This window comes from Pipistrellus kuhlii, unplaced genomic scaffold, assembly GCF_014108245.1.
Source record: "Pipistrellus kuhlii isolate mPipKuh1 unplaced genomic scaffold, mPipKuh1.p scaffold_m20_p_15, whole genome shotgun sequence".
In the NCBI taxonomy this organism is placed as follows: Eukaryota; Metazoa; Chordata; class Mammalia; order Chiroptera; family Vespertilionidae; genus Pipistrellus; species Pipistrellus kuhlii.
In genome coordinates, this window is record NW_023425460.1 from 16,060,472 (window position 1) to 16,204,650 (window position 144,179).

The 144,179-nt window shown below is 36.4% G+C and overlaps 1 protein-coding gene across 1 annotated transcript; it reads left to right on the forward strand.

Moving 5' to 3' along the window:
- The first annotated feature begins 40,705 nt into the window (after nucleotides 1–40,705).
- RTKN2 (rhotekin 2) lies at nucleotides 40,706–106,438 on the forward strand. The gene is made up of 12 exons (XM_045581826.1): nucleotides 40,706–41,006; nucleotides 47,400–47,596; nucleotides 58,055–58,113; nucleotides 63,503–63,556; nucleotides 64,904–65,021; nucleotides 67,315–67,509; nucleotides 77,020–77,114; nucleotides 86,602–86,708; nucleotides 87,611–87,742; nucleotides 96,700–96,862; nucleotides 101,618–101,725; nucleotides 102,851–106,438. The coding sequence occupies exons 1-12, from the start codon at nucleotides 40,944–40,946 to the stop codon at nucleotides 103,384–103,386; spliced, it is 1,827 nt and encodes a 608-aa protein (XP_045437782.1). The 5' UTR covers nucleotides 40,706–40,943; the 3' UTR covers nucleotides 103,387–106,438.
- Nucleotides 106,439–144,179: the final 37,741 nt, after the last annotated feature.

Here is a 144,179-nt window from a genome sequence, read left to right on the forward strand (position 1 = left end):
AATCTAATTTTGTATCTTTGGAATATATATACCCAGGAGTGGGATTGCTGGTTCATATGGTAGTTCTACTTTTTTTTTTTTTTTGAGGAACTCTTTTCCATAATAGCTGTCCCAATTTATATTCCCGCCAAAAGTGTACATGGATGGATTTTTACTGCTTGCTTTATCGCTTAGTGAAAAAAAAGCATGTAAATTCTCCCACTATTTTTGTAGACTTGAATATTCCTCTTCTTAGGTCTGTAAGTTTTGTTTTATATATTTAAGAGACATATATCCAAATATAATATGCAGATCTTGTTTGGACTCTGATTCAGAAATATAATTTAAGATACCAAAAACATCTGAACATAGGCTGTGTTGATATCTATCAATGATATCTACAGACGGAAGAGTTTATGGGTAAAATTTTAAAGCATTTTATAGAATTTACTCATGGAGTAAATCGAGAATACTGAGAAATCTATTCTCTTTAAGATTTTTATACTAGATACCTCTTCTTTTTATATTAGATACCTCAAAAATATATACATGAGAAATAAATTAAGCTACTTGGCTTCACCTAAAAAGCTGGCCAGGGATTTTGTCACAGGCCTTAGTCAAACATAGACAAAACCTCCTTTATATATATATATTTCTATACATTAGCCAACAAAGATTTTTGGAGAAAATAATTCAGTTGTGGATGGATGAGAATATTTTAAGAGTGAAATCAGAAAACCCATGTGAGAGTTAATTTTTTGTGTTAACGACCGGGTGAAGGGATACACAGCTATCTGGTAAAACATTTCTAAATGTGTCTGAGAAGGTGTTTCTGGAGGAGATTAGCATTTGACTCAGTAAAGAAGATCCATGCTCATATATTTGGGTTGGCATCAACCATTCTCTGTATGTCAGAACTGCACAAACAAACAAACAAAAGAGGAGCAGGGTGAATTCCCTTTTGCTCATCTTGAGCTTGGGTATCCTATCTCCTGATGTCAGATATTGGAGCTCTGGGTTCTCAGGCCTTCAGACTCTGGCCCTCTGGTTTCTAGACCTTTGGCCTCAGAATGGGAGTTACACCACCAACTCCTCTGGTTCTCAGTTCTACTAATTTCAACTGGATTATATCCACTCGATTTCCTGGTTCTTTAGCTTACAGACAATAGATGATGGGACTTCTCAGCCTCCATGACTGCATGAGCCAATTCCTTTATAAACTTCTTCTATATATCCCTATTTATCCTAATGGTTCTATTTCTTTGCAGAACCCTGAATAATGCAACTCGTATGAAAAAAAAATTTTATTTATTTTTTTATAAAACATGATGTGAGATTTCTGACCAAAATAAGTTTGCTAGGATGTAAACTCTCATTTGTACCTAGGAATGTAAGCCAGCAGTCTTCAGCATAGGACTCAATTAACAAGGATGTGAGCAACAAGATGTAAAAAGAGAGTGCCAGTGGAGGACATTCAACTAGCACTGTCTTTTGCAGACTGTTCATAGAATGTATTTAAGGCAAAGCAATACTTTCCCTTGATTTCATGAGTTTAAAACAAACCATTAAGTATAGGTCTTAGGAAATTTGTACAAAGATATTAAAAATACCATTTGCCAATTGCCTGAGCTCACCTCTTTATACCTATATACTGGATGCTAATATTTCCTGTTTTTCAATGTGATGATAGCATCAACCCTATTTTAAAAAAATATATTTTATTGATTTTTTACAGAGAGGAAGGAAGAGAGATAGAAAGAAATATCAATGAGAGGGAAACATTGATCAGCTGCCTCCTGCACACGCCCCCTACTGGGGATGTGCTCACAACCAAGGTACATGTCCTTGATCAGAAGCGAACCTGGGACCCTTCAGTCTACAGGCTGACGCTCTATCCACTGAGCAAACTGGTTTCGACACGTCAACCCTATTAAGCAAGTACTCTGGGACAGGTGGTATGTCATGAATTTTACCAATATAATTGTCTTTACAATGAGCTTATAAGGAAGGCATGATTATATCCATTTGATAGATGTGAAACTGAGTTTCTGAAAACTTAAATGACCTACCCAAAGCTCTACTCTAAGAGCTGGGTAGCTGGGATTTAACCATGGCTCCAAACTCCATATTTTCTTGTGTATTACAAAACTATCAACTGCTTTGCACTTCAGATTAAAATGGTCATTTAACTACAATCATATGGAATTGTGCTAGAACACAGTACCAATACAATTTTTTCTTCTCTGTCAATTGTTGTATTTCTTTGCCAATTAATTAACTTTTTAAGTTATAAAAGTGATGCTTATTTTTTTTAAAAAAGATCAAATATGAGTATAGTTAAAATTAAAACTTCCCTTATCCTCATCCCATACTAGAGATGACCACTGTTCAAATTCTTAGAGTCCTTTCCAGAAAACTTCTGTCTATATTTGAATACGCACACACACATTTCTTTTACTTAGAGAAATACATATTTTGCATAATGTTCTGTACCTTTCTTTTGTCACTTAATATATCTTGCACATCTTTTTACTCAAGCATAGATAGTTCTACATCTTCATATTAATAGGTACATCATCCAGGTAACAAATCCTTCCTAGGGTTGTTATCTTTTTTTGTTATTGCAAGCAGTACTGCAATAATCAGTATTATATGGAAATCTTTGCATACTTATGTTTATCTGTCAAATTGAATTGGGTGCTTGAAATTCAAGGAGTACCCTGTAAGCAAGTCCTAACTTTGGTTATAATAACTAACGGGCCATACATTTCAGGAGACCCAGAAGCCAGTTAAAAAGAGTTATTGCATGACATCTTTATACTCTACTCAATGCAACATTATTTAGTGTGCAGATATTACCAAATTGGCTTCAGTCACTGTTAGTGAACAGAATTGTTCAAAATATCTGAACTCTCTGGACTCACCATGTTTTATCAAGATGATCACAGAGGGTTTTGCCTATAGGTAAGTGACATCTTCAAAGGGCAAGTAGGTTCTGGCTTTTTAAATTACCTTCTTAAATGGAGAAATCATTGGAGTGTCCCAAGTCCCTCATGCTAACTTGTTAAAGTAATATTAAACAGCATGCTGGATCAGTTTTTGTTTGTTTGTTTTAACAATGATCTTCCATAAACTCTGCAATCATTACATGTTCAGTTTGTGAAGCTGTTCTTTCTAAGAAAAAGCATGCTGATCCTATAGGATTTAGTTTTGAACAATTGTTATCTCACAATCTGATATTTCTCTTTTTGCTCAAGAGGCAAAAAAAAAATAATAATTAAAAAATCATTAAATACAATATATTGAGTGCATTAAAAGGAATATTTTACTAAGGATTTACCGGAATAAGGGTAAATTCCTATAAATGGACATGCTGACTTACATGATATGCCTTAAATTTTCATAAATATTGTCAGAATGCCATCTAAAAAGTTGTTTAAGTGTACATTCCTACAAGTTTTATTATCCTTAACCCCACCCCTTTCCACACACACATTTTTATCCTGTAAGTACTAATGTTCTCATTTATAAAACATATCTTGATTTTCACTTGCATCCTTAAATTATGAATGAGTGTTAGCATCCCATAATTCTTCTACTTATGAATTGCCTGTGTAAGAATTTCTTCAAAGCATCTCAGTTGATAATGACTCCACCTCTAGTTCCTATAATGCTGTGGAAATATAATTTATGAGTATGAAAGGAACTGTAAAGTTTACTTGTTACTCGTTATACGTTATGGAATATATTTACCGTATTTTCCGGCTTATAAGACTGCCCCCTAATTTTACAGTTAAAACATAGGTTTAACAGGCTTTTTAATAGAACACAGTATAGCTTCGGGTACAAAACATGTACACTGTGTTCTAGTAAAAAGCCTGCTCAGATTGGCCCGAGTCAGAGAGGCGGTCTATTAAAAAAAGAACTGGTGTTGCCTCGGAAGTGGGGGGTGGTCTTATACAGTGAATATAGGCCTAAACTGGTTTTAACTGTAAAATTAGGGGGTCGTCTTATACGCTGGAAAATACGGTATCTTTAAGAGCCAAAAAGTGGGTTAGATAGTATAATAGATTGTCTGTAAAGATAGTTGTTCCTTCCATGGAGCAGTGAGACTGTTTCTCCACCACAGTCAGTCGTGCAACTTGCTATCATCTGAATGTGATGGAAGTCACATTGGGCAAGTTATAAGTCCATCCCTTGAGAGGTATGGAAGCTTCTGCTCTCAGTTGTTTATAGGATAAAACAAGAGTTGAACTATACTGTGATGTAAAACAGAGATATCCAGCCAACTCCTAGCCATTCCAATTACCCAGCTGAGGTGCCCAGAACATAGGTGAAACCATCTTTGGCGTTCCAGGGCATAGGAAGCTCCCAGCTGATGGCAGTCACACAAAGGATACTAGTCAACACCGTGTGAAGAGGAAGAACCAGCCGAGCCCAGCTAACTCTCAGAATCATGAAAATAAAATAGAGAATTGAGCACTAAGATAGAAACTAAATAATACTTACATAGAAAATCATGTGAACTGTGACACAAACAACAATGATCAGGACAGGGAAGCTCAATGTAGACGGATTGGAAGGCCCAGATCAATGGGGAGTACAGAAAACTCTTCGGAGTTAGGGTTTAATGCTCTAACCAGCATGTTCACCCTATGTTTTCAATAGAGCTTTCTGCAAAGATGGAAATGTTCATCTGTGGCCATTGAGTGCTTGAAATGTGGCCTGTGCATCTGTGAGGCTGACTTTTAGATTTTATTTCATATTAATTGATTATATTTTATTTAAATAGTCCCATATGGTTAGTGATAACTCTATTAGACAGTGCATCTACTATATTACATATTGAACTTCACTCAGATGAAGGGATAAAAATCAATAAATCACCCCAAAATTGTGTCTTTTCACCTGCTTCCTCCTCAGAATTCTGAAAGGAACCTCATTACTCGGACCCTGATCTGCTTAGAAAGACTATATACTCCACAACACCTGCATTTGGACAAGCAAGGATCAGAATAAGTGGGTTTCCCTTGTTGTGGTCTTTGAGTAAATAGAGATAGGGCTTTAAAAAAAATGTCTTTGACCTTCTTTCTATATCTATAAATAGTCTTGAGGTTAAAAATAAAAAAACACACCCATGTATTATAAAGCAAATTTCTAATAGCTTTAATGAAGGTATTGAAATTTAAACCCAAAATTATATATAGGTTGCTGTGTTTCCCAAACTTCTTCTAATATAGAAATGTTTTTATTTTGTGTGTATGACCTCTATTAACCTCTTGCAATGGTAATAGGATACATTTTGGAATACTCTTTTAGAAAATTGCAGAAGAATTTTTATTAAATTGGGCTAAATGTCATAATGAAATATTGAACACTCCAACCATGAATACTACAAGATAACTTTCCAAAATCAATTTCATTTCTTAATTAGAAAATTAATCATTTGAGATTTTTAAACAAATATGAGGTAAGATTAAGATGATTATTTTCATTTTCTTATAGGTTAATTTTTAAATATTTAACAAAAATAGAATACTCTTCTCAGAGAAGGCAAGACTGTAGCTGAAGTTTAATTTAATGATATGATAGCTAACCCCTAAAATATTAAAACACTGTTTTTAACATTTCTACCACCTGAAGGCAATACTGACATTCACATGAATAAGATCATCTTTCTTTTATATCCATCTGGCAATGAGCCAGGCTTTCCTAAGGAGCCAAGGACAAATAATTATTCAAGGACTTTTTGTTAGACATAAACTCTTGCTTTTTTAAGAGAATAGAATTTGTTTTGCTTCACTGTCTGATTTAACACTGATGAAACTGAAAATGTATTATATCTACTTCCTATGAGTCCTCAAAGGACTTTCATACCTTCTAAACTTTTTCCATATGGATTGTCAAATCAAGGTAAACCAGCAAATTATGCCAGTCACTTAAAGATTTGGTTAAAATGTGATGGCTCTTTTCCCCAAATTCTTACTCATGAAATTTTATTGTTGATAGTAGTCCTCAAAGATCTTCTTCCTCTACAGTTCTTATAGAAGCTGCATATTAGAATTTAGTCAGTTGGGGAGTGCAAAGGGGTGATTAAAAATACAGTGTCCTGGGCCCTATTCCAGACTAATCTCAGTGGAGGCAGGAGGAACAGGCACTTGGGAAATTAGAGCCACTTGGGAAATTCTATTGACTATTACACCCTGTTCCTGTAACAGACGTGTTGACTGAGGCCAGCGAGTAAGAACAGTGTCGCCGTTTCACTTCTTACTGATGGGGACATGAGGACTGGGGCAGTCTGAACTAGTGGTGATTTTCCAGCTTGCTCATGAGTCAGAGTGACAGAGCCACTTCTAGGGGCAAAGGGGACAGTGAGGGAGGGGAGACTGATCTCCCACCAGAACACTCCTCTCCTAGCTATTTGTATTTTGAGGTTCTTCATAGAGGGGTAGGGACAAGTAGGTTAAAGAAGTCTGTGCCAAGGTGTGCTTGAGTACAGCAAGTAGGCTGCAAGAATGTGTAAATAAATGAAGGCCAGCAATTTGAGCAATTGCGAGATTGTACCTAGATGCACTGTGCCATTGTGACATTCTTTTGAGCTAATAAAGCTGTCGTGATCATCATAATCTGTGTCTTTTTTTCATACAAACAACTGTAAGCCTCCTTTGGTCCGCCTCATATTTTGTATGAAGTGGGGGCTCCAGTGCTCAGGTATGCCAAGTCTGAAAAACCACTTCTCTGGAAATGTGAACATCGTGTGTCCATTTCTGAAAAGCTTATCAGAGTAGCTGAGGAGCCAGACATGAGTTCAACTATTAATGAAACATCAGAACACTTAAAAGAACAGGAGTGTTTATTCTTAAGTCACATTTCTCTCAGGTGTTTGATGAACTCTAAGGGACCTAAGCTCAAATATTTGCGCCCATGAGAAATATGTGAATGAGGTAAGGATCTCAGGCCACAGGTACAAGTTTTTAAAATGTATTTCATTTTTCTTCAACTGACTTTATTTCTATGTTTACATCATATTACCCTGATATCTAACATACCCTGCCCCTGTTCATGGTTATGTCTAATCCCAGGATTTGGGCAATTCCAAGGCATCAGGTAAGGACTCTGGTCCCTGGTCCTCACCTGTCCTTCATGGATCCTCTGAAATATCCTCTTTCCTGCCTAGCCACAGGTCAGGGGTACATGAGGATCCTCTTTACTCCTGACCATGAAGTCTCCTAGGTCCAGCTCTCTATCAGTGACCTTTGCCCGCTGCTTGGTCTCTCAGGAAAGCATTCTGCAGCCTCTCCAGTTCTCCTGGGTTTGGAAGACCATGTGAGGTGTACCATGCTTTCCTATACAGACATTCCTCCACCACATCTACTCTACTGTTTCCCCACCACGCTGCCAAGAGTTGGCCCATAAAGCTTGATGCCTCTCCTAGCTCCACACTGCCACAGATCCCCTCCCAACGTTTTCTCCAGGAACAGTCCCAGCAGTGGGGACCAAGGGACAGGGTCCCTCTCTAGATAGAAAACATCAGTGGTTGAATCCTCCAGTTCTTCTTTCTTACTGAGATGGTAGTGGAGCCAGTGGTTAGAGAATTTATGTCTAGCAAAAAGTCCTTGAATAATTCTTTGTCCTTGGCTCCTTAGAAAAGCCTGGCTCATTGCCAGATGGGTATAGAAGAAAGATGATCTTATTCATGTAAATGTCAGTATTGCCTTCAGGTGGTAGGAATGTTTGTGCGTCTTGAACTGAGAACATGTTCTTTCAAAGCCATTATTCTGTTCTGAAGCCTTCAGAATCCAATCCAGGCTCTTGCAAATCAGAGCAAGATAATTGTTTCTCCTGTGATTCCAAAGGCCTATTTTAAAACTCAAAGAATTGCCTTACTTGTTCTTCCTTTCTCTTGTGTCATCTCTTCCCTGAAGCTGCCTCGGTGGAGTTGAGGAGTGTCTCAGGAGACAAAGGAGGAAAGGGGGAGAGCACATGAGTTAATACATTGATAGCATCTCTTTCTACGCATGCATACGGGAGAAATATTGATCGAGTTCTGATCAATTTTTTGACCTTCCTTCAACAGCCATCACTGTTCCATCACTCCTTGTCGCAAATATTCTCTAACCAGGATCAGCTACACAGTTTGAGGGACTCAGCACAAAATAAATATGCAAGGCCCCTTGTTCTAAAAGTATTGCTCATTTCAAGAAGTAATACAGCGGAACATTAAATCAAGCACATGGGCCTGTCTGAAAACAGTGACCAGGGCAGACGCATAGGTCACACTCATGAAACTGGCTCTGTTCCTAACCTTTAAAGAATATCTTTCATTGATCTTTACTGGAATGTTGTTTATGTTGTCAAAAGAAAGTTGAGATAGCTTTACATGATATGAATATTTTTAGAGTAAGGAAACAAGCTGTTTGAGAACAGGGAGTCTTCAAGCCCAAAACTTGTATGAAGTTCAAGGCATGACATTGAAGGAGGGCCTTCAAAGTAAAATGAGGTTGTTTAGCCTAATTTGTAATGAGTGGTTATTACAATGGGGGTTTCCAGGTGACAGGAAACTGGTAAAAATGATTATCTTATACTATTTTAGGAAGGTGACTTAAGTTTTGTTTATGATTATGAGAGGCATTGACAAGAAATAATCTAAATGTCACTTACATTCCTGAAATAAGCTAGATTTAGTTTTGTTTACATGGCTTAAATTGCTTTGTCTGCTAGGGGGATTTTCAAGTCTGGTTTCTATTTTATTTTAACAGCATTATGAAAGTTATTTAAGAAAATCTAAGTGTCTCACAATAGGAATTCATAATACACATGACAATTTCCGTATGATAGACAACTATGCAGTTATTTATAATTAAGTGGTGATATTAAACATAGAAAAATGTTATGATTTGGTCTATTAGAGAATTTAATGTGCTTGTCCTGACCACTCCTGGTGGTAAAGGAAACAGCCCCAGGCCACCCTTTTATCGCAGAGAATTGGTTAAACCTTGTTTTACCACGTGGCTCCTCTCTCCACAAACTGATTAGTTCAGTGGTAAGTAATAGTTTCCAGAGTCACCAGTCAGAAGACTTGCCAGTAACCCATTATCTGCATGAATTTGATGGAAATGAGCAGGCCAAAGTTTAAGTCTGTACTAAAAACCTAGAAAGTATAATCTACATTAATAAAAGAGAAATATGCAAACTGGCCATACTTTCACAATGCCCACCAGCCAATCAGGAGCAAGTATGCAAATTAACGAAACAAGGGTGGCAGGTTAATTTGCGTATGCAGGCACAGAGTAAAGGCAGTGCTGGCAGCCAGGGGAAGGAAGGCCCATTCTTGCACAAATCTTCATGCATTGGGCCTCTAGTACAATAAAAATAAGTGTGCAGTTAAAAGATCATAAGGTAGAGTTGAAGCTAGAGGAGCTAGTAACCAGCAGTAAATGGAAAATTTGAGAGAATAGAAAAAGCTGTTGGAAGCAGGGCAAAAAGACAGATTGAGGGCAGTCAGCCACAATGACCGCAAAGCTATGCAGTGATGCATCCAGCTCCTGATGTCCAGGTCTTGGCATCTGCTTGGGACCCAGACCTCCTCTCCAGCATGTTCCACAAGGGGCCCACCTTAACTCAGCCCCCATTCTGAGATCCCAAGACAATTTCCTTGTCGTTCTTTGTAAATACTTTCAGTACTCCCTTTAGTGGGTCTCTATCTTGCAACTATAAAAAGTGTATGTAGACTATGAGCCCAATTTATATTTTTAATTACGTATGATGGACATAACATAATTACAAACTTACAATATTCTTATGTGTACCAAGATTATATGGCTTCTTTCTTAATTGATCTGATCACCTAAAAGATACTTTTTACTGGGTGTCTGGGACAATTAGATTTGGTAATGTTCCAATTTTCTTTGGCATAAATCTCTCTATCCAGTTTACACCTTCATTTAAAGTTCAGCCCCCTTGGATTTTTGTTAAAGACAAAATAACATTTGAATAAGGCTACTAATTGCAGTATTTATTTGCAGTTTGTAACAGCAAAATTTTATCTAAGTACATCAATAAGAAAAGAATTAAATAAGTTATGCAGCATTCTTACAATGAAATACTCTCAAAAAAAAAGGATGATTACACTATCTATTGTACCTACTGCTATGAAAATCTCACCCAGCCAATGTGACTCAGTGGTCGAGCGTTGGCCTATGAACCAGGATATCACAGTTTTCAGAGCATTATGTCCATGTTGCTGGCTCCATCTCCAGAAGGGGGCATGCAGGATGCAGGAGGCAGCTGATAAAGAATTCTCTTTCATCATTGATGTTTCTCTCTCTCTCTCTCTCTCTCTCTCTCTCTCTCTCTCTCTCTCTCTCTCTCTCCCTCTCCCTCTCTGAAATCAATAAAAATAGATTTTAAAAAAAGAAAAGAAAAAGAGAATCCTCAGTGATATATTTTCAATAGGAAAATAAGAGTCAAAAATAATCATGCTACCTTTGAATTAAGAAAAGGAAAAATAAAAATTAGGAATATATGCTCACAGTTTCTAGCAATAGCATATAGAAACTCTGGAAAGATACACAAAAAAGTCAATATTAAAATGGCGTCCTTTGGAAAGAGTGCCAATGTGGGATCAAGAATGGGATAGATGGGAAATATGATTTCCCTGTAAATCTCTGTATCATTTCAATTTGTCAACCAAATGTATATATTACTATAAAATGAAACATATTTTTTAAAAGCATTAACATTAACAACCTATGAGAGTGATTTAAATAATTCCTTTTGTGTGACTCACAGTAAAATATTGGTCTGACAGGTGTACTGTAGTTCTCACTAAACAGTATCTGGTTGGGGTAGATTAAGTCATCTCCTGGTGGTGGAGTGAGGAGAACTAGGATTCAGGTTGGTGATCTCTCTTTTCTGCCTAGTTGTGCTTTCCCTGAGGGCATCTGCAGCTGAAGTTAGTGACTGGTGTGCTTTTTACTATCTGGTCTTTCTTAATGTGGTCAGGCAAAGTAGGGCTACCAGGCTGACTTGGTCTTCCCTTAGTGCTTGCTGATGCTCAAGACTGCCTGGGTCTCTCCTGAATCCTCCTTCTGGTTCTGCTCTGAGTCTGATCCCCTGGCCTTCGCTATAAGATTATTGTGTCCAGGCCTACTGACTTCCATGGAGCAATTTTATGAGTTGGATCCCTTCCCCTACTCTATTTCCCACCTTGGCTTTCAGGTATTCATTGGTCTGATCCATGGCACATAGGAATTACAAAAGCTCTGGAAAGCTAAACTTCAGTCCTCCCTATATCTACCATGGAGAGAACTCCCAAGTTCACACTGATGTGTCCACTCCACACACCCCCCCCCTTCTTGATAAGTGAGAAACTTACAAGGCTATCTTTGTCAGAGACCCAGAGGTGAACCTGGGCAAAAACCCCTACCCTTAGCATTACCTCTTACACACACACACACACACACACACACACACACACACACATACACACACACACACACAACTTTTCTTACTTGCTTGGTTTTGGCCCAGAGATGGTGATAAAGCTCCCTTCCCACTACCTCAGACATTCCTTCTCCCCCCAACTAAACAGAAAATTATCTCAGATCACAGTTTATTTGTCTATTCAGACCCAGTCTAAGGAACAGATAAATGGGAGGTAACTTACATTGCTCTCCCATAACTACTTTTTCTCAGGTCTCAAAATTCAGTCTTAGATGTCCATCCTATTTGGTTAAGAGAATGCTGACCGTCTTTCTTTGTAATAGCAGATTTTCTTTAAGGTAAAAATGCACTCAGGGAAATATCTCCTTTCCTATCCCCTTTGTACCATAAGCTCTCAGATCACTTCTCTCCCTTCCCTTCAGCCATGGCATGATACCTAGGAAATAATACTGAGATCTACAACACTTACTGAAAATTTTTAATTATTACCTCTCTGAGGGGTGGCAGGAACTCTAGTTGACCCATTGCTTTAATTTAAACTAAGGGCTTACCCCATTCGGGTAGTTTTAGAGACTGCTGTGATGATTAAAAGAGACACTTTGGTGGTTTTGTCCTTATTAACTGCAGAACCATTTGATATAAAGTGGTCTTGTGCAAGACACTAAAAAAAGTCTCATATTTAGTTTTGTCAAAAAATTCTGTGGCAATACTCCACCAAAGTAATTTGATTCCTGAAATTGTTTTCCCTTATGCATCTTTAAAAATTCTGAGTTATATATTCCACACAGGAAAGAGATTCTTCGGGCAACCTGTGACATTAACATAGGTAAAAAAAAAAAAAATCATTTTTGATGGTAGAACAAAACTCTGTGTTACCTTTCATTTGTGTAGAAAAAGCCTAGCCAACTCCATTTATCATTATCAAGGACAATAAGTAATTTAGCCTTCTAACTGCTTTCCCATTCTTTTTCCACGTTGTAATACATTTTTCAAAAAGAGTTGTGTCCAAAATTGTATTCAATATGTTTCCCTACACTGCATACCTTCTATAGTTTCGACTTATTAGTTTCTAGTCTAATATTACTGGAAGGCAGGGAAGAACATCCAAATGATTCTAGTTGCATAACATAACCTGTGTGCCAGGGACTCTTAGAGTCACCAGTCCAAAGCAGCCCTCCAAATGTGCAGTCCTGTCTCCATTACCACACAATGCTTGAGTGGCTTAGCACACCCTAACCTGAGAAGCCTTGTGTATACTGAGTGATACGGATGGCAAAGAATTCTTCCAACAATAATCTATAGCACAGGTATGACTGGCCCTAAGCATAGAACTCAAGAAACCCAGTGCTCATTTCTCTTATCTAATCCCAACATAAACTTTTTAAGAAAATGTGAAATCGTTTGCAATACTCTCCTCCTATGACAGTGGACAGGAATGTATTACAAACTCTTAACAGTTTTCCTTGACTTCTGCAGTAATGAACCAGATCCTGAAGTGACCGTTTTAAAAGATGGGTGCAAGGTGGGTACTCCACTTACTGAGGGGATCACTCATAAGTTATACAATTGTCTAACCACTACGCTGTACACCTGAAATGAATATACTGGTACTATTAAATGTCAACTGTAATTGAACAATATTTTATATAACATAAAAAAATAAAACATGGCTGCCAATTCTTTGACACACCTCCCTTTGAGAGGTGGGTGCCAGTCTCCACCCCCCCATCCCTCTTGAATCTTGACAAGCTGGTGATAGCTTTCCCTAGTAGAGTATGGCAGAAGGGATGCTCGGTGATTTCCAAGGCTGGGTTAGAGAAGACCACACAGCTTTTGCCTTCCTCACTGGGACATACTACTTAAAGCCTTGAGACACTATTCAAGCATCCGACTGCCTGAAGTCTGCTATGCTGGAAAGAACTGGGATAGGCACTCCAGTTGACAGTCCCAGCAGAGTCCAGGCTTCCAGCCTCCAACTCCTGCCAACGAGACAGGTATTTGAATGAAACTGACCTGGATCCTCTTGATCAGCCCATTTTCCAACTGAATGCCGTTAAGTAAGCAGAACAATTCCCCAAGCAAACTCCTCATGATCCTGACCCACAAAATCATTAAATGCTATTTTTAACAACCAATTTGGGGGGGAGTTGCTATGAAAGCAATAGGTAATCAGAACAATTACCTCCTTAGTTATGTTGTCATTGATCAGCACCCTACTGATCAATGACAACATGAGCAGCATAGTTCTAGTTGACGGACAAGAAACAACATTACACAGTAATGTAGAGCTAGAGCTTGACTCCAGCTGTTATTAAGAACTGAGTGTTCTTTCTTCATGAGGACATCTTTTCGTGTTGGTCATAAAATTTTCAAACTAGAATATCAAAATTCATTGGCTTATGAATTGTGTTCTCTCATACACTGGGTTTCATAAAAGGCAACGGAAGGCTCTTCCTGGGAGAACAAGCACTGAGGGTAGGACTGCCAAGCAAAGCAGGCTGTGGCCTTGGTCTGCTTTCCATAACTGTTTAAAGTGTGTTGATATTTCACTTAAAATATCTTTTGGGAAAAATATTTCATTACCAAAACAGAACTAACAAAAAAGTTTTCAAAGTAGTGATCTTATCCAAAGTCTTCATTTTTAAAATTAAAAAGCCATGCCTTGAGAGACAAAGCATCCTGTCAGACGTTATACCTACTTATTGGCCAATCAAATGCCATGGTTTTTGTTGCAGTGATTTTACCATGTTTATATAATTAGCCTGTGTCATGTACTACCAGCAAGACTCAAGAAGGAGATGACTTAACTTAAGCAGTCACTATTGCTGAGCACCTGTCAGCTACCAGTTCCTATCCAGGTCATGGTGATGTGGTGTTGAACATGATGGGCCTGGGCATTACTCTCATCAGGGTTACCATTCAGCAAGAAATAGTTATCAACCAGTAATTCATGGGTTTCCATTCTACAAATGGCTGTGCTTTTGTCTCCATCTTATTCATAACAAGAACTATTATTGGAGAAAACATGAAAAGAACATGGCATCCAGTCTCTTGTTGAGGACAAATGCTAAATCGTAACAGGGGGAAAGTAAGGAAGCAGGGAACTACAATAATCCAGAAACAGGAATGATTAGGTATCATTTAAGCAGAGTACAGCCATGTGCATAAGAGCACAAGGCAATATAGTCTTTTAAAATTGTTATAAAATTGCACAAATGAATTTTCAAGAAGTTTTACCCACTTCTTCATGTTGTTTATTTGCTTTTGTTTCAGAGAATCTCCTTAATTATTCCAAGGATTTTTTTTTAAGTACCACACATTTCAGGTAGCATTTATATAACATGCTTTATAAAGATCAAATTAAACACAGGTAGGAATGTGAGATAGTTTTGAAAAAGTAATAGGCTACTTGAGAAGGTATGTTGACGTGAGTGATTTCTGAGTGTCTACAATTATGGAGATAACAAATCAACATATCTCATCATTTCAGGAAAAAAAAAATCCATCTGTTCAGAAAAAAACAATTATAGATTTGTTAACTAAATAACTCTTAATGACTGAGTTAATATCATGTAATATTCCTTTTTAAAGGTGAAAAATAAATATTAAACTTTATTTTAATTGAAATTTGACTATGTAAAAGCTCTGCTTGGACATTTGAGAAAGGCCAGCTGTATCAATAATATCTCCAGCTCATGTGCTTCTTCAAAAGACTCCAGTTGGGGCAAAAATCATCTTAAACTCATCTACAAATCCTTTACTTTGCATGGTCCATAATTTAAAGCCCAAAGTGTTGTTCTTTATTAATAGAGAAAGCTCATTTATTTGGCATTGACATCATGCAGTAGTATGTCACATTCATACTAGTTCCATATATTTTATCTACCTCCCTAAATCAGAGGTGAACTCTTTGTGATTGCAGCCAGTATCTTGAAGCTTTATATTACCAATCTGACAATATTAGCACAGACGCCCAACTCAGAGACAGTACCCAGTACATGTTTGTTGAGAGAACAGATAATAAATCGTGCTTTATAGCATTTCACTTATGTTGATTAATTTTTATTTGTTTTTCACAACAGCCTTATGACTCAGGAAGGTTGGCTATAAAAATAAGGCTTAGCATATTTGTCACTTTTAAGGCCAGAGTATTATTGTGTAGTGGAACCAGAACTGGACTTTTCTGATCAAATCCTGTCTCCTTCCCACTCCTGGACCCTCTCTCCCATCACAGGAGGAGGAAATAAAAGTCTTTATTGTTATTCCAGCAAAATAACTGTGTGTCTTAGTATGTTTTTCACTCATTTATTTTCTAGCACTGTGCCTTTCTCATTTGTTTCACAATACTTGCATCAATTTGTAATTTCCTATATATGTGTTTATTTGTTTCTTTGTTGGCTGTCGTACCTACAACACTGTTCAGTCCCACATGGGCAAGGAACAGGTCAGTTTAATTACCCAGAGCCCAGCACAGTGCTTCATGCATAGCAGGCATTCAAAAATCATGTGTTAAATGCTTTCTGAGTGTTTCAGAAAATGATTCCTTCTGTCTCAAATCTTTGTAGTAGAAGAAAGCATGCTGACTCCAGAGCAGGTGACACTGAGTCAATGGCTCTGGAACCAGGATCTTACCCTTGTGTGTTGACCACACTTCTCAGAGCTAAGTAACTGACATTTATTCTCAAACATTAGCTTTTTGTCTCATTTAGGTGTTGTTTGCAATGGAATCTGACATTTTCATCTATGATTGACATATTGCATAGGAAAGATAAAGTTTAGAATTCTTATTACTTGGTAGGTGCTTCCTTTAATTGTTTAAAGCTTTTTTAAATTTTTGAAAGTCAAACATACATTTGGTACAAAGTTCAAACAAATTATAACTCTCCCTCAAACATGGTCCCATTTCCAAAGAAAACCTTGTTTCATTTCCTTACAAATATTTTCAGGAAAGTTTTATCATTTACTCCTGTGTGTGATGTAATTCATCCAAGGAAAAAACATACATTGAAGGTGAAAGAAGGTAGTATTAAAAATTATTTAGGGCCCTGGCCTGTGTAGTTTAGTTTGGTGCACAGCATCCTCTTGTGCACCAAAGGATCATGGTTCGATTCCTGGTCAGGGCACATGCCTGAGTTGTAGGTTCAATCCCAAGTTGGGGCTTGTGCAGTCAATGTTTCTCTCCCAGATCAAGTTTTTCTCTCCCTCTCTCTCTCAAATCAATTTAAAAAAAAGCCATATCCTAAGCTGAGAATAAATAATAATGATGATGATAGTAGTAGTAGTAGTAATAGTAATAATAATAATAATAATTTGTAGGGACAGTAAGCATAAACCAGGCATGTCTTCAGCAAACCATATACGGTCATCCAGTCTTGAAGTCTTACCTACAGTAGAGTGCCTCAAAATCATGACCCCTGTTGAGCACCTAGTTTGGTGAACTCTCCAGCTGCTCCAACCTTAGGCTTTAGAACTTAGTCTAAGATGAAGCTTCCATAGGTCTCCAGGGAAATAAGAAGAATTAATACTCAATTATATGATTTTTAAAAGCTACATTGATCCAATTCAAAAACTTGTTTCATATTCTGAGGTTATGGCCTTTACATTATGCTTTGGTAATTAGATGTCATATCAAGTGTGTAATGACCATATTTTTGGGTTGTTTTTTTCTTAATGTCAGTTGCCATTTCAAATTCAATTGCAAGGAACAATAACCCACTTCAATGGGTCTAACCAAAAGTTTGGAAGTAGGTAGTCAAGGGCAGTTATAAATGTTCAGTGATATCATTAAAAACTCAAGCCCCTTCTTTATTTTAACTCCACTGTTCTTAGCATGATTACTCTTCAATATATGACAGCAAGACTGCTGCTAAAATTCCAGGCCTCACATTCAAGTTCCAGGCAGAAAGGAGGAAGGGAAAGGCCTTCTATTCATAATGCTAAGCTTTTTAAAAACTGGGCCAGAACAATAGTTGTCCTTCCCAGTAGTTGTCCTTTTATATTTCAATAGAATGAATGGTGTGCATAACAGCCTATAGAACAATCACTGACCTGATCAAGACAGTAACAGAACTTAAAAAAAAATTTTTTTTCAGATCATGTCATGCCTCTGCTCGTACCTCTAATCGTCTCTCCAGTGTCAGAGTAAAAACCAAAGTGTACACCAAAACCCCACCCCATCTGACCTCCCTGCTGCATTCCCCATGATCCTCCCATATTCTTCTCCTCACTCATTCCACACACCTAGCCTATTTGCTGTGGTCTGAGCACCCCCAGAATGCCTCCTCCTCAAGGCCTCTGTGCTCCCAGTGTCCTCTGCTTCCAGATACCAGTATGACTCACCCTTCTCATTGAGGCCATCTCTAACCATCAATGTAAAGTGGGGTAACAACAAACCCCAACCTCAAACCATCACTCCCTATCTCATCTTGCTTAATTTTTTTTTCCTAGCCCACCATCTGCAAAACTCTCTTTGCTTTTGTATTTAGTTATTGCTTGTTTCTTCCCACTAGAATACAAGCTCCTTGAGGGCAGGAGCTTTGTCTGTTCTGTTCACTGCTCTCTCCTTAATGCTTAGAACTGTGCCTGGCTCATGGCAGGTGCTAGATTAACACTGAATGAATGAATGAATGAATGACCATACTGGTGTAGGGTCTCATGTTTCACCCTGAGGCCTGAAGTAGAAGCCTATCTTTCCTAAGATCAAGGGATCTGCCTTCTCTGACTGAACAAGTCTGACTCCTAGTGGAGTGGAAAAGGCTGCTGAGTAGGTAAAAGGCAGTGTTTGCCACAATGTTCTTACTTGGGAAACTGAAAAATTGAATACTCTCTTTTGGTTCTACCCAATTAAAAAAAAATAAAAACCCAAATTGTAGTATTTAGAAACCTCTTTGGACACCAACATTTTTATCTTCCTACCTTTTCATCTTTGCCCTACCCCTTCGACAGGGCTAATGGCCTTGGTCCTCTCCCCTTCTGAGTTGGACAGGCCTTCCAGATGCACCATCACTTCTAAGCTGCCGGCCTTCTCCTTGTTGACCTTCTCTGTGTTGACCCTTGACATCTGCCACTTCCCAGCGCTACTTGACAGGCAGCTCCTTCTCCATATTTCAAACCCCTCTATTGTGCAAATAGGGACCCAAACTTATGAAATAGTCTTCTACATATCTTAAATGTAAATTTCTAAGAAGCAAGCTATCAATAATTCCTAATGACTCTAGTAGTCTAAACAGAAACAAATTATATTAGAGGGCACATGTATAAAGTGTTTCATCATGAAATAATTTCCAAAGTATTTACTAAGTAAGCAGAACTCATAAAAGATAAATTCTTGCTCTACGACTGATTTAAATTAAGATCTTAGTCCTTGGTCTGTCATCGCCATTAGAAAAGTAATTAGATTATAAATGACACGTTCTAAGTTGGTCTTTTAACTCTCGCAAATTGTTTTCTGCCTCAAAACTTCTTCCCTCAGATTCCACTTCTCCCTGGGTTGTTACAAATGTATGGGGAGTTCATGTCTATTATTAGCCTAAAATTGTTGTTTAGTAAAATGATGACCAAATGTCAGGAAATTAGCAGCATTCTGTGTGATTCTGTATTGCACAATTTGGGGAGTGGATGTGCCCACAGTTCAGAGAACAGTCAGTGGGATTGTGGGTGGGAGTTAGGGAAAGGAGGACAGATTCCCCTGTTCTTGGTGTGCCCGGAACATCTGTTCCTTTATATTAAATGGAAAACCAGACTCACCACCGCATGATAAATCAACTTCTGAGGTATAATTGAGTAGTTAATGTTCAAAAGAAATGGTATGCTCTGTAAAAACAAATCATTTTCTCCTGGCGAGTGGGACTTCACTTTTGAAATTTTGTATAAGATTAAATTATCTCTTATCACCATTTCAAATTGGATTTCAAAATAAATCTAGCAGTGTTTTGTACTTCTTTGATCTCCAGATAGTAAATAAAGGTAACAGTCCTCTCTTCTCTACTCCCTCCCCCTACTCTGTTCTCTGGGTACACATATGTACTTACAGACAAATGTGGTGGGCATATATTCATTAAACTCATAGGATGGAGCCCCTATTATGACCGGGGCACTGTAGGTGGAGATGATAATGCTCAAGAGCAACAATGTGCCTGCTTTCAGGAAGCTTGCAGTCTGGTGGGATGTGACAGTAAATAACCATCATACAACAAATAACAACAACAAAAAAAAATACTAGGAATGAATGCTATGTACTGTATTAGAGAATTAAAAGGGGTTGATTTGAGCTACTTTCGATTGGGTGTCAGGAAGTCATCTCTAGAGAGGTGTCATTTAAGATGCAATCTAAATGACAAGAATAGCCAGCCAGGCAAGGTCAGGGAGCCCTTCACTCCAGGAAGAGTATCAGCAGTGTGTTCTTTTTTTTATTACTGAGTAGAAAGCATTCCATTGTGTGGATGTACCCAGATTAGTTTAGATATTCACCCTGTGGAGGACAACTGGATTGTTTCTAGTTTTTAGCAATTATGAAGAAAGCTACCATAAACTTGTATGTATCAGTTTTATGTGAACACAGATTTTCGTTTCATTTAGGTAAATACCTAGGGGTGGGATTAACTGATCATTAGTATATGTTAAACTTTACGAGAAATGGCCAAACTGTTTTCCGGAGTGCTTGTACCATTTTGCATTTCCATCAGCAATGTTTGAGTGTTCCAGTGGTGAGAAGCACTCACTGTGGTGTTTGTTTGTTTGCTTTTGAAGCTTTTCTAATAGTTTGAAAATGGTATCTCACTGTAGTTTTAGTTGGCATTTCCCTAGTGATTAATCATGTTGAACATATGTTTATGCATATATTTTTTTTGTATCTATACTTGATGGCAAAGTGTCTATTACAGCCTTTTGCTCCTTTTTTTATTTTGGGAGTTTATTTTCTTATTTTTGAGTTTAAAACCTTCTTTAAAAAAAAATTTATTGATTTTTTTACAGCAAGGAAGGGAGAGGAATAGAGACTTAGAAACATCAATGAAAAACACCAATCAGCCCCCTCCTGCACACCCCCTACTGGGGATGTGCCTACAACCAAGGTACATGCCCTTGATCGGAATCGAACCTGGGACCCTTCAGTCCACAGGCCTATGCTCTATCCACTGAGCCAAACCGGTTTTCAGCATTAAAGCTTCTTCACATATACTGAGTCCAAGTGGTGCTGCCAATGATGGCTTGTGCAGTGGTCATGGCAAAGCCCCCAGGAGCCTTAGGGCATTGTGGTGCCAGGGATGCCTGTGGGAATGGTTGTAGGGGGAGGGGAGGAGGAGGATTGTGCTTTCAAGTGGTCACCCTAAAGACCTTGCCCTCCAGGTGCAGCCCAAGCACATGATCAGCAAGTAGCACAGTTGAGATGGTGAGTGAAGAGGGACTGGAGCAGTACTGCCTTGAGTGTATGGTGTGACAAATCTTAACAGAACTTCCTTAAGAAGGTGAGATTCAAAGGAGGGGAGATCCTTTTTGTTCAGAGCAGTACATTAATGTGAGCTCTTTTGTCCCCCTATGGCAGTAATTCTCTTTTTCCTGTCCTGGGTGTTCTACTTCACTGACTGCAGCAAGGTGAACATGCAGTTAGCTCGGTACAACATAAGAACAGTCTGTCTTCCAAAGTAATTACCTGATTCATCTACAAAAAACTTGCCAATAAAATCAAATACAAGCACACACATTAAATAAGCTGTGTGTGTCCTCTCCTAGTTTCCTGTTCAGATTCCCATTATTCCTCCAAATGAGTTTTCTGATCACTTAAACAAATAGAGCATTCTGTTCCTCTCATTACTTGTCATAATGAATATTTTGAAATTAATGCATCATGCAGTTAATATGTATGACATTGTTGTCTTCTTATACGTCTGCTGTCAAACTTTGAAATAAATAGGCTCGCGGTAGCAGAATAGATCTAGACAGTTTCAAATATTTTCAAAGCTCATTTCTATTCATATCATTCTAATTTCTGAAGGAGTAACAGAAGCATAATAAATGCCTCCTTTCTAGAATATAATTTCTTGAATCTAATAAGAAATATGGATGGTAAAAAGCTCAGGCTCAAAACTGAAATCTTTCACTATCTGTCCAACAAATAATAACTTATCTCTCTCATGTTCAGATGTTGACTTTAATAGAAATGATAATTTCCCATTGGTGTTGATTGTTAAAGTAGAGAAAGGAGTGTGGGAAAGAAATGAGAAAATTATGTATTTCTACAGAGGAAGATGTTTCCTAAGATGAAACTCAAGATGCCTGTAAATATTGCTCTACTCCAAGTTAATATGAATATTTGGACATGTTTTAGAATAACATAAATTTAAAAGGGGAATTATTTTTGCAAAATTACTTTGATAGCATGGCCAAAGTAAAGAAAAATAAATCTGTATTTATTAGACAAACAATATTAAGAGAGAAAGTGATGTGTTTTGCTTGTTTTTTAAAAAATATTTTTATTTATTTCAGAGAGGAAGGGAGATGAAGAGAGAGATAGAAACACCAATGATGAGACAAAAACATTGATCTGCTGCTTTCTGCATGCCCCCTACTACTGGAAATCAAGCCTGCAACCCAGGCATGTGCCCTGAGTGGGAATCAAACTATGACCTCCTGGTTCATAGATTGATGCTCAACACTAGCCACACAGATTGGGCTGTTTTGTTTGTTTTTGTTTTAGAAAAAATAGTACCAAGTTTAGGATGATTAGTAATATGACTCAGGTGTTCTTACCCTCTCATCATAGAACCCCTCCCAGAAGAAATATTTCATCAATTTTAATCCCCCTGGATAATTTCTGTTCTCTTACTTTCTCCTCTTCACTTTCTGAAGTTTTTGTACAATTTTTGAACATTTCTGTATTATCCAGTGGGGGGGGGGTGCAAAGGGGCTTAGTAATTCACATTTTCACAATAGTTAACATTATACATGTTCTATTAATAGAATATGGATGGGTGGATGTTTGAAGACTAAAGGAAGACCAAGAAAATTTTAGCTTTAAAAAGTTGCATTATCAAAACAAAACAGCACAGGAAGACACCAAATGAACTTTTAACTTTAACAACATAGCTTCTGCTGAATTCACAGAGACAAAAATAGTAAAATGTATCTTTAGAAAATGGGTGGTTGATTATAAGGCTGTTAATTTTAGGGGAACATTTCCCAAACATGATGACTTTGATGATCTGTTATTCAGTGTTAAACTAAAGTCTTTTTTATCCCCGGCAACAATTAGAAAACTGGGTAGGTTGTCAACCTCATTCTCTCCAAAATTAAAAACTCCTTGTTTTTAAGCTCTGTTATAACAATTAGAGATATTGTAATAAGAAGTTACACAGGAATAATTTGATTTTTAAATCCCTAAAGAATCCGGGAAGGTTCCTGCTCTGTCGTCCTTTCCCTTCCTCCTAACCCATTGTTTGCTTACTGAAGAAAAAAACAGAAACTAGAAAACTTGTCTAAGGCCCCATCGAAGTAGGCAGTAGCCTAGAATTAGCCAAATGCTCCAAGAGCTCACCTGTCTCTTGATTTTGCTCATGTACTCACTCACCATCTCAACTTTCTAAAACTCATTGTCATCTTACCCACTCCTGAAAATTTCGGGGAAAGTTTCACCTCAATCCTAGACTGAGTTAGATGCCCCTCCTCTGCCCTTCCTTTGCAAAACCACGACACAGTGCACGTAGCATTTATCTGTTTTGTTGTGATTACTGATTCTCCTCTATCTCCTTCGTTAGACTGGGAGAACAGTTACTGTAAGTCCAAATTTCTATATCTTCGGCATCTACATAATACCCAGCATCTATTAGGAGCTTAATGATCTGTATCTTGGAAATATCCAATCATTAGAATCAAAGTCTCCCTATTTCCAAGACAACATTTTTCACTTTACATTTTATAGGTAGGCAACATGAAGATTTATTTATTTTTATTATTTCACTGAACATCTGGCTTTTTGTTGTTGTTGCTTATTTGTTTTGTTTGTCTGTGTAGCGTAACTTTCATTTTTTCAGTTAACGACACTGGAAATTGCTCCAATCTCTGAGTAGTTAGGGTAAGACAAACCCCACCCTTAGCTTTGGAAACCTGCTTGCTAGACATCAAGTCCTTGGCTAGAGAGATTTTGCCAGGGAAGGGCTCAGAAATAAAATCAGAGGCGTCTGACTAAATCCCAAGACTGTCTCCATACTCTTTTGGAAGAAATTCTCCTTAAACTAAAACTGATATCAATAAATTTGATGTTAGTTTGAACCTGCCTGAGGCCACTACCTGAGGCCTGAACATGAAGCCAATATTGAGAAAAACAGAGCTGTGAGAAAAAAAGATGATGATTTCATAACATCCCTTAAGTTTCTGAACTCAGCCAAGCCTGGAATCAGCACTATCGACTAGAGTGCCGTTGGCTACAGATAGCAAAACATTCCTTTAAAAGTGTGCCTTTAAGTTCCTCATAGAATGAAGAGTTTAGGGGTAGACTGGCTGTTCTAGCACTGATTCAGTAAAACCAAATCAGAGCTCTTGGCCCACACCTCTTGCTCAACCACTGCAGGAACACATCCTCACACAACCATAACCAAAGAAAGAAAAAGTGGATTCTCCTCTCTCTTTTTATCCGGAATGATAGTCTTTTCCAAGGATCCAAGTTGACTTCTCCTTATGTCTCATTGACCTGATTGGTCATATGGTCATACCCCCAGCTGTAAGGGAGACTGGGAAAGTGCAGATCTGTCATTTTTAACCTCCACAACGAGAGCTAGGTTCTTCCAGCAAGGAAAAAAAAAAAGGTTGTGTGAGGAAGTAAACCACTATTGGGCTCTACCACACTGATTTTCTAGGTATGTGAGAAAAAATAGCTCATTAATTTAAGCTACTTTGAGTCCGTTACTGTCTTTTGCTAACAATCATGTATAATAAGATATCTCATTTTATAAGGTTTTTTTAATCTTTATTTTGTTTTCAATCTTTGAGATAAAAATATTTTTAGAATTTAAGATTAATATGCTTTTATTCACTGCACATTCTACAAATGCATGTCATTCCATTGCTCACTGTTTAAAAAAATTCTAACAGTAAAATAGCATAGAGCATAAAGACATAAAGGCTGCACTCAGTTGACTGGCAGAATTGGGACTCAATATTCTTTTCAGAAAAAAAGTAAAGCTTCTTCAGTAAAAAAAAAAATGTATTTTTTAGTACATATTCAGTCACTTTTAAAGACTGAACCATTTGTAAACTAAATATTCTTTCCAATTTTCCAATTGTTCCTAAATGATGTTGCTTTATTTTTTCAAAAGCCAGGACAGATGGCTTTTATATTTTCCAATTTAATTATAGCTGTACATATGAGAAGCAAGCTTGTTACCGCCTTTTGCATGAATTTCCTCCAAATTTGAAGACAATTTTATAAACACTGAATTTTCTCAGCTTTCATAATAGGTTCAGAAAATAGATATCAGCAGGGCAGCTGGACTAATTTGGAATGAGTAGTATAGAGAAATGAGCCTTGTATCCAAGCACAATTATTTGAGATATCAAACTTTCCTGACTTATAATGATATTTTAATGAATAAAAATATAATCTGTTCAGGGAACCAAGCTGAATACTAATCTTAACTGCAGTTTTTAACTTTCTAAAATCATTTAAATATTTTTAAGCTATTGTATATTTCAAATCATATTTTGTGTTAATCTAAAGTTACTCTACACTTTGTAATGCCCCCAAATGTGAATGTTAAAGGACTTTATGACTGCAACTTGTAATCATAATATCCAAATATTAATTTTTTGTGTGTATTGTTAGTGTTAATTAATGTAACACTATGGAAATGTCTTTTTTTAAGTACTTAAATAATTTTATACTAATAAAATGCTTAATTACTTATTTTACACATTTGAAAAAATGGTTGTGCTACAGCAAAATGTTTGCGTATCAATGTCCATGTGGAAAGAAAATCAGGAGACCTGCTGAGGCCTGGGCATCAGCTTTGAGCAAACATATGAGGTGCATCTGCAGCAGGAACACAATTTGAGAAATGTGGCCTTGCATGTTAGAAATGTCAATCTAGTTAGAAGTCCTATCAGGTCAGGAATCATGTCTCATTTAGTCACAACTGTATGCCCAGACCATTACCAAGGAGTGGCTTATGGTAACTTTAGTTCCCATCTGAATCATTTAACTCCCACCAAGACACTCTACACTCAAATTACAATAATAATAATAATAATAATAATAATAATAATAATAATAATAAAAAATAGCTATATCAGTCAGGATTCCTGCAGGAAAGAGAATCCTACTCAGAAGATTCTGGGTCTCTTCCTTGAGCTGTGAGCAGAATGAGGGAAACAACAGGGCATGATGAGGCACCCACAGTCTAGCGACAAGGGGATTGTTGGAGCCCTTATGACTGAAGGAACTAAGAGGACATTATATCACTTCTGTCCAATGACGGTTGGAGCCTTGGAGTAGAAGCTGAACCTAGGAGGGAGTACCATCACTGCTCAAAGCAGGAGGGAATGAGGAAGAAACACTGGTCCCTCTGGCCCCCATCCTCCAAAGGCTGCCAGTGACTCCGACTGGTTGAACCAGCCAGAAGCCAGCAGGAAAGGAGCCTGGGAGATGCAGGTCACAAGGCTCCGCCTCCACAGCACAGAACAAAGACAGTGACTGGATAATGGGGGTGGGCAAACAGAGTAATAAGAAACCTTCTCCTTCCCCCATAAAATTGGTAAAATAATATTTAAAATCCTCAGGCTGATAATATCACCAATTCTATACAATAAAAGCATGGTATGCAAATTGTCCCTTCCACCTGACTGAGAGTTCTACTGGGAGTTCATCTGGGAGTTCAACCAGGGGGCGAAGGTGGGGGTGGGTGCCTAGGGAAGGGAGGGAGGCCTTGCCTGGCTGCCAGCAGCTGCTAAGGACTCTACCTGGGCCTTTAGTTGAATAATTAAAGAACAAAATCAAGTAAATCATTCAATCTAGGGTGGGAATACTTGGGTGACCAGTAGAAAGGAAAAACAATCCTCATTTTAGCTTCTACTTAAAGATTCCATGTATGTGAATGGGCCTACATATTTCCAGTACCTTTTAAGATTTCATTTTGTGGTGATCAGTCAATTCAGGTTTATTTGGTAGAAATCAGAGTTTTGACATTTCTTCTAAATTGCAATAACATTTGGTTGTAAACCGTATCAAATACAGTGTACCCTATTGTATTGTGTTGTGTTATGCTGTGTTGATTCCATTCTAATCTACTCTATTTCATTTCATTGCAATTGGAAAGGTAGTATAATAAGTAAGCTCTGGAATCAAACAGATCTGGTTTAAGTACCAGCCAGGTGCCCACTTTTAGCTATGTGAATTAAACAAGTTGTTTAACTTTGAGTCTTCTTCCTTTCCTTTTCTGTGTTTACCTGCCTCTGGTTGTGAGGATTAAATAAGATAGAACATATAAAGCATTAAGTGTCATGTGCAAAGCCTCTAATTTATATATTATATCACAGGGATACTGAAAAGATTATGATGTTATCTAAGCAAACAGGCTCCAATTCCATTTTCATATGGGGAGAATGTTTAGAAGGTGTAGAAAACATCTAGGAAAGTGGCCTGCTTTTCTAAGCATACCATTTATTTAGCATAGAAATAATTTGAGTAGGTACATAAGCTATAAAACCAAAGCCATTGGGAAAACCTATACGACTTTTCAGTAATGTAGGTGAGAAAGGAATTGACCCTAATTAAGTTAAATGATAAACTTGACATTTAGAATAATTGGCTGGTAGCATTTTTAAAAATGTGTTTTTGAAATAATTATTCTGCTTATCTTTATTCTGCAGTTATTTTCACATTTTTCCTCCTTCATGCATAACTTAGAAAAATTGCTATATTAAATGGTAAATTCTACAAATGCATAAAGGGAATGACCTTTCTCTAATAGTAATAGTAACAATGGAAGAGCTTAACCCTTTGTCAAAATCCCAGCATCTTTTCAAAATGCCTAAGATTCAAAGATTTAATCCTCACTTGACATTTCAGATCTGTATTCTTTATTAAGGCTTATTAGATAATATGATTTGCTACAAAAATAACGCTGATTCTTAATCTCTTGGATTCTAACCTAAATTCATGAGACATTTGTGTACCCAACATTGAGTCACAAAAATTCAAATCAGAGAACAAAATAATTTCAAAATTAAAGACGTTGATGTCTCTTTTATACTTTTAGCTAAGCATCTTGGAAATGTTTCCCCTAGTCAATAGTGTGATGAGAGGAATGTTTGAGCTATGAAGTCAAATATGATTAATTTTAGAACAAATCAATTTTTACAAAATGTATTAGAAGTAGAACTAGTAAAATTACTGTGGTATTATCATATTAGTGCACAATAATTAAAGAGAAAATGAGCATATCAGATTTAAAAGATGAAAACATCATTTATAATATCTCTAAGAATTAATAACTTAAAATGAGAATCACTCATTTCTTTAAACAGTTTGGTTTATTAAAAAATGGAAGTGTAAATGACTAGGACTCATTTTATATTGATCTCATTTATATTTTAGAAGAAAGCAAGTTGATTATTTAAAAAGCAAATGAGAGCCAAGATAAATAATCTATCCCAATTGATCATTAATTAAATTTGACTGGCTATTCTTGCCATATATTTGTATGAAATAATTAATATTGAAAGTACTTCAATAATTTAGCCAACTACTTGACATAAGTTAATTTAATGATACATGAAAGATATCTTGTTCACATTTTGGTATAAATAACTTTATTCATATAGTCATATTATGATGATCTTAATAATTTGTGGTTTCATTTTTTAAGTTGATTACTATGGAATCAGATTGACATTTTACCTTGTGTTGTATAACCTTTTGATATTAATCTTGTTAATTTGAGGTTTGAAATAAATAATAATGATCCTGAGAAACTGATTAGACACAGAATTTTGCAAAGTAAATGGGAGTATTGAGTGTGGGGTAGAGGCATCGAGTCTTTTTGTTATACTTTTATTTACTTTGTTGCTGTAGTTAATCCTCACCTGAGGATATTTTTCTATTAATTTTTAGAGAGAGTAGAAGGGAAGGGGAGTGAAAGAGAAGAGAAACATCAATGTGAGAGAGATACATCAATTAGCTGGCTCCTGCACTTTCCCAGAACAGGGCTGGAGATTAAGCCTGCAACCAAGGTATGTACTCTTGACCTGAATCAAATCTATGACCCTTCAGTCTGTGGGCCGAAGCTCTATACACTGAGCCAGATCTGCTAGGGCTTGTTATACCTTTCATCTGAAAAATTAAAAATTTAAAAATTTAGCACATAAAATGCTATGTGTGGTTACACTTCTGATAACCTTCCTCTAATAAAACCTGAAAATAAATAATAGTGGCTTTAGAGAGAGAGAGCTATGGCTATTGTTCAAGAATTCTATCTTAAAAGTTAGATTTTGCTTTATTTTGGAAGGGAAAAATTGCTGCTACTATAACGAAGAACAAATGCCTTTCTCAGTGGACGGATCAATATATTTGTTCTGTCGCGGATGCAGCTGTACCATAGTGCGGTCTAGGAAGCATTTTATTTAAAAGGTATTGCAGCTGTCACCATCACTGAGCTCCTGGATGGTCAATGAATCTTACACCAACTATGATAATTGGATGTGGCAGGCAGGAAAACAAGTAGCACAGAAGGATGTTCAGTAATGGGCACCTTTTCTTTTCTCACTCTCTCTTTTTTTTCCATTTAACTATCCACAGGTCCAGCATTTATAGCTGGAGAGACAAATCATAGCAATAGCTTTTCATATAATGCTGTTATACTTGAGAAATAAACACAAGAAGATAGCTCTTGGAAAAATCATGTATTGCTACCTGGGTGAAAACTTTACCAATACTGTAAACAGTCATTTTTTTAAAAAAAATAATACAAAATTGAAAATAAGTACAATATATGGTTCTTTCTTTCTTCCTTCCTCTCTTTTTTTCTTTCTTTCTTCCTCACTGGAGGATATGCTTTTGTTGATTCTGAGAGGAACATTGATGTGAGAAACATCATCTTTCTTTCTTCCTCACTAGAGGATATGCTTTTGTTGATTCTGAGAGGAACATTGATGTGAGAAACATCAATCGGTTGCCTCCTGTATGCGCCCCAATAGGGGATCAAACAGCAATCAGAGTATGTGACCTGACCAGGAATGGAACCCATGACCCTTCAGTGCACAGGACAATGCTCCAACCCACTGAGCCACACTGGCCAAGGAGGCATTCATTTTTAAATGATGGAAAATATTGTGTAGCCCACAATGAACAACCAATTCACATTTAGTAAATGTTATCCAAAAGGCTGCATCAGAAAACCATTATGTACTCCAGAATGACATATAGTATATATCAATGTTTATATGAATACATAATAAATGAAAGTTAGCAATTTATCATATTACTAAAGTTCTTTAGGAACAGATTGCTAATGTGCCCCAATAGTGTATTAAAAAGCAATTAATAAGTAATAAATTATCTTGTTATTGTTATGATATTGTATAATGATTACATTATTTCTTCTCTCTTCTATAAAATTATGGACTAGAATTAGATAGATACTTTTTAAGGCTTGTTCTAATTTCTACAATTCTATGATTGAATCTTCTTTCCTCTTAAAGTGCTGCAATACAGTTTGCCAATAGTCATAAAAATTCTGACCTTATTAAGCCATAAAGAATTGACATCAGCCTAGGTCTTTTATAGCTAACTTATTACACAATAGATTTTATTCTGTATCTTAGAAACACATTGTATAACATCTACCTTGTACAATTGGTGACAATTACCAAACTATTTTCATATTCAAAATACATGTGGCAAAATTTATTTGTTTAACAAATTTAACAAGTTATTCTATTAAAATGAATTTGTCTGGTACAGCCTAAGTTTTTCCAGGGAAAGATTTTTTTTAATAACCCAAGGTAATTAACATACATAATCAATAATTAGTTATTTCCCCCTATTAACGACTTAAGATATAAAAAAATCAGTAAGATAGACAAATGATTTTTAAGAATTCTAAAAAGTTTTTCTACAGCCATTTTCAAAGCTTATAAAACTCATTTTTGTTAAAACTGCATTATGTTAAAAAGTAATTTGCGGTAATCTAATTTCTTTAGCCATACTTTTTATTTTATTAATTTATAAATTTTAAACATAGTTAATAGAAGCAAATTTAGTTTCAGTAAATAATGTCTAAAAGTAAAAACTGATTTCATCTTAAATAATAAAATATATATTATTTTGTATGTAATGTCTATAATTAGCTTGAACATAAAACCTATTAAGCAAAGAAGCAAAGTAGAATTCAATTAAGTAAAAAATATGCAGGAAACTAAGATCTAGGCATTGGGCAGGAAATTCTTTCAGCAGGGAGATTACCTGGTCTTTTCTATTTAATATTATTAGTTCCTTTTTCTGAGCATAGCAATATTTTTAAAGAATATTTTTGCTTAGATACTTTTCTACTATGAAGAAAATATATGCTACATCATTCTCCAATATATTCAGTGCTACACATTAAGGAAGATATAGTAAACCTACAGGTAAAACATCAGATTTTATTTATACTATGCTAGGGAGAAAGAGTGTCATTGTTTTAACAACATCCACGAAGCAAGGAAATAAAATTCCAAAAGAAGTCAAAACCGGTTTGGCTCAGTGGTAGAGCGTAGGTCTGCGGACTGAAGTGTCCTGGGTTCGATTCTGGTCAAGGGCATGTGCTTTGGTTGTGGGCACATCCCCGGTGGAGGGTGTGCAGGAGGCAACTGGTCGATGTTTCTCTCATTGATGTTTCTGGCTCTCTATCTCTCTCCCTTCCTCTCTGTAAAAAATCAATAAAAAATATGTATTTTTAAATTCCAAAAGAAGAAGAAATTGTCAGGACATAAAAAATAAAAATGTATATCTGACGATTACATTCGCTAGCATGCACAAATGTACTTTCAAGGAATCAGAGTGATCTTATTTGAGTTACAAGTGATAAAAAAAAGTTTCTTGTTGACACTATATACTATTAAATGATTTATTTACTTATTTCAATTAAAGAGTTTAGTACATGCTTTGTAAATGAATGATTTTTCTTTCTGTAAGTAACAGAAAGAGTTTGAAGAAATGAAATGATATTCATGACAGAGTTAATAGGTAGAAAGAAATTAGATCAATGATCAGCAAAAAGTAAGCTTTTGCTTAGCATTAGCTATTAGTTAATACCTAATCTGAGCACAACTAATAAGGAAAATGAATTCCAAAATTTTAGTTTTCCAAATGCAAAACCAGAAAAGACACAGGTAAGTAATCCATTTCAGGTACTTTATGTGTCAGAGAAGGAGCTAAGTGTTTCATGTATAATTATTCATCACACATCATCATCATTACTGTGATAGCAACAGTCAACATAGTACTTTATAGAGCCCTGTCCAACCTGCCTGGACATTCATAACACAGCAAATGGCAAGCCAAAAACAACAATTTCCTAAGACCAGAACTTCTCAACAGGATCACACACTCTGGATAGGTCATAGGATGTTCTCCTGCCTTAGGGTTTTCAGAAAATAATAGCAATTTCATTTCTACAAGGCTTTATGATTTATTCTTTCTGATATGATGATCTCAAAGGAAGACAAGGGTCAGCTGGGAACTCAGAATTTTGGGGTGAAAAATAAGCAGATGGAGCTTGAAAATAAGGTGGTTTAAATAAGCCTGGTTGGAATTTATGGTAAGCAACATTCAACTTGACATCACATAAAGTAAAAGTATAATATTTTATAAGGCAAAAATAAACATTTTTCTTCTAAAATTCTCTTAGTTACAACTCTTTAACTTACAATAAAACTCCAAAGCACTAAAGACGCTTTAAAGGAGTTTATGGTCATAGAATAAGGTATGCATAGTTTCTTAGAAATGTTAGATGAAACTAGTACTACTTGTGCTGAAATTATCAAGTCATTCATTCCACTGTTATCTAATTTGCATCTTGAGTTTTCATAACTTCCCTAATGTTTTCTTCCTGGGATTGGCATTATATAGATGGAAATAAACCAATCCAATCTTGTTAATGATACTACTAGCATATTTTTGCACATGCTTTACATTTTTCAAACATGTTTGCCAAACACTGGATACCAAAAACAAACCTGTGAAGCAGAGAGGGCAAGCATTATTAGTCCTACATTCCTAGGTAAAGAAGGTTAGGTTTAGAGATAGGTTCAAGTCACTTAGAACACGGATATTAGGTGACAATGCTATTACAGTTTAAATCCTATTTCTCAGTTTGGTACTTGTATCAATCAGGATGGGCTAGGTAATGCTGAAGCGACAAACAATCCCCAGATCCAATGGCTCAAAACAATAAGAATGCATTGCTGGCTTAGAAGACATGTCCATCACAAGATGTCTGGGGGCTCTCTTTAGTTCTCTCTGTCTGAAACCCCAGATACTGTACCACCCACTATCTGAAAAGTTGCCTGTCACTGGCATAAAGGAAAAGAAAGTTACAGAAAATCCCACTGCTCTTAAAGCTGATCCACAGACACTTCTGCTCATGGTTCATCAGCCAAAGCCTATTTCATGGATATGGCAAACTGCAAATGGGCAAACCTCTGAGGCAGTGAACCAAACCAGAAATAGTTGGTGAATGTCACTAATTACAATAGTCCCTCTACGCACTAAATATTCAATCTACTCATCTTCCTATAGGTAGTATGTACTCACCTCTCCCTGAAGGAGGAAAAACAAGTGTCATGTAGTACGGACATCAAGTGCAACAAGCAGGAGTTATGAGTGCTATACTGTAGTCCCTACATTGGGGAGAAATGTGTTTCATGTTTGGCTCCTCTTGAACCCAAAACCTATGAATTAAGTAAGCAAATCATCTGATCCCCAAGCATCCAATATACACGACACTGATGGAGCATATTTGGGCAACCTCAATAACAATTCCCATTTAGAAAGGAAAATGGGAGGCATGGAAGGGCTGGTGTGTAGCAAGTGTGCCCTTCTGTTAGACATGGATGCATCCTGGCATTGTAGGGTGATGCTATTAGAGACTTAAGTCAGCAATTTTCAAACAGCATTTTTTTTTTCAAAGCACCTATATGAATTTTAAATAATTTCTTATTCCTGATTTATATTTGAGGTAGCATCTGTTATGTTTAGCATATGTTCAAATAGTTTCACAGGATATAATTGCTAAAGTATTGAAAATAATTACAATTTAAAATTTAAAGCATTTTATTTATTACATATATCCAGTGGAATCCAAAATGTTAATGATTTGGTACCTAGACACCATCATTCGTTTCAAAATATGTCTGAACAACTTTATTTGTAAGTTGGAAACTTTACATTGTTCCTTTTGCTTTTTGAACTTGTAGTATTATTCTAATTCCTCCACAGAATATTATGCTCATATAAATTATTTTTGTGATTTTATCATGTTTCTCTGCAACAAACATATGTATGCAAATTGGAATTTTATACATTTTTATATTTCATTTAGCAATAAGATTTAATTCTAGAGTTGTTGGGTTGGTTTTTTTGAACTGTGAAAACAACTGATAAGAACAAAATAAGTATATAACGAAGTATAATGGACCAATATTATACATCAAATGCAAATTTTTCCTGGAAATACATCACATAAGGAGATGAATGAATTCTTTTTTCCCCTCCAATTATTTTATGTGTACATGGGTGAGTATAAAATAATGCTAAAATGACACAGGTTTCAACATCCAGGCCACATCTGGTTTTCATTTTAAATGTAAGCACTGAGCCCCTGGTTCATCACTTACAGCAACATCAACACCAATAAATTTTATTGTCCCTTGGGGCCCCAGATGGTTTTATACCCTGGGGCAACCAGTCTGAATGGGTAAATGATGCCTTTCTTTGTCCAGTATGAAAAGGAAATTGTTAAAGAGAGACTAATGTGAGGCCTAGACAGCAGGCAAGTTGTTAGGTAGATCAATTTTAGGATAGGGACCATAAGTTGAAGATCTTGACAATGATTCCTTTGAAACTGCCCAAGCCTATATAAACCTTGGAAAGTCTTTGTGTGCCACAGTTTGAGGATCATTTATTCAAGTCATGTAACTAATTCCTCAGTAAGGTGCTCTCTGATCTTAATGTCATTCGAATACCATATGCCCTGTGAGTAACATGCAAGTTACATTAACAGTAATAACTCAAATTGCACTTAATTTCATCCCCACCTGCTGACAAAACTTCCCATCCTTTGCAAATTCCACCCACCCCATCCCCAACCCAAGCTCCTAAGCAGTGGCTCTGAAGTGTTCACAGATAACTCTACATGGCCCAATGTCCTTCTCCCTGGGATAGGTGTTGTTGAATTAAAGCTGTGCTTTCCACACTTTCACATAGTAAAATTTATTGGAAACCAATTGAATGTAAGTCAAATTTTGTAAGTCAAAAAATATATTATTTTGTTGCCAAGTGAGGATCTTTTAAAATACCATACATTATCACCTTTCTTCAACTTGTACAAGAATATTTTAAACATTTTAGAATTACTTATTATGAAATGTTTGAGGCACACAAATGAATATATGTTATATCTATATCTATATCTATATCTATATCTATATCTATATCTATCTATCTATCTATCTATCTATCTATATATAAAAGCCTAAGCGAGCTTTCGACTGGTGGCTATGAAGCATACTGACCTCCAGGGGGGCAGATGCTTAATACACAGGCATGGAAACAGAGGGAAGGGAGGAGAGGGGAGTGTGGGAAGAGATTAACCAAAGATCTTATATGCATACTAAAGACCCTCAGCCTGGCCTGTGGGGATCAGGCTGAAACTGGCAGTCTGACATCCCCCCTGAAGGGCCCCAGATTGTGAGAGGGAGCAGGTCAGGCCAAGAGACCCCACCAGTGCACTAACCCATGCACCAGGTCTCTAGTATATATACACTGAGTGGCCAGATTATTATGATCTCTGAATGTATAATAATCTGGCCACTCAATGTATATCCTATATAATAAAAGGCTAAAATGCAAATTGTCCCCTTGGTAAGGAGTTCAACCAGCAGGCAGACTGGCCAACTGCCCATGTCCCCTCCCCCTGGCCAGGCTGGCCGGACCTCACCCATGCACGACTTCATGCACCAGGCCTGTAAAAAACAAAACAAAACTATATATATATATATATATATATATATATATATATAGAGAGAGAGAGAGAGAGAGAGAGAGAGAGAGAGAGAGAGAGAGATCATAATAATCTGGGCACCACATTCAGAGATCATAATAATCTGGTAACTCAGTGTATAAAAGTTACTAGGTAAACATTAAAATGAGTACTCGTGAATCTATTACCCAACTTAAGAACTAAAACATTGCCAGTAGCTTTTTATCTTCATGATCTGTCTCTATCCCATTCCCTGACTTTCAGAGATAATCACTATCCTGGGTTTTGTATTCAGGACTATCTTACTTTCTTTAATATACACTTTTATCACATGTAGGTATTTCTAAACAACATGTTTAATTTCTTTGTTATTATTCAGCTTGTAAAAACCATATATTCTATGTACTCCTCTGCAACTTGATTTCTTCATTCAATATTTCTAAAATTTGCCCTGGCTGGTTTTGCTCAGTGATTAGAGCATCGGCCCTTGGAACAAAGGATCTTGGGTTCAATTCCTGGTCAAGGGCATGTATCTCAGTTGCAGGTTTGATCCCTGGCCCAGTTGGGGCTTGAGTTGGAGGCAACCAATCAATGTGTCTCTCTCATGCCAATGTTTCTCTCTCCCTCCCCCCCCCCCCACTCCCTCCCTTCCACTCTCTCTAAAGAAAAGCAACAGGAAAAGTATCCTCAGATGAGGATTAAAATATATTTAAGATTTAAGGTTCAGCCACAATGTTGCATATCTTTATGGTTTATTTGTTATTACTTGTTATTACGGATATAGAATATTCCATTGGGTCAATCACCATAATTTTTATCCATTCTCCTGAAATGCACATTTCAATTGTTTTAATACTTTTACTATTATAAACAATGTTGCTGATACACACTTGCAAGAATTTCCCTAGGAAATATATTCCAAAGAGTAAAATTGCTGGGTATACACATTTTCAACTTTTCAAGGTAGTTTAGATCTTATTTTTAATTTTTTAAAGCTTATTGAACAAATTGACAGCCCATCTACCAGTATATATATTGTAATATCTTTTTAACTTGTATCTCACCAACCCTTATCAAACTTCCTAATATTTACCAATTTGGTGATTATAAAATATTATATCCTTGGGGTGTTAATCTGTATATTGCAAATTTCACATTTTATCTGCTATTTGGGGTCAGTCCTACAATATGCTTATCATTACCTTTGACCATTTTCCAGTAAGATTTTTTTTTTAACTTGTGGGGGTTCTTTATAGATAATCTAGGTGTTAATTATTTTTCAGTGGCTGGTGATATATCTTGAATATATCCTTTTAAACACAAGCTTGTCTCATTCAGTTCTCAGTGATCTGTGGGTCCTGTGCAGTTGCCCATAAGTACTGGTATTCTGCCTTCATTAGTAATGCCTTGTGTTTGTGTGGGATAAGCAATTTACAAAGCACTCACACAAATGTTATCTCATTTGAGTCTCATATCAACTTTTAAAAAACAAGCTGGGTATTATTATACTGTTTTATAGATAAGGACAATAAATGGCTTGCCCAAGGTCATAGGGCTAATAAGTCCTCACATGTACTCTATTCCATATCCTTCTTATGATTATATGATGCTTCAGCTCTTCCTGGATTATGGCCTATTCTTTAAGCAAATGCTGTATCTCTGCAAAGCATCTTTACTGCAGTTCCTTCTTTTATTTTTGGGTATATAATTCAAAATACAGTTCTAGTCTATGACATTCATTTGAAATTCATTACTTACAATATAACAGATGAATAAAGGAAGTACCACGATAAGTTTTAGCAAACTATATATATTTTTTTATTTAAGAGACTCTAGGAGGATATTTAAAATCATAAGTTGCCTGTTCTGAGGCAACTTATGATTTAAAAAATATAGATCTATTATGTAAGAGAGCTGATTTCAAGTTCAGCATTTTATTTTCTTTTGGCCATTTAAAAAATATATATATTTTATTGATTTTTTACAGAGAGGAAGAGAGGGGGATAGAGAGTTAGAAACATCGATAAGAGAGAAACATCAATCAGCTGCCTCCTGCACACCCCTCATTGGGGATGTGCCCACAATCAATGTACATGCCCTTGACCGGAATCGAACCTGGGACCCTTCAGTCCGCAGGCTGACGCTCTATCCACTGAGCCAAACCAGCTCTTTTGGCCATTTAGAAAGTTTAAAAGAAGAATATAGGAAATAAAGAAAAGAAAACATACTTTAACATTTATTAGCATTATCTAAATTGGCTGACCTACCTATGTCAAATATTAATTTTCTATTTAATTGATTACTAAATATTACCTATTTGTTATCTTAAATATAACTAATATTTATGTTATAAAGTAGCATTAAAGTGTTGAACTTATAGTGGGAAGTAATATTGGTAGGACAGTAATTTAATCACTCGCTCTTCACCTGAAGCTCCTACACCTGAGCCGTTGGATAGCCATCCATCGACTGTGGGAGCACAAGGAGTTTGGGATGTTGTCTCTCAAATGAGAGATGTCCAAATGTTATCTTTCAGAAATTTGAGCTGGTCAAAGATAGTACTGTACTGTACTTCTTACTTTCTGGGAGTTGTTTCATTCATTCATCATTCATTCATTCATTCATCCATTCAATGTCAAACTTCTCCAACCTACTGCATGTGAAATCTGTATCCTTTTGGTAGTTTCTTTGGATCATTCTATTTTTATGTACATTTCATACACCAGAGAAAACCATGTTTAATTAAACTGGCAGTAGCAAGAAAGAACCTGAAGATAAATAAGGAAACAACATTCCTAATCTGAGGTATTTTTATCACCATATAATATTGTAGTTATATCTTAAGCACTTCCTGGGTACATCCTTTGATGGATAATAAGGAGATAGGGCCACATCATATCTTCTCCATAGAGAAAGATCTTTAATAACAATCGTCTATTCTACAGATAATTACTAAATATGACCTTCCCTGGATCTCTTTCTTTGAGTATTATAAATAAATGATCTCCAGCTATGCATCTAGTATTTACTCATCAAATATTCCTACATCCACGCCCAATTTAAAATTGCTTGGTTTGCTCTTGTTTCCATGAAATGATGGTTTCATTGAGTATTTGGAACTGAACCTGAGAGCTGTGTGTCTTATCTGAGGAATAATATATGTCTTCCTGTGTGTACTTTTATGAGTCAGGAACTATACTAGTCTCATGCAGCTCACTTTGAGTAGGGGATAATTATACCACAAAGTGGAAAGCTTAAGAGGTGTGCACTGGGGGGAGAGCACCTGATGACTCTGGAATTCAGATCATTGTTTGGAGAGAAGGAGATGAACCCTGTGTTGGTGATTTTGAGTTCTGAATATTCTACAGCTGAGCTTAAGGATATGGGCCATTTCTGATGACCTAAACACTTCTAATGTAAAGAGAGGGTCATTCCTAGTTGGGCAGCTTCTAATATCACCTAGTCAGTTCAAGGAGGCAAATTACCCATTTGAGAGGAAAGTCATATTTTTAGAAGTACATCCTCAAACCAACTGCTTTTTAAAGGGCCTTGTGGATATTGTGACCATATAATTTAATATCCACTTTGGGACAAGTGGATATTAAATTGGTAGGACATTGAGATTGTTGGGGCATTGAAACAACATATCCAAACAGGGACTATTTCAGGCTAATAAAAAAAAGGGGTCATCCTATTTATGGAAGGAAATATGCCCAAGACCTTCTATGAGTGTAGGGGGGTGGGGGGTGGGGAGATGGGGTGGGGCTGATTTGGGAGATTCTTCACTCAGGATAAAAAAGGACAAGCCTTTTGGAGAAGTCAGGATAGGCCTGAGACAATGAGGGCCTTAAATCTTTGGCACTACAATTTTGTTGTGTGCTTTTTTAAAGATTCCATACTTTCCCATGATGACTAATAATAGAACTCTTTAATTACAAAGGGTCTTTGTGTGGGCCTTTAGGGACAGCAGCGCTTTAATTGAAAAGAGTCTTTGTGTTGGTCTTTAGAAACAGCAAGAAATGGGTCTCTGGGAAAATCCCCCATGTTGCTGTCACCTTGGATGTTGGTGGGGAAAGAGTGAGGAAAGAGGTCTTCGGCCAGAAAGAACAGACTCCTCTGGTGAGTGGGATCTGGAACTGTAAAGAAACATTGGGGCAAAAGAACAGTCCCTGTAAAATGCCCACATGGTGTCTCATCAGCCTGACCCATAAGGCTATGATGTGAGTGCTCCTGTGTGAGTGCAAGAGCTGGTCACTTAGTTCTTTGGGAGCAAGACCATGGGTTCCTACTGACACTATGTGTCCCTGAGCTGTGTGTGGGAGCTCAGCGGCTGCAGGTTTGAGTCTGTGGCCCCCTTGCTTCGGAAGGCCTTGGGTGGGATGCAGGCAGAAGGCCTCCCTGTGCAAAGCTAGTGCCTCAAAAACTATCAGCCCAGCTGAAACTGGTTTGGCTTGGTGGACAGAACATCGTTCTGCGGACTGATAGGTCCCAGGTTCGATTCTGGTCAAGGGCATGTTACTTTAGTTGTGGGCACATCCCCAGTGGGAGGTGTGCAGGGGATAGCTTATCGTTCTTTCTCTCCCATTGATGTTTCTGGCTCTTTATCCCTCTCCCTTCCTCTCTGTAAAAAAAAATAATAAAATATATTAAAAAACAAAACAACAAAACAAACAAACAAAAAACAAGCCGAAACCGGTTTGGCTCAGTGGATAGAGCATTGGTCTGCAGACTGAAAGGTCCCAGGTTCGATTCTGGTCAAGGGCATATACCTTGGTTGCGGGCACATCCCCAGTGGGGGGTTGTGCAGGAGGCAGCTGATTGATGTTTCTCTCTCATCGATATTTCTCTCTATCCCTCTCCATTGCTCTCTGTAAAAAAAATCAATACAATATACTATTTAAAAACAAAACAAAACAAAAAACAACAAAAACAGCTGTCAGCCCATACCTTGAGCTAGGGCAGGTGTGCTCAGGGCAGACCCTTTCCCTCCGCCGGCCCCGCCCACCCCTTTCCCGGCCCCGCCCACACCCCAATCCAGTGCCTTAACTGGGCGGCCGCCTCCCCGCGGCGTGAATTCGGGTCTCGGCAAACTTCCGGCGCGGAAGGTGAGGGGCGCGGGCGCGTCCACTGCGCGTGCGCGCCGGCCCCGGCGGCCCCTGCGCCCCCTCCCCGCGGTGGGGACTTGGTACGGCCGGGCGGTTGGCGTCCCCCGCAGGCTGGCGGCTGCAGCCCAAGGCGGCGGCGGGCTTTTCAAATCTTCTCTCCGGCGGAGTAGTGGCGGCGGCAGCGCTGGAGATGGAGGGGCTGACCCCGAGGGGCCCCGAGCTCGGCCCGGCGGGGCTGTCCGCGCCGCCGCAGGTGAGTGAGGAGGAGCGGGCCCGGCTTCGCATCCTCGGGCCGCCGTTCCGCCCGGGCGTCGGGGAACCCCGCACCCGCGTCTCCAGTCCGGCCGAGGCCAGACACAAAGGGGAGGGCTCGGGAGACTGCATGTTGGAGGGTCTGATGGGGCTTGGGAAGGTGTACACCCTCCCTCCCGCCCCCGGCTTCTGGGGGAGGACGCTAGCTCGGGATGGGGATGCGGTGCCGGGGTTGGGGGGTGGGGAGCGCCGCGCGTCTCCGGGCGCACCTGTCCGCGGCCCCCGCGCCCCCAGGTTGTAGACACTCGACTCTTGTTGGCAAGTGTAGATGATGCAGGGCAATGGGAGCCCCTGGGTTTCCGAGAAGCCCGGCCAAGCCCAGGTTGTTGGCTTCACTGGGTTTGATGGGAAACACCTGGACGCGTGCAAGGTCTGTCTGTCTGTCTGTCCCGGACGTGAACTAGGGGGCGGGGCCGAGGGATCCCCTGCAGCCTCTGCAAGTTCTTGGTTTGAGAGTGGATTCTATTTTGAATCGGATAGAAATCTGTTGGCTAGTGAGCCAGGTAAACGTGTTAGAAATAGAAACCTTTTTGGCTTACTTTTAGACCAGTGTTTCCCAAACTTCTCTCACGATGAGAATCACCTGGTGGAGTTGTTAAAATACAGATTTCCTGAATCCCAACTAAGAAGTGCTAAACTAGAGAACTTTGGAGAACATATAGGTAAAATTGTATACTTAACTAGTGCTCTATATGTTCCCCAAAATTCTAGTTTAGCACTTCTTAGTTGGGATTCAGGAATCTGTATTTTAACAACGCCACCAGGTGATTCTCATCATGAGAGAAGTTTGGGAAACACTGCAATAGACCAACATTTATTTCTTGGCAAAATCAGTTATTTAAAATGATATCCTTTCAACACTCGTAAACCATAACTTGAGGTAGGGTCTTTGATAAAGGAGGCTCTTGACTTCCATTTTTCATCCCCACCGCCTTGTACCTATTTCTGAAGTAGGCTGAACCATATAAAATTGCCAGTTTTGCAGATCAAAAGTTGGTAGGAGGGTAGCAATTTTGTATGGTCCAACATGTTATCTTTGCTTAGAAACCTGTTATCTTTTCTAGAATCTTAAAAACCACAGCCGATTCAAAATTGGTGGGGAGGCTTCAATAGTACTGGGAGAAAGAAAGCAAAAACATGAAAAACCCTTATGCAAAAAAAAAAAAAAAAAAAAAAGTCCAGTGCCTTTGTCAATAATTTGGACCAGCATTTTCAAGTATTTCAAATATTTTGATGTAAAGTATTTCAGTTCTACCCTATTATGTAATTTATCCTAATTGCTAACAAAATATCTTGATTTCTAGTAAATTGGAGATTTATGGAGGTGTTGTGTAGCCATTTAGGTGTATTTATTTAGCTGTGTGCAGCAGTAATATTTAGGAATAATGCAAAATAGAAAAGAGGATAAGATTATGAAAGAAGTTTAGCTACATGGATTATTTTCATGTGGGGAGAAGGTGTAATATTTAATGATGTCTTAGGCAACAAGAGATTGAGTTTTGGAATTCCTTCTGTCAAGATTTTGGATAAAAATTGCAAAATAGTAATAGGATTCAACCTGGCAGGAATATAAGGAAAATGTATACTTGACTAACACTGAATTTTTATTTGGTGTACTTCCCTTGATATTAATAAACTGGCCACGTAATAGGAAGAATAGGACCAAAATTTTTGGTCCAATAGTGAAATACCTCTCTTCAAGCCTTGGAGTTATCCATGACTACTTACAGCATAGAACAGTGATTTTTAACGTTTTTATCTCATGATACACGTAAACTAATTGCTAAAATTCTGCAGCATACCCAAAAGTATAATTTTTGCCCATCTGACAAAAAAAATAGTTATCATTTTGATTCATTCATACCACATGACTATTGTGTTGGCTATTGTCTTTTTTGTTTTGTTTTGTTTTTACAATCCAAGGCACAAAAGTCAGTGTCTCTCACCAGTTAGGTATTGCATATTTTAAAATTCTTTCCTGGCCCATATGGCTTAGTGGTTGATCATAGACCTATGAACCAGGAGGTCAGGGCACATGCAGGCTCAATCCCCAGTGTGGGATGTACAGGAGGCAGCCAATCAATTATTCTTTCTCATCATTGATGTTTCTCTCTCCCTCCCTCCTTCCTTTTCTGAAATCAATAAAAATCTATTTAAAGATAAATAAATAAAGTCCATTTAAAAATTCTTGCAGCACATTGGTTGAAAATCACTGGCAAAGAATATTGATTTATTGAATCAGATTACGGTAAGAACAAAGTCTGCTTGTTGTGGAACCTTGAATAAGTTACCTGTCTTTTCTAAAGCGCAGTTTCCACAGTTGTAGAATGGGTAATTTGCCATTCCCAGAAAGCTGTTGGAATTTGAGAACCTCTTTAAAGTACTTAGCATAGTACCTGGTAGTCGGGATGTGTTTGAGAGGTGACTCTTTATTAACTTTTGTTCTATTTGAGCAATTGAGACAATTACCTACCTTTTCTTACAAATGTTGAAGCTTTTTACGTCTTAATAAAATTTGAGAAGTAATGCAATCATTGCAGAAAAGTGAATGTATATAGAAACATGAATTTAAGAGTTCTTTCTCCAGTTCCATTCCCCAGAATGATCACTATTTACAATTTCCAGGTTACATTCCATATATAAAAATTTCTTAAAATACATATAATTTCTTCTGCAATCGTTGTCATCTTGATTTCTTAACTAATATGTTTTACCTATATCCATTAGGTTACTGATAGTTACTATCTGGATTAGTACAACAGCCCAAGTTAATCAGTACTTAATTAAGTCAGTACTTAATTCCAACACTAAGACCATTTTCTTCGCACTTCCTTTGTGCCATTCTATTAATAGCTCTTAAATCTTAGTATGTTTGTTTTCTATGCAATCTAGATTTTCATTCTTAAGTCATCTCCCTATTTCATTTTCAGCATTGCCTTTTTCATCTTTGTCAGCCTGATTAAATATTTACAAGAGCAGGACACTTTCATAGGCTTCTGTTTGACTTGATTCCAAGCAAGCCCTTACTCAGAGAATTAAAGACTTCCCATGTCCCCCACCCCAGTCTCTTTTCTTCCTGGAGACTTGCACGTAGATACTTCAAAGGAGGATGGATATAGGGAAACAGGCTTCTGTCATGGGTCCTGATCAGCCTTGATTCTGCCTTTGTGGTCAAGGAAGCAGCAGTATTGTTTTTAGCTCCTTGTTCTTCCTCTTTGAGGTAATTAAGCATCACCATTGAATGCTCAATGGGAGCCCTCATTACTTGATCATTGTTTTCAGTGTGGATAGCACTAGGCATCAACTCTTACTCCAGGAATACTTTGCAACCCTTATTAGCTAAAGGCAGGTCCTTCAGCTCCATGAAGCCTCTCTCAGCTGGAGTAGTATAGTTTGACAGAGCAGCATAGATGTGAACTGAAAGAAGTTGCATTGCTAATAAAACGTGGCTAATAGCCCTCCCAGATTCATATTCAAGCATCCTAGAGAAGGGGAGGTAGAGTCACAGTTTACTAAGTATGTTAATTTGTCTCAGTTCAGGATCAGCAAGTTATTTCTGTAAAAGGATGGCTAGAAAATATTTTCAGCTTTGTGGGGCAGGCTGTTGAAATTACTCAACTCTGCCATTACAGCTTGAAAGCCATAGACCCTACAAATGGGTGGGTGTGACCGAGCTCCAATACAACTTTACTAAAAAGGCAGCAACCCAGCCATATTTTGCTAACACCTAAAGGTTAGAGTTCTCATATTAATATTTACTAGATATATTTCATTTCCTTAATGAATATTTAATCTTACAAATAAAAACTTTAAGAAACACACAACTGACTTTACTTTTTTCCCCCCTCCACTATTTCCAAAGCTTCTATACTTTTGTAGCCTTTATCAATAAGTGATAAAGATAAAATAGTCTTCATTTACAAGATGGAAACCCTGGAAGCCTGAACTGATTTTTTAATGTGGCTGTGGCCATCTACTGGTTCCTTAAGGTTGTTGCAATAGATGGTTGTGGAATTTCAAGTAATCCTGCAGTCATTCTCATTCTCATTCTGGCTGTATACTGAGTCACCAGGGGAACTTGGCGCGGGAGGGGTGGGCGATGCTCAGGCTTCCCCTTCAGAAACACTAATTGTTTTGGGGGAGGTCATGAGATTAGGCACTTTTCATAAGGCTTTCCTCTCTGACTGAGGTAATTCTAATGTGCAGCCACTTCTCTGAACTTCTTGTGCTAGTTCAACTGGCTGCCTCACGCTAGCATTTAAAAAGCAACATTGAATTTAATGGCACCAGATGGTACTTTCTTATATTTGAGTTGTGGCTGGAGCTATTCATCCCAGCTTCAAGTTGCTACCTATGTGTACTTTCTAGTACTAACCAGCCTGCCAGAGTTTATTTCTATGGACATAGATAGTCCTTATAAATAATTACTGATTACAGTAAAGAATTTATTATACTTTGTGGCTGAGAAGTCCTAAAAAGATGAAATGGAGTTGATAAGTTCAGTTATGTGTAAAGAAGGAGCACCAGCGAATGACTGCACTTATATAGTATACCAGTTTTGAGTTATACTACAAAAGAGGATATGCATGTGGTCATTACATGATGCGATTACAGGAGGTAATTAAACAGACCTGTTTTCTGCATGTGACTAATATATTTGACTGATTGAGTAGTCATTTACTTCAGTTTCTCTTTGTGTAATCTTCATAGACTATTGCTCTCCTAACTTCAGCTTTTCTTTTTGAAAAGACTGAACTTTATTGTTACTAGAGTCTATTCATTTAAAATTTAGATTTTGATCCAGTTAAAAGATAAATTATAGTATTAATTTTTTACCACATAAGCCAGGATGGTCAATTTCATATAAAACTAGACATATTGCAGCATTATTACATGTTTGTAGTATAATAAAGTATCTGATGATTTATAATTTTAAAAAAGCCACTGCAAATTAAATCAGAGCAGTACATTTCCGTTTACAGAATTTTAATGTTACATATGAACCAGTATATAGAGTCAGGCCATTACAAGTTCATTGTATGGAATAAAAGGCTTTTCACATCTAAAATGATTAAGTAGTTTTTATGGTGACTCTTAAAACTAAAATATATCCAAAACTATACTCTAAATCTCTGTTCCTTTTTTTTTTTTTTTTTTTTTTTTTTTTTTTTTTTTTTTAGCTACAAGGTAGCTAAAACTTCTGACATTTTCTAAGAACAGTGCTTTTGCTCTCTTCTGAGATTTTACTTACATTGCTTATTATAACAAGTAGCCTGTTATCTCCTTGATGCTAACCCTTAGTTTCTTTATTCAGCATCTGCTATTTTAGAAAATGTTTATCCTTGGTTAATTCAGTGTCGTCAACCACATCTTGCCATCCCAAAGTATAACATATATCATGTGCTATATTGTTCACATTAGTGGTTATATTATTGTGTTCGTTTCCTAAAGCTACCATAAATTTGTGGCTTAACACAACAGAAATTTATTATCTCAAAGCTCCGGAGGCCAAAGTTCTGAAGTTAGGGTATCCACAGGGCCATGCTTCCCCTGAAAGCCCTGAGAGAATCCTTCCTCGTTTTTTCCAGCTTCTGGTAGTCACTAGCCTCTTTGGTGATCCTTGGTTGAGTCTCATTACTTCAATCTCTGTCTCTGTCTTCACGAGTCTCATTACTTCAATCTCTGTCTCCGTCTTCACATGGAATTCTCTTTGTATCTCTTTCTGTGTCTTCACATGGCATTCCTATAAGGGTGCCAGTCATTGAATTTAGGGCCCACACTAATTCATTATGACTTCATCTTAAGAAATTACATATGTAGAACTCTGTAGCCAAATATGGTCACATTCTGAGGTTCCAGAAGGACAGGGAAATTTGGGAGACATTATTCAACCTCGTACAGTCATGGTAAGAATATTTAAAGGTTTTCACCTTTTTTTCTGTTCTCTTTATCCAGTAGATTGTAAAGACTTCCTAATACAGCAATAAATTAAGGTTTTGCAAGGAGCTTTTAAAAATAGCTATATTTTTGCCCTTGCTGGGTAGTTCAGTTGGTTAGAGCATTGTTCCAATATTCTAAGGTTGCAGGTTCAATCCCCAGTCAGGGCATATACAGGAATCACCCAATGAATGCATAAATAAGTGGTGCAACAAATCAACATTTCTTTCTCAAATCAATTAAATATCTATACATTAAAATGTTACTTTTCTAATAGATATAAAATTATAATGATATCTGGTACATTTTTCAGATTTTAGAGGCAAAAGAAATGTTATAACTTGGATTTTTGCTGTCTTTTAAAAGACCTTTCTCTTTTTTTCTCTTTTTTTTTAAGGACTGCAGTATTCAAGAAAAAATAGATTTAGAAATTCGAATGCGACAAGGAATATGGAAACTTCTTTCTCTGAGCACTCAGAAAGACCAGATTTTACTTGCAGTAAAAAATCTCATGGTGTGCAATGCTCGAATAATGGCTTATACATCGGAACTACAGAAATTAGAAGAAAAGATTGCAAATCAAAGTGGAAGATGGTTAGTAGCACAGTTTATGGCTCCTGTACTCCTAATTTGAATTCAAATTCAAAATATGATTTAGTCTTAAGGCCAAGTGTTAAATCATCAAAGCCTTTAAAAAATAAGTATACTGGCCCTGGCCAGGTGGCTCAGTTGATTGGAGCACCATCCTGGACACCAAAAGGTTGTGGGTTCGATTCCTGGTCAAGACACATTACTTTGGTTGTGGGTTCAATCCCTGGTCGGGGTGTGTACAGAAGACAACTGATAGATGCTCTTAGATATTTCTCTCTCACTCCGTTCTCACTTTTAAAAATCAATTTAAAAAACATATCCTCAAATGAGGATTAAAAAAAAATAAATACACTAACGTAGCTTCTGAATTCATAAATATTTTGACAGTAGAGCTAAGAGTAAATTTACTGTTAAGGCATCAGTTTTATTGTGTTTAGTACTTTCAGATTATAAAATGAAGTAAGCAAGAACTGACAGTATTTTAAGAAGAACCAAGACTAATAAAAAGGTACCAGCTAAGAGTAATGCAAACTTAGGTGTATAAAATGAAATGAGTAGACAGCAGAAATTAAAAGATATAAAACCTTATAAATGGAAGGGAACTAAAATCTGCTAGCACATCATCTTCATTAGGTTAACATAAGTCTTAGAGAGGCAGGTAACTTACTCAAGGACATGTAACTGGCTAGTGACAGACGCTAATGAGACAGTATTTAGGATTTCCTCAGTAACTTCTGTTTCCTATTCTCTTTGTCACTCCTGGCTGCCCTTCTGGATCTGGTCTAGGATTTGTGTATGAAATTTACATCATATCCTATTTGCAATGCCAGGTCTTATTTGGACCTAAGATTTGACTCAATTTGGTGGCTATATGTTGATTTTTTTAAAAATTATATTTTTATTGATTTTTTACAGAGAGGAAGGGAGAGAGACAGAGACAGAAACGTCGATGAGAGAGAAATACCAACCAGCTGCCTCCTTCACACCCCCTACCGGGGATGTGCCCGCAACCATATATGTTGATTTTTTAATATAAACTAGAGGCCTGGTACATGAAATTTGTGTATGGGGGTGGGGTGTCCCTCAGCACAGCCTGCACCCTTTTGCAATCCAGGACCACTGGCTCCTAATCGCTTACCTGCTTGCCTGCCTGCCTGATCGCCCCTAACCACTCTGCCTGCCTGCCTGATAGCCTCTAACTGCCTCTGCCTGCCTGCCTGATCACCCCTCACCACATCTGCCTGCCTGCCTGCCTGCCTGATCACCCCTAACTGCTTGCCTGCCTGCCTAACCACCTCTGCCTCTGTCCCCACCAAGGTGGCTTCATCTGGAAGGACGTCTGAAATGGTGTCCAGAAGGTTGTTTGGCTGTCTGGTCTAATTAGCATATTATGCTTTTATTATTATAAATAGTCTTACATCACCCATTTTTAATCATTCTTAAAGCTCCAGCACTGGTAAAAAATTTATTTTAGACATTAATTGCCTTTGGGCTATTCATAGTGCTATTATATTCTTGAAAACTAAGGTAAAAACAAGGTCAGAGAAAGGTTTTGGTAAAAAAAAATGTTGATGGGATTGGTACAATATAGCCTTGTGTATTTCCTTGGGATAGTTATTTAATCTCTTTGTGTCTCATTTTTTTTTCATTACAGTGGGCATAGTACTGTTTACATTGGAAAATTAAGATTATACATAAAAAGGCTATTACCTTTTACATAATTAAGTACTCAACAAATGTCAAATAATTTTTATTATTTATTCCTGGCCTTATAAAATGAAATTACCTCAATATCATAATATAGGAAAATTTTCAAATAGACATACATTGGTTTAAGTCAATGCTTCTCAAACTAGGTCACAGGATTATGTGTCAGGAGATATGCAAAGCCATAGAATAAATATGGCATGCCTTCTTATACCATGAATTTTTAAGATAAGCATGAGAAATTTAGAATTGCGGCATAGTTTGGGTTTATTCTATCAGGGGAATATATGTTCCTTCTCCCAGCCTTTATAAGGGCATTTTATCAAGGGGGCTAGTTTAGTGGAAAAGTTTAAGAAGTACAGTGCAGGACTAAAAGTATATTATCTCTCAAAGTTATATGGAATATCCCTCTAGGAATCATACCTGTCCTCCATATTTATATTATTTAAATATTTACTGTAGGCCATGGGGGATATATTCCAAAATCCTCACAAACTGCAGATAGTACCAAAATCCTATTCAACTTCTTCAACTCTGCTGGAAATGTGATAGCATCTTCTTCATCAGTAGACACAGCCTCTTTAGTAATTTTTATAAATTTTCAATTCAAAACTGTTCTTGAATCCATATAACCATCCCTATTGACAGTAAATGGCTTTTGTCCCTTGTTTCTGGGAACCCCTGCTTAAATCCTATAGGCTCCGTGCTCTCTGGCATAAAATGTTGCCATCAATTGGAACACATTTTCTGTTATTTCTTCTACCCACAAATTTAATGCCTTGTACATCGTAACTAAGCACTTACATATTTTTCGGACCATAAGACGCTCCAGACCATAAGACGCACCAGTTTTTAGAGAAGGGAAATGAAGAAAAAAAGATTCTGAAACAAATAGTGTCCTAAAATATTTTATGTGCATTAAAACCCAACATCACAGTCATAAACACATGTAATCAACCCTGTAAAGTAAACAGCAGCATTTAGAACCATTTTAGAGCCGGGCAAGCACACAGAGACCACACAGAGCCGGGCAAGTAAAAAAACTTTTTTTTTTTTTTTAAAGTATATGTGTAGGCTATATTTGGACCATAAGACGCAGGGACTTTTCCCCCCCACTTCTGGGGGGAAAAAAGTGCGTCTTATGGTCCGAAAAATACGGTATATTGTGGCAGTAGCTTTGTGACAGCAAAAGTAGCACAAATTTCTTTTTCTTTCATAATTTCATGGCTAGATTTGTTTTTATTGCAGATCTTGGTAACCTCAGCATATGATTTTTTCTTGCTTATAAAATTGAGCACTTTTTCACTAAAAGGAAATATTTTGTGGCTGTTCTTCACATATCCAAATTGCCAGATCACTACTCTTGTGCTTTGGGACCATTAAGTAAAGTAAAGGTTACTTGAACACGAGCACAGTTAGTCTGATAACCCTGAGGGCCCCTACATGACTAGCAGACAGGTAGAGTATACATTGTGGGTATGCTGGACAAGGGATGATTGGTTTACCAGGTGGGACAGAGCGGAATGGTGCCAGATTTTATCACACTGCTGAGAAATGCCTGTAGTTTAAAACCTATGAATTTTTATTCTGGTTTTTTTTTTCATTTAATATTTCTGGACTGCAGTTGACACTGTGGAAAGGGAAACCTTGGATAAGGGGAAACTACTATAAAATAAATTGTGAGTTTTCTTAATATGGCCGTATGACTTTTCTAATGTTGCTGACTAATAAAAATGTTAAATAAGTTGAATCCCTGTTGGATATATATATGAAAGATAGGAAAAATATCTTGGACTCTCTACTGAAGGATGTATATGATTTTAAATTTTTTTCTGATTATCTTTGATAGATGAAAATAGCTTTGATGCTATACACATTTATAGTCAATCATATAAAAAGTCCCCCTTAATCTAATTATTTCTATTTAAAAAAAACTGAGTATTCTCTATTCTTTTGTGTATAACTTAACTTTATGTACAGATATAACCCGAGTTCACTGATCGAATATATAATTGGAAAGTATAGTTCTTGCCTTCTTACTACATAAAAATGATCTAAAGATTAATAAGAGTATAATAATAGGCTTTTTTGTTCCTTGAAGAAAATTATGTAAATTATGCCATGTGATTAGTCAGTCAAATATTTACCAAATAGCTACTACTTATAGAACATTTACTAAGTACTGTGCTAGTATATCCAAATTAAAAACAAAACAAAACAGGATTTGTCAAAATATGAGACTATATGAATATTCCAAGGTCAGATATTTTTTCTTTAAAGACTTAGCAGTCTATTCCTGAAGTTGATTTTAATAGTCTTTAAGGTAGAAAAATGTTATGTTTTTACATTGCTATCAGAGTTAAAATAGCATTTTCATGACTCTTCTAATACTAGTCTACTTTTCTAAAATTTATGATAAAATGTAAAAAATTTAATACAGAATACATCTAGATTTTTTTCATAGAAGAATCAAATCAGTATGAAATGGTACAATTGAAAAAGTTTAATGGAAAAATTGGATCTAAATGTTCTAGATCATATGGAGATTGGATAGAGTTTAACTAGGTGAGTAGGAGAAATCAGCATTCCAAGAAAGGAAAATAATAAAAAACTGAGGGTGGAAGATGAGCATGAATTATTTAGAGTAGTGAAGAGATATGTTTGTTGAGGCTAAAGATCAAGCCAAAGTTGAAAAGGAAAGGATGGGAGAATAGCAAGATTTAAGAAAATTTGGAATGCTGGCAAGTTCATTGGTATTGACAGCCTTTCTAGGTGCCAGATATTATACTGAGATGTTCACACATACCACTTTACAAACAGAATGGTATAAACCTCTTTATTAAATAGACGCTGGGACAGAAATATTAGCTAACTGGTTCACAGGGCACACCGTGACTCTGTGGCCAGGATGTGAACCCAGATGAAGCCTGAGTACCTCTCAGCTGCCGAAAGAAGCCCATGTGCTCTGTACAACCCTAAGCTGCACTGGTGTGTTATTACAGGCTTTACATTCATTTCATTGTTTATTGTTTATTCTGTTTTCTGCAGAGATTTCATAAAATGAATGTTTGGGAAGGTTATCTTGCAGTAGAGTATTGAAAAGGATGGTTAGACAAAAATACTTGAAATAACCAATTTTTAGGAAAAACATTTAAGGATAGGCACACATAGGAGTGATGAAATAGTATTTGATGACAGAATTCAGGAGATCAAAAGTAGTACATGAGATTTGGGCTTTTCTAATAATCTTCACTCAGTTCTCTCAATTTATTAAAGTAAGAAAATATTTCACTTCATTTTACAGCCTTTTAAAAATAATATATTTTTACTGATTTCAGAGAGGAAGGGAGAGGGAGAGAGAGATAGGAACCATCAATGATGAGAGAGAATCATTGATTGGCTGTCTCCTGCACGTCCTCTACTGGGGATTGAGCCCATAACCCAGGTATGTGCCCTTGACCAAAATCAAATATGGGACCCTTCAGTTCCCGGCTTGACACTATCCACTGAGCCAAATCAGCCCGGGCTTAAAGCCTTCTTAAGTCAGGGTTCTAGGAAAGAATTAAGCCTTAATGCCCCAAGTCATGGCCTGTATATAATAACTTAACTTTTGTGTACATAGAATAGTTGCTAGTTTTGTACCATTCTTGGGAAAATTGAGACATTTTTTTGTTTAGATGAAAAGTCAGTGATATAGCCATTTTGTGTTTTTTTGTTTTTGTTTTTGTTTTTGTTTTTAGAACATATCTGAGAATATCAGTAGCTGGTCAAATATCCTATTACCATAATGTTCTAATTATACATTAAAGTTTTGTTCTCAAAAATTCTTATGTTTTAGTTCCTTTCACATAAATTCCAAGTTAAATACTGAGACTAAAAATAGAAATATTTACAAAGTAAACATTTTTATGTAACATTTTAAAGAATGATGTAGAATACAGCCCTGGCTGGGTGACTCGGTTGGAGTGTTGTCCCATGCATAAAAAGGTTTTGGCTTCAATTTCCAGTCAGGGCACATATCTAGGTTTCAGGTTCGATCTCTGGTCAGGGCACATAAGGCAGGCACCCATCATGGTTCCTCACCCTCCCCTCTTCCTCTCTCTCTAACTCAATAAACATATCCTCGGGTAAGGATTTTTTAAAAGTGTGACATGGAATACATATAAAATATTATTTCATTTAGCAGCAACAAGGTAGATAGATATTTCCCCCCAATTTATAGACGAAGATGCTCAAAGTAAGAGGTTAATAACAACTCATTAATGTAACAAGTTATTGGTGGTTAAGATTCAACCCTGTGACTTTATAGTCTTAATCTACTAAATCTACTACCTGCTCCATCAAAATGACCATATCCTGTTTAATTTCATTCAATATTTACATTTATTGAGTGCCTTAGAATGTACTATATATAATAGGCACTAGTGATTCAGCAGTGAACAAAATAGACAAAAAGCCCTATGCTTACAGAGCTTACATTTTAGCACAGCCCCAATCTGCAACCTGTCTTTGTTTAAACTACTGAAATACTTTATTTGGCTTTGTAAAAATACTAGTCCAAGTCACTTATAGGATCTAATTATGTATACCATTTAACATTATTGTGATTTTAATAATGCCACAATAACTAATTTCTTATAGTCGCTATATACTATAACTTAAAAATAAGAAAATGTGTAGGTTGCAAGTGGAAACTGTATACTGCTGGTAGTTCTGCACGTTCAGTGTAATGTAACGTATTTTCGCCCTAAGTCGGAACCCACCTACATAAGCACCTATGTCACTCAAATGGAAACATACCCAGCAGTAATGAAGTGAAACAGTAAAAAAAAAATTTTTTAAAGATAGCAATTCCTGACCTTTAGTTGTGGTAAATAAATAATAAAAAACATAAAACACATATATACGTAAGTCAAAATGACAGAACTTTTTTTTTTTTTTTTTTTTAATAAATGGGAGATGGCAACGTAACCAGGAAACAATGTACGTAACCCGAGGACGGCCTTTATATTAAAGACATTACTGATTTTATTTCTTAAACGATATCATTTAGTGTCTGTTGAAAAGCATTTATGTCAAGGTTTGAAAGAGAAAACTCATCTCAATTTAAGATACTTCGAAGGTATTGATTTTACCACATAGTTTTAGAATGGTCTAAAAACCCATGTTAAGCGTATCAGTTTTCACTGATTTGCATTGGAGGTGAAGGATATTATAACTTGCTTTCAAATAATAGAATCCCATTTAGAATTCTTTTACTACTTCATTAAGACAATAGAGAATACTTTAACCATTGTGCTATTTCTCATCATAGCTTGTTAATTTTGGCAAAGAAATGCTATTTTACATTTTACAATATAGGGTAATCTGTAGTCAGTCAATTTTAATACAGATTTTTAAGCAACAAAGTGGCTGATTGGCACCCTCTGTTGGTCATTTTATTTACCTACAGGCAGCAATATAAAGTTTAGAAGTTTGTCTTTTACATTTTTATCTATCTTTTAAATTAGCACAAGTCTCAGCAAAATAATACTCTTAAGCTGGGTTTCTAAGAATAAGACTCACTATTATTTAGCTGTACTTTTGTTTGAGTAATTTTGTGGTTATTTGCTTTTTCCTCAGGCTGGCTCTCTAATTATAGCATTTAAGAATTGGCATTAACATTGCAGATTTTCCAAACAAGTATTTATTTAACTGTAGCAAACTATTAGCTACAGTAGCACATTATTAAACAGATAATGTTTAACAATTTCATTGTCAATTTGGATTAATTAGAAAATATTACATTTTAGCATTCTAAATAACAGTTTGAGGAGTTATTGAATTGAAAACCAAGCTTTAGAAAAATGAGGCTAAATTACTTTACTTCCTTTCTAATTCTTTTATTATGACAGTCTTAATTATTTTGTAAGATTACATAGTTAATTGAATTTATATTATAGTTTGATGATATTTGTACATAATAAATTTGTTGACTAGTCCTGGTAATACCTATGTAAGCAATTTATAATTATAGGGAAGAAAGCTATACTTTGCCAGGTGGCTGAATAGTTGGGAAGGGAAATTTTTTTGGGATAAATATTCAACAAGTTTGCTTTTGGTGGTTCTAGTATTTCAGAATATTACTTGCCTGCCAAAGCCTCAAGTTTAATCCAATTTAATAATAGCTAATGGATCTCAACTTGAGCATAATCTATGGCTTATTCCATAACACTCAAGTTACTTACAATATTAAAGCTTCCTTATATTTTTCATTGAAATAAATATTTTAAGAATTTATATTATTCATTGCTTATATAGAAGGTGTTTTCAGAAATATTACTTACAAATGCCAACCAACTATATGCATATTGTATTTCTTTTTCCAATTGAGGAAAGGGAGATTTGTTTTTGGACCTGTCAGTATATTATTTTCATCAAAATATAGTAGACTATTCAATTGAATTTTTCACTCTATGATGAAGTAATAAGCAAGTAAATGTTCTTCAACATGACAAACTAAACTCAAGTGTAAAATGTAGAACTTGACTCTTAAATTTGTGATTTAATGAAACATTATTATGAAATAATCAGTGAGTACTTCTATTTTCCACTAAGTGAATTTTCTATTTATATATATAAAAGCCCAGCAACCTAATTATGGTGGAACGACCGCAATGACCAGAACAACCATCGCTTTGATGTGCACTGACCACCAGGGGCAGACAATCAACGCAGGAGCTGCCCCCTGGTGGTCAGTGCAGAAGCCAGGCTTAAGACAGGCGAGCACAGTGGTGGTGGCGGGAGCCTCTCCTGCCTCTCCAGCATTGTTAAGGAGCAGACTAGTAAGCCAAGCGTTAAGGAGTCAGCAGGCAAGTGGTATGGAGCGAGCAGGCTGGCAGAAATGAAGGACTTGTATACATGCGTATAAGTACAACCAATGGACACAAAACTCTGGGGAGGGAGGGTATATATGGGAGAGGAGAGCAATGTTAAAATATGTGCACAGATAATAATTTAATAAATGTAAAAGAAAATGAAAAAAAAAAAAGGAGTGAGCAGGCGGGCAGTTACGAGTGATCAGGCAGGTGATTAGGGACAAGGGGTCCCGGATTGCGAAAAGGCGCAGGCTGGGCTGAGGGATAACCCCTCTCTTGTGCATGGATTTTGTGCATCAGGCCTCTAGTTTTACCATAAATACTGGTGTGATCATAAAAGATAGGATTCTGAGAATGTATGTCTTTAAGTATACTACATTACATTACTCTAGTTATACTAATTTGTGAGTCTATAAACACCATGTAAGTGTCCCATATAAGCTTATCAACTTAAGTACATTAGTAGATCATTTTAGCTTATATGAAGTTTATCTTACCTATAATAAAAAAAAATAAAGTAGGCTGTTATATTTTATTTTCAAATTTGGGCACATGACAATGAATATATGCAATCTTTTAAAACAAGCATCCTGAATGAAATGCAATGAGATGTAGTCATTCTCTTCTGAAAATTAGTTAGATATATTTTAAGCTCCCACCCACTGTTTCTATAAAAGCCTTCTTAGAAAATTAAACAGGCCCTGGGCAGGTAGCTCAGTAGGTTAGAGTGTCATTCTGCTACACCAATGTTGCAGGCTTGGCACATACAAGAATAAACCAGTATATACATAAATAAGTGGGAAAACAAATTTTTGTTTCTATCTCCTCCCCCTCCCTCCCTACCTCTCTCCTTCCCTCTTATCACTCTAAAACCAATAAATTACAAAAATAAAAAAAATTTAAACAGTATTCAACTGAAAAATTTCTCTTATAAATATTTGAAGTACCTGATTAAGTTAGCCAGCAGTTAATTAGCTAACCAATTTAAAAAATATAGACCAAGAAAAAGTGCAAAGAAGAATACTCTAGGAAATACTGCTCTAAAAATGGAATGCCAAACTCTAAATGTAGGATATTAGGAAATAGGAATATTAGAGAAATATTTAAGGATGGAACTGATTTGGTCTAATAGAAAATAACTATTTAAAAATATTGTTTTTTTAATGGTAATAGTATATTGTAAAGTCAGACCTGGAAGTGTTTTGTTACCCTAAGAATTTCCTTTGAGACTTTTTTCTATTGTCATGATATTTTCTACATTTTATTCTCTCTACAGAGCCATCCCTTCCTTTTTCCACCTTAGATAATTTATTATTTTAGTATATGCTTAGTTTTTTGGAATGTCAAAGAAATTAAATAGTATCTTACTGAATATAAATACACAACAGAGTAATTTTAAAAATTGTTATATTTTATAAGGATAAGGTACTCCTCAGCAGCAAGTTCATGGTTGAGAGGTTGTTAACTTTGTCAAGCAACTGTTATCTGTTAACTGTTATCTGTTAAACTAGAAATATAATTCATGTAATGGTGACCCAAGGTATTTTACTTTCTGGGACCTGGACAAATATTGTACATATTGTTTATAAATGTTAGTAATTACAAAAGGCTTTCATGGTAGCATAAGCCAGTATATAGTCATCAGGGAAGGAAGAGCTTATGTAAAAGTCAAAGGAAATAGTTCTGTATATTTACCTTAAAGCCAGCTTGCTGTTGACTAAACATCGTAAATTTGAGTCAGGTAGTTCATATTAACTGGAAGTCATTATTATCCATCGATGCATATTTGCTTTTCATATTTAGACATTAGAAAAGACCTTCTAATAAGCAATTGTTTGAACAATCTTTCGCAAAGATTTCACAAACTATCTTTCATTAGGTTTTTTTCTTTTGACAGTGATGTGAATTTTGAAAGTAAAGAACGAACAGCATGTAAAGGAAAGCTTGCTATATCAGGTAAGCTTTAGATGATTTTTATATTGCTGAATAAGTTTTATAAAGTAACTTTCTAGAGTTGGTGGGATTTTTAATTTCCTGTGTCCATTCTCTTCATTTTATTTTGCATACCTCTATCAGAATATTTGTTCTAAAACATTTTCACCATTATGCTTCACATTATAGAACTTTACAAACTGTTTCATATATATTACATATATTGTATAGTTTTCTTCTCAGTGCAGCTTTGTGAAATACGTAGGTAGTTCTCTTTTTCTTTAGACTCAAAGGTTAAATGATTTCCTGTTAGTGGTTGACTTGGGCTGCAGACTCAAGTCTTTTGACTCTCCATTCCTTTTCTGCTCAGAAGTTTCAATGTTTTTAATGTTTGTCTGGGCTAGAAGTTCCATGAGGGTTGGCACTATGGTTGCTTTGTTCATCTCTGTATACCCCGAAGCTAACACAGTTTTTGCACATGGTAATTGCTCGGTGACTATTGATTGGATGGATGATTGGTCTTCATTGCCCAAAGAATAAAGACCAAACTTTTCCCCCTGAGTTTTTTATTCTGACTCAACTATTTTTCTAGCCATATTTTCTACTATTCCTATCCATAAGCTGTCTGCTTTAGCAAGACATGTCTCTCCTCATGCTTCTGACACTCAGCTCTCAAAATAACAATACTGTCTTCAGGATCTGTTTGCTCATCTATAAAGTCTTCTCTGTTATTACAGCTAGAAATGTTTCCTCTTGTCTGAATTCCTAATGCAGTTAGGAGACCCTTTACCACTAGATGGCACTTATGCTGTGTTGTCTCAGTTTCTCCAAACTGTTAAGGAAGCTAAAGACAATGGCTTGGCGATGCCACGGATTGAAGTGAATTCATGGCTGACTAGTGTGTACACTAGTTAGATAATGCACTGTGTACAAATACTGGAAACAGCAGACCCCCATTTGTCCTTAAGTAATAACTGGCCAAAAGCCTTCTTTTCTTAGCTCCAGGAACCTTGCTGCTGCATTTCAGGCCTTCTCACCCAAGGGATTTTTTTTTTTTTTTTTTTAGAAATGTTCTATGGATAATAAAAAATTCTCATATAGGAAGGATAGACCTGAATTTTACAGAGGATGTAATTGTTCTAAACCAGAGGAATTGCCTTCAGCAAAAAAATTTGTCAGAAAAAAAACACTGAACTATATAAAAATTAGTTGCTTGTTTTATAGTTATATATATTTGTGTTTTCATCTTTCTAATTATAAGACTAGAATAAAACATGTTTTATACCGCTTATATCCTTTTAATACCAAACATAGTACTTTTACATAGTTGTTGTTCACTAAATTTAAAATATTTTAATGTGATAGATAAAAAATATTGTAGATCTCAAAAGGGGATTTTCTAAAAATACTTAAACATAACCCTTCATTTCTTGCTCCTGATACAGTGCTACTCAGTACACAAATGAGATATATTAAATTGCTTTTGAATACTCAGGTGACATGACAGAGTTAATATCTGTTGTCATTTGATAATGGTTTATTGACCACAGCAATTCATGAAATGAGCCTTAACTGTACATTTAGAAGAATGCCTAAGCAAAAGCATATAAAGTAAGAGAAAAACTAGTGTCCTGACCACAGATACTCAAGTGTAGAAATTAAACTTATTTCTTCATGTGTTCCTTTTTTCCAAAAGATAATTTTAAATTAAATGAAGGAACCGAAAGTATCAGAAAATGGGATGCATGTGTAATTACTTTTCTTCCTTGCTTAACTTAATTATATCTCATCTGTATATTTGTAAAAACAAAGGAAATTAAAAACTAATTCACCTTTTTTTAAAAAATAATTTTTTTCTGAGATTGATTGCCTGTAGATACCTGGGTTTTTCATTTCCAGATTGACCACTCACTGGATAGATCTTTATAAAAGTTAAAAAGAATAATTGAGGTTTATTCTGATTATTTCTGCTAAACATGAAATAATTGCATTGTAGTTAAGTCTGAGCTCACTTGCTGGCTACTAATTCAGTGACTAAAGCCAAATCAGTATACAAAGTGCTTCAGTTTTTACTTTTGAAAAGTATGGGTAGACATCTAGAGCCTGGTAACATTACGTTAGCTATCCTATTATGACTCATTTTACCATTAAAAGGTCAATGAAGTCATTAAAAAAAAAAAAGACATAGGTTAAGAGCAATGTAAATTAAGATTGAGTCAACTATTTGCAAGAATCAAAAAGGAATTTCTAATATTTGAATCTGAATTAAGAAACCTAGGTGTTGGCTTATATATTTTTTTGTCATCTGACTTGACCACCTAGGAAATATATAAGTGTCCATCTTCTCCTCTTAAGGATCTAACATAGTGAAGCATGGGAAAGGGCAAGACTGACCCACAGGCTGTGGGTATATAGCAAAGGAAGTCAGGGTCCGTGTTCCTCCCAGGATAGTGTAAATAGTTAGAATAAGAACAGCTGTGAACAAGAACTGTTGTGAAATGAAATGAGTCAGCAATTGTGGTCAAAAGAAGCAGACTCTTTGACAGGACATTAGCCAAGTCAAAATTATAAAGCAATAAAGGCAATCCCATTAAAATCAAGAACAAAAAAACAATGTCTATTGTATCAGTATAATTTGACAGTTTTAGAAATTCTAGCTAAAATGGTAAGAATGAAATATGAAACTACTGAAAAGAGATAGATATATTCAATATTATATGAAGTTAGTAGATTGCAGACCTAGAAAATCTAAGAAATTTATTGAAATATTATTTGAATTAATTAAGAATTCAGTAAAAATAGCTGATTCAAGATAAATATACAAAAAGTGGCATAGATGCTCTTAAAACCAGCAATACATTGTAAGGATATATGATGGACAAAAAAAAAAACACACCACAACAAAATCTCCTTTACAATAAAAACATTAAAAAATCGACTACCCTCAAAAATAACCTTAATAAAAATGTGAGGGTAACTGTATAGTGCTACTCTGTAAAGACAGAATATTATAATGTTATCAGTTCCCAAATTAATTTGGACAATAGAATTATAGTAAAACATTTTGGAAAAGGAAATTTGACAAAATATTCTAAAATTCATACAAAGGAATTAGCAAGTAAGAGTAAGATGTTGCGGGAAGATGTGTTTGTAACAGCAAAGTAGATTATAAAGGTTCAGTGATTATAATAGTATGGTACTGATAGAAGATTTGTCACTAATAAATTATTCAAGTAGATCCATAAAGTATGTAGCCAAGGAACAGACACTTAGAATGACATATATGATAAAGATAGCAGCATTAAATCAGTAAAGAAAATAATACTATTAGATATAAATGGAGGTGCAACAATTATTTTTATAAGAATAATTATTTTTATATTTTTACCTCACTTAAATTCTCACATAGATTTACTAATTAACTTTTAAAAGTACATATTATAAATAATGTTAAAAAAGTTTAAAATACTATAAATTGGCCAGCTCAGTTACAAACAGATTCACTGAGCTGACCAATAAAATTTATTAACATTTTCTTGTTAATCAAGAAAATATAAATCTAAGCAATTAAATCCTGTCACTTGACTATTAAATTGGTAAACATATAAAAAATTACTATTCGATGAGCTGCATGTAAAGTGGTTAGCTTGACACATAGAGTTCAATTAGTAATCCTATATAATAAAACCCTAATATGATAAATGTCTGGTTGACTGGTCAGCCATTCAATCAATCAAGGCATAATATGCTAATGATATGCTAAGACCACTCAACCACTCGCTATGATGTGTACTGACCACCAGGGGGCAGACACTCTGACCAGTAGGTTAGATCACTCTTGCTGTCTGGCCAATGGGGACTGGGAAAGACTGGCCGGATAAACCCTGGAGCCCTCCTGCAGTCCTCCCCAGCTGGCCAATCTGCATCTCACTCTGGTCCCAATCATGCACTGATGGGGTCCCTTGACCTGGCTTGCACCCTCTCACAATCCAGGACCCTCGGGATGTTGAAGAGCCGGTTTTAGCCCAATCCTGCAGGCTAGGCTGAGGGACCCCACCAGTGCATGAATTCGTGCACTGGGCCTCTAGTATTTTTATAAAAACTGCTAGGGCAGCAGTGGGAAGGGCACTCATATATACCTGCCTGGTTAGGTAGATTACAGATGAAGGAGTTATTTAAAACTTTTATAGAAAGAAAATTAGAAATAGGCATTAAGAACCTTAAAAACTAAATTATAAGCAAATAAAAATCTAAGCAAAAGATAATGGAATCTAAAAGTGAAGCACAAGCCAAACAGCTTATTTCATAAAGATTTTTAATTATTTGAAAGTGGCATAATTATTAAAATATGCACATAAACATCTTAAATGTATTAGAAAGTATCTTAAACAAGTTTTCCACAAAGACTTGAGGTATTTATACAATTTTTGTACTTTGAGTAATTAAAACTAGCTATACTTTACAATTGAGATCTCAACTGTGCTATAGAACACTGTAGTTCACACATCTTAATCTATTTGGTAGAACCTTATCCTCTAATTTTGAAAATATATAAGAGCATAGGAATGTCAGAAAAAAATACTACTACTGGTACTATTAATCTAGTATTGAAAATACAGGGAAGAATGGAGGGAAGTAGGAAGGAAAAAGTTTGACTACATTACAGTTTTAGATTAACTTCTGGAATAAAGACCAGTATCACAATTACTTTAGAGTTTGAAGAATGTGTAAATGAGAGAATGAATCACTTTTAGAACACAAGACTTTTTTTCTTGGACTGAAAGAAGTAATGCATTCCTCTCTTTAGTTTTATTTTTTGAGAGAAATGCCGCAGTTTGTACCATGAATATACAAAGAGCTGCAAATTCTTTTGTTAGACAAGTTAAATCTTAATGGAGAGTTTGGATTTGTTTGTCAAGAGTTGGGCCTACCCCCAAAAACCAATGACCTTAGACAAGACACTTAATTTTCCTTTAAAGTTTGCATAGTGGGTAGATGTTCTGAAGTCTTTTCTACCTCTACTAGGCTATACATTTTGAAGTGTATCTCACTACTTTTGCTGCTACCCCCAGTAGTAATTCAACACTAGGGTGAATTTACAATTAGTAAACTATAATTTGCTTGCTTAAAAAAAAACAAACACATAAATCTCAAAATGAAGATGTTACAGCATAAGCTTATTAAAGACTTCACTTAATATATTTGAGCTACAGTTTTTAGTAAATTACATAAATATAACATTTTCTATATCTAATCTAAGCTGTTTCTTAAAGAAAATATTACCTGTGTTAGAATATTTAAATTACAAATTTTAATGGCTTCAATGGTCACAATCCATTATGGAATTCACAGGTTCATTTTACTCTAAGAAATTTACCAAAATCATTATCTGTCATTTCCCCTCTCTTTATAGATATTCGAATACCACTAATGTGGAAAGACTCTGATCACTTCAGCAATAAAGAACGTATGTATAACTGAAATTTGTAATTAAAAATTATTTTCAGTGTATAGAAAATTTATGTTAATGTTAGAAAAGACTGCTTCCACACTGAAATAAATTGATGACATTTGACAGAATAAGAAAAATGTTGCTGAACTGTGTTTTTTTTTTAATTTTTAGTATAAATATGCTGTAATTACTTGATACTAATTAAAATAATGCATATCTAATGTGATTTTAGTTGTTGATAGGAGCCTGTGCAAGGACAATATGTAATGAGTTGTAAGTGAAGGGAAATGTGGAACAAAAGAGAATGTTTAAGGAGTGAAGGTAAAGGCAACATTTCTTGTATTTCACCAGAAACTAGGACATATTTTCTGCCTTGTTTTGTTTCTTCAGATTATTTAACAGGATGTAAGAGAGAAAGATTTTTAGCTTGATCTGATTTTCTTTTTTTCCCCTTCAGCATTTTACAGCTTTATATAGTCTTCACAAATTCATGTGATGCTGAGGTCATGGAAATTAACCTCAAATGATTTCTAGCTGTTAGAGGCAAAGCAAAAAAGATATGATAATCCTTTATCTTTCTTGTCTATTGTGATAGCTTTCTTTGTTTCTCATATTTTAAAAACTGAATCATATTGAGCATAATTAGTTTTATATGAAGAATCCAAAATCAGGTTAGTATTTTGTTATTCAATTAGGAGATGTAATTTACTTTCCAAAAGAATACATGTGGGGATTAAGTACATCTTTCTGATTACTACAGAAAATAAGTTTTTCTGAAGAGCCATATTTTCTTAATAATGAGGACTTAGCCCTTTAATCTCCTAATACTTTTTAAACACATCACCAAATTAAAAGGCCCAGCAGCAATGTTTTTTGTGTCCACATGTCTACTTTTTATTGTTTTTGTGGTTTCCTCCCTTGCTGTTTGGTGGAAAATGTTTTGCTGTTATTAACGTGCCTGCTCTTAACCTTTTATAATAGAAAACATTTTTTTCTTAAATAAACTTGGAAACCAAAATGATAAAGGTAATAATAACATATGTAATAATAAAGTTGCTATTAATTAAAGCTTAAACAGTTTTCTGGGGATAAAATTTATGAGTTTGGTGATTGTTTTAGGCTGGCAAGAGGCTTATTTTTTAACTTTTTTATATTCCATAGTTTAGTTAATTGAATAAAATATTAATATATATTGACAGAACAGTCACTATAAAAAAGTTAAGGATTACAATGTACAGAAATAAGAATCTATTAACAAATACTTAAGCTAATGTTTTTTGTTTTCAAGTAGATTTTAGCATAATATAGGCATGATTTGTCACATGGATCATGGCTTTAAATGGTTTTGTTTTTTCTATCTAGAATCACAGCGCTATGCCATTTTTTGTTTATTCAAACTGGGAGCTGAAGTTTTTGATACTGACATGATAATTGTCGACAAAACAATCACAGATATTTGTTTTGAAAATGTAACCATATTGTAAGTATTTTTTTATCTTTAGAAAATAAAAGTAATCTAAAATTCTCCTTTTTTTTAAAGGAGGGTATAATTATTGAGTGTTTGGGTTATTTTTGTAGCATTAGATCTTTAAGTATTTACATTTATTTTAAAAATTACTTTATTCAAAAGAAGCCCATTTGGAATTTTCCAATTTAAAGTAAAATGGAAATCATGTAATATTATTAGAAATATTTTGACATTGATATTATTAATTTTTATAAATACTTGTAGTTTAATTATTAACTAAACTATGAATACAAGGGAATCTCATAACAATTCTTTATATAAAGTGAATTTGGGCATAAAACAGATTCTTATGTCTCATATAGGAGATTTAGTTACAAAAATACTAAACTAGTATTACAGCTTTCTTTATGAGATGTTCCTGAAATATGTGCCAGAGGAAAAGCACTTTAGTAAAATTTGAGATGTTCTTTTTCTTATGGTGGACTTCTTTCATGTACTCCAAAACAGTAAAAAATGGGTGATCCTCAGGGCTGTTTTTATTGCTTCTGCTCTTTTACAGGCTCATTTTATTGTGATCATAATACAGCACCAGGAAGAACTCCTTAGGTAGCCATAGATACCATTTTTAACTAACATAAGTCTTTGCTGGCCCTTTCCTAAGGTTCTGTGGGCCTAAATCAGCATGTGATTTGTAATTCTTTCAGGGTTTCAAAGACACTATCTTAATATGTAAATATCAGTAGCTTCTTAACTCTTAAAATAAAATCAGTATACATAGTTTTTGCCACATTCAGCTATCGAGGTATACAGTTGACATTTGAGAGTACAAGTTTTGCCACTCACATATCATAAAAAAAAAAAACACAGCAAAAAAAAAAAAAACTATTGCAACCATGTTTTGTGGCTTCTGTCCAGTGTCCCATAATTGTGTAGCACAGAGAATAAAATGCATTGTTCAGAGTTGTTAGCAGCAGCACAGGCTTTTTTATAAGCTTTATTGAGCCAAACAATTGATTTAGGATCTCTAAAATATCACCAAATGCTTATATAATTGAGACTAAAAAAACCATTGTTTGTTTTATCATAAAGACAAAAATCTTTTTTTTTTTCTGGGAAAGAACAATCTAAGTTACTTGGGAAGACAACATATGATTTATTCTTTTTAAAAAATTCTGTAAATATTTTAAATTGTTCTAAAAATAATAGCAGTCAAATGTTCTAAATGTTGTTTAAAAATGTGCTTTTTGTTATGGTTGTTTTTAATAAGTGTTCAATATTTATGAATCTCTGGTTTTCCTCTAAATATTGACATTTGTTAGTCATTACCAGGAATACTGTATGTTTAACAGTTGCCAAATAATAAACTTTGAAGATATCTGGAAATTATTCCTAGGATTTATGCAAACTTTGAATGGGACATTTAAATCTTAAAAAGGCTGCATTTTTACAATCTCTGAGACTGATGTATCATCTACAGGCAACATGTATTTGATGGACCTCTTTTGCAGTTTTAAGCATATTTTGTTAGTACCACCTCAGTCTTTTATGAGAAAGGTAGTTGATTGTGTCTGACAAAGGGCAAAGCCAATCTTAGTGTTTGCTAAAATTGCAAAATTTCTGCCTATTGGTATAATAAATATTTGAGTACCTTTTATGCTAGGTTAAAAATACAGAAATTAAGACAGCACTTGTCCTCAAGGAATTAATGCCTTGAGTATATCTCTTTACATCATTCTTTTGTTTGTTTTCCCCTATATAATAAAATATTGAAATGTTATTTTAGAGTTATTAGGCACAAAGCAGAATGGGTTTCAGTGGGGAGGTAGCAGCATGTGGTGAATGGACTGAACTATGAAAAAAGAAGTGAAAATTAAAGGTTTTAGCAGAAGAAACCTTTGTTTCCCCTTTTTTGTTTTCAAACATTTTTTCTTCTGGGGGAATAGTCATTTCAGAAATCACATGTATAATGTAAATACCTTAAATATAGCTGTATTATAGGAATGATAAGAAAAAGTAGCATTAGCAACAAAATGACTGGAACATTTTATTCTTTTTCTTTAAGTAATATGCCTGGACATACCGGTTAAATTGAATTAAGGTTGACCTACTTTAGAAGCTGGTAGCTCTAGAAGTTTCAGTGACTCTTTCAGGTCATTTAGATACTAAATATACACTGGGAGATTCTGAATCATTAACATATATGAACATAAACCTATATGCTGATTTTAAATGTATGAAAATATCAAAGGGTATTATAATTTTATTTTCTGAGTTAAATTCCTAACATGAATACTATTGTTTTTAGTAATGAAGCAAGGCCAGACTTTCAGATAAAGGTCGAATTATATAGTTGCTGTACAGAAGAATCTTCCATAGCTAACACACCCAAAAAACTGGCTAAGAAACTGAAGACATCTATAAGTAAAGCTACAGGGAAGAAAATCCATTCAATGCTTCAAGAAGATCATGAAACATGTTTGTCCTTCGGTTCTGCTATTTCGTAAGTTTCTAACACAATATTTATACTACACCCACAAGCCATGCCCACCAGCCAAACCCACCAGCCAATCAGAGTAAGTATGCAAATAAACTCAACCAAGATGGCTACAGCCACAGAGAGCAGGAGGGAGGCTTGGGCTTCCCAGGCAACAGAGAAAGCCAAGCTTTCCCCCTGCCCTTGCCAATTTAAGCCTCCATTCAAGGCTACAAAATTATAGAAGGTAAACAAATCCAAACAGAAATGGCTGCCAGCTTCAGAGTGAGCAGGAGGCTTGGCTCTGCTCCAGGCTACAAAGTTTCAATTGTAGAAGGTAAATAAATTCCAGATACCAGGGCCTCCACTTGGGTTGCTGGGGGCTGTGGCTGGCCTGCAAACCACCACAGGCCCCTCGCTCAGGCCTCCCCATGCCCCAAGAGAACCACCACCCTGATCCGGGACACCCTTCAGGGCAAACCAGCTGGCCCCATCCATACACCAGGCCTCTATCCTATATAATAAAAGAGTAATATGCATATTGACCATCACTCCAACACACAATAGCTGTCCCCATGTGGTCAAAGATCCTGCCCCTAATATGGACACAAGATGCCAGAAGGGAGGGCAGTTGGGAGGGACCAGGCCTACAAGGGAGGGCAGTTGAGAGTGACCAGGCCTGCAAGGAAGGGCAGTTGGAGGCGATCAACCCTGCAGGGGAGGGCAGTTAAGGATGACCAGGCAGGCAGAGGAGGAAAGTTGGGGTCAAAACGGGCTGGCAAGAGAGCAGTTAGACATCAATCAGGCTGGCATGTGAGTGGTTAGTTGGTGATCAGGCTGGCAGGCAGAAGCAGTTAGGGAGCAATCAGAAAGGCATGCAGGCGAGCAGTTGGGAGCCAGTAGTTCTGGATTGTGAAAGGGGTCCCAGTTGGAGAGGAGGCAGGCTGGGCTGAGGGATACACACCCCTGGTCCCATGCACAAATTTCATGCACCGAGCCTCTAGTATTTATATTAGTGACATTTTAAAGTATGTGGAGTGTATATTTACATTTTAAATGGGAAAAACATCCTGAAGCAGAACAAAATTTAGCTGTCAGACATAAACCCAGCTGAGATAGCCTTAATATCTTACTTTGAAAGTAGGAATTTGGGTCACAGTGTATTTTTAGTGATTTGGAATTTTAATATCTACCAGAAAGATAAAATGTTTTCTTTAAAAATATATATATTTTTTTATTGTCCTAGCCAGTTTTGCTCAGTGGATAGAGCATCAGCTCACAGACTGAAGGGCCCCAGGTTCAGTTCTGGACAAGGATATATGTACCTCAATTGCAGGCTCCATCCCAGGTCCTGGTCAGGCATGTGGGAGACAACCAATCGGTGTGTCTCTCTCACATCAATATTTCTCTCTCTGTGTCTCTCCCCTTCCACTCTAAAAATCAATGGAAAAATATCCTCAGGTGAAGATTAACAACAAACATTTTGTGTGTGTGTGTGTGTGTGTGTGTACACACACACACACACACACACACACACACAAAATGTTTGTTGTTAATCTTCATACACACACACACACACACACACACACACAGTAGGTGCAAGCACCTGGCGGGACCACGGCATGTGGTAGCAAAGAATTTTTAGTAACTCCCAGAGATTCACCCCAATGACAGTGATTGGGTGCCCCCACTTGCTCCACCATCTTGCCGTGGCTGGTACCCACCATGTTTCGTGCTCTGCTGTCAGTTGCCTGCCATGTTTGCATGCACCCCCTGGTGATCATCGAACGTTGTAGTAACCAATTGTTTGTTTATTCCACCATTCAGTCTATTTGCACAGTAGAGTTTTATATATTACACTAGAGGTCCAGTGCACGAAATTCATGCACGGGGGTTTGTGTGTGTGCCCAGCCTGTACCCTCTCTAATCTGGGACATCCCTCTCACAATCCAGGACTTCTGACTCCCAATTGTTTACCTGCCAGCCTGATCGATGACTAACTGCTCCCAGCGAGCCTGATTGCCACTAACTGCCCTCCCCTGCCAGCCTGGTCACCCCCAACTTCTCTCCCTTGCAGGCCTAGTTCCCCCTAACTGACTTCCCCTGCAGGCCTGGGTACCTTCAAACTGTCCTCCCCGTCATGCCTGGTTGCCCCTAACTGCCCTCCTCTGCAGGTCTGATCACCCCCAACTGCGCTCCTTTGCTGGCCTCGTCCCTCCCAACTGCCCTCTCCTGCCGGCCATCTTGAGGCAGCCATCTTGTGTCCCCATAGGGGCAGCTATCTTGTGTGTTGAAGTGATGGTCAATTTGCATATTATTCTTTTATTAGTTAGAATTATTAGATAGAATATATGCATATTTAATTGATTTTTAGAAGAAAGTAAAGGAAGATGAGAGAAAAACATCATGGGCTGCCCCTGCATGGCCCCTATTAGGTATGGAGCCAGCAACCTTTTGGTGCCCCAACCAACTGAGCCACACCAGCAGCCAGGGCTGAAATGTTTTTCTTGAAAAGGGGCTATATATCAAAGCATTTGTTACATATCAGTCTGCTAATTATATTTTTATGTTATGCTTTATTCTTAAGATTTTACAAAACATTATCCTTATCACAAAGCCTCATTACCATTATCACACTTAACAAAATAAAAAATAAGTCCTCAATGTTATCTGATATCTAGTCTGTATTCAAATTTCTATAATTTTGTAAAAGTCCTTTTATGATTTGTTTGTGCAAATCAGAATCCTAACGAAGTCTATAATGCTGTATCTTTTAAATTTCTTTTAATCTTTAACGATTTCCCATCTATTTTTTCTTGCTATTATTTATTGAAGAAACCAGATCTTATAGAATTTCCCATATTTTAAATTTAGTAATTACACATTTGTGGATTTAAAAACAAACAAACACATTTTTCTATCCCCCTGTGTTTCCTACAACTAGTAGGTAGTAGATATAGAGAACTGATTAGGTTCAAATTCTCTTTTAGGGCAATAATACTTCATATTGATTATATGTACTTCCTACTATCTCCCATTAGGAAGCCTTGCCCCACTTTTAGTCATGTTAAAATTGATCAGTGGGTTCAGATGTTGCCAGCCTGATTTATGTATTATAAAGTTCCTTATCAATCTTTTATCTAATGGTTTTAGCAGCCATTACTGATCACTCATTATTTCACTAGGGGATTATAATTTGGTGACTTTCTACATTTGTCTTTTTTTTTTTAACCTTGAATTCCTTCAAAGAAGATCTTCCCTTCATGAACTTCTTGATATAAGTGCAAAAAACGACGAAGAAAGGCAGGAAAAATACTTGTTTCCTTTATTTAACCAATTTTAGAATAATAAGTTGATATGGAGATGATCAATTTGAACTTTTGAATTTTCATATATTTGTGTGTCAGTATCACTCTCTTTTAAGCCAAATTGTCCCATATGTGATTTATGGGAAGCTTTTAAGCTGCTTCCTATGTCGTTTTGACACAACCTAATCTCTAATAGCTTCTTTGCTTTATGATGCAAGATGTTCCATGTTCATGTTGTATTTTTCTGCCCAGACCTGGAATTACCATTTCTTCAAGGAGCCCTGGTTTCTTTCAGATACTTTCTTTAAACATTGTGTTTGTTGCTTCACAAATCACTTTATGTTTATGTTTCTTGGGAAAACCGTTGATCGGGCTACATTCCTAGAATTTCTTTGCATGTTTCAGTAGAGTTTGCTCTTCAGCATGCCAATAATTTTACTATAATTACAAAACAACCCAAATATTTTAAGTATATATCCTGTAAATATCAATCATTAGAATATAATTAAATAACTTTTCATGTCAGCTATATTTCATATGAAAAATGCCTTGGGACTCTATATAGCATTGTGGCTTTCAATCAATTTTGTTTGAGACCCATGGTAAGAAATACCTTTTACCTTATGACAGTACACAGCTACATAAGCAGATTTCATGAAGCAATACTTAGTCCTTGCTATTTATATTATAATGACCAGACTTTTTAATTCTAGTTAGTTTTAGTGTTGTTGTTTTTTTTTAAAAAATGCTGTTTATGAATTATTAAATTTATTTCATGATCCATAACTAGGTCCCATCTACACAAAAATAGTCCTAGAAGATGTAAGTCTTTCCTATTAAAAATATTATTAAAAAGGAAGGAAGTTGCCCTTAAATTTTCTTCCTTTAGAATTAAGGCCATTTGAAATGTTTCCTAGGTTAAGATTGTGTCAAGTATTTGCTGAAAGGTGCTTTAATTTAACCATCTGTAATCCCTCAGTAAATTGGAATAAAGATAGTAATGTAATTATATCTAATTCCATAGGATCATTATGAGATCCCAAAAGATAATTCATGAACTTGGTACTTAGTAAGCATTTAATAAACGTAGCTCTTCCCATTATTGTTACTATTTTTTACTGTTCTGAGAACAGTGTTTTTTTCTGAACTATTTTTTCAAACTCATGCTACAGCATTTCAGTTAGAAACTTGACATAGAAATAAAAAATACAGACATATTTTAAAATCATTGTTTATAATTTCATAGAAGATATTTTCCGTAATGTTAGAATTTGTATTTAAGCTATATTCCTCTTCTAAGCCTAGAGGAATTTTTGAGAATAAAATTATTTGGTATTAAGTGCTTTTTAGTCGGGGTTGTCATTTGTTTAGAAGTGTTCCTTCTACTTAGATTTGTCATTCTACTTGGTTTATACCTGAATTCAAACAATAATTGTCTTTATGAAACATTTCCCATGAAACTTGCAGGTCATTTGTTTACTTACACCATTAAAGTTGGTCAAAAGATAGAATAAAATCTTTTACAACATTTTACCAAATCTTATTCTCCTAATTCCAGCATCCTATTTCACTTCTGATGTGAGTCCAGAGTACAAGAGGTTAAACTCATGGCCCAGGACTACACCCACTGATATTTCCTCAACTGACCATTTCAGCACCATAAGAAGTTGAGAACCTCATTAGTAATTAGAATGCATAGGAGATCAATTTCATTTCATTTTTATTTTTTTGTTAATCCTCACCAGAGGATATTTTTTTCCATTGCTTTTCAGAGAGAGTGTCAAAGGGATGGAGGGAGGGGGCAAGAGGGACACATCGACCAGGGGGCAGGGTGCACACCTGCAACACAGGTACGTGCACTTGATCAGGAATCAAATCCAAGACCCTTTGGTGCGTGGGCTAACACTCTAATCAATGAGCCATACCAACAGTGGTCTAGTTCAAGATCACTGCAAACGTTCCTAATATAGCTTTTAATTTTCAGCCAAAATGAGCACAAAAGATCAAGTTTGGGCAATATGTATCTTCTCTGGAAATATGGCATGTGATCAAATATAGTTGTTCTTCCTGGAAAAAGTGCATTTTTTTTCAGACTACCATTTAAAGTAGTGATTTATTTTTTTTATAACATTTTTGGATACCCTTTCAATCTTATAACAATTGGCCTATTTGATTTAAAAATATAGCTGATTAAACTTTTGGGAACTCAATATTAGGATTGGCTAAAATGAATGAGTATAATGTTTTAGTAAGAAAATGTTATCCTGACAAGAATGTTTTAAAAGTGAGATCATTGTTGGTTTTGGAAGCATTACCATTGTAATTAGTCATGGTTTAAAAATGAAGTAACTTGAAATATCATCAGAAAGTATTATTTGATCTAAAAGAAGACAGTGAACATTTTTGGTAATTTTTAGCTTGCTCCCTTATGTGAGTTCATTTATTCATTTTATTTGTGGAATTTAGCTCATTGAAATTCCTTGAGCTAGATTTTCCCAGTGCCTCTAATAGCTGAATTAACTTACTTTATGCTCCTTCAGACGTATTTAGTGCATTCTTTTTCAATGTGCAAGTAAATATATATCATTTTAACCAATCATTTTGTGAAAACTGGTAAAATTGAGAATAATTATTTACTTGAAAAAATAATGGACTAACTTAAAAAAATACCCTTGGACTTAAATATTTAACTTATTTTCATTAAATTTTATCTATAATATATACTGGTAACTTCACAATTTAATTCTTCAATATGCTTCCTTTTCCTAACTTCAGAGTCATATATCCAGCTGCCTACCCTTTATACCATCTAGGTATCTTAAAAAAAAAAAAAAAAATCTCAAATTTAACTTGTACAAAACTAAATTTGTACTTCCCATGTCTATTCTCTTAGCCTCATTTCCATTTTTCTAGTTATTCAGGTCAAAAGCCTTGGAGTTGTCCTTGACTATTTACTTTCTTTTGCATTAACTAGATGTCCACATTGCATGAACTTTAAGAATATATCAAGAATCTTACCATTTCTCACCATCCTACTGCTATCACCCTACAGCAGGCCTGCAATCAGCTCTCGACTGGTCAATTGCAGTAGCTTTCTATTCAATAGTTGGCATCTCTATTTTCACTCTCTTGGCCTCTGTGGTCTATTCTCCATACAGCAGCCAGAGGGATCAAATATACGAGTCAGATAATAACTCAAAACCTACCATTTGCTTCCCATTTCACTCAGAATAAAATCCAGTGTTCTCATCATGCCCTACAAGGCACTTGTGTACATGTCTGCCTCCCACTCACCTTTGGACGTCTCCTTCCCCCTCTTCCTCACTATACTCTGCACACTAGCCTCTTACACACACTTGGCATCTCTCTCTTGCAGCAGTTGTCCACTTATTGTCAATAACCTCCTTCCTGAAAATAGTATATTCTTTACTCAAGTGCTAATGTGGAGTCTATTTCCCATTGTTTTAAGTGGGAAAGATGATAATGTAGTTTCATAATATTTATATGTCAATGGCATTATCATTCTGAAATAATGCTTAAAATATTACATACACCCTGATCACCAAACAGCTAATATGATTGTTAATAGGCAGTTTGTGTGTAGTAATATTTGCTTTTTCATTGTAATTGCCATTCTCATTGCTTTGATTGTTTTATCCACAGTTTTAATATTTCCTTAACCTTTTCTTTTTAGAATGAGACTAGGGGGACTGGGGGACTCGTTGTCTAACACTAGGAAAAAATAAGAGCTAATTATGAAAGGCACTGTAGATATTTGCTCAGGGTAAAATCAGGAGAGAATGGCCACACTGAGTATAAGTCTGGTGTCTCTTAGCTCTAGCATCAGTGGAGATTTGTTGATACTTAATGAACTTTTCCAAAATTGTGCATAGGAGTCTGACATTCTACCAGTTATATTCAGAATGTAACTTGAACTTTACTCATGCATTGTTTTGTAAAAAAAAGTTTTGGAGACAGGAAACAGATATCTCTGGTCTATGATGATTGCATATTAAGATCAAGATAAACTAACTTATCATGCCGTATTCTTTATACAGCGATGTATGTCAGTTATTTCTCATTATAACTGGAAAAACAAAAAACGAGGTGTTCTCAAAGTGAGTAACATTCTGTGGAGTATAGCATTATTTACTAACAAAGTGCATGCGTTGCATTCTTACTACATATATACAAATTTTTCTTTGCAATAGAGATTTTATTAAAGATTTACTAAGAGACAAATAAGGTTTATGAAACATATCACCTGGCACAATTACTAAAAATTTTCTTCAGACTTATCTCTTTTTCTCCAAAGTTCATCTGTATTTCTGTCTCTTCATCTGCCTATCCTCTTTTTCTTTCTTACAACATGCTCCTTAATGTTTTCAGTGTTTTATTTTGGAAAATTAAAAAGTAATGAAAAGTCTTAAATTTAAATTGCTAGCACAGAAAATACAATTATTTGAAACAAATTTTTTATCATCACAGAGTCAGGATATGAAATTTATCATAAAAAAATTTTAGATGCTTTTGGCAATAGCACTACTTTAACAAAGGTAGCATAATGGAAAAAAAAATGGGATTAGTAATGAAATCCCCCATTTCCTAATACTATAGATAAAAATTCCAAATCTTTAAAGTTGATAAACCAGAAGAAGGAGATTTATTCCTTCCCCATGAAATAAATATGAATCAGATTCCATCACTACCCTTCTTATTTACCTTCTCCAATGACTTACAGCTTTAGGTGAGCTAATTCCTGCCTGTAGTTCCAACCCTGGGTTGTACCATGTTTGCTACCTGCTCGCTATGCTTTAGCCACTGTTGTGTCGTTTCAGCCTCTCTTTGCACATGCTGTTCTCTCTGCTTACAACGCTTTTCTGCATTCTTTGCTTGTCTCCCTCCTTTTATTCATAATTATTAGCTCTTCAGAGAATCTTATCTCAATTCTCCTATCTAGCATAGGTCCTCAGTATTCTCATAGCCTTTGTTTCTTTCAAAAAACAAAAAAGAGTTGCATTATAGCTTTCAAATGCCAACATTTGATTTATCCCTCTACTTCCCCCCCCCCTCTTCTGCATCAGTATATAATATTGAGTCTCATCATTAATGCCCGTCACCTTACATAACACTTGGCAAACATTCAGTGTTCAGTTAATATTATTGAATGAATGGAGGTCCTTCTAAAAAAACATTTGTAAACTAAACTAAATAATTTTCTGGTTTTCTTATGATAAAATAGCATAAAGAGATAAAGAGAATTTATGTTAGCTTTAAACTGTAATTCATAACATCTAATTTTTTTATTTTGGTAAAAATACATAACATAAAATTTACCATTTTAACCATTTTTAAGTATATAAATCAATAGCATTAAGTATATACACAATGTTGTGCAACCATCACCACCATTCATCTCCAGAACTTCTTTATCTTCCTAAGCTAAAACTATACCATTAAACAATATAACCCTGCTTTCCCTTCCATTCAGCCTCTGGAAATCTACTTTCTGCCTCTGAATTTGACTTTTCTAGCTACCTCATATAAGTGGAATCATACAGTATTTGTCCTTTGTGACTGATTTATTTCACTTAACATAATGTCTTTGCAGTTCATCTATGTTCTAGTCTGTGTTAGAATTGTCTTCCTTTTTAAGGCTGAATAATTTTCTATTGCATGTATATACATTTGTTTATCCTTTCGTCCCTAAAAGGACACCTGGGCTTCTTTCACAATTTGGCTGCTTTTTCGAGGGTTTACATATATCTGTTTGAGTCCCTACTTTCAGTTCTTTGGGGTATATACCACAAGTAGAATTGTTGGATTATTTGGTAATTCTATGTCTAATCTCTTGAGGAACCATGATACTGTCTTCCATAGTGGTTACACCATTTTATATTACCATCACCACTGTCTACATTCTTGGCCAACATTTGTTATTTTCCATTTTTCTTTGTTGTTATTTTTTTTTAACAATAGCTATCCCAATGGCTTTAAAGTGTTATCTCATTGCAGTTTTGGTTTGCATTTTCCTAATCACTAGTGATCTTGAGCATCTTTTCATGTCTTTATTGGCCATTTGTATATCTCTTTTTAGAAAGATATATATTCAAATCCTTAGCCCATTTTTTAGTCACGTTTATTTGTTGTTGTTGTTGAATATTGAAATATTTTATGCAGTAGAAATTATACTAGAGTACTTAAAACATGTCTCCTTCCTCACTTTTAGTGGTGCAAAGTATAATTTGCTAGCTCATACTACACTGACCTTGGAAAGTGCTGAGAACAATTTCAAGACCCATAATCTGTCTATTAATGGAAATGGTAAGTACAGTTTATATTTTACTTATTACATATGTTATGTTGATATATATGTGGTGACAGTAATAACTTCTAATTTTAAGATGTTCTCCTGGAGTGGATATTGGCTTAAATCCCTGAGGGATTCTGTGGGTTTCCCAAATACGTCCATCCCTTTTCCTCAAAAGTGAAGTTTATTTTCCTCTCTCCATGCTATTTGCGAGAGATTTTGTTTGTGAGTCAGAATGATTTTGTATATTCTGAATCCTTGTCTTTGTCTTGAAATTGATGATTTCATCACCTTCTAGTTAGCAATAAGAGACCTATCTTATTTTTAAATTTGAAATTGAGGAAGCCAACCCTTCTGTTGATAGCAGTGGATATAAGGAAAGATAGGGCTAAATTAATCTTAACCCTTTTCTCTCTGCATGATATTGGTAGGTATAGTTTTTTCAAAAGAAATATGTAGCAATACATAGAAATAATTATTATAGTTTACATATCATATACTACTAGTTGCCCTACGCATGAATCTGTGTGCCAGTAGCTATCTGCGGGGCCTGGCCGCTCCATGCACGCTGCCCAGAGGCTCTCCGCAGTCCAGAGGCCCATCCACAGCAGGGCACGGAACACTTGCTTCAAGAAGCAAGCATTTTGCTTAGCTGATAATGCTGCCTGTTCTCAGTGACTGCCCCTCCCCCATCCCAGGACTGTGGGACTCCATCGGGGCTGAGAGGATGGCATGCCGCCATCTTGTGGCTATGGGCACCACCATATTTGTGATGGAGTGGTGGTTAATTTGCATATTACCCTTTTATTAGATAGGATTGTGAGAGGTATAATAAAATCTATGATTGTGGATTTTTCTAGTTCTCTTAGTTATGTCTATTTTTGCTTTATATAATTTAAGCGTTTGATATTTGATTCACACATTTTTAATTGTGTATTTTCTTCCACTCTTACCTCAAACTATACCTATTTATGTATTAGAATGCTTCTTCTAGCAGGATTATACATTAGATTTTAATTTTTCTTCAATTTGACAGTATTTATGGGTATTTTTTTACTGGAGCATTTATTCATTTTGTTTTTAATACTAAATAGCCTATAATCCACATTATCTATAATAGTAAAATGATAATATGCTAATTAAACTGGGAGACCTTCTGAACAAAGCCATGGTGGTGGGGCGAGGCAGAGGCCGTTAGGGGCAATCAGGCTAGGAGGGGAAGGCAGTTGGGGGTGATCCGTTTGGTGTGGGGAGTAATTAGGGGCGAACAGGCTGTCAGGGGAGACCAGATGGGGGTGAGCAGGTGGGCAAGGGAGGCAGTTAGGGGCATTCAGGCCAGTGGTGGGGGGACAGTTGGGGTGAGCAGGCCAGTAGGCAGAGTGGTTAGGGGCCGTCAGGCAGGTAAGCAGGTGAGCGGTTAGGAGCCAGCAGTCCCAGATTGCAAGAAGGATCCCAGATTGGAGAGAGTGCAGACTGGGCTGAGGGACATCCCTCCCACCCCCTGTGCATGAATTTTGTGCATTGGACCACTAGTTCTATATAATAAAAGGCTAATTGCTAATAGAATAGTGGAATGGTTGCTATGACATGCATTGACCACAAGGGAGTAGGCACTTAATGCAGGAGCTGCCCCCTGGTGTTCAGTGTGCTCCCACAAGGGGAGTGCCACTCAGCCAAAAGCCGGGCTCACAGCTGGTGAGCACAGCAGTGGTGGCGGGAGCCTCTCTTGCCTCTGTTGCAGATGGGCAGTAAGGAGCGAGGGGTCCTGGATTGCAGGAGCCCCAGACTGCAAATGGGATTTCTGACTACTGGCTTAGGCCCACTCCCTGTTCCCCGAGGGGTCCCTGACTGCAGAGGGTGTAGGCTGGGATGAGGACCTCCCCCTCCTTAGTGCACAAATCTCGAGCATCAGGCCTCTAGTATTAAATATTTGGATTTAAATCTGCCATCATAGCCTCTGTTTTTTCTGTTCTGTCTTGCCTTTTAAAGGACCAATAGTTTCATTATTTCAGTTTTTTCTTGTCTATTTAAAGCTATAATTCTTTTTCTCATCTTTTAGAAATTACTTCTAGAAATACGATTAATAATACTTATGAAGTATAAAATTAAAAGATAGTTTTACTTTTTGCTTGGACAATGCAAGGACTTTAGAACAGTTAAACTCTATTTCTCTTACTTGTGTGCTATTGTTATATATTTTAATTCTGTTTGATTTTTAAATTTCACAAGATGTTTTATGCATTAATGTTTATTTAGATTTACCTACTACATGTTTCTGTGGACTACTTATAAACCTTACATCTGGGATAATTTTCCTTTTGCTTGAAGGACAATTTGAATCTCTTTTAGTATGTCTCCTTGTGTCATATTTCTTGGCTCTTTGTTTTTACATGAAGGGTTTTAAGTTTTGTTTTTGCTGTTACAGACATAATTCCGCTATCTTATGGTTTCTTTTATTAGCTATTGAAAATCATTTGTCAGTGTGTCACTTCTCTGAAGGTAATTTTCTCTTAGTCTTTGGTTTTTCTAAGTTTCACTGTGACATAGTATAGAATCTTATATATGCTGCTTTTGGAAAGACCATGTCTGAGTTTCTCTGTGCTCTCCCATCCCCACCTCCAGGCAATGGGGATTTTGGGCAGTAAAGTTGGTTTGCTTCTGGCTCACTAGTATTCTGTTGGTGATTCCTTTGGGATATTAACTTAGTATGAGGAAAATCTCACATTAAACTGCTTCAGTTGTTCAGAAATCAGGAAACAGATTTCTGTTTTGCTTTCCTTATTATGCAGAATCATTAAATCATAAATTCAGATTTGCTGGGATTTTCAAATGCTATTAGGATGAACAGCTTTTGTGCTCATTTACCTCACTGGTTCTTATTTATTCAATTTGTTCTAGTAATTTCTTATGGGAAAACATTTTTAAACTATAGGTAATTCAGCATTTTCAATAGTTTCCTATAGGAGGATTGGTCTGAACCATCTAGCCTAGTGTTCGGCAAACTGTGGCTCGCAAGCCACATAGGGCTCTTTGGCCCTTGACTTTTTAGCAAAGGCCAGCTTAGGAGTACCCTAATTAAGTTAATAACAATGTAATACATACCTATATAGTTTAAGTTTAAAAAATTTTGTTCTTAAACGAAATTTCAATCATTGTACTGTTGATATTTGGCTCTGCTGACTAATGAATTTGCCGACCACTGGTCTAGCCTTTTGTCACTCAAAACCTGAAGTCTGCAATAGTATTAGAATTATCAGTTTAATTAGAAAATTTGACAAATGAAATTTGTTGTACCAGACACTACTCTATAGTATACTATTCAGCCTTCAAAAAGAAGGGGATTCTACAGTATGTGACAACATGAGTGAACCTTGAGGACATCTATCTATCTATCTATCTATCTGTCTATATAAAAGCCTAATATGCAAAGCGTACCCTCTGGAGTTCTACCAGGAGACTGAGTTTGATTGCTTGCTATGATGTGCGCTTACCACAAGGGGGCAGCGCAGAACAGAGGAAGGCCCTGGCTGGCGGCCAGGGAAGGGAGGCCCCAGCCCCCAGCTGGATCAGCCCTGATCAATTTAGGGATCCTACCCGTGCATGAATTTCGTGCACTGGGCCTCTGGTACTAACTGAAATAGAATGACAAATACTGTGTGACTGCAATGAATGTGGTATCTCAAACAGTCAAACTCAGAAGCAGCGGTGGTAGCATGGAGTTACTAGAGGCTGGAGGAGGAGGGATGGGGCTTTGCTAGTCAAGGAATATGAAGTTTCAGTTCCACAAGATGAATATGTTTTAGAAACCTGTACAAGTGCCTACTGTGAACAGGACTGCATTGTACACTTAAAAATCTAAGAGGGTAGATCTTCTGTTATATGTTCTTACCATAGTAAATAAATAAATATGCAAACAAGCACTTTTGAAGCAACTTTTATTCTTAGTCACTGTGAGCTGTTGTTATAAGGAAACATTGCAATAAAGTGGTTAATAGTGTGGCTGTCAGCCTTAAATTCATATTCTATTTCTACCACTGGCTAGTTCTGTGACCTTCACAAGTTCCTCATTTTGTTATCGTATACAGTTTACAAATTAGTAAAGTACAGTTTAGAGACCGTAACATACTATTGTAGATCATACAGCTAGCAAGTGGTTATACTAGACTTTAAATAATCCTGGACAAGCTGTGCTCTTTCTGCTATGCTTTCTGATCTGGCATGAATTCCGCTAAGCAGCTAAAGACTCAAAATACTATTGATATGTGAATAATGGATTTGATGTTGAAAGGCCCCATTCTTTCAACCAAATTACCTGAAAAGTTGTGGAAAGGAATAAAATTCATAAATGAGGCACCACTTTTAGCAATAATTCCCCAGTTGTCTTCAGTGTTCTAAGAGGTACTACTAGATTCTATATAAAATGCTCCTGTGCAAATAAGCATGGGGACTGTGGTTATAGCTCTTAGAGAAACACAATATTAGCATATTAAAGACTGGGAGAAGACCTATGCTTAAAGCACTAACACCCCAAAACACTGACTTTGGAACTTGTGAGTTCCTTTGGAAAATAATTTAAAAAGCAATAACCTCTATGCCTAGCTCTTTATATATCGGTAATAGGTATATTTCTAGACCTGTGTTTAAATTAAGACGTTGAAATTATATCTTATAATTAAATGGGGGGAAAAGCCACCTTTTTAAAATGAATATAAATATGTTAATGTAGTGGGGTTTTCCTAAGGTTATGTTAACATCTACCAAAACTATAAAATCAAAGGAAATACAAGATTTTTGAAATTTATAACTCAACTTTATTCTTGCTACTGAAGGGAAAAGCCAAAATGATATCTTGAGGTTTATATTTGTCATCAAGAAATTTTTATAGTTTTTGTGAAACAGTGAAACCACATTGTGATTGACTCACATAGAACCGAGATGTTATCTGGATTCTTTCTCTTGCCTGTGTATTGTTTTTGTTGTTGCTGTCGTTTTTAAACTCCATTTTGTTCCCCATTTGAAAGTACAGATGAATTAGATAAAATCTTTTAGTAATGAAAAGTCAAACTGCTCTCACTTCCTGTTTCATTATATTGTGTCCTAATACCTCCCTTGGCTAGAAAACAAGAATTAAGTATTTTGATTAAATGGTTGCTTAAGGACTGAGAGACAGCATTGAGAAATGGAAAGGATATGGTTTTGGGAGTGAGAATACCCTAGATATGAAATTATGAGAAGCATCTATTATGTGTGAGACACAGTGGTAGATGTCATTTACACATTATCCTATTTGATTTTCACCACCTTCCTACTTAAGATTGGTAGTATTTCTTTAATGAGAAATTGATACTGAGATAGATTAGATGACTATTGAGATGCCATATTTCTTATCTGATGTAGAAAGAAGCTGTGACTACATTTTATTCCACAGTGCTCCTGAGCCAAAAAGAAAACTGATTGCAGGGTATGTTGCAACGATTCCACATCTATTTAAGGACTGCAGTCAGGAAGAAATTATTTTTCTTGGTGGCCGATGAAATCTGAATTTATTCTATCAGAAAAACACATTGTTACATGTGGTATTTAGGGTCCAGTACATTAATGATTAAACAAACTTTATGAACTGGTCTGAAAACCTAATCATTTATGATTCTACTTTTTTAGGAAGTGGATTCTAATTTAAAAACAAATAGCTTACAGATATTTAGAACTTTAATTATTAATGAATCTTGGAATATTTATATAAACAAATTTCCTTTTAAACTTTAAATTCATAAATCACAAAGTTAATTTCAGATGTGTTACTCAGATACATACTTTTATAGAATTTTTATTTCATTTCTTGCTTATTTTAGGAAAGAAGATTCTCATTTATTTAGTTATGTCTGTATTTGGGGACCATTTCCTGTATTGTATTTATGCATTTATTCCTCCCAGGTCAAACCCTTTATTTCTGAAAGATAGCATCTTTAATGAGGTATTAATAAAAAAGATTTGAATAGTCTCAGATAATTTGTTGTGTGCTATTCTATAATAAAATGGTGAGTAGGTAAGTTAATAAAAAAAAAAACTTTTCTTTTACTTTGTACTCATCATTTTAGGCTTGTCTTTTTTATTTAACTGATGTATGAAACTTTGGCTACATTGCATCTATATATTAATTGTATTTTTATAAAAATATTTTTTTCCAGCCGAAACCGGTTTGGCTCAGTGGTAGAGCATTGGTCTGCGGACTGAAAGGTCCCAGGTTCCATTCCAGTCAGGGGCATGTACGTTAGTTGCGGGCGCATCCCCAGTAGGGGGTGTGCAAGAGGTGTTTCTAGCTCTCTATCTTTCTCCCTTCCTCTCTGTAAAAAAATCAATAAAATATATATATTTTTAAAATATTTTTTTCCCAGAGTTAGTAAGACTTTTGGGGCCATAATAGTAAAAGCCAATAGCTGGCTATTTTATAGATACTACCAATAGGGGTCAGTGAAAACTTTTAAAATCATTTTTGTGTGGTGAAAGCACCATGTACTGGATTTTTATTTATACCCTGATAAACAGAATAAATCATGCAATGCTCTCCTTCCATAAAGATTTGAAGGTTTTATACCTACCTGTACACACACTAAAGGAATATCTTAATGTTTTTTGAAAGAACTTTTTTTAATCATTTGCAAAACTTATAGGAAATTTACAAATTGAATGTCAAGATCTTTTTACGTGCCCCCTTTCCCCCTCCCCAAGTATATGAGAACAGGATGCTTACATGATGCTCCATTACCCCCAAATATAGTAATATGTATTTCCCACTAAGAGGACATCCGGCTATATCACTGCTCCGCCCAAATCAGGAAATTAATAATACTACCATTTAATTCTCAGACTCCAGGTGTTGCTGATTGTTCCAGTAATGTTCCTTATGAAAAAAGGAGGATCCAGTACAGAATCACAAACTGCCTTTAATTATCATGCTTCCTTTGTTTCTTTCAGTCTGGACCAGTTCTTTAGTCTTTCCTTGGCTTTTATAACCTTAACACTGTTACACATCATAGTGATTTGTAGATGGTCCTTCAGTTTGTATTTGTCAGATGTTTTCTTGGGATAAGATTCTGGATATACAGAAATATCAGGCCGAAACCGGTTTGGCTCAGTGGATAGAGTGTCAGCCTGCAGACTGAAAGGTCCCAGATTCGATTCCTGTCAAGGGCATGTACCTTGGTTGCAGGCACATCCCCAGTAGGGGGTGTGAAAGAGGCAGCTGATTCTCTCTCATTGATGTTTCTAACTCTATATCCCTCTCTCTTCCTCTCTGTAAAAAATCAATAAAATATATTTTTTTAAAAACAAAGAAATATCACAGAACTGATAATGTGTTCAATGCATCCATTAGTTGGCATATAATTTTTATTCATCCAATTACTGATGATGTTCACTTTAATTGCTTAATTAAGGTGGTGTCTACCAAGCTTTTCTATTGTAAAGTTACTTTTTTTGTTTCCCCTTTTGTAATAAATACATATTTTGTGTGTGAGAAGGGGGTACATTGAAACATTATATTTTATTATTGGACTTTCAATTTATTCATTGATGTGTTTATAGCAAGATAGACTCAGGTTTCTCTGTTTTGTTCAATGCATCATAATCTGTCAATATTATTGTTTATTTTCAGGTTCAAATTGTCTCCAGTTTGGCCAACAGGAGCACATTAAAGATGGCTTCTGTGTTTTTTGACAGGTCTTCATCAAAAAATTCCCTTGCTTTGTGGCATAAGATATTTCAGACTTATCATGTGCTTTCCAAGCCCCAGACCTGGAATCAGCCATTTCTCCAAGGAATGCTGATTCTTTTTAATGGCTATAATATTTAGAACACATGATCTGGGTTCTCGGTATATTCACCACAATTAGAGTGTTGCTTTTCCTAGCTTTCCTCATTGGACAGAGCTACATACATGCACATATTTTGTCATGTATTTCTTAATCTCTGTGTTGAAAACCATTTCACATCAGTACATCCAATTCTAATCCAACATCACAGAGTTTATTCCACATATTTTAAGTCTTTTCTCTCACAGTGAGAAACTTGTTTTCTATTATCTTTAAAGTTTTTTCTTCTTTCATCAGTCTACCTGAAAGCAACCATTTTCTCATCTTCTTTACTTCTTTTTCTCCTTGTGGGCAGCCCTTTGCCCATGAACACTCTTTCCCGTTCAGGCTTTAACTCCCCATGCCTGGTTGCTCTTGCCCTCATCCCATGTGGACACCCTTTTCAGCACCTGTACTCTGACACCCAGGGCCAGCTGTCCCTCTGCTCGGATGCCCTTCTTAATGGGTTCTGACATGCTTTTCTGGTCACTGAATGTGTGGATTGCTTCTTCAGACTCTGACTCCCATAGCTGGGCCATCCCTCTAATGCACACACTTGTCTTACTCTACTTAGATTCTGATACCCTGCTCACTCTACTCAAGCCTGACTCCCTACACCAGGGCATCCCCTGAGCAGAGATCTCCTTTGACCGCTAGGCTTTGCTCCATATGATCTGTCTTCAGTCCATTCAGACCTGTGCCAGGCAGCTCTCTTACTCAGCCTCCCTGTCCTCTGGCACCCAGCTGTGGCACACCACAGCTTCACCCCCCACCCCAGCACAGATGCCCCACTTGGTGAACTCCATCTAATGGCTCCAAGCTGAACTGTAAGAGGAAGGAGGGAAAAGGCAAAAACGGTTTATTAAATTACTAGAGGTCTGGTGCATGACATTTGTGCACTGGGAAGGGGATGCGGGGGGTGGAGGGAGGTTTCCCTCAGCCCAGCCTGCGCCCTTTAGCAATCCCTCAGTCCAGCCTGCACCCTTTAGCAGTTCAGAAGTTCCTTGAAGGGATTGGGCTTAAGCTATCAGTGTACATCCTTAGCACTGCCAAAGAAGGGGGAGAGGCTCCTATCACTGCAGCTGTGCTTGCCAGCCATCAGCCCGGCTTGTGGCTGAGCAATACTCCCCCTATGGGAGCACACTGAACATCAGGGGGCAGCTTCTGTGTTGAGTATCTGCCCCCTGCTGGTCAGTGTGCTTCATAGCAACCTGTTGTTCCACAATTGGGTCAATTTACATATTGCCCTTTTATTATATAGGATTATATTAAAGTTGTGCTCTGAAATGTTTTATTCAGAGGATCGATTTGGTAATTACTATAATGAAAGTCAGAAAAAACAGAATTTGACATACAAAAATTACTTTATTAGATTTTTTTATATTAAATGAGTTTACTTATATGCCCTGAACTATCTCTGCTGATTACTTTAAGATCAAACAAGAGATCAAGAGACTAACAGTTCCAAGTCTATTCCAGATGATAACATGCTATAAACTATTAGTTTAATATCATCTCCTATTTGATTTTGTCATTAAAGATGGTTCTTGTATTTGAGTAGGATGAACCTTTACGTATGTTCTTAATGTAAAGCCAAAAAAAAATTGTAGAAAGAAAATTGTAACTTGACTTTTTCTCCTTTTTTAAATAGAGGAATCTTCATTTTGGCTGCCCTTATTTGGCAACATGTGCTGCCGATTAGTTGCCCAGCCAGCTTGTATGGCTGAGGATGCATTTGCAGGATTTCTTAATCAGCAGGTTAGCGGATCTTTATTCTACAGTAATTATAGCTCCAGTTTAGATCTTAATCCTAATATTGAGAAGTATTTTTTTAGAGTCTTTTAAAAACAGTTTTCTCATTAGACATAGTCTGGGGAATTGGTGGGAGGAGGGGATCTGGGGATGAGAAGGGAGGGTCTAATGCCATTTGGATGGCTAAGGAGCTACCTCTCCAGGTTCCTCTGCTTCGTGAATTGCAGTAACAGGATAACCAGCAACAGAGGCCTCCTTGTGGAAGCTGATGAGGACTGCTCAGCACCTTTCTCATAAGGCCTTGCTGGCAGGCAGCTTTTGGCACAGTGTAGGCCTCTGAGCTTCCAAAGCGGCCTCTGTGCCATCTACTCCTGATTTATTTATAACCATAGTTATTTATATTCAGTAAATAATTAATTATGGGCTCCAATGAATCAATAGCGTTTTCTAAAAGATTCCATTAAGAGGGAAAAAAATTTGCATTCTTACAGGGTCGTCAACATTTTCCAGTGCTCTAAGAACAGTAAGGGAAAATTATATTTTGAATACCGAGTTATTTTTATAACTTCTCTGAGTCAGTGAATTGCTGTGGAATTCTTAGTACTCATTTTTAATAGACAAGCTTTTTAAAAACTTCATTGATTTGTGATTTTTATGTGTGGAAATGTTATGTGGTAATTATTACCTCCATTTTGCTTATTGAATGCTTTTGAGAATTCAGACCTTTATTCTCTTAAGTTACTCTTTGATTCTCATTAACTCATTATATAGTAAATTAATGGGTAACTATCACATTAAAATTTTTTAAAACTAATTTAACTTTGATAATTTAAGTATTTTGTTGAATTGAGGGTTAAGATGATGAATTATGTTTTAATGTTGATTCTTTCTTGATTTTTTCCCCCCAGCAAACATTAGAAGGACTGATTAGTTGGAGAAGGTTGTATTGTGTTTTGAGAGGAGGTAAGCTCTATTGTTTTTACACTCCAGAAGAAATTGAAGCTAAAGTGGAACCAGCTTTGGTAGTGCCCATTAACAAGGTAAATAAAATGCTATTTTGAAAATAAAAATATAACATTTAATGAAGCTTGTCCATTTCCATACAGTTTATATTGTTGCCATCTTATAAAGAAAAGGAAAGTACTGCTAAAAATAGGTTAGTTTATAAAGGGAATTAATCTTAGTTTTCTTTCCATTATAGAGCTAAGTTGGTAAAGGAATTGCTGTATATTTCCTAAGAAAACATAGTTTTTGGAAATATATACCAGTAAATAGGTTTTAAAGCAGAGAATATAATTCCACATTAACAGGATTTTAAAATTTTCCATGAATTTACTTAATTAAGAGATTATATAAACATAAATTGTTAGCTCCTGTTACAGTGATACTCTCTCTAGTTAATATTTAAATGAATCCATAAAAAGACATTTCGGAGTGGGATTGACGGGCAATTGTCCAGCCTTCTGTCAGAACAGGAAAGCCTGACAGTTCATTTAGAATACATGAGTGCTTACACTGCATTTAAGAAATAATACACACCACCTAGAGAAGCTATCAAACACACACACACACACACACACACACACACACACACAGTCACATACTCACACACGGGTTTGATACAAAGATGATTAAAATTTACTAACAAAATTTTTATCCATAAATCTATAGGAAAACTTTTCACAGTAAGCCAAACTTACTTGCTTTATCCCAGGATCTTAAATTTATCTTCCTCTTATCATCTTAGTTTAGTGTTTATTGGAGGTCCCTCCCTGCCCCCCTTTTTAGCATTGCTACTAGAGAATATTATAATGGCATTTCTAGAGCAGAATGTCAGCTTTTCTTTCTAAAGACAACTTAATTCTTCCTAGTTGTTTTAATTTGCCTTTGGAGTGGTTGAATTGAAATATATGATAAAATATGAGCCTTCCCAGCTGTTAACTCTACATATTTTACTTGTTTTTAAATTTTCTTTCGGAGGAAAATTTAAGTGATATGTCCTGAAAAACATATAAATACTGGTTTGTTAATTTATAAGGACTTGAATTAATTTCTATGATCTTTTCCAATAATAACATAAGGTCTTGTTTCTATCCTACTTTTAGAACTTACACTGCTTTTTAGTTAAAGAAAATCCTTCAGTGAGAGATATATAATTAAGTCCACCTAATATATCTGTTTTGTGTATTGGAAAGATTGGTGATGCTATTAAATAATGTACCTCAATATAACAACATAGTGAGTTTATTTTGGTTTAGAAAATTAGGTTTATGAAAGTACAATTTTATTACTAGAAAATTGACATAATTTTTTAATTACTTGCCAACCTTTTATTTTGTTTTCTTTAAGCAGCATTTACTTTTCTTCACCTTATTAGTCTTCTGAAAATTCCAAATATTCAGAAAAGTTGAAAGAATAGAATAATGAACACCTGTGTACCCTGCACTTAGATTCTTTATCTATTGCCACATTTGCTCTCTCTCTAAATAGGTTAAATTTTTTTCTGAACCATTTCAATGTAAGTAGCAAAAAGCATAACATTTTTTCCCTAGGATATTTCAGCATGTTCCTCCTAAAAACAAGGATATTTCCTTAATAACAATAATATTAGCACACTCAAGACAATTATTGTTGATAAAATACTATTATCTAATATATAGAGAAAATTGCCCCAATCATCTTCAAAATGTTCTTTCTGATTTTTATTTATTGTTTTATCCAAGACCCCATCAAGGATCACAAATTGCATGTGGTCACCATGTCTTTTGTTTGTTTCCTTTTCATTTAAATTGTGCCCTTGCTGCCTTTTTCTTTTTTCTTTTTGTCTTCCATTACATTGACATTTTTGAAAAATCCAAGCCAGTCCCCAAATTTGCATTTGAGTAATTATTTGACTAATTATTTCCCTAGGTTTAGGTTACATTATTTAAAATATGTTTTTATTGATTTTAGAGAGAGAAGGGAGAGGAGAGAGAGAATGAAACACTGATGATAGAAACATTCATTGACTGCCTTCTACACACCCACTACTGGGGATTGAGACCACAATTTGAGTGTGTGTCTTGACTAGGAATTCTGAGTTCATGGGACAGTGCTCAACCTACTGATCCATACTGGCCAAGGCTAGCTTATATATTTTAGATATTTTTGTCTAACCTGTTTAGCCAGCTAGGTAATAAAAATCGAAATCTATGAATTTTTTCTTATCAGTTGTACAGTAGAATATGGATAATAATAAACCAAATTAAAATGTAATTTAAACAAATACATTTAAAGTCATCTGTTTCATTTGAAAATAGTCTTCATTGTATTCCTTTTACTTTATCACAGCTCTTTAAGATAGTCAGAGAAGGCTGAAGTCAGCCCTGTTGTATAGGTATATTGTTTCTATTTTCAAGTGAAGAAATATACTCAGAGGAGATAGAACTTGTCAGGCCAATAAAAAAGATTATATAGCTCACTCTCTTTGTAATGTGTAGAAAAAATAGTCAGGCTCAATCCCCAGCCCTAGTAGGGGCATGTTTGGGAAGCAATCAAAAGGCAACCAATTGGTCTGTCTCTCTCACATTGATGTTTCTCTTGCTCTCTCCCCCTTCCATCCACTCGCTCTGAAATCAGTGGAGGAAATATTCTCAGGTGAGGATTAACAACTAAAACACAAAATATTTGTGGGCTGTGTTTCCTTTTCCTCATAGATTGCTGGACTAGATTTGGAAGCCAAAACTTGACTTATTCTTATCTCCATACCCACTCTGAGTCAGTTTTGATAGTAAAAAGTAGCTCTGCAGTGAGGTTCTGATCCTGAAACTTCAATCTACTTCTAGATGAACTGATTTAGGACAGTTATTGGGGAATTCCTCTATTGTTGTAGATAGTATATCTTTATTTTCTTGTCTGATGGCAACAGTCTAATTCTTGAAAAGCGCTTAACAATGTTTACATGGCTTGACTTGAATTTACCTTTTTCAATTGTGATAATATAATAATAGGTCTGATAACCTAGCAACTAACAGGATTTCTATTTCTATTATTAAGATGACTGAAATCAGCATACTTAGAAATCCCAGTGGTGGCTCTGCAATTGACCATTACAAATTCACAGGAAAATGAGAATTTAGTAATTTGTATAAACTCGTCTTAGACTTGGGAACAGCATAGATTATCTTTGACCCTGAGAACTGATGACATATATCTCATTGTTTGTGACTTTTGTCTAAAGTACAAAAGAGAATGGAATATTAAACTCTGACGAAAGATTAAGGTTGGGAAGGTTAATATCATTTACTAGGACTTGCTAATCTCAAAGATTATACAGATGGGAAAGGCTTCCATTCTCTAGCTTTGCAATATTGTCATCCTAATTTTTCCCCAGCGTGAATTCCTGCCTTTTCTCTATAGAAACTTTCTTTCTTCACTTCCTACTTCTACCTCAGGTTTTCTTTGAACTCTTCTATACACCTGGAAACTCCACTCTTAACAGTAAGTCCCACTGGTCTTCTTGTTTACATGTGTCAAATATTAACTGGGTCAAGACATTTATTTGTTAACTTATGAAAACACAACTGTTATCTAATTATATCTCCTATTTAAAATAATTTAGATTTTTTCTCAACTTATAGAATTATTCAAATTTACAGAAGAGTTGAAAATACCTTTGTGGACATGTGTATATCACCTAGATTCAACAGTTAACATTTTGTCATATTTGCTTTACCCTTTTTTTTTTTTTTTAAGGGGGCTAACTGCTTTACATTTATCTAATTTTTAATCAATTTATGGTGATAGAATACATATAAAATAAAATTCACCAATTAAAAAAAATACTATTTTAATACCTTAAACAATAAATTTAAAAAAGAATATTGAAGGAAAGTGATTGTGAAAAATACAGAAATAAACTATATGTGTCTTACTCAACTAAAAAAAAGTACATTTTGATAATTTTGGCAAATATACAGTTGTAGTGTAATCATTGCTACAACCATTGCATTACAGTTTTTGTTAATATTTTTTGGTGCACAGTTCTATTCAGTAAATTTTGATTATTCAGTAGTGTTATCAGCAGTACAATAATGTTAACAATAGTCACCATGTTTTATAGATCCTTAGACCTTATTCATCTTCTTGCTGAAAGTTTATAAAGCCTCTTTAATTTTTTCTGACCCATTTGAAAAAAAAAATTTATATATATATAAATAAAATACCATTATCACAGCTAGGCAAATTAACAATAATTTTCTTTTATCATCTAATATCCAGTTTATGATCAAATTTTCTCATTGTACCCAAAGTATTTGTTTAGCTTTTACTTTCAGTCTAGGATTATTTAAATACTAGAGGCCCAGTGTATGAAATTCATGCATGGTGGTGTGTCCCCTCAGCCCAGCCAGTACCCTCTCTAATCCAGGACACCTCAGGGGATGTCCTACTGCCAGTTAGGCCCGATCCTGGGGACATACACATAAAATGAAATTTTCCCATTAGAAAGACCTGGATTGCTGGCTCCTAATCGCTCACCTTCCTGCCTGCCTGCCAGGTCACCCCTAACTGCCCACCAGCCTGATCATCCCTCACTCCTCTTTGTGATGACCTGATCACCCCTAATGGCCCCACCTGCTGGCCTGGTTGCCCCTAACTCCTCCCTTCCCCTGCCAGCCTGGTCACCCCTAACTGTCCCACCTGCTTGCTCGGTTGTTTGGCTGTCCCTCAATTGTAAATTATGTCCAGAGGCTTGATTAGATTCTTAAAAAAAATTTTTTTTTTACAAGAATATTTCCTGGATATGAGAGATACTTTATAGAGCATCCTTTTCAGAGATACATGATTTCTGGTGGTCTGCTTATTGACAATGCTGGGTTAAGGTGGTGACCGCTAGCCCCCCAGAATATAGGTAAGCTTTCCTCTTTACAGTTAGTAGTATAAAAGTGATACTTTGTGATTGCCCTTGCCTGAATGAATCGTGACCTGGCAGATTGCATATGCTTTTCTTGTACTGTGCTTCTTATACATTAATAACTGGCATTCTTTGTATTCTTTTTGAGGACTTTTTCTCATCAAGTAGGAATGAATTACAATCCCTCCTGAAAAGACAGGATGAATGTTTAATGTTTAAATTGCCAGTTTTCAGAGTAAATAATGGGTATTGCATATTGGGTATTATATTTTCAATATGTGTTGGAGTGATGTTATCCCTCCAGAAATAGCAAAGGAATGTCCCCAAAATTACAATAAACTTACAGCTTTTTATCTACTCGGTGTTTTAAATTACTTGATTTTCAAACATAAGGTCCATGTTCTGTTTTTGTTTACTTTGGAAATGTTTAAGGGATACATGCTATTAAAACAGAAACTTTGATAAATGTCAGCATGACATTTTTCTGATATGTAGGTCAGGTAAACACCAAATAAAACTTTTAAGGATAATGTTTTTTTTCAGTTTTTAGAATATTTCCAATGCTGAGTCTCTAAGATCTTTTTGTGCTTAATAATGTTAAATATTAAATGCAAATCAGAGTTCCTTTCTTTTGATTGTCTTCTCTCATGATTTAGAAAATAATAATTTTGCCTAATGCTACCTTAAAATTACGTGAAAAACATACATTTTGCAGTTGCTAAGGTATATTAATAATAGTCCTGTTATTTTGATCACAGGATTTGTTCTTTAACTATAATTCTTGTCCTTCTAAATGGCATTTCCTGTAAGGCTGAGTCAGTTCATTAATTTTCATAGGGAGCCATCTGTGGAAATAGTCACATTAAGGAAAGAAAAGCCTAAAAGCTATTCCCCTCTTCTTTTCAATCCAAATTTGAAAGGATGATTTACTTCAAAGTGATTGCTTCAACTTCAAAAAACTTCCTTTGAATGTTGTTAAGTAAGACATTCTCAATAAGGGATACTTAACTGGAGCCACTGAATCTCCTATGCATTGTAGAAAGCATTTTATTAACCAAAGTTTTACCCATTGCCAATAGGGTGGGGAGTGGAATGGAAAAGAAGTATGGGCCTTTGAGATCAATAGTCTTTTCTTGATTTGAAATACTATGCATCACTTCATTTTAATGAATAAAATCTCTACTAAACAAGTCAATAACACTACTTGGGGTGATAGACCTTTGTTAAATTGTCTTGAGTTTGCTTTTAACCATTATTTTTATCATAGATCCTAGCAAGCAAAATTATTATAAAGCACATGGGATTTTTTTTTGAAGTATTTTAGTCCTCTTAATGTCTGAACCCTATCAACTATTTATACTGACCTTTATAAATATAGCAAAAAATGATTTTTCCAATCACCTTTTCTTTTAGTAGGAGTTTATGTCTGATTTCATTGACATGAATTGAAAGTAATTATATCACACTAGTACTAATTATACATAATGCTTGATTTAATATATTGTTATACTTTACATATTTCAAACATCCCTTGTCATATGTTGTGAACATATGCTTTGTTATTGAATATATATAAGGACTAAATCTTTATTTTAGCAACATTGTTATTGTTATTGCTATACAGGGTGTCCCATCTTTGGCTACTGTGAGCCTCATCAAGTTGGTCCATTTGATAAAACCGTAGTAATCTTTGATTTCTGGTAGGACAAGATATTCCAGGATCATTCTGTACATTCCCTGACCCAGGCTGGGAATCAGCCATTTCTCTAAAGAGCTGTGATTCTTTTTAGTAGGAAAAGGTATTTATAGACCACAATCTGGGAACATAGTAGACTTTTTTTTTAAAGTCATGTAGTCAAAATTCATAAATCTGTCCTGATCTAATACTTTTCCATCACCATAGATCTGAAGCATGCAGCATATTTATAATTCAAAATTTTGAACCTAGAAGAAAATTTCCTTTGACTTCAGAGTTAATTATATTTTGTTACAAAATTGGTTTCTCAAATTATATTTTTATTGACTTGGGTTGGCTGTGGAAAGTTGTAGTTCAATATGTGCTGGTTAACAAAAGATGAGCCATCGAGGATTAAAATTTCACAGTGAATAATCTCAAGTCTGTCCTCAAATCAATACAAATAAAGACTCCTAAATCAACTAGAAAGTTTGGGATTATCAAAAGCAGGACAAGAAATTCTGACCTTGGGCAGAGCATAAGTTTCCTCATCTATAAGTTAAGGAATTGAATTAGACACCATCTCTGGGATTTGAGTCTATTGATGTAAAACTTTTTATTATCTGAGTTCTTTTTCTTTCTCATTTTCTTATTCATTAAATATCTTTCAGTCATTTAGCAGAAATAGTGGAGGCAAAAGCACCTAACTTCTCTTCTTTTATACCTGCTAACAGGAGATACTTCCATTACCTCTACATTGTATGAGCATATAACAACAGTTCTAAAAGTCACTTTCTACTTTCTAATCTATTCTTTGTTTGAGAAGTAAAGTCCTGAATAATATTATACTTTTCCCACACTGAAAAATAGCTTGCATGAACTTTCTGACATCAGAAACTTTTTAAAATCACTTTTTCTTTGCCATGCAGCTTTTTTATTTAAAAATTTCCCATTAGTTAAATTAATTCGGGTGATAAAATATAGAACTTAATTCAGATTATCTAATTTGTGTTCATTAGCATCTTTTAAAATCCTCTCGTGTTTAAAAAAATAGTATTTATTGTTATCAGGGTTAATGAAGTGTATATAGTATTTATATATTATTGTTATATTCTCTTAGAAGGATATAAGTGATTTACTCAGGTTTTCTACTTAGCTATTTTCATTTGAAAAGATACTTTGGTATTATTTAAAAATGTACATATCTATATATATGAAAGGCTAAGCGACCGTTGCATTTAAAACAACTGAATGGATGACCGAACAGGCTGTGTGGAGCATCCAGGATGGCAGGGGGGTTAGTGAGGTTTAAAAATGAAGTAACTTGAAATATATTTTATTGATTTTCCACTTTCTCTCCCTCTTCCTTCTATGCTGTCTTCAGTCTTCATTCCTCCCTCCCTCCACATATGCAAATTAACTGCCATCTTTGTTGCATACTCGTTCCGATTGGCTGGTGGGCATGGCTGGTGGATGTAGCAGAGTGATGATTAATTTGCATATTACTCTATTATTAGGTAGGATGATTAGAAGAAAATCTTGCTTATGTGTCTCACATATATTTCTAATGGATATGCTCAGGCAGCCAAATCCCTATTTTTGTATGATAGTTCTATTTCAGATGTTTCCCACTAAGGTTCCTTGGAAACTGCAGGTAGTTGCAAGCTTGTCATGTGGCATGGTAGTGCCATGTATGATTTGGGAATAAACTTCTATATGTAAACACAATAAACATCACCACAATGTCATATAGTAATACTCAGAAAAACAGTTTAGACTATCAAATAAATGAAACTATTACCTTTGTACTAGAGACTTGCATTTAACCTTTAAAAATAATTTTTACATGATGAGAATGATATTACTTTATGGATCTTTGGCTATGAGGTTTGTAAATGAATGTTACATATGAAATAAATGTTAATGGGGAAAACCTAACTGTTTGGCTACAGTAAACACTAAGTTATGGTTTTATTGCTTTGACTGATAACACTCCATATTACGCATGAATATTCGAATAGGAAACATACTTTACTGATTCTATTTTATTGCTGTTGAAAATATAGTTAATATAATTCACCTTACCATTATGACATACTGTACTTAGTTCAGATTTTAAGATATATATAAAAGATATCAAACTCCTACTTAAACTGAAAGGGCAAAATAGGTTTTGTTTTAATCTCATGTAATTTAATATAAGTGCTATGGGTAGCATACTTTGAAACATAACTCAGCATTTCTCATATAAAGTATTTTTATAAATTCTCTACTTGAATTTTAATATTAGAAATTCTCAAATTTACATATTTTAAATGATTGGCAATAACATAATTGCATTTGATGTGAATACAGTAGTTAAGCAATAAAACATTTGATCATCACAAAAATACTCTTGTAAAACAATCAATTTTTTTCTTAATGTTTAGGAGACCAGAATTCGGGGAATGGAGAATACCAACAAAAGAATTTATAATTTCTCTGTCATCAACCCTGTTGCTGGACAGGCTGTAGCTCATGTGTTTGCAGCTGACAATAAAGAAGATCTTCAGAAGTGGATGGAAGCCTTCTGGCAGCATTTCTTTGATCTCAGTAAGTAGATGTTTGGATTTTCTGGTAGTATATTCATGTATCCTGAAAGGATACAGACTGCAATATAAATATTGAAATTATACATATTATAACCTTATAGTTTGCATCAAGAAATTTTTTGTTCTTGAATAATATGATAGTATATCTCCAGTACAATGATGCTTTTTTTCTCTTAAGCTTTCCCCAGAGCCTGACTGACTATGGTATAGAAACAGTGTACTTTTGAATCTAGAATTACTACCTTTTACTTTTTTAAGGAAATCTATAATATTTTAATTATTATTCAAAACTCAACTTGATAAATACAAATGATGATTTTAAATAGTTTCTTATAAGAATGAAGTCACAGTATGCATTGAAGACATTCTGACTTTTTTTTTCCACGTTAAGACAATTTCGTATTTTAGAAAGTGGGAACTAGATGATTTTCATAGAAGAAATACTTCAATACAAATACATTTTGTTTTTATTGATGAATACAGTTGTATAGTTTTCAAGTGTACAATTCTGACACATCATCTGTATATTGCTTTGTGTGCCCAACCCAAAGTCAAATCATCTTCCATCACCATATATTTGACTCCATTTACCCTTTTCTACCCACTTTTTTTTCCACTGTTAACCAACATATTGATATCTGTGTCTGAGTTGTCTTTCTTGTTTATTTTTTTAAAAATATTTTAAATATGCTTTTTTTAAAAATTTATCTTTAGGAGAGAGAGAGAAATATCCATGTGAGAGAGAAACATCGATGGGTTGCCTCCTATACACACCCTGATCAGAGACCATGCGCAACCTGGATATATGAGTGCCCTGACTGGAATTGAACCCTCTATAATTTGATATATGAGATAACCTCAACCAACTGAGCCTCCCTCTCCCCCCAACCAGGGTGCATTTTTTGCTTTCAATTTCAATCCCACATATGAGTGAAATCAATATGGTTCTTAACTTTTTCTGACTGACTTCACTTATCATGATATTCTCAAGATCCATTCATGTTGATAAGAAGCCATCTGAGGAATGAAAAGCTTCTCTAAGATAGTGATGATCCTAAAATATTGAAATGTTTAGGAGTCTCATTTTCCTGTAACCTTCTGTTAACTCCAGATTTCTTATATCATCTTGGACATCATCCAAAAGAGATTTTTTAAATCATAGATATTGTTTTTCAGTTTCAATAATACAGTTCAGTGGCATGGATTATAAAACAATGTGATAGTAATGTAATAGAGTTCCACTATATAAAATATGTGAGGCTTTAATTGTCTCAATTTCAAGAGGAATTTTATCAGCAGGAAAATACTGAAATTGGATATTGAAAATGTAGACTATTGATAATGGCTATTTCTAATCAAATTAAGCCTACAGTTAGATTCAATAGATTCAACCAGTATTTTACATCTTTAGAATTCTCTCCTATAAAATTATTAAGTAGAACCATTTGCGAACAATAGTAGTTACTTCCTAGAAATCATTCTTAGAGAGGTTTTAGGACTTCTTACCTGGCTCTTTGGGGGAACTTTATAAAAGAGTTAATATCTGCAGTCCTTAGATTAAGTTTCATAAGCCTACTCTGATCCATGGCCTGGTTAAGTACTACAGTAATGATGAGGAAGGAGGCAAAAGGAGACCTAAATTTGATTACCTTCCACATAGCATATGGCTTCATTTATTCCTCCTAACATTGCAGTGATGTAGAAATTATTTCCCTCTGCTCTCAAGATGAGAAAAATTGAGTCTGAAGAGGTTTCTAGTTTGCCACAGGGAATCAGAGAAAAGACTTCTCTATGGCCTTCTTGGATTCTTTGGGACTTTTTTTCCTTAAGTACTATCCCTCAGCATTCAGTAGATGTTTAAATATTTGTTCCCTGCTTATCAGTGTGTACTACACTTTTTTCTTTTAAAACTTCAGCTATCATAGGTGTGTTGCCTAAAGAACAACAACTTCCTTTTGTTTGCTAATCACAGCTAAAATTTTAACTGCTTCCCTAAATGCTATAATTTAGAGAATCTGTCTTATAAAACACTATTATTTTTAGAAAATTATTTTGGTATTTAAGATTTTTATATACATAAAAACAGGGAGAAAATGTAAAAGAAAGTAAAAATTCCAGGATATTATATAGTTTGGATATCAACTTCTTCTAGATGATCTCATGTTTTCATTCTCCAGATAGTGTAAAATAATTTATCATGCTAAAAATTAGAGGGATAAGAATCTCCTGGCGTTTCTGTACTCTCAAAGTAACAAGAAAGTGATAACAAGCAAGGTTCTCAGGTCTGGCTATTTATTTAGTACTTAATGTTTGGGGGAAGGGGTAAAATCTACCTATCTATCTGATTTTTAAAGTATAAACTATATTACATTTGTACTTTAGAATTCATTGTGTATAGAGATATGGTATCCTAAAGATTGACTTGAACTTTAAAATTTTTACCTCCCAAGTGATAAGTATAGCCTCTTGTGATTATAGGAGAAATAATGTGTGTAGAACAAAGTAGAGAATAGAAATTCAGGGCAAAATAAAGAGTAATTTAACATTTAGAGCCATTTTCAATAATTTGACTCCATTTAAGAGTAGAATGGAACTAGTTGTGCTTAGCCTGCAGAACACTGTTGAGTGGAGGTTGGGAAGTAAAGGGGATGGAATAGTTAATTTTAAATTTTTTTCCAATATAATTATTTTAATCATTTTTTAAATTATAGTTTACATCCAGTATTATTTTGTATCAGTTTCAGGCATACAGAACAGTAGTCAGACAATCATATATACTTTACAAAGATATTTCCAGCACCCACCTGGTACTATTCATAGCTATTAATATTTGAAAGCTAACAAACATGTAAAAGAGGAATGCTACTTGTCTTGGATGATCAAAAAGGATAGAGCTAGTAATGGTAGGTCAAAAATAATTTTTAAATATTTAATATGAATATTGAGTTACATAAGCAGCTTAACATAACAGATTATATTAGTGGGAATATTATAACGATAAATAGTGTGGGAAACATCTTCAATATACAGATTTTGTGTGACTAGAACAATCATTTAATATTTTATACTGGGTCTTTATTTTTGTGTTAGCATATTGGTAGCATGTATAACTGTGCATACTAATTTATTCACTTGTAAAATGTTTCAGTTGTAAAGTCTTGACCAGTGAACATACCATCTTTTTGTACCTCAGATTTCAGTAACATGTGGGATAATGTGGCTTTATATCCCCATTTTCAGCATGATTAGTATTCTACCAGTTTAACCATCAAAAGCTTTCATCTACCAATATAGAGAAAATACTGCACTTTATAATTTGTGTAAGATTTGACAGAGAAATGTTTGCTAGTTTAAAGTGTTTCATTATTTTTCCATTAGATATGGCCTTTTTTCCTGCCCTCAAGAAGGAAAAGCTGCCTTTTATATATTTATCTAAAAAAGGAAGTGGAAGGGAGGAATAAGTTATCAGATCTCAGATCCTACTAGATTTAAATTCTGCAGGGCTACCTTTGAAGCCTCAAACTCAAGATTGTATTCCCTTTATGAGTAGCTATGTGAGTTATTTTGAAATTTTTATGATAGTCTGTATTTAGCATTATAATAAAACATACTGAAAGGTTTTCATGTTGCTTAACTATTTAAGGTGATGGATTTAAAATTTATGCATATATTACCAAATTGCTATGACACACTTAAAACAACAGAAATGAATAGCTAATTTGACTAAACATGAAATGTCTTTAATTTTTAAGCCATGGAAAATAACTCAGATGGGTATTAAATATGGAGATTGAGAATATATTAAAATGAAAAGAAATACAGATCATAAATCAGTCTAAAAAGGCACATGTGTATTACATTTACTTTTCTATTGATGTAAGAATTTAAGAATGGTGAACCTCAATAACTTTATATTCGTATTATATAAGTTTATATAGTCAGTTTCTTACACAGTTGTTATCCAACTTGCAGGTGCACAATAAATATATAAAGCTTAAGGTTTTTTATATCCACTCAGAAGAAATAAATCTGAGAATTTTAAGATGAAAATAGTAAAACACAATAAAAGAAATATTAATGTTGTCTAACTTAATTTGAAATAACTTATTCAAGAGGTGTGTAGGTTTTATTTTTTATTCTGAATGCCTAATGGCTTTATTTAAAGTGTCCTTCCTGTTAGAATTTTGAGTGTTCTGTTTTTATAGTAATAGCTTTTATATACCTTTTACTTAAAATTCATTATTTTTCTAGAGTTGCATGATTTTTTAAAAAACACAATCGCCTTGAAGAGGTAATTGTAAAACCACCAATTTTTATTTAATTAGAATTCTGAGTTGAAATCATTTTTGTGAACCACTATTCCTTACTTTTTTCCTACTTCCTCCTAGAACTGTATTTCATTTGATTTTTTTAACTGCCTTAATTTAGGACATTTCTGTTTAATATTTAAAAGAAAATAATTTGTACAAACTTTTGCCAGAAATAGAAATTTTAGTTATTAACCATTTCATGAAGTAGTACAGTACTTAATAGCCTAGAGATCTTAGCTTAACATCTGTGCATTGAAGTTTATTTATAAAATAGGTAACTTTTATGCCTAGACTTGGACTTTAAAATTATGGGTAATAATATATTTTTGTGGCTTTCTTAAGGTAATGCTTTATTTTCAAAGCAAAAAAATGTGTTGCTATTAAAAATGAAATATACTACTTCACATTTATACTTTAAATTAGCCTGCCTTTTCTGTCTTTCTTAGGCCAGTGGAAGCATTGTTGTGAAGAACTTATGAAAATTGAGATTATGTCACCACGGAAACCACCTTTGTTCTTGACAAAAGACGCGACCTCAGTCTACCATGATATGAGTAAGTGAGGACTGTCTTTTCTAAGCTGCAGGCTAACAAAAACAACATTGTCCATATTCAAGCAGCTTATTCTATTGACATTAAAATGCTAAAATTTTCAGGCACAATGAAAATGAAAAAGACTATCATTATAGACTAAGGAACTCATGTTTAATAGATGAATTAATACAAAATTAATGAATACACATTTTTTGTAGTTTGAATGCTTAAACAGAAACGGTAAGGTTTCAAAATGGGATGAAGGTGCACTAAAATAAATGTTAGCTGAGTAGCTTATAAAAATTCTGAAAATGTGAAGTTGCGGATTGTAAAATATAATGTTCAGTATTAAAATAGTGTTGATAAATCAAGTATTAATAAAGGGATGCTTTTGTATCAGGCAAAAAAAATTGGTGATGTTTAATGCTTTGGAAAATTTAAAATTTTTAGACTCAATATTTCATTTTCTCATACTTTGAAGGGTATTATCTTTGTAGGATTGCCTTGGTGAACAGTGTTGTGAAAAAGTACAAGATTAAATTCTAGTCTTTTTTGTCCCCAATGTCCCTGCACTCACATGTACTTGAAATGTTAGATTAAAAACGATACATTAAGTTTACACATTTATCTCTGTTTTTTTATCCAGGGAAAATTTCACCCACCATTCTTATCACCAAAATGGTTTCAAGGCTTCATTCTGTTTCTCTGGGTTTTGGGGATGGATTTTTACTCTATTAAGGGACCTGCTGGTCTAAAGAAAAGACTCCATTGTATTTGCCCCAGTTTACATATCAGGCTTTTATAAAAATGGAATCCACTATTACCTAGAAGTCAGAATAGATTTTAAATCCAGGAAAGCAATTGAAAAAAAATTCTGACATAACTCTATTCCTTTGTAAGCTGGATATTACTCATTTACTTAGGAATACATGTATATATGCATATACATACATATGTGTGTACATGAGTGTGCAGTGCATAGTGCGTGATCTCCCATTTGGTTCTGTTGATAAGTAAATTATTTTTTAAAAACCACTTTCTACCCTAATCTGTTTTTGATGGCTATTATAGATAGCATATTGGTTTGGAAAATAATATAAGTATCTGTTTTGAATTTTTCCCATGTATTTCTTAAAATTGTTACAGGTATTGACTCACCTATAGAACTTGAAAGTTTAACTGACATAATACAAAAAAAAATCGAAGAGACAAATGGAGAGTTCCTTACTGGTCAGCATGAAGAGCCCTCACCACCTCCTTGGGCTGCACTCTTTGATGGTAACCATCAGGTGGTCATCCAGAAAAAGATTCTCTCTCCTGAAAGCAAGCAGTTACCTGATGGAAAAAGGAAAAAGAGACGGGCTCCCCCTCCTCCTCCTGATAAAGCTCCTTTCAGCCTAAAAACACAGAGCACTACAGATCAATTGGTTAAGGAAAACGAGGGGGAAACCAGTGCACCTCAGACCTCTTCTTTGGATACCAAATTATCAACCCTAATGCATCACTTACAGAAACCAAAGGCTGCTCCTCGAAAACTTCTTCCTGTCTGGAAAAATAGCTTAACTGATGGTGAAAACACAGACACTAAAACCAGTTTTGAAGCAAAGCCAGTGCCAACTCCAAGGCAGAAATCTATCAAAGACATTTTGGACCCTAGATCCTGGTTGCAGGCTCAAGTATAGAAAACCCTTAATGCATAAAACATTAACAAAATGTGTAACTGTGAGGTTTGATTTAGAAACGCTGTAGATGGAGTAATATGAAATTATGTAGGTTTAAATCAATAATGAATAAGCTATTAGGTATAAAATGTTTTATAATGAAGAAATGCACTTCTCTTTTATTCTGATATTGAGAATATAAGTAATTTTCCCCAGCAGAATGCAAGTGGCATTCTCTAGACAATATTCTAATTGTTGGAAGGGTTAATTTATTCCTAAATTAATACCAGGCAGTGAACAAGAACTAGGCAGAAGAAAGCATTAAGTTTTCTTTGGGGAGAGATTGTCTAGTAATTTAAAATGGTTAAATATGAACCATATTCTCATTGTGAGAATTTTAATACTAATGGAATTTTTCAAAAGTTTTATTCAAACCACAAATTATAGAATCCACCCAAGAAAATTTCTTCTTAGCATTCTGGAATTCTCATCTAATGGTTCACTGGCTCTCCTCTATTGTTTAACTCACTAGTTAACTCACTGACCTTTTAAATTCCTGGGATAAATTTTGGGATATTAAATTCTTCATCTTTAAAGGGAATTTGTAATGTGCTCCTTGATGAGCTCTGAAATCCAGGAGACATTAACTCTCATAATGAAGCACATTTATTATTATAGTTTAGAGAAAAGGTAGATGAAATATTTTTTACTTCCATTTTTCTATGCATGGTGCTAATTTTCATTGTGACATAGGAATTTAGGGGAGCAGCTGATTAACATCTTAATATAAATTTAATACTTTTAAAAGCAGGTGGTCAATTAAAAAAATCAGAAATGTGAGCCATGATAATAACTTTCAGAATTAATCCCCCTTTTAAAAGTGTTAGATTTTCTTCTTCTAGTAAGGGTTGATATCTGCTATTGATATTATTCATTAAAAGTCGTATTCTTACAATAATGACATCGGAATCATTTCCATAGGAGGTAATCTCCATAGCAACCAAACAGAATTATGAAATCAAGTGAGGAATAAATAGCAAGAGTACCTTATAGGAACAACAACAAAAAAATCCATTTTTATATAAGTACTTCTTGTAAACAAGAGCAGAAATAATCTAATCAGAATTTCCAAATAAAACAGTTTCCAAAGGTGTCAGCTCTAAAAATACTGAGCTAAACACTTGCTAAGTAGTTCATCAAAAGAAGTGGAGTATTTGTGCCCTCACTGATGTGGCTCAGTGGGTAGAGCTTCGCCTTGCTGACCAAAGGGCTCTGGGTTTGTTTCTGGTCAAGGGCACATGCTTTCCTCGCAGGCTCCTCCCAGCCTGGGCCGTGGTCAGGTTGCAACCAATTGATGTGTTTCTCTCAATATTTCTCTCTGTCTCTCTCTTCTACTCTTTAAAAATCAATGGAAAAATATCCTCGGGTAAGGATTTAAAAAAAGAAGTGTTTCTCCATTTTCTAAACTGAAAGCTTATGACAGAGAAAAATATGCCATATAATAAAAGACATTTCAGCTTTTTATGAGATGGCTTTTCACTTGTCTTTTTAATCTGTTTCTTGGTATATGAAGGCTACAAACTTGAAACAAAGGTTAGCTGTCATACTTGATAAAATAATTGGAGCAACAAAATAGGTACTTTATGATATAATTCTGATGACCTAAAGATAATAGAAAATTACATTTACATCACAACAGCATTAAGATAGTATTTTTAATTGATGCAAAGTGAGAACTTTTATGCAAAGGACAAAGAAAACATTTTATTACAAACACCACCTTAGGTAAACAATTTTTCAAAATGTCATGCATTCCAACTCTTAGTGGGTTTTATTAAATCTTCCTCAGCTGTCTCTAGTGCCCCCTGACTTCTTTTAAATGGGCGTGCATATACATCAAAAACTAAATCCATTTATTATAAACTAGCCCAGTGCGAGATTCGAAATCGCGCAGTGCTGCCCACCCTCAAGTCACGAGTCGCGGGTCTGGCCCTGTCTCACTCCCCGGGCCCCACAGCAGCCACGGCCACTGCTGATCAGGCCCTCCCCCAGCATAGGCTCGGAGGCCCCTGCCACCCCACCCTGATGCAGGTGCAATCTCCTGTCTGGTCGACCCATTATAGCGTCCCAGGTAATTAGCATATTTCTCTATTATACATATAGATGCTTTATCTTTACCCTTTAGGTCCTACAAAATGTATTTTACCTGGTACTATTTTTTTTTTTTTTTAAGAGAAGAAGGAAGGGGAGAGACAGAGAAACATCATTGTGAAAGAGAGCCATTGAGTGGTTGCCTCCCTCAGGCGCCCTGACCAGCCTGCAACCTAGGTAATGTGACCAGAATGGAAAGTGGACCCTTCAGTCCAAGGGCCAACACTGTCCACTGAGCCAAACTGGCTAGGGCTTACCTGGTACTATTTATTAAAGAATGAAAGGCTCCTTATTTATTTCATGTATGATAGGTTAAATACTGAGATATTTCTTTAGGCTTATTTCAGCACCTCAGCCGCCTATCAAGAAGTTAATACAAAATGAAATTATAAGGTAGTTTGGAACAATTTATGTCAAATGCCATTTGACTATAACCACCTATGTTGCCATGAATGAGGAACAACCTTACCATATAGAGTGCTATACCATGAAGAAAGGAGAAGGGCGTTGTCAGGAAAAATGTCTGTTCCTGAGGGTCAGAATTTATCAAAACTCATTGCTTTTTAAAGAGTGAATTATTGAACAGTCATTAAACTGATCATCATTTATATCTTAGTAGTTTTCTTCAGTGTTCTATTCATCTTAAACTATAATGCAGATGGAGCTGACTTACATTTCAAAGACAGTTCCGTTTTTAAATGTTTACATGTTTATGTGTAACTGCTTCATTGTTAACAATAGTTGTATGAAAATGGTTTATATTGGATTGTACATAGTCTTGGTTATTAGAAAAGATGTTTGAGTTTTTAAAGGACAAGATTTTTTTTTTATTATGGTAAGGTGTGTTATTTTCTGTGACATACTTGTATAAGTTACATTGTATTTCTTATTTTTTAATTAAATGTGGGTCAAGCTTCTGAATTATAAAGTATTATATCGTGGATTTTATATATATTTTTGAAATACTGAAGACTGGAAAGGAAGCAATGAAATTTTTTTTTCTTTTGTAATTTATGATACCCAAAGTGTTTCTTAAAACAGTCAATTATGAGAGCAAAATTGCCATAATCCCCAAATCAGTCACTCAGAGTTTCTCTGGGAGGTTAGAATAGCATGCCTGGAATACTTCAACACTTTTGCTATATCACGCAGCAACGCATTCCAAGAAATTAAATTCAAGAAAAATCTGTAGATATGATTCCACTGTAGATTGATTTCAATCCAAATCAATTACTAAAATAAAATGCTTGGAGTAGAGAACCGGGTGTTGAACTAAATGTACCAGAAGTCTTATCAACACCAGTGAAAATAATCTGTTGTTTAATTTTCTGCCGTGAGCTTCCTGGGAAGCAGTCGATAACTCGCACTGTTTGTAGGGGAAAACATGCATTTAGCCAACACATTACTTAATTCCTATAGGAGGTAGGACTCTGCCAACTGCCTGGGCACGTAAAGATAGGATGAAGGCTAACCTCTGTTCTCACAAAGAGTAGAGATTTGTTGCATTGATTCATGGGGTTTATTTCCAGCGTCAGTTTCTGATCAGTAACCTGCGTTGAAATGATCATTATACAATACGAAGCTTTCATTTTGTTTCAGCAGCAGAACCCCATTTCCAAACAAAATCTTACGTAGGCCTTTGAATACATAAAACAGATCCAAGTGGAAATACTCTGTAGTGGGCCAGGAGTGAGGAACACTGGGCCTCCCTCCCCTTCCTGCTTCCTTGTCATCACACTTCCTAATAGTCCCAGAACCTTCTCTCCCAGGATGTTAGGGGTTTCCAGAACAGTTTGCAAGGCACTGGTCTAATACATTGTTTCCTAGTGAAGTACTGTTAGACATTCAGTTTGAGATGTCTTTTTTTTTCTTTTTTTCTTTTTCTTTTTTTTCTTTTAGAGGAAGAGAGTAAGGGAGAGGGAGAGAAAGAAACATTGATGTGGGAGAGAAAAATGATTGGTTGCCTCCCATTAGCACCTCGACCAGGGATCAAACCCACAACCTGGGTATGTGTCCTGACTGGGAATTGAACCCTCAACTTTTCAGTGTATGGGATGATGCTCCAACCAACTTAGCCACACTGGCCAGGGCTAGCTAACTCTTTTTACTTTTTTCAATTAATTGGTATTCTGCAACCTTACCTTTTGACTGCTGAGTTCTGGATTACTTGGTTGATAAAACTAAACAAAGCTTAGTCTAACAACAAACATATACACACATACACACACATGCACTAGAAAGAGAGAGAGAGACCTTATTTTTCAATGAGAAAAAAGAAAACACATTAATTCCAGTATGTGTAGGATTTACATTCTATAGATTGGTATTATTTTTTAATTATATAAGGCACCCAAATCTTCCATCTGGAGTCTCCCATAGGCTTAATTCCCCACTAATTAGCCCTCCACTGATCCCTGGGACTATGACTCAAGCAAAGAACATGTCTCCTTACACCACACATCTCCTCTCACAAGCTAATCGCCACATCTCCAAATGTGCCAACACCCATTCCAGTTCAGCAGAAAGCATGAAAAGACAGTGCTCTGTCTGCCCCACCATTGCAAATTCTCCATGTTTGTCCCCTTCAGATCGAGAGGTGTCTCCCTCATCATCCTGTTTCAAGTAAACTGCTCACTTGCTGGTCCTTCTTTAGCAAAACCTGACAGATAGAGAGGAACTTTTTTGGAACTTCACAATATCCGAATGCATTAAGTAGAAACTTTAGCTGAATTATAAAACATTTTCCTAATGTAAAAGTAGAAAATAAATGCTTATATGTTAAGAATAGGTGAAAATGATCTCCTAAGGCAGTGTAGTGCTTAGGAGAAAGGCAAACCTGTGATGGCCAAGCCCCCTCCCATAGTCACATCTTTCTGTCTTCATCCATCCCTGCAGCCACACCTTTGTGGGTTCCAGTCCCAGGGGTGTCACCCTCACTAACTCTGCTAAGTCCCAGACCCTGCAAAATGGTAATAATAGGACCTTCTTAAGAGGGTCATTGCAAGGATTTAATAAGAGACTAGCTATAAAGCTATAATTAAAGCTCCAAGAAAACAGTTTGTCCAAAAGTGTTAGCAACTAAGGAAGGCCCTTACTGTCACCAACCCCCGAGGTGGTTTTAAGCACAAGAAACATTAAGAGACAACCCAACTTAGGTGGCTGCAAGGTGAGCCGGTCGTCATGTGTAACTGTACCATGGATTCTGCCATAGATTTACTTGGACTCCTCTTAAGGGACCAAATTAAGAACTCCTCCTTTGATGTCTCACCACAAACACAGACAATGTCTTTCTCAGAGGCATTTTTTCATTCACCTTCGGAGGAACTGATACAATTACATACTCATTACCTTGGGACTCAGTGCCTATGTGCCAGTCAACTCAGAGGCTGCCAATCAAAGAGGTCTTATTTATGATAAAGTATAGATGAGAGGAGTGGCAAGTTATCATAAGATGAAACAAGAGTTGTCTGAAGTTGGCTCTGAAATCAGAAATGTGGGTGGCAAATTAATTAGAGCAGGAAGGCAAAAGCAAAGGGAAAATTTTAACAAGATTTCCAGGGAGTTGGGAATGGTGATGGGTGGGAGGGAGGTCGGGGGGTGCGGGCCAGACTGATCATTGACCAATTAGCAGTTTACCTATTAATTTTGACAGACATATGACCAGTGAAGTTTTCTAATGAGTTTCAGTCGAGACAAATTATCTGATAAGAGCTATATTTTTATTCTCTCTTCAGTAGTGAACAAGGCCTGTTTGTTTTCTCTACTCATCTCTAGCTTGAGATCATTGTTAAGTCATTTTAAAATATAAATAGAATATTAGCATCGTGGGTGTATTTGGTTGCTGAGAAATCTTTCTTTAAAGAACATCTTACTTTGAAATTGCTGTATTTACTTTATGGTCCTTCGGGGAGGAAGGAACCTCAAAGGCATTCTATTCCCACCTTCTTCCAGAGGCCAAAGCCACTTCCCCAAGTCATGAGAGCCATGAATGGCCAGCCTCTGTTTGATATAATTTTTGCTTGGGTGTTTTTTTCTATTTTTAGGTTGTTTGTTTTTAGAACTTTCAGTCTGATTTCTTATAACTTCAAGTTCTCAGAAAGGTCTTCTTACACACTGAGGCAGCTCATCTTTCCCGAAACCTGCAACTTTTTCCACTGACTGCCCTTTGTGACTCTGATTGGTGGTGACTTTGTAGTTTTCTCCCCAACCTTGGGGGAACAAAAGGTGAATTTTTTTCAGAATAACAGCAATCAACTACCCAATCTCCCACAGTGGATACTATCAGTAACCTCCAAATTCCTCTTCATAAGAACAGTTGTGCAGAATTTAAAATACAATGTGGCATTTGTCTGGCAGAATATAAGCTTCATGAGGGAAAAGACATGTGTTTTCTCTTCCAAATTCCTAGCACCTAATCCTGTACCCAGCACATAATCATGGCCTTACAAGAGTACTTCAGAGGCATTGAATGAACGTTTCAGAGTGCTGTCGCGTATTATTTCCACTCAGATTTACCAAGAACTTTCTTTTAAAGATGTCTGCTACTTAGACAGTCACTTCATTGTTCGTTAGTACATGACTTTGGTAAGCATATCTCTTGTGAAGAGAAATATTATAACAAACTGTTATGGCATTTAACACTGTTATTTCAGTTACTTAACTAATCCACCCACTGATAGAGTGAACTTTGAATTAAATGCTTTGAAGAATAAAGGCAAGTAAATCTTGATAAAAATCAAAGGCTAGGGAAACCTTGTTTGACAGAAGGCATGAAAAAAAAATGCTCAAATGAATATTGCTAGGGGAGAAACTCTCATTCTACAGCAGACCAGGGAATAGTAATAGTTCAAGAGTATCAAAATTCCTATGTGATCAAAAGGCAGAGACAGCTTTTTACTATCTTTTGATATTCCAGGACTCATAATATCCTGCCTACATAAGCACCTGTCTTTGTGATAGCTCAAAGTATTTGAACACCTTATCTCATCCAACCTCAAGTTTCCTGTGAGGTAGGTAAGCATTGAGAGCTCTTGGTACTGTTTTCAAGATGAGGCAAGTGAATTAGAGAGGCTGTTTACACACTCCAAATTTCACAGAAGCCTCGGGAGGAAGTGAGGGTAAGAATGAGCGTTAATTTCCAGTTGTAGAAATCAGTGTCAGAGCTTGAAAGAATATTGTCAATACCCTGGTCCCATGTGGTGTTTCCTCATAAGACTTATTTGTGGTGATTCGATTCATTTCCCTAACCACACACATTTTATGTAATGTTTTTAGTAATGAAACTAATACAGGACTATTACCACATCCTTTATATCCTAGCTCTGTCCACTGAGAAGGCCTGGATATAATGACATGCCAGTAGCAACAAGTGTACCCAGTGCTCAGATCTTGATTCTCAATACTATTCTCCACTATAAGGAACCAAAACTCTTTGTAGAAATGGCTGATTCTATTTCTGGGATAGAGACAGCACAAGATGAGTCTGGAACATCTTGTTGCAACAGAAAAGTAAAGAAGTACTTTCAAATAGCCAAAGCTGGAACAACTTGAGCAACAAAATGAAGTAGTGTTGGATTATAACACAAAGTATGACTATTCATGAAGCCATAAAAAATGATTGAGTAAAGAATAAAGAATTCTCATATATTTTTTATATCTATACTAATAATAAGAAATATGCAAATTGTCAGGTCAGGGACACCATCACATATTAACCAATCAGGATGGGGGTGGGGCTGTGGCAGAGAGCTCTCAGTACGCCTGCACTGGAGGTCTGAAGAGTATGGAGAGGAAGGGAGAGCAGATAGGCAGGAGGATCAGGCCAGGAGGGGAGAGCAGATAAGTAGTTCAGGCAGGCAGGTGAGTGGTTAGGAGCCAGTGAGGTAGGTAAGCATTGAGAGCTCTCGGTACTGGATTGCAAGAGGGATCCTGAATTGGAGAGGGTATAGGCCGGGCTGAGGGCCCCCCCCCCCCCCACTCCCCTGTACATGAATTTTCTGCACTGGGCCTCTATTATGATATAAAAAAAGATTATATCTATATCTATCTATCTATATACAGTATCTCTCATATATATAGCTGTGGCTTGTCTATTCATCCTCTGAACAGTGATCTTAATGTTAAAGCAGTTGAATTTATCAATTTTTTTTACTTCATGGATCATATTTTTGGTGCCATATCTAAGCCTTTTGTTCTAAAAGTTTTAGTTTTTAGGTCTTACATTAGGTCTGTAATCCATTTTATAGTTTATGTTTGTATATGGTGTGATACATCAATCAAAATTTATTTTTCCTACGTGAATATCCAATTATTTCAACAGCATTCATTGAAATGCTACTCACTCTTCACTGAATTGCCTTTGTACGTTGTAGATAATCAGTAAGTCAGTTTTTAACTTAGACATTCTATATTTTGTCCCATTGATCTGTTTTTCTGTCTTTACACCAGTGCTACACTGTCATGATTATTCCAGCTTTATACTAAGTCTTGAAGACATGTTGTTAGTCCTACAACTTTATTCCTTTTCAAAGTTGTTTTGGCTATTTGAGAGCCTTTGCATTTCTATACGGAGTTTAGAATAGACTTGTCAATTTCTATAAAATTCCCTTTGGTATTTTGAGTGGGATTACATTTTATCTATAGATTAATTTGGGGCTTCAAAGAGTGAGTTGGAAGTATTTCATCCCCTACAACTTTCTGGAAGAACTTGTATAAAATTTGTATTATATCTTCCTTAATTGTTTTTGTAAACTGACGAATAAAGCCATCTGGGCCTGGATTTTTCTTTTTTAACAATTTCTTTGAAATATTTATTCGTTTCTTTATTGTGGGTTTTTTAAAAAATCTTTATTTCCCCCCCTTTTCCCACCTTTAATCCCCTCTACCCCATACTTGCCCCAACCCAGACTATTATCTGTCTCCATGGTTATGCATATATGCATGTAAGTTCTTTGGTGAATTTCTTCCCAACATTTATTTCCTTTAATAGATATGGGTCTATTCAGGTGTTCTATTTCTTCTTGAGAGAGCTTTCCTGGTTTGTATCTTACAAAGAATTTATTAATTCCATGTATTTTTTTAAATTTTGACGTAATATTATTTGTAATGTTCCTTTATCTTTTTTAATATCTGTAGACTCTGTGGTGATTTCACCTCTCTCATTCCTGATAGTGTGATCATTTGTTTCTTCCTTAGTTTTTCCTGATCAGTCTGGCTCAAAACTTATTAATTTTATTGATCTCAAAAATTAGCTTTTATTTTAGTGATTTTCTTTATTGCTTCTTTGTCTTCAAGATCACTGACTTCCACCAAATTCACTATTATTTTCCTTCTGCTTACTTTGGGTTTATTTGCTCTACATTCTAGTTTCTTATGGTGGAAACTTACATCATTATTTTGAGACTGCTCTTCTTTCCTGCTATAGGCACGTAGTACATGCTTTCCCCTCTGAGTGTGGTGTCAGCAGCAGCTGTTTTCATTTCATTCAGCACAAACTACTTTTAAATTTCCCTTTTTATTCCTTCTTGGATCATAGTTATTAAGAAGAGTGTTACTTAATCTCTAAATATTTGGAGGTTTTTCTACAGATCTTTCTGGTATTGATTTCTAATTCAATGTCACTGTGTCAGAGCACATACTTTATGGCTCGAGTTCTTTTAAATATGTTGAGATTTGTTTTACGTCTCAGAACATCTCTCTTGATAAGTGTTCCATGTGTGTTCACTTGGAAAGAATGTCTATTCTGCTGTCATTGAGTGGATTGTTCTATAAATGTCAATTAAGGTCTGTTGGTTAGTTGTGCTGTTCAAGTCTTCGGTATCTGTACCAATTTTTAATCTACATGTTTAATCAGTTTTTGAGAGGGAGATATTGAAATCCCTAATGTGATTGTGGATTTATTTATTTCTCCTTGCAGTTTTATCAGTGTTTACTCATGTGTTTTGAAAATCTGTTATTAGTTTCATAAAAGTAGAATTTCCATGTCTTTCTGATGAACCGATCCCTTTATCTTTGTGAAATGACCTTCTTACTGATTCTATCTTTCCTCTGAAATCAGCTTCATCTGATATTAATATAGCCACTGTAGCTTTCTTTTATTAATGTTAGCTGGGTACATCGCTTTTCAGCCTTTTATATCATTTTACATTAACCCTATTTAGTCCTTATATTTAAAGCAAGTTTCTTATAAGCATTATATAATTAAAGTCTTGTTTTTTATCCCAACCTGACAATCTCTGCTTTTTAATTGGGCTGTTTATTCAGATTATATACATTTAATGTGATTATCGATATGATAACATTTAAGACTATTATCTTGCTATTTGTTTTCTATTTATTCCATCATCAGTTTATTGTCCCCTCTTCCTTTATTTTTTGCCTTCTTTTAGATTAACTGAGAATTATTGTTATTACATTTTATTACCTTTGTTAGCCTATTAGCAATAACTCTTGTCGTTTTAATGGTTCTTTTAGAGTGTATAAGAAATACTATCTTGTTAGATAAGCAATGGGGTTTCTCTATTATCCCACTGCTGCCTACCTCTTAAAAAATTTTATACAAATAACATTTTCTAATATCTGTCATGTGCCAGGTACTGTTCAGCACTTTAAATACATTAGCTCAGGTACTACAACAAAAACACTAGGGTATGGGCTATTGCTTCCATTTTACACATGTGAAAACAGGCTCAAGAGGTTCAGCAACATCTGCTTAAGGTTACACAGTCAGAAAATTGTTGAGCCTGGGTTAAATCACTTTTCCTTTAGTCCTGAATCTGTGAGTCTTAGTATATTTACAGTGGTGATCTCAAATCAATATTGCACGTGGTAACTGCCTCCTTTGAAATTTATTTTTGTGTTATAGTTTTTATTGTTATTATTTTAACTCACCAACCTTTTGTGGCAGCTTAAGCATTAAGACTTTCCTTGGAGAGAGGAAAAGATGGCAACTAGCAGGAAAGAGGAAGTGAGTGATCAGAGCAGAAATGAATGACATAGAGACCAAAAAGCAATACAAAAGATCAACAAAACCAAGAGCTGGTTCGTCAAAAGGATAAACAAGATCGATGAACCTCTAGCCAGGTTTACCAAGAAGCAAAGAGAGAGGACCCACATAAAATCACAGACAGGAAATATCAATATCTGACATATGCTGAAAGAACTTCTTCACTGATACTGCTCCTAGGGCAATGGAAGCTAAAGAGAAAACAAACAAATGGGACTACATCAAAATCAAAAGCTTTTTCACAGCAAAGGAAATCATCAATAAAACAACAAGAAAGCCCATTGCATGGGAGAATGTATTTGCCAATGATATCAATGATAAGGGTTTAATCGTCAACATTTACAGAAAACTCGTACAACTAAACAAAAAGAAGATAAACAACCCAATCAAAAGATGGGCAACTGATCTAAATAAACACTTTTCAAAAGAAGACATAAGGATGGCCAAGAGACATATAGAAACCTGCTCAAAGTCACTAATCATCAGAGAGATGCAAATCAAAACAACAATGTGGTGCCATCTTGCAACTGTCAGAATGGCTATAATCAACAAATCAGCAAATGACAAGTGTTGGCAAGGATGCGGAGAAAAAGGACATTTTACACTGCTGGTGGAAATGCAGACTGGTGCAGCCACTGTGGAGAACAGTATGGAGTTTCCTTAAAAACTAAAAATGGAACTCCCATTTGACCCCAAAATTTCCACTTCTAGGAATATATCCTAAGAAACTAGAAACATGAATCAGAAAGGATATGTGAACCCTTAAGTTCATAGCATCACAATTTATCATAGCTAAGATTTGGAACAGCCTAAATGCCCATCAGCAGATGAATGGATTAAAAAACTATGGTACATCTACACCATGGAATACTATGCTGCGGTAAAAAAGGAGTTCCTACCATTTGCAACAACATGGATGGAGATAGAGAGCATTATGCTAAGTGAAATAAGCCAGGCAGAGAAAGATAAACATCACATGATCTCACTCATTTGTGGAATATAATGAATGGCATAGACTGATGAACAAGAACAGACCCAGAGACTGAGTAATGTCAATCAGAACCTTGAATTCAGGGAAAGAGGGGCTATGGGGGAATAAGGAGGAGAAATCAACCAAGGGACTTGTGTGCATACATATGAGCCTAATCAATGGACACAGATAACAGGGGGGTGAGGGATAATAGGGGTAAGGAGTAATGGGGGTATAAGAACACATATATAAAATAAGAAGAAGAAGAAGAAAGAAAAGAAGAAAGGAAGGAAGGAAGGAAGGAAGGAAGGAAGGAAGGAAGGAAGGAAGGAAGGAAGGAAGGAAGGAAGGAAGGAAGGAAGGAACCGGAACCCCAAAAACACCTGAGAATGTCTTTCCTGCCATGCTAGCAGTCATCAGCTGTACAGTAATATAACCTGGGGCTATTGGGGAAGTATTTCTGGACTTATGTTCCTGATTCTTCATGGGTGAGAGCCCTTACGTGGGCTGATCCCTCTGCCTAATGTAGTCACTGATGATACCAAACACCTTGGTCATCCAGGAGGACCATGGGTGGGGCAAGGAAGTATAATTAACCAGGGGTCACCACCCAGCTTCCCTTCTATATAACACAAAATCAAAACACTGCTCCTTTGTGTGTAAAATTAGAGAGGTTTCTGGCTTCCATTGTCACCAAAGAAAAGGACCATCACTACTTCCTCTTGGGAGAGGTACAGAAAATGTAACAAAGACCTTGTCTATACAAAAAAGAAATTGACAGCCAGTTTGAAATGGAATTGCCATGACCCAGAGCAAAGAATATCCTTACATGATATTATTATGTAATATCATTATAATTTCTCCCAGATTTGGATTATCTCCATTACCTATAATAGTACCTAGCATCCTTGGGTATCAATAAAAAATCATCTTTTTGGTGCTTGGAGACAAAGGTAACAACATCTCTAGATATTTTAGAATTACAACAGCATAATGTACAATTATCTCAAACAAACTTACCAATTTTTTGAATGTCTGGTAGTAATTTAAAAATGACATGAAAGGATTTAATCCCTTCCACTGTGTAGAGGGCCTCTTGGGAAGACACCTGAGCATTCTATATTGGCCCCTCATGCCCTTTGGGCCAAATGTGACCCTCTTCTTGTGGTCCAGTTGCCCACAGCTGTTGCCTGAGCTTTCAGTTCATGCCGAGGTTGAAGCACTATGGTGGCTGGTACCATGGATCTGTATCTCACCTAGTGGGGTGAGCTGGGCCCTCTCTGGAGAAGAAACCTGTGTTTCCCAAAATACAAGATCAGTGCCCAGGCCTCGCCAGTAGGCGAAGGGATCCCAAGGCAGGCACTGGGGGTGGAGGCCACGGGGGCATAGGCTAACAAGGAGACAGAACTGAACCTCACACCACTCTGCTTGGCCCCAGAGGATGGCTGGTTAGCTAGAGATGGGTAAGATTTCTCAGGGAAGGAACAACCTAAGACAGGCACAGTCACAGAGGGGCCAGCAGGAGAGGACTTGGTTGTCAACAGAGGTGGGGCACAGACCCTTACTGCCCTCGCAACTTGGCAGGGGCCTGAAACTTCACCCCTTATGAGGGATGTCTCCTGCCCCCATGGCTGATTTGCTTCCCATGCACCCAGGTAACAGACAGAGACTTAGCTGACAGCAGCTGCCCTCTTAATGCAATAAGACTTGTTCAAGTTGTCTTGATATCAAAAACCCACTTCCCCATGGTGTGGGGAAGTGGGTTTTTGATATCCAAACCCAGCCTGGTACCAGGAATGCTCAGGGCCTACTCAAGAAAGCAAATAATCCTTTCCACTAATACACATAGAGTAAAATAAGATTGTTGATAGAATGTCGAGTTTGACAGTTGAATAGTAGTCAATTTCTCAGAGATAATTAAATTGGCTAATTGAAATAAGCAAATATTCTAGAAAAATTGATTGTACTGTACAAAAAGCTGTTCCTAAAGTGTTAACAAAATTCTTATTGTCAGTTTATCTCATGGTAAAATTGCATAACATGTAATGAACCTAAAGCAGTCATATTTTAGAGCAAATAATTAAAATGTAAAAGCAATCAAGACTACATTAAAAAATTTCCAAAAGCCTCCTAATATTAAATTAAAAAAGGGGGTGATAGTGGAAAAATATCATGTAGTGAAAAATATCCTGCAAGTAAATTACATCTAGAAAATTTGTACTTTAGAAATTTAACTTTCATTTGAAATGCTAGATACCCATGAAAAATATACATGGTGCCAAAACAAGCCAGAAGAAAATCATTTGTGAGGAAAAAAAAAAAAAAAAAAAAAAAAAAAAGATGAAAAGGGCTCCCAAGTCAAATTTATAGAAAATATCCCTTTATTAACTTTTGGGACATTGAAATGGGGACTCAAAAGAACTGTTGGCCCAGAAAGGAACCCACTACAGACTGATTCATTTGCCTCTCAGCATAACCATTATGGCTTGTCTCAATTTTGGTCCTCATAAGGGAATTCCTGGTATCATATGATCTAACACATCTAGTGGGACTAATGAACAATATAAATTGATGAACAGAAACAGATCTGGAGACTCAGAAGCAGCAATCAGACTGTCAAACCTCAGAGGGAAGATAGGGGAAGGTGGGGTCAAAGGGGAGAGATCAACCAAAGGAGTTATTTGAATGCATATATTACCTAAGCTCAACCATATAAGACAGCAGGGAATGGGTATACATGGTTAAGGGTTTGGAATGGGAATGGGGGGATGAGGACAATTATGTGATACCATAATCAATAAAGAAATTTTAAAATAAAAAAAAATAAAAGACTTTCCTTGCATTTTTAATGTTATGTGACATGGAAAATTGCATACCACATGACTCTGCACATGGCCCTCTCAGTTCCTGCAAACTAAGCCATCAAACAGAAACCACAGCACTCATTTTTTGAATATTCTTTACCAACTTTGCCAGACTGAGTTTTAAGTTATAATTTTATAATTTTTAAAATGTGATATTTTGCTATGGAATATGGATATATTTTTTTACTCCTTCCTTTTAAACTTTATATTATTGTTTAAAGTATTACAAATAGTAGTATATATGTCTCCTTTTTTTTACCCACTGACCTTCCCCCGGCCTCCTTGTTGTTGTTACCAAGAGGTAATTACACCAAAAGAATAAAATTTGCTTGCTCAGTGATTTTAGCTATTGTGAATGCATGCTTAGCAGGTGGGTGTATAACAGTGGGTATTTAAGTGTGGTCCATAGATCCCTGGCAGTGATGGTGGAGGGGGGCTATGATATCTCTGGGCCTTTTCAGCAATATGATACAGTAAAATTGTTTTCACAATAACACTAAAAAAGATAATTTGCCTTCACTATGGTGCCATTTTCACTAATGGCATATAGGGAATAATGAATATAACTGCTGTCATCTTAGCAGAAACATGAGGCTATACTTATAGTCACTATAGTATTCTTAACTGTCATGTAGAAGAAAAACAAGTTTTGTTTCATGTCCTGATGGATCAGTTAAAAATAATTTCACTAAATATTGACCCTTGATTACATGTGTTTCTAATATTCTGTCTGATGAAATAAAAAGTATGTATAAAGCACTTTGAGTGGTGGGCACACAGTGCAATATACAGATCTTATAACATAGAAACCCACACCTGAAATCTATATCACATTGACTAATGTCACCCCAATAAGTAATAAATAAATACAATAGTAAAAAAAAAAAAAAAAAAAAAAAAGCACTGCAAATCAAACCATGATGGTTGTCTCCAGAAAAAGTACTTGTGGTTGCTTGAGTTGTGAGCTCAACTAGCCTCTGGGTTTGTTTTTTGTGGTTGTTTTTGTTTAAACATTTTTACTTAAAAGAACAACTGGTTACTTAGACAAATGATGGTTATTTATACTTGGTTATTTGGCAGACATTTTCTCAAGAATGAATGAAATCAGCCTGTCATTACAAGTCATGTAGTTGACAGTATTTGTTGCCAAAGCTAAAATTTAAGCTTTCAAGTAAAAATTAGATTTTGGAAAACATCATAAATGTGACAAGCTTCCCAATACTTAAAAACTTTCCTGATGAGGTTGGCAGTGATATGAGAAAATGTGATTTTATGTATATTGAATAATGAAATGCATCAACGTTTAGAAAATGTGCATAACTCAGTCAACCAACATTTCCCAAATGACCATGGCACCTGGGTAAAAGTGCGTGATAAACTGATGAATACTTTTGTAACAGAGAACAAAATGTTCATTGCTCTGATTTCAGATTCTGGACTGCAACTATCTCTTGTCAGGTTTTGGTATATTATCAAAAAATATCTATGAGTAAATGAAAAGGCAACTAAAATATTCCTCCATTCCTAAATCCATATCTGCGTGAGGCCAGCTTTCATATATACTTCACCCAAAATAACCTAACAGTTTAAATGCAAAAGCAGAAATGAAAACTAGGCTGTTTGTTATGCTGTTTATTATGGAGCCAGAGAGACATTATAGAGGTTTCCAAAAATGTAAAACAGTGCTACTTTTCTCGCTAATGTCTTTTTATTTTGGAAAATATAGTTAATTTTAATAAAATTGTTATCAATGTTAACATATAATGGGTTTGCAATTTTTTTTAAATGAATGAAACATTAAATATTTTTAAATTTCTCAGTTTTAATTTCTAACATGGTAAATATTAATAGCTACAATGCACATAAACACTCTTTGAGGTTCTCAAAAAAAAAATTTTAAGACTACAATGTGAATCTGAGGCCAAAATGTTTCAGAAATGTGGGTGTAGGTCTTCTCGCTCACACTGAACCCACCTTTCTAGTGAGTGCTCCTTCCTCTAGCTCTGGCTTTGAGTATGTGCCTAGGCTGTATTTGTCCCCTCCTCCCCATCAGTGCATTAGATACACTGATGGGAGGGCTGGGAGGCAGGGAGACGGAGTGGATACCTGACTTCAGCAGACCTCTCCACTTCTCCTGTTACAATTCAAGTGAGACCAGAAGAGGGCTTGTATGTCTCCAATGCCTGATCCCATATACATGCTGTCAGTTACCCTATCAGGCCCACTTCCCACCTAGTTTTCAGACTGAGAAGAGGATGAAGCAGATATACAAAGTGAAGTAGAGGCGAGAGACAGAGAAAGCAAATTCCCAGGGTTTCCCACACACCTCCAATTCTTCGATCCAGTTTATGCCTAAGCACAGGCTTGGGTCCTATGAAAGAGCCTAGTATCATAGTAATAGATAATATCTTCCTCCTTACCTAGCTAGGGTGGGTGTTTCCAATTTGAAAGCACATGAGTCATTTATCTCTAATAAAGTAGGACACATGATCTGTCATTAAACTGTAAAGTTTCTAATGTACCGTACATTTTACGGTATGTTTAGGCTAGAAATACAAAGCCAAAATTTCCTGGAAGTGCAAAGATACTATTTCTATATTGAAGTTAAAAAGAGAAATTACCATAGGCTACACATGGATTAATTACTATCTTCAGAGAATTAGAACTCTATTAAACATTCTTACCACAAAATTAAGCTGAATAAAACTTAATCTTTCTGTGACTATTCAAAAAATTTAGAATATTTTAATGCTCCAGGGACATTACCATTTTATAAATTGCACAAAAAAATTCTCATTATTTCAGCTTTCTGGTAGTTTGGAGTCAGAATAAATGGGAATTTACTGTAATACTTTGAATTATTAAGTCCTGGGGAGCTCAAAGTACTTCAAAAATACATGAATTATATCACTTATCTTTCTCAACAGTGGGATGAAATTTACGACTGGAAACAGCCATGGGTGGATTCAAGACACAGAGTACTGTTTCTCAACATTCTAATGAATAATCCTTCCATTTGGCTATTCTGAACTGAGACTGGCTTCCTTTTTTACTTCAAAAAAAAAATTTTTTTTTTCAGCTAATGATCAAATAGGACTAAGGCCAGAAGCAAAAATAAATAAATAAATAAATAAATAAATAAATAAATAAATAAATAAATAAGTTGGGTTATAACTTTGTTTTATTATTAAGTACATAGTGATTTGATTATAGGTTTCAGCTCATAAATTTTCAGATGAACCTGAATATTACAGTTTATTTCCACAAAAGAGAAAAACTCATAGTGGTGGGGGGAAAAAAATCAAATGCATTTACATATATGCCTGGCTTTTATCAGAACTAAAACTATGCTTTAAAATGTACAGGAAAGAAATAAAATATTTCATTTAAAAAATTTCAGCCTCAACCTCAGTAGACTATAGTTTGATTTTCTATTTGTGGACTATTGATGAGCATGTGTCATATATTTAAAATAAAAACTCTCAAAACAAAAAACAAAACAAACAAAAAAAAAACCAACACACAGAAAATAACCCTCCTATCCCTCAAGCTTGTTTCTGAACATCTCTCTCCCTTAAATGTAATTAGTTTCTTTCTACTGCTAAAAAATTTAATGCTCTCTGAAGCCAAGCTTATTTCTGCATCACCTGCTGTTTGGGAGTGTCTGTACCTCTCCTCCCGCCAGTTAGCATGGATAATCAAAAGTGATCCGGGAGGAGAAATCTTCCATTTAGGAGACATCAATTTGTACAAAGTCTAAAAGATTAATACAGAGCATGTGGTACCTTCAATCAGAAAATGGCATTTAAATATTAATATTAGATAAACACACTCTTGTTGCTATCTTTGATAATTTATGTCATACGCCTCTAGAAGGAAGTAAATCACTTTTTTTTTCTTTTATGCGGTTGCTCAGTAACATACAACAACATGTAAAACATGGCACCATTTTTCTACTCAGATCTGACAAGGGGAAGTGAAAAATTTGGGTCCAATTTCAACCTCATTTCCTTACAGCCTAGATCTGTGTCACATACTTGATCCTAACGGGTGCTTTCCAAATTAAATGTATATTTTTCAAACCAATATCGTAAGTGGTAATGTTCCAACAGTCCAAATGTCGATTACCAAAACAAACATTTGTTTCTCGAGCAAGTGTTTTCACACAAAAGCATTTGATTCGCATACTGCAGCAAACAAACATTTGCTTTAGGCGGTTGCGGCAGCCAAAAGTTCTTGCAGAAACATCTCCCCGCCTGGCTGGCACCCCTCCCTGGAGCAGGGCTCGCTGAGGTCCGAGAACGCTTGTGAAACTAGTTGCTGACCAAGAGAATCCTTGGCAAGAAGACACTGGGGCCCTGAGCAGGCCCGAGCCTTTTCAAAACACATCTTGCGAGAAAATGTGCTTCTAATTATGATGCTCCCATTAGAAAATGTCTTCATGTCTTCACAAAGTTTCATTTGCTAATATAAATGCAGCCTTTGATGTAATCACCAAACCAAATTCTTAGGAAAGTTCACAAAGACACTTTGCGCATAAAAACATTCCTACGGTTCAGGAATCATTATTTATGCAATAGCCCATGAGAGTTCATTACATAAATAGTTCTACTGCTACATTAAGGTCTATTTTCTCTGTGAACAAGATGTGGATTTCATGCGTAAATAAGTGTTTCTCATGTGCATGTCTGCTTCGCTGTCAAGATGCAGCTTCCACATAAAAACCGCCTTGCTTTCCATATTACTGACATGCTTTTGGAATGAATCAATATTTCTGAGGAAGTCATTTACTTAAATATATGTTCTTTAAAGCACAGGGAAATTGATTCTTAACTTCTGCTCCAAAGACGGAGTTTCCTAGCAACGAGTCAAGATTGATTCTTCGGCCAGTTCTAAAATCTAAACTGAGAATAGTGACTAGCCTGCTTAAAAAGCGAACTAAAAGGAATTCTTCTCAGATAAATGAGTGAATGAATGAATGAGAAAATGCACACACATATACACACACCGTGTCACTTAGAATGCATTTCATAGAACACAGGACTATTTAAAATTTAACATTTATTTTATTTCCACCCATGCCCCCAGCCACTTTCCTTTGGCAACCATCTGCTTGTTCTCTGTATCTAGGGTCTGTTTCTGTTTTGCTTGTTTTTTCAGATTCCACATATAAGTGAAATCATATGGTATTTGTCTTTGTCTGACTTATTTCACTTAGCAGAATACCCTGTAGGTCCATTCATGTTATTTAAAATAGAAAGATGTTATTCTTTTTTATTGCTGAGTAATATTCATATATTATATATATATATATACATATATATATATATATATATATATATATGCTTATATGACACAGTTTTTTACCCTTTCAGCTATTGATGGACATGTAGGTTGCTTCTATATGTTAGCTTTTGTAAATATTACTGCAATGAACATGGGAATGCATATATCTTTTCAAATTAGTGTTTTTGTTTTCTTCAGATAAATATCCCAAAGTGGAATTGCTGTGTTGTATGGCAGCTCTATTTTTAATTTTTTTAGGATTCTCCATATGGTTTTCCATAGAGGCTGAACTGATTTACAATACCACCAACAATGCACAAGGGTTCCCTTTCTCCCATCCTCACTAGCACTTGTTATTAGCTGACTTTTTGATGATAGCTATTCTGACAGATGTGAGGTGGTATCATTGTGGTTTTGGTTTGCCTTTCCCTGAGGATTAGGGACATTAAGCATCTGTTTTATATGTCTGTTGGCCATATGTATGTTCTCTTTGGAGGAATGTCTATGCAAGTCCTCTGCCCATTTTTTAATTGCATTTTTTTTTTGTGTGTGTGTGTTATGCTATATGAGTTCCTTATGTATTTTGGATATTAACCTCTCATCAGATGTATCATTTGCAAATATTTTCTCCTATTCAGCAGGCTGTCTTGATGGCTTCCTCCACTGTGCAAAAGCGTTTTAGTTTTGGTGTAGTCCCATTTGTTCATTTTTGTTTTTGCTGCCCTTGGCCAAGGAGACATATCCAAAAAGATATTTGTGAGACCCAGGTAAAAATGTTACTGCCTATATTTTCTTCTAGGAATTTTATGGTTTCAGGTCTTACATTTAAGTCTTGAATCCATCTTTTTAGTTTATTTTTATATACAGTGTAAGAAGTGGTCCAATTTCATTTCTTTACATGTATCTGGAAAACATTTGGACCTCCAGCTAGATCATCTTGCATGAAGAGTTTGCTGACCACTTTCCATGGTTGTGACTCTATTTTGACATTAATAGATGGGCAAGATGATGCAAGGAGCAGGTAAGCAACCATACTTATAACAATTGATTTAGCATGTATTAAGGGTGGGTGCATACAGGTGAAATAACTTGAAACATAGGTAAAAAATGGCAGATCTAGGTCCAACCCAGGTCTGTCTGATATTAAAACCCTATAAACTGTACTGCCTTTACATGGAAGGCTCAAAGTATTTCTTGTATTCAAGAAACTTTCAACCTGGTTTTAAAGAAAGCCTACCCCCCCCCTAAATTGGAGAGTCACCTGAGAGAGTAGATATTTAAGGGTCAATACTAATAAAGTAACAGAAGCTTGAATTTATTGAGCCCTTACTTGCTGGGGTGCTGTGCAAAGAACCTGTCTTCATTAAGGAGATGGGGTTTGGGCTTAGCCTTGAAACAGGTGAGGAGAGATGGAAGCAAGGAGGAAGGGTCCTTTGAGAAGATGAAAATGCATGAGAAAAGGCAAAGGCGGAGGGAATACTATTTGGGACCTGTCAGGCTTGGGGTGAAAGGTAGATGTGGGGAAGTAACACTGAGTGGGTGTATGTGGGCCCACATTATGAAGGGCCTTGCAAACCAGGCTGAGATGCAGAAACTTGACCCTGGAGGGACATGTGAACTCATTCTATGTCCTTAATCATTGGAGACATGATAATGTCTCCTTACAATTACTAGAACAAAGGGAATCTGCATTTCCTATTGAAAGAGCTTCTACCAATGTTCTCCCCAAAGGCTTGCCATATCTTAATATTTGCTAGTATTTTTCTTTATGACGGTATCCCATATTTGTAAATTTTGCATTTGTTTGCCTTCTGATATGGTTATGCACCTATTTCTATGTTTACTGGCCATTTGCATTTGCTTTTTTAGTGAATTCATATTTGTATTTTTTATCCTAATGTATTGTTTAGGTTTGTTTGTGGATTTACAGAAGCTTTTTATATATTACGGTTTCTGTGTCTTTGTTTATTACATATTTGCAATATTTTCTGAGTACTGTTTTTTCTCCTTACTTATAGTATATTTTTCCATGTAGAAGTTTTTACTGTATATGTAGCTAAAGATACAAATCTTTAAAAAATATATATAGATACTGGGTTTCATATGCCTGGAAGGAAATGCCAACATTACAAAAATATTCCAGTATTTTCTCCTAGAACTTAAAACTTTTGATACATTTACATTCCTAAACATTTGATCCATCTGGAATATAATTTGGTATAGGTGTGAAATAGAAATTTATTTTCATTTTTGCTGCTGATTTAAAATGCCTAATTATCATATGTTAATTTTCTATCTATGGGTCTGATTTTGATCTCTATTCTATGTCCTTACTCTATGATGAAGTGACACCATATTGGTTCAATTATTATCATTTTACTAAAATGTCCTGATATAGCATAGATAAGAGCACAGACTCTGCAGCCAGGCAATGCTCTACCACTTACTAGCACTGAGACAAGTTGCTAAATCTCTATTCCTCAGTTTTTCCCCATCTTTAAATGAGGATAATATCAGAGTGAGTGTGAAGATTTCATGAATCTCTGTATATCAAGTATTGTACTTAGAGCAATGCCTGCCACAGAGTGAGCGTTTATAAAGGTGCTGGCTGATATTATTTATAATAATTTTTTTCCAAAATTTTCTTGCTTTCCTATGCTTCCTCTGGATGATTTTTAGAATCAGTCCCTTATAGTGTTTATGAATAGATTATCAAAAGACAATTCTCTTCCTGTGAGGAATTCTGATGTCAGCTCTAAAGCTCATTCATTTTCCCACCTGGCTCATAGTAAACACTCAATAAATGGTGGTCATTATTATAATCATACTAGAGTTCCATTGCATGAAATTCGTGCATGGGGGCAGGTGTCCCTCAGCCCAGCCTGCACCCTCTCCAATCCAGGACCCCTCAGGAGATGTGTGACTGCTGGTTTAGGCCTCATCCCACAGGATCAGGCCTACACTGGTAGTTAGACATACCTCTCACAATCCAGGACTGCTGGATCCTAACCATTCATCTGCCTGCCTGCCTAATCTACTCTAACTGCCTCTGCCTGCCAGCCTGATTGTCCCCTAACCGTTCCCCTGCCAGCCTGATCGCTCCCAACTGTCCACCCCTGCCGGCCTGATCACCCCCTAACTGCTTGCTCCCCCATGCTGGCCTGATCGCCCCTAACTGCTTGCTCCCCTGCCAGCCTGATCACCTCTAACTATCTCTGCCTCAGCCCCCAGACCATGGCTTTGTCCAGAAGAAAGTTGAATGTCCTGAAGATGTCTAATTGACCCAGTCTAATTAGCATATTAACCTTTTATAAGTATAGATTTATTATTTTGGAAGGAATAGCAATGATACACAGTTAATACATTCTCCTCAGGTATCTTATTTTCCTTAACTCATAATGGGATCTTGTTGAGAAAGGGAAGAGAGAAAGCTGAAGGTTAAGTGGTTGGGGGTATAGAAAGAGCAACTTCCCTTAAATTCCTTTGAGGAAATTTGTAAGTCAGTCTCTTTTGCCCCTCAGAGCACTGTCCTGTGACACTTGATTTTATTAAAGAGCTTATGTGGAGTCCAGCTGACATAGCTCAGTGGTTGAGTGTTGACCTATGAACCAGGAGGTCACAGTTAGATTCCTGATCATTACACATGCTGGAGTTGTGGGATTGTTACACAGTAGGGGGCATGCAGGAGGCAGCCAATCAATGATTCTTTCTCATCATTGATGTTTCCATCTCTCTCCCCCTCTCCCTTCCTCTCTGAAATGAATACAAATATATTTTTTAAAAAGACCTTATTTGGGAATTAGACAAAGCTACCCTACTCTATTTAAGCCCCTTCCTTCCTGGCAGGTCTAATGGTTCCTCAGAGACCTGGGGGAGATGATGCTCCCAGAAACTGCATGGGATTGACATGGGCTTTAGCACAGACATAATCAGTTGTTTAGCTAAAGCAGGGGTCACAGATTGAAATGCCCACAGGTGCTAGCAGGCAATACGAATCAGTAGTAGTCAAATCTTTTTGCTCATAAACCTCCTAAAAAAATTTTTTTTTAAACCATGTACCCAGGAAAAGCCAAGATGGCAGCATAAGGTAAACATCTAAATGTAGCCTACCACAACAATTTTAAAATTACAACTGGAAAACAGAGTGGACATTGTCCAGAACCACCAGAAAGCTGTCTGAGTGGAAGCTCTACCAACTAGAAAAAAATAGAAAAGGATGCTGAGCCTCAGGAGCTATGGAGGTACGGAGATCTGTGAGTGCAGAAAGGGCAGGTGGCTGAATATGCTGCTGGCTTTCTCGCAGCGTGCGCAGAGAAGGAGGACAGCTAACACAAGGCTAGCTTTCTTGTTAGGGAGAAAAACAAAACTTCCCGATTGCACTGATATCCAGCTCTGGTCAGGGAGATATTGGACTGTCTGGCATCATGCGAAACTCCAGATACCATTGCCTCAGGACTCTGAGAACAGGGCCCTCTTAGGGCGGAGCTGATGGGGAACCAAATCTTGTCTGTGCCACCCTGAGACTCCACCCCATCCAAGCTGAGCACAGAAGCCCTCCCAGTGGCTAGCTTTCTCATTTGGGAGAAAAGCAAAACCTCCCAACTGCACCGATATCCAGCTTTGATCAGGGAGAAACTGGACTGTCAGGCAGCGGGCAAAACTCGAAAGCAGCCTTCTTTCAAGAGGTGTCCCATTGCCATGGGACTTGGAGAACAGGACCCTCTTAGGGCGGGGCTGATGGGAAACCAAAGTTTGTCTGCACCACCCTGAGACTCCGCCCTATCCAAGCTGAGCACAGAAGCCCTCTTAGTGGAGACACTGCTGATCATCACAGCCATTTGGCTTGGAGATCAACTCTCCCCAGTGATACCAACAAGCAAGGCTTAACTACAACAAGACTGCACATACAGCCCACAAAGGACTGCACCAAGAGGGTCCACCATAGGTAACTGGGGAGGCTGAGCTACTGGGCTCTGCTAGGACACCTAACACACAAAGCAACTCCATCAACTCAGGAAGCAGCTAAAATGCGGAGACAAAGAGGCAGGCTTCAATTGAAGGAAATGGAGGAAAGCAAAAGGTTGGATATAGAGTTCAAAACCACAGTTATAAGGTTTTTCAAGAATTTCCTAGAAAAGGCTGATAAATTAAACAAGACCCTTAAGGATATGAAAAGGGATCAATTAGAAAGTAAGCAAACTCTGACTGAAATAAAAAATATTATACAGAGACCTAAAAGCAGACTGGAGGATCGCAAAAATCAAGTCAAAGATTTGGAATACCAAGAAGCAAAAAACACTCCTTTGGAAAAGCAAAGAGCAAATGAACCTGGTGGAGGGGAGCTATGGAGAGAAAAAAGAGGAACAATTGTAATAATCTGAACAATAAAGATTTATTAAGTTAAATAAAAGAACATGTGCCATTTCTCAGATTTCAGATAAACACCTAAATTTTTTCATCATAAGATCAATAATTATTTTAAATGATAATTTAGTGTATACTGTAAAGGTGACATTTTAAAAATAAAAAATTATCACTCCTATAGAGTTTAAGCCCCATAGCTATTTGATGAACACCATCAACCATAAAAAAATAATACACAAATGAGTTCTTATTTGGCAAACAGAAAGTCTATATTCTTTCCTTGAACTCATGTTTTATTTTCTCTCCCCCTTCAAAATTTTATTCTTCAAATATACCGTTTGTTTTAAATTATTTTATTTACCACACTTTCATCCTTCTTTATAACATAAATAAAAAATACAAATTGAAAGTTTATTTCCTGTGACCATAAAGTCATAGGTATTAACATTTTCTTTTTTGTCTGGAAATATTGATTAAAACAACCTCAATATGCCGGTACCAGTTTGGCTCAGTGGATGGAGCGTCGGCCTGGGGACTGAAAGGTCCCGGGTTCGATTCTGGTCAAGGGCATGTACCTTGGTTGCGGGCGCATCCCCAGTGGGGGGTGTGCAGGAGGCAGCTGATCGATGATTCTCTCTCATCGATGTTTCTAACTCTCTATTCCTCTCTCTTCCTCTCTGTGAAAAATCAATAAAATATATATTTAAAACAACCTCAATATATTATACTTGTAAATTTTTTATGAATAATAATTAACGACAAAATTAAAATGTTATTTAAAATGCATACCTAAATAAGATAGATGGGATTTTATTTTTTCCAGTTAGTTCTTGTATGCATAAATGAATATTTCTTGATCTGAGGATGAGATAGGTTTCAGCACTAATCTGTTCCCATGTTTAATTTTTATAGACATAAAGGCTGAGAAACTGGCTTATAAAAGCAAGTAAATGGGAATAGGAACTTTTTCAAAACAGCAATAAAAATAGTTCCAATCGTTTTTTGTTTTGTTTTTTTGTTATCCAGAAAGTTGTAACACCCTGAGGCAGTTCACCACAGTCAGACTTGAGATGGATAAAAGGTGTGCATTTCTTTTGCATGGCAGACTGGGTCCTCTGGAAACAGATGCTGAACACAAACTTTGGGGGCAAGGTGTTTACTAGGGATCGACCCCTTAGAAAAGACAGAGGAGAGAGCAAGCCCCGCCAGAGGGGAGCTGGTGAAGCCTTGGCCAAGCCAGTAGCAGCTCTGAAGAGAATACTTCCCTTTAGAGTTGTCTTGGTGACAGGCTGAGATGGCAGGTCTTATATATATATATATATATATATATATATATATATATATATATATATATATATATATATGTTTCTTTATTGATTTCAGAGAGGAAGGGAGAAGGAGAGAGAGAAACATCAATGATGAGAATCATTGATCAGCTGCCTCCAGCACGTTCTCCCCCGCCCCCCAACTGGGGATCGAGCCCACAACCTAGGCATGTGCCCTTGGCCGGAATCGAACCTGGGACCCTTCAGTCTGCAGGCTGACGCTCTATCCACTGAGCCAAGCTGGCTAGGGCGAGATGGCGGGTCTTTATGTCCCACCGGCTCCATCACCAGGTGTGGGGCTGTCCTTTGAAGGCTATGACCTCTGTCAGGGTGGCTCTCTGCACTGAGGCAGACCCCAAAACAACTCCCCACAAGGGGCAGTGAACTAGTTTTTTAAAGCTGCCATTGATGACTTAAACTTATTATCTCAGTTTTGAAGGCCAGAAGTCCAAAATCAAGATGGGTCCTTCTGCAGGTTCTGAGGGAGTGCCTGTTTTATGCCTCTCTCCCAGCTGCAGCTGGCTCCTGGCTCACCCTAGTGCCTGTGGCTTGCTGATGTGTCTCCACCTCTGTCTGCACATGGCCTTCTTCTCTGTGTCTCTGTGGCTGTTTTCTACTTTTCAGTCTCTTATAAGGATCCTGACGATTGGATTTAGGATCCACTGTAATTTAGGATGATCTCATCTCAAGCACTTTAATTTAATTATACTTTCAAAGATCTTTATGCCACAGAAGGTAACATTTTGAGGTTCCAGATGGATCTATCTTTTGGGGGTCACCATTCAACCTACTACAAAGAGCCAGTCCTCTGTTGAAGGGGTAGCCAGGCGGTGTATCTTTGCATCCACCACATTCTGTCAAGTTTGAAAAAGATGCTTGTAAATGCAAGTGAGAAAAAGAGGATGAACCTTTGGCTCAGAAGACAAGCTGGTTGCCAAGCAGGTCAGCTTTAGAAATGAGAACATATGGACTTTGAATACCTAGAAATTGATGCTCCTTGGAAAGTCTTTTTGCACCCCCAGGGTGACAAGTAACCCACTTTGAGGATTTAGCTCAAGCTAAGTATTTCCTTGCAGGAATATAGGCCTCAGGTAGCTAGATCTCCAATTATTCAAGAGAATGACAAACTCACACTTTAAGTGATACCTCCATAATTTTTAAGGCTGACAACTAATTCAAAACAAACAAACAAACTGTATAGAGTCAAGGAAGAAATGTTTGTGAGCTGAATATATTTTCTGAGATAACCTGTGCTCTATTTTTACCCCTACTTCTACTGGAAAAAGTAGAAGAAATACTGGAGCATCTTCTTTGGAGGGCCATAAATTTACCATTTCACCTGGAGCGCTGTCTCATTCAGGGTTCTCCAGAAAAAAACAGATGGTGGGTGCTGGCAAGTTGTAAATTCACAGGGCAGGAAAAAATATTGACTGGCATCCAACAAATTCATCTTTCAATTAATCAGATTGGTGCAGTATTTATTTGTTTTGTTATGTTGACCGTTAACCACTGGAAACTCAAGCAGGAGTTAATGCTGCAGTCTCGAGGCAGACTTTATTTCTTCTCCAAGAAACCTCAGCTTTTGCTTTTAAGAAGTTCCAACGGGTTGGAGGAAGCCTTCCAACATTATTGAGGGTAATCTCCTTTAGTCAAAGTCAACTGATTGTAGATATTAATCATATCTGCAAAATAACTTTCAAAGCAACGCCTGGATTTACTGTCTAATTAAGTAACTGGGTACTATCACCTCTTCACGTCTACAAATAGAAGTAACTACCAAAAGAACCATTGCTTTCCACATTGAATTGAAGAACCTAAGACGCAGAAGGGATTGTACAGGTTGCCTTCCTCACTAGCACTCATGGTTCAGAAGAGGAAAGTGAGGTCTAGGAGGGTGAAGTGACTTGTCCAAGGGAAGACTTGGCTAAGGGAACTAAAGTCAAAGGAATACCCTGGCTTCCCAGGGTAGTACTTGTCCCACTATTTTTCCTGCATGGGACTCAATGTCTCAATACCAAAATCATAGTATTGAAAAGCACAGAAATCTTTCCAGAAGCTGTATGGACCAAACCCCTCCTTTCATAATGAGGTCTAGAGACTTTAAGGCATAAGAATTTTGATTCCTGTTGCAGGGCAGGAATTTGAAGCCTTTTCATATAAGGCAGAGGTTATTGTAGTCAAAGTAAACATATCTCTGTTATTTTTTTTTCTTTCAAAACATCCTCTCTAGTAGGAACCTGTTTTCTTATCATTGACTTCCCAAGAGGTTAATGGTCAACATAACAAGACAAATAAATACTGCACCAATCTGATTAATTGAAAGATGGATTTGTTGGATGCCAGTCAATATTTTTTTTTCCTGAAATTTGTGTAGCTATTCACTGGCTATATTTCTAGAGCAACAAGCCCAAAAATCCAACATTTCCTTTATGGATAAACCTTTGAATCCCCTCTTTTACGCTGTACCAGTTATTCTCCCAGAAAACCACAGGAGTGGCTTCACTTTATTAGTTCAGTACAAAGTGAATTCCAACTCTATTCAATTTTGTATCACATTATGTCCATTGCTCTGGCTAAATCCAATATCGTAAGTCATAGTTCAGAAACACCTCTAAAGGATATCAAAATAGTCCACCCCAAAATATACCACTTTGGTATAAAGATTATTTTGAGCTAAAGGCGGTTGAGAAATGGCAGACACAAGAGGAACTTTCTGCCCTCCCTGATCTGCCTAAGAGCAGTGCCTACATTTTCCTTAGTGAAGGTTTCCCTCTTTACTCTCTCACACCAGGAAGGAGAACAGACCTTACTAAGAGGCAGAGACAACACTGAAGGGGCTGCATAAACAAACCTTACTAAATAATCTTTATATACTATTAGATTTCTTCATATATTTATGTCCCCATAATTTACCACCCTTAGGGCCCCAAATCTCTCTTTCCTTTGTCCAGTCTCTTGTCCACAGTCTATTGCTCTTTGTTAAAATGGTATACAAGCTTCCAAGTCTAACTGCTTCCTTCGGAAGTCCCTTCTTTTCCGCAAGGCCTCCCCGCACTTCAAATTAAATTTAATATGTATTAATTTTCTCCTGTTCACCTGTTCTTTGTTAGCTTAATTCACAGGTCCCTCTTACTGAACTGATAGTTAATATAATAAGAGGGTGAAGGAAACATGGTTTCCCTCCCCCACATCTTCTCTCATCAATTGCCCCAAACTCAGCTAGTCTCAGCCACAAACCAGTAAGGATGACCCCTACAATTATATTTTCCCACTTTCCAAATGTGGTTGTAATTCAACCTAACATGCACAGTGACAGTCCCAACAGATGGTCAAGCACATGTGAGTGCTGAAGGAAGGCTAGTGTGAGGCTCTCTAAGAAGCAAAGGCCAGAATCAATGATATCCACATGTGTCTCCGGGAGAAACGATATCTAAATGTACTGAGAAGCCCATGATGATGCTCTGACTTCCATTTCCAACAGGGTTTTAATAGTTACTATATTTTGCTTATTATTTTAAGAAAGTTTGAAATCAAGTATTTTGTTTGTGAAAGTGGCAAAAAAAAAAAAATCTATTTATAGGGCTCAGCTAAAGGAAATGTAAATTCCCAAAACTCTACCTCGATGCACCTTCTCTACCTTTGATTTAAAAAAAGAAAGAGAGGAAGGGAGCTACAAGAATTAATATAATTTTACAGCAGCATGGAATTCACTGGTCCCCTCGGCAGCAAGGGAAGGGGGAAACAAGTCTCTGGATAACACATATCTTCTGAAATAACAGTAAAGGACAAATAATTCAGCACATTCTATTTATTGTCTTGGCCAAAGTCACAATTCTCTTCCTTCAGAATTGAGGCCTTAGACTCCTGATATCAAATTTAACAACACCAAATTCTTTATTTTCCAGGATAAACAGGTCTGGGAAATGGCCAGTGGAATTTTCCAGTTGAGAAAGCCACAGTGGGGAGTTTACATTGTTACATGATTGCAATGTAGTTTAGTAATGAGCATCGTAACGAAAAATTAATAAAAGCTCGGTGTAACCCGACCCATTCAAGTAATTGTCAATTAAGGCTACAATCAATACCAAGGTAATAGCTCATGAACAAGGATAGTTGGGTACTTACTTCATTAATGTTGCAAATCGATGTTGACCATTTGGGAGTAAGTGCAGAGAAACGAGCTCATATATTGAAGGTAATCCTGACTGGGGAGTTTTCTGGCTAGAAGGAGACTTAGGGATCAGCGTCTGCAAACAGACAGATATCAGGGGATAGCCCAATCTGGTTACTAGACAGCAAAACCTCCTTTGCTCCAACCCCTGATCCCAAAATCCTTTGGAAGGCCCTTAGTCTCCTTTTGTGTACTTGAGGCACTGATCAAATTGCATTTATAACCCCATCCTGTTCACCTTGTGTCTCCTATAGATATTTGTGTTCTGCATTAAAAAATGGCTATAAATATATGCCTTCTATAGTCCTCTGAAGCACCAGGTGACCCTCCCCTGGGCTAGGTATGTTCACTCAAAAGATGGACCTTCTAGAGGCATTTGTTGAGAGAGTAATCTCTTTAGGGTCAGCATTGGTTGGCACTATGTTGTTGCCTTGTCCCCATCCTCTATCTCCTCCACCTCCTCCCCACCTGCAATAGCGCCTAAAGCAAATACAAAATTTGAAGTCAGAGTGTATTCTTAAGTCCGAAATAATTATTAAATTTTATGCCTAATGAAAAGAGTCTGATCACATAGAAAGTACCCCTTACAGTGCTGGTTGTTGACTTTCAATCTAAGCTGAAAACAGTTAAAATCCAGTACTACAGTCACACTATTATTATAAACTAAGGACCCAGTGCCTGAATTAGTGCACCTTGAAAGGAACTGTGGGCCAAGAGGCTGAGGTGGGCACAGGGGTGGTGGGTCTCAGTCCATCCATCCTCCATACCCCTGCCTGGCTCCTCCCACCCTGGTCCCAGTCCCCTGTCTGCTGGCAGCCCCACTCCCACTGCCACCGCTCCCACACACTGATGGCGCCATCTCCATCACTCCAGCTGATGGTGCAGAGCAATTGGGGCTGGTGTCGGCAATGGGTATGAATGGCAGCTCTGGCACTGGCAGCGGGTACCGTGAGCACTTACAAAACCCACGGGGTATTGGTGATACTGAATGGGAAACAGGGATATAGTGACAGATCTGGGGTCACAGAGTCAATGATGAGCCTGGGTCAGAAGTCTAGGAGAGGGAGAGGGTTCTAATACCAATCTTGTATAGTTGAGCCTCAACAACCTTCCACAACCCTCCTCGGTTTCTGAAGCATTTTACAAAGCACATGTGTTTACAGCATTTCCACTTGGGACTCAAGGAAAGATATCTGGGCAAAGTGGAAACAGCAGGTAAGCCTAGGAAGCAACTAGGCTCTTGGTCCTCAATCTAAGAGTATCTCTTGCCCTGGCCAGAGTGGTTCAGTGGTTAAGAGCCTTGGCCTGTGTATTCGAGAGTCATGGGTTTGATTCCAGTCAACTGCACGTACCCCATCCCCTCACTGAAGCATGAGTGGGAGGCAACCAATCCATGTGTCTGTGGCACTGATGTTTCTCTCCCCACACTCCCCCCTTTCTTCCTCTCTCTCTAAAAATTAATGGATAAAATATCACTCTTCAGGTGATGATTAAAGAGAGAGAGAAAGTAGAATATCCCTTTAGTAGAAAGGCGAAGAAGAGAAAAGTAAGAGGTGGGGAAATGAATAAGTACTGGGTCCCTCCTGCTGGTGTCCAACACAGGGCGAAGTACTTCATCAACATCACCTGTAAAGAGCTAGGAGTAGGGAAAGGATTTAGGAGTCACCTTTGCCAAGCCGTCATCTTCCCCTCTAAAAGCTGTGTCAGGATCTGGCAAAATAAAAACCCTCTCTTCTCAAGAGCATAGCGGAAGTTATGTCTGCACACAGTGATCTGGGTAGAAAATCCAGTGAATTTAAACTGTGCTTACAATCATGCAAAAGTAACAATATTTTGAAAAGTGATGTTACTTTCCTGTTTTGAATTCATCCTGGTTTTCTTTTCCAAACCAAGGTTTCTCCTCCATGAAGGTGGCCCTGGGAGTCTGTACTGGAGGCAATAGCAGTGGAGGCATCTGCCCTTGCTAATTTCAGGGGAGCTGCAAGTTGGGACACACATGCAGCCAAAGAAAACCGTATCCCTGCCTGTCAGGAGCATGTTTTGATGGCCCAGGAAATGGGGGCCATGATGGAGCCTCATGTGGACCAGGATGACCCCAACACTAACTGCGCACATTTTGTGAGTTTGTCTGCAAGGAGATGCTTTCTTCAGAGTTGAAATATGAGGTGTTTGCAATAGCACCTTGTGAAGATTCCCCCTCTATAAATCCCTCCTCTGTGGAGGCCTCCCTCCCATCATTTTGTCATTTTGTTCCTGGAGGGCAGAACGAACTGCTCCACACAGTCTGTAAGGGAGTACCTCCTACATTGGGAGTTACTCCTTTCCCAAGGTGTGCAAGAGTATGCACGTGCCTGGCCCACTGATTTCAAATACCAGGGGGTCTCAGCCAACTCCACCCATCCCTACTCCCCAACCTCCGCCTGGGTTCCTCTACACGGTGGTCCAAGAGGTGGTCCCAGCAAGCTTACATGGAATGGCACACTCTGCCTTCCATCCTTGGTCCAGTCACCTTGATGGAGTTGTGCTCAGACATGCCTGGGGATGTTTTAAGAAGTAGCCATTTGAAACTCACAACTGTGTTGTTTAGGAATGTTGTTATGTACTATCTCCCAGAAAATCTCTCCACGAAGAGCCAAAAAAAATGTCTTAGACTCAGTGCTAGAAAGAGCTAGGCTTTTCCTGAACCACTGGCTGCTTATTACTGTTCTTATTTCTGTTTCTAGCAACTGACCTTTGCTCTCTCTTCCCTGGCTGCCAGAAGACTTTGTATTTCACCTCTGTTCAAAACTACTCATTAAGGATTTTTAACCACTCACTTTATCCCTGGTTTTATCTTATTTTCCTACCTTCACATTCCCTTCCTCTGGTTTCCTCATTTATATTTGTGTTTTAATAATATATGTAGCTCTGTACACAATTTCAAAACTTTTTGGAATTGGGTGAAGTATAAATACCAAAAAAGCAGATAATCTATTCCAATACTTATTGAGCACCCGTTTTATGCCAAGTACTGTGAAATAAAGCATTATATATATTGATATATATTGTAATATATATAAACACATTATATATATTATATAAACATACATATAATGTTATAGGGAAAAGGAAAATATGAAATTGAATATTTGGATGTTTGATATAATCCAGGTTTTATTTATAAATATATGACTGTGTTGTGGTGTGTGTGTGTGTGTGTGTGTGTGTGTATTTTTAATAAACTAAAATATTAACATGTTGACATTGGTTAACAACTCTGGATGGTAAAATTATGACTGCTTTTAATTTTATTTTTCATATTTCTCTGCAGTTTTTGACAGTGACTGTATTCTTTTTTTTTTAGAATGGTATTTGAAAATGTCACTTTCCTGTTTGAGGGTGGAGAGGATGGGAGAGTTGCCAGAAAAATAGTTGATTCCCAGTTAGATTTGAATTTCAGATAAACAACGATTATTTTTAGTAGAAGCACATCCCCAATATCACATAGGATATACTTTTGCTTAAAAGTATTCATTGTTTATCTGAAATGTCAAATGTCACTGGGGGTCCTGTGCTTTTATTTGCTGCATCTGGCCACCTTAGGGGGGAAGGGCAGCTCATCAAAGTCAGCAAACTGGTCCTCTGTCCCCACCCCAGCCAGATCCTGATGTGGCTGTCCCCCTGCCTGCCAGCACTCAGCATCTAAAGTCTCCTCCCAAGGTACTCCAAGAAGCTGGGGAGTGAGGGAGGCATTGCAGTCAGTGCTGTGCAATGTGGGGTGCTGTGGGGTGACAAGGGTCCAAGGGTGTTTCAGGCATGTGTCTCCAGTTCTTCCTGGTAGAACATACGGCGTTCCACACTGTGAGGAACTCTTTGGGAATCTGCTGGGCCCTCTTAACTGTATTCTGTTGGGCTGTTTTCGTTGTTTCAGTCCCCCAGGGACATTGGGGAGCCCTCGCCCCCGGTGGGGCTACTTGGCAGAAAAGGGAAAGCTGATTGGCTTGCTTGAGGTCTCTGGCCCTGAAGCTACCCCTCTGGATCTCGATCAGTTCTTGGGGTTGGGGCAGAGGGCAGGCTGCCTCCCTGGAGCACAGCTATATGACAAAGCCATCCGTTGAAGGTCAGAAAGCCAAAGGAACTGCCTTCAGCCTGACACTCTCCTCCAGCTTCACCACCAAGGCCCTGGAAAAAATGAGTTTTCTACCAGAGCTTCCTGAGAGAATGTTCCTCTCTCAGGAAAGAAGTGCCTGGGACCCAGGCCAGTGGCCATGCACCGTGTGGCACTTGTGGAGAGCTGTGAGGGATTTGGGGCATTGCTAAATGCCTGAAATTACCCATGTGGCAACTCCTCCCAAATAATACTGGAGATGCAAACAGCTAAACATTAACCCAGATTTGTAAACATAAACTTCAAAAAAGTGCTAATTAACTAGGTGTGGGACAAAGAGCAATGGAGGAGGAACAGCAGGGTTTCGGACAAGGCTCCTGTACCCTCTAGGCCTCAGTTTTATGATCTGCAAAATAGATGTGTTAAACAAGATTATAAGAAAATGCCTTCTAATTTTGATGCTCCATAATCTTAATTTTGGGAGTTAATTGGGAGTCCGTTTCTGAAGCAGGGAAGCAGAATGATGTCTCAGATAAACCCAGCGTCATTTCCTGCAGTAGAGGGGGAGGGAAGGGATGTATTCCTCAGTGTTTACCTGGTACCAGCCATTGTATACCCCGATCTCATTTCTATGCCTTATAACAACTCTTAGAGGTCAATGCTGTTATTTTCATTTTATTTCCAGGAAAATGGAGCCACAGAGAGGTTAAGTGACTTTCTTAGAGTCACACAACTAGCAAGTGCAAAGCTGGGATTTGAACCAAGGCTGTCTTCTGCTGAACCTGATGCCTTGTCGGGCACTCCATCTAGACTTCCCCTGCCACCAGAGTTGTTGAGTAAAAACTGAAGTCACCTGTTCCTGAGCTCTTACTAGCACCATGTGAGATTCAGAGATGAGGGCAGAGGGAGGTCGATGCAGACAGAGCAACTCCCTCTTGCACTATAAATAAACTACAAGCTCTATAAATAAGGAATTGCCTAAAACCAACTTTCATTTACCAGGGACAGATGCTGGGGTATAGTGTCTGATCCCTGAAATACCTTGAACATTAACCAAAGCTTTTCATTATGTAAAAAAACATATATTATATATTAAATACTCTGACCCAAACCTTCCCATTCCATACTGAGAGAAAAGAAAAAAAGAAAGAAACTGCACTTCAACCACTGACTGGTTTAATTATTTCTCATGAATATGTTTGGGTGGAGCAAGTGGGGAGAGAGATGGGTGGCATTTTTGCCTGAATGAAGGCACTGAGAGAGAACGGGAGGGGCTGGAAAAGGAGGAGTCAGAAAGTCTTACCGATGTCAGAGGAAACATTCAAGCAAGCTTCCTTGAATACAGTGGCCAATCAAATGAATTATTTTGCTACTGCGGGCCCTGACCTTTTCAATCTCTGAGGGGCCAGTCACAAGAAAAGTATTAAGTAAAAATATTGGAAACAGCCAATAGCAAAGGATTTGGTTAGGCAGAAATAGAAAAATTTGCTTGTGTGAGCCATTTAAATGGTGCCAGCACTTCTTGTTGGAGAAAGCAGATCACTTTGAAACAAATCAAGGGGGCCTTTTTGGCTATGAAAATGTAAGAAGGCATTCACCACCTTGAACTCTTTGGATGGTGTCTTAAGTTGAATTTCTCAAGCGTAGACTCTGAGATGAGAGCCATGAGGAAGTGGTTGCTTAGGGCAGTGCTTCCAAGGGAAAAGACTAAAGAAGGACGTGGAAGAAGCACAAGAAGGAAAGGAAGGAAACCAAGCAAGGATGTGAGGCAGCCTCACCCTGATTCCATAGAGGAATCCTGGGTTGTTAATTACACCTCATAGTTGTCCAACCTAAGGAAAGGGAATTGGATTTCCTGGATGGGCTACTGTTGGAGGGGATGCTGGATGTAAATTTCACATTGAGCTCTGTGAAAATGCAAGCCACTGGCTCCAACATCAGAGGCACCTGCAGTCTACAGGTGCCTTAACTATGCTACCTCTCTATACATTCCTTGGAATTGAGAACTATTCTCCCAATAGAGGTTGGGCAAAACAAATTTTTAAACTTGAACCCTTTCCTTTTGAAGATCTGTTAAACTGAGGGGGTCCTCAGTGAGGTCTACTTTTAAGAAAGGAAGCTCACGTGAGCTACCATGAAGATAGGGATATGTGGGTTTGTACATGCTTCTATTAAATTATCTATCTGGCATGGTAGATTCAGCTCAGAACACTAGCTGACTGTGTGAGTAGGGGCAGTTACAAACTCAGGAGTCCAAGGGTGAAGTGCATATACATACACATGACATTGAGATTTTAAAAAAAATACACAAAATAGTCTCCTAGTGACTGTGAGTAGTATTATGGCTGTGGTAGGTAGGGATGCATTGGGCTTGGAGAGCCTTATCATTTCAATGGTGACATAATCTAACATAGTCATTGCAGTGAAAAATCGAGGGCTAAAAAGGGAAATCTGTAAGTGGACTGGTCGGATTCTGCAGTTCCTACCTGTAGAATATTTGTAAACTCAACTAACCAGATGAAGTGCCGGGATTGAAGGCCACTACAGTGGGGACTTCCAAGATAAAGACATACTAGATACTTCCTAATATGGACAGATGGTGGCTCACTATCTGAATTTAAGCTTCAAAAATAGACCTGGTGAGCTACTGGTTTCAGGTCCAACATGTAAATAGCTTGGAAGTTGTCACTCCTGTCCTCACGACAAGAAAAAAGCTAAATCAACTAAAATTCAACAACTCTTCCTGGATCTCCTTGTGAAAATGTAGTTCCAGGAAAAACGACTGCCCTGCAAACAGGAGAGACAGTGGACCACAGCTTATGTGGAACAGAAAGCTTTTACTGCAGCCAGTGTTGGTAGGACATTTTAAATTAACAAACTGCTGAAGGCTCAGTGTGGATGAGCATGAGAGTTAAAAATTCTGAGGTGGTCCTGTTTTAGGGAGGACTTCACACGTTTGTCTACTTATAAGAAAGGAGTCCTATATGTTTGTCACTGTGAAGATAGAAGAAAAATCCCCAGCAGGGGGGAGGGGAAAAGCAACCATTTTGAAATACAACCAGAGTTCCCTGTTCTCCATAAGGAGACCTACCCTCAAAGGAAACTAATTTACAAGTATCTAACCTACTGAAGTTTTACCAAAGCTTAACCACCCTGAGGAAAGGGAAATACCCAAATCTGTTCACTGAAAGACTGAAATCTAATTATAGAACTATAGAAAACTTCCCCCACCCCACCTTTCTACCACATCAATCCAGTTCCTGTATAATAGAGGATAACAGCTAAAAGAACTGCAGGCCACAGACCCTATTTCAGAAATTTCTAGAAAAACACAGGGGAGACAAAAAATAATGACAGTGAAGGACATCTTAGCCTGACACCACAGCCATACCAAATAGTAGACACCACCTAACTCATAGTGAGAAATATAAGACTTCACATTAAAGGCCTATGTTACTGAGTAACTTTTACCCAATATTTATGTCTGGCTTTCAATAAAAAAAAATTTTATAGTAAGCTAAAAGCAAAAGGAAAAACACCCCTCACAATATGAAGATAAAGCAAACATCAGAACTAGACATAGACATGACAAAGGCTATGGAATTAAAATAACTATGATTAATATGCTAAGAGCTTTAGTGAAAAAGTGGACAACATTCAAAGACTTAAGGGTAATGTAAACAGAGATACTAAAGCTCTAAGAAAAAAACAGTTCTGGGAATCAAATGCTGTAAAATAAATGAAGAATGTCTTTGATGTGCTTATCAGCAGACTAGACACAGACAAGAAAAGTCAGTGAACTTGATTTGTCAGTAAAAATTCAAAAACTGCGATGCATGAATAAAATAGGATATATATAAAATATATATATATAAAACAGAATCTAAGAACGTTAAAAAAAGTATAGCATACATGTAAGAGAACACTGGGATGAAAAAAAAAAAGAGAGAAAAGGACAGAACTATTTGAAGCAATAATGCATGAGAATTTTCTATTATAATGACAGATAGCAAACCACAAATCCAGAAAGCTCCAGAAAATACCACATAGGATAAATAAAAAAACAAAAAACAAACAAACAAAAAAAACACCCACACCTAAGTATATTATACTCAAACTGCAGAAAATAAAAAAACAAAGAGAAAATCTTGAAAGAAGCCAGAGAATAAAAAAAAATGTGTGAACAGAAGGCTAAGGATAACAATTACAACAGACTTCTCTTCTGAAACCATAAAAGTAAAAATGTATACATACTTTCATAGCTCAATTTATGTTTCTTCTTTCTTGGAATTAATAATTATTCAAAATATGCATACATTTTTTTTGGAGAACACCCTGTATTTAAAGTGTTAAAAAACAGAACCTAGAATTCTGTATCCAGTGAAATTATTCTTCAAAAATGAAGGAGAAATAAAAACTTTCTCAGACAAACAAAAATTTCCAGTAGATCTGGGTTGCAAGAGATGTTAAAAAGAAGTCCTTCATACAGAAGGAAAATAATATATGTAAAAAATAAAAAACAACACACACAGAACTACATCAAGGAAAGAATATTAGAAAAGAAATAAATGAATTTAAGTAAAATCTTTAATTTTTTAATTCTTAATTAATGTAACAGTTTTTTTAAAAAAATAATAGCAAAATCATATTTGGCAGTTATAGCTATGGATAAGTGAATGATAACAATATTAAAAGGGATAGGAGGAAATAATTGGGAACATGCTATTTCAAGGTTCTTATACTTCCTGTGAAGATATATTGTTATCTGTCTGTACTGAAAATGCATATTGCTAACTCTAGGGTAATCACAACAAAAATCTTAAAGTATAATTGATATTCTAAAACAGGAGAGAAAATGGAATAATATAAAGTGCTCAATTAAACCCAGAGAAGGTAGAGGAAGAATGGAAGACAAAAAATAACATAATAAAGTAAATAAATATAAATTAGTTACAAATATGGTAGCTATTAATCTATGTCACTAATCAGTTTAAATATTAGTAATCTAAATACATCAATTAAAAGAGATTATCAGAATTTTTTTATAATTCTCACCTGAGGATATTTTTCCATTGATGTTTTAGAGAAAATGGAAGGGAGAGGAGGAGGGAGTGTGAGAGAGAGAGGATGAAAGAGAGTGAGGGAGAAAGAGAGAGAGTGAGGGAGAAAGAGAGAAAGAGAGAGAGAGAGAAGAGAGAAGAGGAAAGAGAGAAGACAGAAGACAGAAGAGAGAAGAGATACATTGACTGCTTGCCTCCCACAGGCACCTCAACTGGGGCCAAGGATCAAATGAACCTGCAACTCAGGTACATGCCCTTGACCAAGCATTGAACCCTAGACCATACAGTGTGCAGGTTGACACTTTAACCACTGAGCACACCAATCAAGGCTTAGAGAGGATTTAACAGAAAGGCGACCTTCAACTCCATGTTTTCAACAAGAAACCCCCAGACACAGATAGATTAAAAGTAAAGGGATAAAAGAAAATAGAGCATGTTAACACTAATCAAAAGAAATCCAGAGTAGCTATACTAATTTCAAATAAAGCCAACTCCCGAACAAGGAAAATGATCAGGGATAAAGAGGGTCATT

Excerpts from the sequence above, each read along its gene's own strand:
- RTKN2 (XM_045581826.1), top strand. The coding sequence starts at position 40,944 with ATGGAGGGGCTGACCCCGAGGGGCCCCGAGCTCGGCCCGGCGGGGCTG. Across the intron at positions 63,557-64,903 it reads TCACTTCAGCAATAAAGAAC|AATCACAGCGCTATGCCATT; the intron begins GTATGTATAACT and ends TTTTCTATCTAG. Across the intron at positions 86,709-87,610 it reads CAGGATTTCTTAATCAGCAG|CAAACATTAGAAGGACTGAT; the intron begins GTTAGCGGATCT and ends TTTTCCCCCCAG.